The 142448-nt window shown below is 46.0% G+C and overlaps 3 protein-coding genes across 7 annotated transcripts in view; all 3 read left to right on the top strand.

Moving 5' to 3' along the window:
- Nucleotides 1-12620: 12620 nt before the first annotated feature.
- Nucleotides 12621-96111, top strand: GARRE1 (granule associated Rac and RHOG effector 1). 3 transcript variants are annotated; one of them, XM_030297643.1, is made up of 14 exons: nt 12621-12700; nt 41868-43165; nt 69087-69293; nt 75449-75589; nt 75789-75884; nt 76010-76171; nt 77047-77205; nt 79473-79570; nt 84849-84974; nt 86063-87096; nt 90362-90527; nt 91307-91444; nt 92965-93043; nt 93493-96111. In XM_030297643.1, exons 2-14 carry the CDS (start codon nt 42671-42673, stop codon nt 93799-93801), a joined length of 3210 nt encoding a protein of 1069 aa, XP_030153503.1. In that variant the 5' UTR covers nt 12621-12700; nt 41868-42670; the 3' UTR covers nt 93802-96111. The 3 variants fall into 3 exon arrangements, with proteins under 3 accessions (XP_030153503.1, XP_030153505.1, XP_030153504.1); XM_030297645.1 differs by lacking the exon at nt 12621-12700 and adding an exon at nt 18961-19266; XM_030297644.1 differs by lacking the exon at nt 12621-12700 and adding an exon at nt 29456-30609.
- A 9284-nt stretch (nt 96112-105395) lies between these two features.
- On the top strand, nt 105396-131161 carry GPI (glucose-6-phosphate isomerase). The gene is made up of 18 exons (XM_030297631.1): nt 105396-105587; nt 106638-106728; nt 107086-107154; nt 108577-108696; nt 112990-113073; nt 113207-113353; nt 114243-114314; nt 114817-114861; nt 116175-116228; nt 126708-126768; nt 127184-127227; nt 127332-127484; nt 128671-128800; nt 128956-129032; nt 130078-130206; nt 130424-130499; nt 130585-130651; nt 130757-131161. The coding sequence occupies exons 1-18, from the start codon at nt 105466-105468 to the stop codon at nt 130890-130892; spliced, it is 1677 nt and encodes a 558-aa protein (XP_030153491.1). The 5' UTR covers nt 105396-105465; the 3' UTR covers nt 130893-131161.
- Nucleotides 131162-137218: 6057 nt separating this feature from the next.
- PDCD2L (programmed cell death 2 like) overlaps nt 137219-142448 on the top strand; it is a 22752-nt gene continuing 17522 nt past the window's right edge. Inside the window, exons 1-5 of one of the 3 annotated variants that reach the window (XM_030299187.1) lie at nt 137225-137375; nt 137477-137592; nt 137767-137827; nt 139020-139393; nt 140349-140459. In XM_030299187.1, the coding sequence (XP_030155047.1) occupies nt 137268-137375; nt 137477-137592; nt 137767-137827; nt 139020-139393; nt 140349-140459 (770 nt within the window). In that variant the 5' untranslated portion in view covers nt 137225-137267. Of the gene's footprint in view, nt 137376-137476; nt 137644-137766; nt 137828-139019; nt 139394-140348; nt 140460-142448 lie in introns of all 3 variants that reach the window. The other 2 variants (XM_030299186.1, XM_030299188.1) reach the window with 2 other exon arrangements.

Here is a 142448-nt window from a genome sequence, read left to right on the forward strand (position 1 = left end):
TTTAACATTTATTTATTTTTTGAGACAGAGAGAGACAGAGCATGAATGGGGGGAGGGCCAGAGAGAGAGGGAGACACAGAATCTGAAGCAGGCTCCAGGCTCTGAGCTGTCAGCACAGAGCCTGATGCGGGGCTCGAACTCACGGACCGTGAGATCGTGACCTGAGCGAAGTCGGACGCTCAACCGACTGAGCCACCCAGGCGCCCCCCATATGTTCTACTCAGTCTAGAGATTTGCTGAAAAATACCTCACAGATTCCTTTCCGCCCAGTTCTATTTATATTAGAAATCGTTTTTTATCCATTTAATGGCATTTTAGTGTCATCTCAAAGGAAAAACATTTATAGTTGGTTTACTATCTTGAACCAGAAATCCGTTTGCCTCTACTCTAGTGTGAAGCACCGTTAACTCTTGCATGTGTTACCGCAGTAACTTCTTCACTGGTCCCCCTCCATCCGTACTGCACTCCTCCAGTTCATTTTCTATGCAGCAACCGGAATGAATTTTAGGGAACTCAAATCTGATCGTCAAATTATATCACGTGTCTTCGAGAACACATCTAATATAGAGACCTCAAGAGATTGTGTCCTAGAGGAAATTCTGTCACTGCAGTGATGGTCTGATATGGATGTGGTTGTCATGTCACACAGACAGGCCCACACTACTCACCAGAGCCAGCCCCTAAGTGGGGCCTCTTCTCTCCCCAAGGCCTCTGTCCTGGTTTAGGACTCTGAATCACAGATCTAAAAATAAGGCACAAGGCTGTGAGCTAGCAGGGCAGCTGCACACCTCTGTTCTGTGACTAGCTGGTGTTCAGCAGCACGTCCCCATGTCCAACTCTGCTACTGCTCCAAACAGCCTGGAGATCCGGCTCAGCTCCCCCAGGGACTAGGCCTCGAGCTGCCCATAACCTGGCACTGGGCTTATCTTGAAGTTGTAAGTGATCAGAACCTCGTGCCTATTGTCTGCAAGTGTCTAAAGGGATTCTTGGGGCACGCAGGTGGCTTAGTCGGTTAAAGCATCTGACTTCGGCTCAGGTCGTGATCTCACGGTTTGTGAGTTCGAGTCCTGCATCAGGCCCTGTGCTGAGAGCTCAGAGCCTGGAGCCTGCTTTGGATTCTGTGTCTCTGTCTCTCTGCCCCTCCCCTGTTTATGCTCTGTCTCTTGAAATAATTAAACATTTAAAAAATATATATATTTTTTTATATATTTATATTTATTATATATATATTTATTATAATATATTTATATATTTTTATATATTTATATTATATATATATATTATATGTATATATACATACATATAATTATTTAAAGGGATGCTTGACAAAATGCCAGGCTAGCCCATACTTTAACATCTCCCTGGATGTGTCCCTGTGTCAGATGCCTGTTTGGTTTCCAGAGTCAGTGGGTTTGCTCTGCAGCTTTCATCAATCCAGATGATGACTTATGCTCAAAACATACCTAGTCTGGGCTGACTTAATTTTTCTCTTCCAGCTGCTACTTGATTTAAATCTGGAAATCCTGTAGACTTCAGATTTCCCCAGAACTGAGATGGTCCACTGTCTATCCCTAGCAATCAAAAGATGGCTGCTTTTTCTTTTCCAGGGAATGGAAAGGAGCTGTCAGAAATGTTCATTTTTGCAGTATCCCAACTTGAACTTACCTTGATCTCACTTAACTTAAGGAGGTAGGGAAATATAGAACCACATATTAGTACAAGTAATGTCTTTCACAGCCAACTACCAAAAAACGACAGCCAGCTACAGATGACCTGGCAATGATGAGCCCACACTGTTGGTGGAAAGACTGGCAGTACCCCCCAACAATTGCTGGCAAGAGCCCCAGGGTGCCTTCTGGAACAGGCTGACATCTTTTCACATTTGATTCCCCACTCTTCCACCATGAATAAATTGGATGTGCACATAGTCTTTGGCCTTTCAAAAAGAAAGATTTTTTTTTAACTCAGCAAATTAGGAATAGATAGAAAGTTACTTAATCTAATAAAGGATATTTACCAAAAATGTTAGGCAATATCACACATAATGGTGAAATATTGCACTCTCATCTTAAGACTGGTATCAAATACCACTTACATTTAGCATTATGTTGGCCATCCTGGCTAGTGCAATAAGGCATGAAAAAGAAATAAAGGTAGAAAGATTGGGAAAAAGAAAAAACTATCATTTGTAACATGACATGATGGGATATAACAAACCTGTATACAAACTACTACAATTAATAAGTGAATTATCAGGGCACCTAACTGGCTCAGTAGGAAGAGCATGGAACTCTAAATCTCGGGTCGTGAGTTCAAGCCCCATGTTGGGTATAGCGATTACTTTAAAAAAAAAAAACAACTTAAAAAAATTATTATTAACATATACAAAAATCATTTGTTTTTGTAAACAATCACCAACTAATTATAAAATAAGTTAAAATATTACCATTTATAATAGTACCCTACCAAAACAACTAAATACCTAACAATCTGACGAAAGATGTGTAAGACCTCTACACTGAAAACTACAAAATATTTTTGAGAAAAAAATAGGATCATATCTTTAAGACCTTGAACTAGGTAGGCAAAGAAGATACCAAACAAAAAATGAAAATAAAAGATGTTGATAAACGACTTCATTAAGAGTAAAAACTACTGAAAGAGTGTGAAAATGGGGGCCACAGCCTGGGAGAAGATACTTAACATTATGTAATATTAGCCATCAAAGGGCTCATAATCCAGAATATATGAAGAAGTACAAGTCAGTTTTATTTTTTAAAAACCAACAATTCAGGGCACCTGGGTGGCTCAGTTGTTGAACGTCTGACTTTGGCTCAGGTCATGATCTTGTGGTTCGTGGGTTCGAGCCCCGCATCAGTCTCTGCGCTGGCAGCTTGGAGCCTGGAGCCTGCTTCGGATTCTGTGTCTTCCTCTCTCTGCCCCTCCCCCACTCACACTCTGTCTCTGTCTCTCTCAAAACTAAACATTAAAAAAAACTTTTTTTAAACCCAACAATTCAATTTTTAACATTTTGAACAGACAGTAAGAATATTCAGATCTAATGAACATGTGAAAACATTCTTGACATTTTGTCATCAAAGAAATGTAAATTAAAACTGTAGTGAGATACCATTCTACTCCCACAAAACTGACAAACTTTTTGAAGACCATAATGTCAAGTGTTGGTGAGGAAGTGGAGGAGGTGGGATGGACACACTTTAATGGTGGGAGTGTAAATTGGTACAACCACAAAACTAATGTATAGTGTCTACTAAAGCCATATGTATATATTATATGTAGTTATGATCCATCAGTTTCATTGTTGGGTATTTTCCCAATAGCAGTGATTGGCTTATGTCCACCAACAGACAGGAATGTTCATAGTAATCCTAATAGCCAAAACCTGGAAATAATTCCAATATTTAGCAACAATAGAATGAATAGTGGTATGTTCATCAGTGGAATACAGTGTAAAAAAATTAAAACTTGTTCTACACAACATAAATGAATCTCCCAGACACTCATCATGATGAATGACAGAAGCCAGACATAAAGAATACTGCTATACTATACTATTTCACCTATACTATACTATAGGATTTCATCTACCTGAAACTCAAAACAGGCAAAACTTACCTATAGTGATAGAGATGAAGTACTAGTTATCTTTGGGGGAGGCAGGGCCTGCTAAAGTATTCTATCTTGGGGTGGTTTGTATATATAAGTGAAAATTTAAACTGTGCACTTAAGATATGTGTACTTTATGTAAATTGAATGTCAGTATGAGAGGTACATGGAGGGGGACCTTGGAGATTTTCCATTGCTCTGCCCCTTTGATACCACACACAGGCCCCTGAGAGCCTTGCTAACTCCCTTTGCCTCTACCTCTCCTCCCCACCGCCCTCACCAGTGCTGTGAAAACAAATTTTTGCATCACATTCTTCCAGTAACTTCCTGTTTCTCTTCAGAAAGAGCCATCCTGCCCATCCTGTCTTGTGTGATCTAGTCCCTGGGGAACTCCCTTAGCCTTCCCTTGGTTCCAAAAATGAGCCAGATTCCTTGTCTAGGGCCTTTGTACAGGCAGTTCCTTTCACCTGGAGGGCTTCTCCCAGCTATAGTTGACTCTTGGACATTGTGGAGGTTTGGGGTGCTGACCACCCCCCTAGTAAAAAACCACGTATAACTTTTGACTTTCCAAAACTTACAGCCTCGTGTTAGCCAAAAGCCCACTAATAACATAAACAGTTGATTAAGACATATTTTGTATGTTATATGCATTATATGCTGTATTCTTACAATAAAGCTAGAGCAAAGGTTACTGAGAAAATAACCAGAGAAAATCCAGCACTCTTGTTAAAAAAAACTCACCTGTAAGTGGACCCATACAGTTCAAGCCTGTGCTGTTGAAGGATCAACTGTAATTGCTTCTCATTCTTCAAATGCCAGTTTAAACATAACATTTTCAGAGATGCCTTCCAGGACCTTCCAGAATGTGTTGAGCTCTTCTTGAAGTAGTATTTTAGCATTTGTTTCTTCACTGCAACATATTCTAATTGTGCTTACATGCTTGTGTTAGGTTTATGTTTGTGGATTTGTGTTCAGCTCTGTTTTTCCCACCAAATGGGTGTTAAGGATCACTTTTATCTCATTCATCACTCTATCCCCAGTACCCAGCACAGTGCCTGGCCCATAGTAGGTGCTCAGAAATGTGTTGAATAAATGAGGAACCTACTTAGTGAATGCCTGCTGTTTGCTGTATACCATATCCAGTGCTGAAGATACAGCTGAGTATGAGATGAACGTTGTCTAAGCTCACTGTCCAGAAAGGGCAAAACTTACAGTTTTGTGGGCATAAAGACTATGGGGATATATACAGTTGAGGATTTCAGAGAAGACTTCCTGGAAGAGGAGGCCCACGAGGTCATGCTTTAAAGAGCTCTGCCACCAGAGGCCTGTTCTGGGTGAGGGCCAAACTTGTGACCGGTTCTGGACTCGTGGTGCTCTTGGATTTGCCCATGACTGTGACTGTGTAGATGTGGAAAACAGCTTGAATTGCTAATTTTATGAGATCACAGGTAATCTCATTTCTTCTTACTGACCTGATCAGCTTCTGTGTGAGGTGATGTAGTACTTTCAGGGTTTCTCCATATATTTTAAGGCCACCTGGCTCCCTTTCAATCAGCCCAATCTCCTTGGTGATTCTAGTAGGAAGCTCGGAGCTATGGCAAGTCAAAAGTGGCTTTTAGTTTCATCAGCTCCCTCTTATGGTGTTCACTGGGTAGCTCAGAACTGGATGCTCTTGCACCCTCATTTGGAGCAGTGTAGACTGATGAGGCTTCATTGTTTTGCGCTTTACCAGCAATGTTTCATGGAAGTGAAATCATTGTAGGTTAAGAGCCAAATCTTAGTGTATAAACTCAGCCTTTCCCCAAGTATTTCTAATGACTTAGCTTAAAAATATATTTGGTTCTGCCCAGCTTTGCCCCTATATGGAAGGCATGAGTACTTGGCAGCTTGCGGGTTAGGGTTAAGGTTAGGTGCAACACTGCCAGGCAGTGAGAAGGCTGGGGGGTCTGGGCTCTGAGCCCATCTCTCCCAGTGGAGTGAGTGGGGGCGGCAGGAGGAGAAAACCCCTCTTGCCTTTCGTCACTCAAACACACTGCTCTCTGACCTGGCTGGAACATCTGCTTGCCCGAATTGCACATGGGAGGCAGCCAGCTATCTGATGCTTATGTGGTCCTGCCCTCCAGCACCTACATCCACCAGGAGTTGAGTAGCCCAGACCTCTTTGGAAGGGAGTCTGGGTTCTGTGACCAGTCCCCAAGGTCTCACAGGTTGCCATCACCACTAGAAATTAAGCCGGTGGCAGTTTACTGCTCCTGCTTGCTAACAGTTGAAGAAGACCCAATTGAAATGCTCTAACCAGACTGTAACTGGGGATAACCACATGTAAAGATCTCTACGTGGAGCCATACAGCAACTTCAGAGTTGTCAGGTTGGAGGAATCTGGCACCATGTTTTGAAGAAATGAAAACCCAGCTCCCGAGACTCTCCTTCCCACTGTGTGAGGGAGCAGACAAGCCACAGGATAGCAGTCTGTAAGTTACTCCCGGGCATCAGGACAGCTGCCAAGGACAGCCATTCTAGTGGCCACAGTGCTCTTTTTGTTAGGGCTAATAAACCCCCTCTTGTTTCCGTGACAAGGAGTTGGGGTTATTACGTTTTGATAACCAAAAGAAAGTCACCCGCACTCAGGAAAGGGGACAGAGTTCTGCTTTCTTCAGCCAGATGGACCCGAGAAGGTCTCATTCCCCTCAATCTTGGCCCCTGGTGGGTTTACAAATCTGAGGGGGATGCTCATAAATTTAATTGTTCAGAACTCCCAACAAGTGTTCAAGTCCGTACTTTTTACGAGGCCACGGAGTTGACTGCAACTCTTCACTTGTAATTCTTGAGAGACACATCTTGCCAGACGAGAACCAAGCACAGACCTTCTGAGCACAGACCTTCTGAGGGCAGTGCCCGTGGCCAGGTCCATATACTGGAACCTGAGGAGAGTAAGGCCTTGGTTCTGTCAGCTATGAAATGGACTGGAGCTGCCCCTGGTTTTCAGGATGACTTGACCTGAAGGCCACAGCACCTATGGCTTCACCAATACCAGAGCCTTTCCTTGTTCCTGCCCCAGCACACCTTCCTTTCCTGCCCATAAGCCCTTGGACCCCTGGAAGTCTGTAGGGCCTGGGATATATCCCTTTCCACTGTGTAGACCTTCACGGCTGATCACTGTGGTGGGCTTAGCCTCTAGGGTGGTCCCTAGTCTATAGCTGCTCTCCCTAACACCTCTTCCACATAATCTGGACACCTCTGTTTCACCAAACCCCAAAGAGCCCCCAGGGAGTCCCCCAGCAGCTCCTCCTGCCTGTATCTTCCATGTTCCCTGAGGTGGTACCAGGTATTCTGTCCTGCCTACAGGGGAAGGAGCCTGGACTCCTGGGGTCCAGCCCACCCATCAGGTTTCTCCCAGGCCCCTGGCCAGCCCCAACCCCTCAGAACAATGAAAGGCAACCTGGGATCTTAGAGGTGGGGGTGAGACAGCAGCAGATGGCTCTTCCTGGTAAGGGCCCCTTGGCCACAGTACAACCATTTCCAGCCAGTGAAGAAAGGACAACAGGATGCTCAGATGCTTACACACAGGGGAAAGGGAGGAGTGAGCAATGACTTCCTCAGGGAGGCAATCCAGAGACTGGGGGAGAAGTTTCCCCTTTAACACATGACTCACACTGCCCTTACCCCCTTTCCTGCCTGGGCCACGCCACTCAAGCTAGACTGGACTGGCCTTGCCACAGCCTCTCTCCATGCCCAGCAGCAGACAGCCGGTTACTCTGTCCAGAACGTCTGGCCAGCCCTCTCCAGACTCGCTTCCCAATCCTGTGGATTCTGGAATGCAATTACCCTTCCTGGGGCTCACAGCCCATATTGCAGCTTTCACACCCTCCCCGGGGGAGACCAGTAAGGTAGAGGAGCGAAGGTACCCTTTCCAAACCAACGCCATTGCTCCTGCCCCACCTCCAAAACTTGGCTGTGACAACTCCTTCCCTGAAGGCTCTTCTTTCAGACATGCCCACTAAAACTAACATGTGAAAGCCCAGCCTGGGAGCCCTGGCTTCTGCCATGAAGAATACACAAGCCAACAGTAATAATTTTGGCTGCTTAAAAAAAATCAGTTCTCATTCCTCATGAGCCCCTCTGTGTGGATGTTTGTATTCTGCAGCCTTTCACATTAGGAATGTGAAGCCTTCATAAAAAGCTAGCCATAGCAAATCTGCTTTTCTCTCTCTCTCTCAGTGAAGGGGGAGGCATCTCATGCCAAGGTCAAGGTGCATCTCGCCCATCTCACTAATGCAGAGCTGTTCCGTCACTGAGGAGCTCCTGAAGTCTCATGCTGCTCATTTCCTGCAGTGACGATCTCTGAGGTTCTCATCCGTTGCATGGGGTCTGGCTCCAACCAGCTGTGCCTCTAACCAGATACACAGGGGATTACGTGATTCAGGGAGAGACCCTGTTCCCCGGCCTGGGCCTTCTTGGCCTCCTCAGTGGCAAACCGAGGTGTTAGTCTGGTGGTCTCTGGGGTGCCATCCTATCCCTATGTGCATGTGAAGGGTCCAATCACAGACCTCTCTGGAGAGCTGCAGGGTCACAGCTTCCCTCCCTGAAGACACGGGGACTCCAGGAGGACCTGGCCTCCATCTCTAGACCCTGTGGACTCCACCCTCTTGTCTTGACACTCTAGTGTAAGGGAGCTTGGAATAAAGAGGTGACACGACTTGACAGATATCTCAAATGTGTGTGATGGGTACATGGGTGTTTTTTTCCCTTCCTCTCCATATGTATGAGTGTTTGATGAATGCAAACAATAGTTCAGACCTCTAGGAGGTAGGTATGATAGCTGTAGGTATACTATTCGCAAAGCAGATTTGATATGTGCACAGTGCAAAATATCCTCAGGTAAGCTTGAAAAGCCCAAGACGGCCTAGTGCTCAAAGGCCACCAAAAGGGCCCCAAGGTTGGCAAGGTTCACACTGAGCCCAAATAAGAACTGCACAAATGAGCTGAAACTAATATAACACTGCATGTTAATTATACTTCAATAAAAAGAAAACAAAGAAAACAGAACTGCATGCATGGCTGAATGGGTCTCTAGAACTCCTGGTCCTGGATTGAAGTCTATGGAAGGGGCCCAGATGGAGCCAGGCATAAGTTGTTTCCGATACACTATCTGGGACCATGGGGTTCAGAGTGAAGTGAGCAGCAGTGGTTAAGCACATGGGTCAGAGCCTGGCAAGTAGGGAGGGAGCCTCTTTCAAGTCCCATCCAATGTTTACCAAGTGCCTCCAGGCATAGCCACTGGAGCCTGGGGCCTGTCTCAGGAGCTAGGAGCACCTCGGAATGGTGGATGGGCTTGTTCTGAGATGGCAGGAACCACACTTGGCCACATAGAAGCCAGCCATCATCCCTGGTCCTTCTCCAGCCTACACAGGTAAGGTGACACCAGCACCCAGGGACACTTCCTCCAAACCAGCTGTCCTTTCCGCCTCACATCTTCCTCTTGTCGCTTGGAATCCACGGCCAATCATGTCAGTAATACTTTTGGCTCTGTTACTCAACTGCCAGATGAATCCTTGCTTCACCTTCACCTTTACCTGAAAGCTGCTGGGGCAAGTCACTTAACAGGAAAGAGGGCTCTACTCTGAATGGATAATTAGCAACCTGAAATAGATTCTCCATGCAATTTGTAAATTCTCCCAAATTTCTCCTTTCAACTCCCCTTTCTGCTTTCACACCTTTCCCACTTTCCTCACACCTCTGTCCCCAAGCTTCCCTCTCTCTTTGCTGCAAAGCATTTTACATCCCCTCGAGCCTTTGCAGAACCTCACAAAATGACCATCATGTCTCTCCTGTATACTCAGCCTGTTTCTGCCAACTGGATCCTCCTGACATTGAAATGTGTGTAAATCTCTCCCACATTATTTAAGAAAAAATGTTTTAATGTTTAATTATTTAGAGAGAGCGTGTGAACGCACCTGGGTGCACATGTGGAGGGGCAGAGGGGGAGAGAGAGGATCCAAAGCAAGCTCCATGCTGTCAGTTCAGAGCCCTACACAGGCTCGAACCCATGAACCATGAGATAACAACCTAAGCAGAATCAAGAGTCAGATGCTTAACCAACTGAACCACCCAAGTGCCCCTAACTCTCTTCCATTTTAAAAAAACCAAACACCAGGGCACCTGGCTGGCTCAGTCAATGGATGCGACTCTTGATGCTAGGGTTCTGAGTTCACACCCCAGTGTGGGCATAGAGCTTACTTAAAAAAAAAAAAAAAGTCACCAAAAAGCCTCCCTTCAATCTAAACTCACCTTCAGCTCCTACCCACAGCTTCAATGAACCTAAGCTCCAATGACATCTCCAGCTGCAGACCCTCCATCCCCAGTTGCCTCCTCAGTGCATCCTCCTTGATGTCATGTTTACAGTGGAACTCATGGCCTTCTTTCTGTCTTCGAGACTTTCCAGCACTGTATCACCACTACAATGGTTCATCCCAGAGAGTCGGGAGAAATCTAGGATTCCGTTCTCTTCCTGACCCTCCATATCCATTTCATCAGTGACTTCCATCTGCTTTGTTCCCCACTGCCACTACCTCAGTCTGTGAGTGGCTTTCCACATGAGGTTCACATACCCACGGGTATAAGAAAGCCATCTACTAGAGGACAGGAAGAAAATGTTAGAACTTCTATATAGATTTTCTTTTTAATCCTTTAAAATTATTTATGTTTCATAATGTAAATAGTATGTTAGTAGTGTAGTGGATATATATAGGCATTCCTTGGCATATTCCAGATTTGGTCCCAGACCACTGTAAAAAAGCTAATAGTGCAATAAAGTGAGTCAAGTGAATTTTTTGGTTTTCCAGTGCATATAAAAGTTATGTTTAGGGGCACCCAGGTGGCTCAGTCAGTTAAGTGTCTGACTTCAGCTCAGGTCATGATCTCACAGTTTGTGGGTTCGAGCCCCGCGTGGGCTCTGTGCTGTCAGTCCAGAGCCTGGAGCCTGCTCTTGATTCTATGTCTCCCTCTCTTTTTGCCCCTCCCCTGCTCACACTCTCTGTCTCAAAAATAAACATTAAAGTTCTTTTTAAGTTTTGTTTACAATAATACTGTAGTCTGTTAAGTGTGCAACAGCATTATGTCTAAGAAAACAATGTACAGGGGTGCCTGGGTGGCTCAGTCTGTTGAGCGTCCGACCTCAGCTCAGGTCATGATCTCGCAGTTTGTGGGTTCAAGCCCCACGTCAGACTCTGTGCTGGCAGCTCAGAGCCTGGAGCCTGCTTCAGATTCTGTGTCTCCCTCTGTCTCTCTGCCTGCTCCCCCACTCATACTCTGTCTCTTTCTCCTTCAAAAATAAACATTAAAAAAAAAGAAAACAATGTACATACCTTAATTTAAAAATACTGTATTGCTAAAAAATGCTAAGCATCATCTGAGTTTTCATTGAGTCATAATCACTGATCATAGATTATCATAACAAATACAATAATAATGCAAAAACATGAAATATTGGGAGAATTACCAAAAGTGCACAGAGATACAGAGTGAGCAAATACTGTTAGAAAAAATAATGCCAATAACTAGCTCAATGCAGAGTTGCCACAAACCTACAAATTTTAAAAAATGCTGGATCTGAAAAGTGCAATAAAGGGAAGCATATTAGAATGAGGTATTTTTGTATGTATTAATAAAATCTAGATAGTAGTCAAACTTTTGCTGATAGAAGTTCAAGAACAATAAGAAAAATGTGGAGGCCCTGATCTAAATCAGAATTGTTTTTTGCTTGGACAATTGAAATAGTTTCCTGATAGCTAGCTAGCTAAAATATACATAGAATTCACAATTTTAACCATTTTTAATTGTATAGTTTTGGGGTGGTTGTGCACTATCACCACATCCATCTCCAGAAGTTTTCATCTTCTGAAACTGAAACTCTCTACCCGTTAAATACAAACTCCCCATGCTCCCCTCGCCCCATTCCCTGGCAACTACCATTCTACTTCCTGTCTCTATGAGTTGCTTATTCTAGGTATCTCCTATAAGTAGAATTATAAAATATTTGTCCTTTTGTGAGTGGCTTATTTATTAGCATAATGCTTCATGGTTCATACATTTGTAGCATGTCAGAATTTCCTTCCTTTTTAAGGCTGAATAGTATTCCATTGCATGGATATACCACATTTTATCTACTCATACATCAACGGACACTTGGGCTGCTTCCACCTTTTTGACTAATATGAAAAAGGCTGCTATGAACATGGGTGTAGAAATCTACATCCCCTTTTGCCTCCCCCTCTATAGTCCTCTGCAACTGTAGTCCAGGCAATCCCTTTAAACGCGCAAGCATGGTAAAATCATCCCTCGCTTTAAATTTACTAGTTTCCCACTGCTCTCAGGCAAAATCTTACTACCCTAGTTTCTCGAACACACATTGAAGACACCTGCTGTTTCTTCTGCCCTAACATGCTTTCCTCTCTGCTTCTCTAAGTTGTTTCTTCCTTCTCTCCTTTAGGACCTCAACTCCTGTTCTATTTCCTGGGCAAATAATTCCCTGATCACCCTCCTACACTAGGTCAGGGAACTCTCCCCCTCCCTCTTTCACTTTCCCCTCCTACCACTTGTCACAATTGGCACTATCTCATCGTGCGTATTTGTGGCAATTTTATTGTGTTTCCACTAGAGAATAAACCAATGAGAGTGAGGGCATTACCCTGTTCCTACAGTGCCTGTCAGGACGTGGCATCCAGTAAGCACTCATTATTTGAGTAATCTATTTCAATAATAAGTCTGTGAGGACGTAGCTAACCCCTCCCGCCCACAGGCCAAGCCACAGTGGAGGATAGGGGTGGCCCTGCAGGCTCCGGCCGACTGTCTTTACCCCCCACCCTAGCCGTCCCACAGGGAGGTCCTCGGTGCCTGGGGTAGGAAGCTCAGGGCCGCCCCCTCCCGGCTCGCGCAGCGGGGATCAGCTCCGAGCCCCCGGGTCCGCCTCCACTCCGGCGTCCGCCTGGGGCGGGGGCGGGGCCGGCCTGGAGACGTCACTTCCGGTGTACACAGCCGGTCCGGGCGGTGTGCTGGGGGCCGGGGCGCGTCGCAGGTGAGGAACGGGCGCGAGCGGGCACTCCGTGGCGCAGGCGGGCGGGCTGGTGGGTGGCCGGTGGGCTGCGGGCCGGGACTGGCGACTGGACGAGCTCGCGGACAGCCGCTCCGCTCGGGGCCGCGGGGCGCGGGGCCGTGGGCTCCCGCCCCTTGCCCGTCCGCTGTGGAGGACGCCGGGCTCTGGGGGCGCTGGCCGGGCGGACGGAAGCCCGGAGGGGCCTCATGGCTCGTGCCCGGGACTGGGGGCGCCGGGGTACTCCGCAGACGCTGGACGGGAGGGGCGGGGGGCGCTCCCTCGGTCCCCCGGGGCCGGGGAGGTCGGGCTGGCGCCGGCGCCCGTTCCCGGAAGCCGGCGGAGCGGTCCGCGGAGGCACGGCGGCCTGTGGGCGTCCGGGGTCCGCTGAGACTGGCTGGGGACGCGGCCCTCACGCCGCCCCGCGGCTGCCTGGCCGGCTGCGCGCACCTTCGCGGCCGTGCGGGGCCACCGAGGGACACGATTTTCCGGCCCCGCGGAGCCTGCTGGCGCAGTCGAGCCGGGGGAGGTTCTGCGGGGACCCGGCAGGTCTGGGGGCTGAAGGACGCACGCCTGTGGGGCGAGTGCAGGGTCAGGGGTGTGTCTTCCTGCTCCGCGCGGTGCGAGGAAAGAAGCACGCCTGGTTGGCATGATAAGAATTCTGTTCATACTCCTCACAAAATTTGCCAGGTGAACACTCAGGTTGGGGGACCCCGATTTGAAAAAAGCTTGTTCCCGCACCGTCACCCCCATTATAAAAGAAATTCATTCTCCTCACATGCAAGACAACACAAAAAGTGTTGTGACAATACTTTTTCAAATGACAGTCATCCGCCAGCCTGCCACTCAGTGACGATCATTGCTAACATTTTGGTTATGTCAGTAAATACAACGCATTTCACTTGTATTGTCACATCTGTGGACTTGATTGCACACCGTAATTTAAAGCCCTGCTGGTACATAGGTAGATTGTTCCCAGTTGGTCACATCACAAGATAATTTTGTCAAAAGGAATCGTCTGATTGTTTTAGGATAAATTTACAAATGAGGTCAAAGGTAACCTTCGTGTAAAAAATCGGTTATATTTGTTTCCTTTATTGACAAGTTGGAAAAATTCTTCTCCGTCCCGGTGTTATAAAAACTTCCATTCATTTTGCTTCTTGTTTCATGGTTTTATTATGATTATTTTTTAAATTTCAGTTTAAAAATTGCTCAAAATTTCGTTTTGGTGTAAGATAGAAAATATTTTCCAAATGGTTAGTTGACCCAGTTTTATTGAATAAGCTATGACTGCCGTTTTATCATATTTTAGATCTGAAGTTCTCAGTATGTGTTTATAAGACACTACTCACAAATTTGATATGTAGATTTTGTGAAGACTGTTTTTAAATTTCGTTCACAGTATCTTTTCTTTTTTCTTAATAATTTTCCTTTACAAGGCTAGGAAATATTTCGTGTTTGGGTGTGTTTTTTTTTTTTTCTTCTTTTCTTTTTCTCTTTAAAAATGAAAAGTTTAGTTTATTGTTTCATTTGCTTTCTTGCTGACAGGATAACAAACTCCATATGAAGAGTTCAGGTTTGTTGTGGCAACTTTTCAGTCTGGCATTTGAGATTCTAATCTTCCTCTATTTTTGCACACGAATACGTAGGTTAGCATTGGAGACCAAGATAGAAAAGCTCTCAGATTCCCTTGGCAAGCCTTGATTTTTCAATCTAAAATTATCTCTGGATTTTTGGAAGACAGCATGTTTTAAGCATCCTTAAAAAAAAAAATTTAAACAAGTTGCATATGATTCTGCTGAAATCTTACTAAATGTTTATTCTATTTCAATCCCGGAGCCTAATACACCAGAAGCTTTATGTCAAGTGGTGCTTCCAAGACTGTAGGAAAATAATCGTATGTAAGAGCTAGTCGGCTGGGGCATCCCATGGGTTGGGTGTCCACTCTCTTTCTTTCCCTCCTGAGACTTCGTCCTTAGTGGAAAATGATGACCTTCCTCTCTGGACAAAGAATGTTGGTTTGAATAAGGAATAGCTTTACTTTGGAGTTACGGTGGGGCCAGGGAAGGGGGGTGGGGGGTGCCTTTTTCTCTTAGTATAAGTTCACTAAGAGCCTGAATGAGTGAGGGGTTGTGTTTCAAATGTGTTTATCTCTATTGAAACTGCTCTTGAGGCCCAATCGATAGATGCAGTGGCTGCTGCTTACTCAGTTCCCTTGACCTTGACCATAAATATTTGGTATGGTAAGCCAGATTTTCTTGCTGTTGTCAGTCTCCTCTTGGTTGGCCTTTTTGACTTGGAGCTATTGTAGTCCTTTTCTTAAACTTTGTGACTGTGGTTTTTCACTTGTCTTTGTTGGTGCTCGTCCCACATCTGTCTATGAGCATTTTCCAAGGCCTAGCTTCATGCCTCTACCTCTTTTCCCCCAAACAGTGCTTCTTTGCACTCATCCAGTATGAGATCTAGGCAGAGAACCACTTCACCCCCTCACTTCTGTCTCCATACATTGACCCCAACTCAGACTTTACTGTAAGTCATTTCCGTACCTCCAGCAGACCCCTGGTCATGTTCTCCAGTCTGTGCTTTCTCCAGGTGAGGGAGCCCTTCACTGCTTCCCAAGGTGGACTGTCTTTCATGACTGTAAGGACCTATCTCATTCCATTTTCCTTCTTGATTGGAGTTGTATTTGCGGTTTGCTTTCTGTCCCTTTAACATGATTTAGATTTTGTATGTTTACTCTTAGGGACTTCAGACATAATCTGGTCCCACCCTGGATGAGAAAGATGAGACCCAGTGCTTTTATTGATTAATTTAGTCAACTCACATTTATGAAGTACTCACAGTGTGGGCCAGTTACTGTTGTGGAAAATTGGAATACAGAGCTGAAAGGCACAGCCTGAACAAGAAGGCCAAATAAGCGATTGCCATAAAGTGTCATAAGTGCCTAGAAGTGGGGGACACATGATAAGCTCCACCAGGTTTCAGAGATCTTGCCTGTCCTTTTCACTGCTATTATCTCCAGGACCTAGAACACAGTGTTCTGGGAACAATCAAGTGTTTGTTGAATGAATCAGTGATCATCTGTGAATGAAATGAGAATAAAAGAGCTGTCTATAGAGAAAATGTAAACCAAGAGACATTTTTGTAAGTGTAGTTTGGAGAATTTCAGGGAAAACTTTAAGTTCAACCAAAATGACCCAGCTATAACCCCAAGAAGGCATGATTGGAATGTGTTTGTAGCCAGAATTGCTTAAACTTAATTTTGTATCCTCAGAAGAAAGACTGCATTTCTAGGAGAGGGTTGGGATGGTGTCTGTGGAAATTGGGGTGGTGAATCCAAGAGAGGAATTTGGTGATATGTCTGTAGGACTGCCTGGGGACTCTGGCCAGAGGAGCTGTGTGCAGTCCTTCAGTGAGCCTCTGCACCATCAAGCAGATGGGTGCATCTCTGTTGATGCCTCTACCCAGGAGAATCTTTCCCTTGCTTTGCTTCCATTCTCCTGATACCTTCTGATTAGAACATGGCTTCACATGGAGATTTCCTGCCAACGAGAGATTATGAATGGCTGAGAGTTCCATATGCAGACTGCTCGGATCAGATCCTGGTCTTGGGGTGCTGGCTAATCTCTGTTTGCCCTTCTGTAGAATGGGGATAATAGTAGTACTTTCCTTTTTGCTGCCTCGCATCTGGTGAGTGCTCAGTAAATATTAGCTTTCATGGGTATTTATAAACTTAGTAACTAGCCCTCTGGTTCATACATAGTCATCTTTGAGTTTAGGTGACCTGAATCAGTTGCCCTGGACCAGTTTGCTCCTGGGTGCACTGACAAAACCTAGAACCAAAAGGGGTAGCCATGATAGATACAATTTTCCCAAACCGTTCCCCCAGAGAATCCACCTGCAGTTGTCAGGGAAGATTCCCTGGAGGATGGGCTTGAGCTGCATACTGTGGGAGAACGTTAGTTCGGCACCACAGTGAGGGGAAAGGACTCTTAGGGAGGGCCATGACAGGCACAAAGGTGTAGAGGTGAGCAGGCTGAGGTATGTGAGCTATAGAGTTTTAGGGTAAAGGGTAGGCAGGTACGAATAAGGAAGTAGAGGGAAATGAGATTGGAGAGGAAAGTGGAGCCAGCTCTTGAAGAAACAATTAAGAACAATATGTAACTTATTGGGCACTAACAATGTGTCAGGTATTATGTTAATCCCTTAGACTCACTGTGGTAACCAGGTTTGGTGCCCTGTGTCTTGTGTATATTACGTTGTTTAGTCTTTACAACAACCTTCTGAAGTAGAGAGGTATATTACAGGAGAAGTAACATGTGGAATGTCAGCTGGTTGGTCTCTGCCTGGTGGGTGATTCAGTCTGCACATCTCTGCAAGGCTAACACTTGGTATCTTTTGTACATTTAAAAGCCTTTGTGACTCATGTATTTCCTGATGAAGTCCACGCCCATCAAGATCCTCTGACTTTATGAACCATCTTGGGTTAAAATGTGAAAATATGTGTATCTTAGCATTGAATAAAAAAGGGTGTAGGTGCAGATATGCATCAAGCTTGGAGAAATGTCATTCAGTGAAAAAGGCAAGATGCAGAATACTGTGTATGGGCCCATTTGTGTAAAAAAAAAAAAAAAAAAAAAGAGAGAGAGAGAGAGAGAGGTACACATGAAATGTTTTGTTTTTTTGTTTTTCTAAGTAGGCTTCATGCCCAGCACAGAGCCCAACATGGGGCTTGAACTCATAAGCCTGAGATCAAGACCTGAGCTGAGATCAAGAGTCGGATTCTTAACTGACTGAACCATCCAGGCGCCCCATGAAATAGGTTTCTAAGTGTAGAAAAAAATTCCTGGAATGATAGAAAAGAAACAGTGGTTGCCTTTGGGATGAAGCCCAAGAAATCTAGGCTGTTAGACTGAACTAGCTTTTTCTCACATACTCTTTTGTGTGATTTCCTTTTCACTGTATATGTGTATTATATTTTCAATTAAAAGTTAATAAAAGCAAATTTTTAAATGTTTGCCATGTATGTAGCAGTCATTAAGAGGGGGAATGTAGCATAGATGTTGAGAACAAGGACTCTATCCAGACTGCTTGGGTTCCGTTCCTGCCTCTGCCACTTACTAGTCATTAATCTCTAAGTCACACAGCCTCTGTTTTCCCCATTTTACCCTGTCTGAAAATGGGAGAGGCAGCATTAGCTATCTTCCGGAGTTACAGTGAGGTGTAAATGAGTCAGTACTTGTGAAGTTCTTAGAACAGTTCCTGACCGATGTGTTTTGTGGTGGTGGTGGTGGTGGTGGTGGTGGTGGTGGTGGTGGTGGTGGTGGTGTGGCCTTGTACTGTGCACCGCGGTGCATGTGAAGATGGGGCCACCCTGTTGCTGCGCACTTGCAGTTCATGCAGAAAGGGAAGCTAACAAAAAGCAATGGCAGTGGAGGCTGCAGGAGCTCACGACAGGCTCTGGGAACTGAAGGGGCCCACAATGGTTTCATCCAAACAGTAGATCTTAAATACGGGCAACTGCTAGAAAAAGTGAAATGAGAGAAAAGGGAACACAGGGACTTGTTTCAAGGGTGATCTGTGCCCTAGACAGACAGAGAAATGAGACAGGCAGGAGGCTGAAGGGAGCCTGAAATTGGGATACAGCGTGTGATGGCAGGTCGTCATTATATGGCCGAGTTTTTCTTAGCAGGTATAAAATAATGATACGATTTATAAATGACATCCTAGGTTTGATGAAATGTACCTTGATCTTTGAAATGGCCATGATGTAGGTGTTCCTGTGTAATTTATTTAATGAATCCCTTAATGCAGAATACGCGGGCTACTTCCAGGTGGATGCTTGTGGACAGTGCTGCCAGTGAGTGTCTTGGATACAGGCGTCTACATTTACTGAGTCTGTTTCTAGGATTCATTCCTAGATGCTATCACTTTTTTTTGTTGTTAACTGTTTGACTATGTCCCTTGTGTCTGGGCCACAGTCTGATATGTGGTTTTTCAAATTGGTAGTTGCAAAGAGTGTTAATGGGATAGTTTTTTGAGTGCAGAATTAGATCTAGATATTACCTGGAAAAAAAATCTAAATTTTCATATTAGAAATAATTTTGGGATTAGGTGCTAGCCAGATGGTAATTACAATGGGGAACCTGGGAATCCCAGAGTCTTCCCCTACCCCACCCCCCAGGTCCTAGAGGTGGATGCCTGAGAACTGGCAGAGGAGAGCTGGCCTGGCTCCCAGACTCAAGTGCTGCAGGTTGCGGTAACCTGGGCAGGGAAGTCAAAAGTGGTCCCTCTCTCATGCTCCCAAAGACCTGTCCTGCCCCTGAGTCTCAGAGTAGCAGAGAATGCAGCCACATCCCTGTGCTTCATAATGTGAGTCAGTCCCCGTCTTCAGCCTAGTCCTGGCTCATCTTCCTTCAGCTAGGGGCCGAAGGGGAGGGAGTGGTGAGCAGGGAAATGGGAGGAGCCTTGACCTTCCCTCTGAAGGACACAGGGCAGCCCTCTTAGTTTGTTGCCAGGACTTTGAGAGTTGGGGCCAGAGCAGCAGGAAGGTAAGTACTATTTTTGAAAAATATTGTAACTGTGGTATTTTGAGGAGGAATAGTTTGCTGTTTTCACTGACAGTAGGGCAGTATGAAGAATTTCACTAGAAGATAAAATGCTTCCTTCTGACTGGTGCCCAGCCTCTTTCCGAGCGGATGGATAGCTGCAGTTCCTGAGTGAGACTCAAGCTGTGCCAGGTACTGTGGTTTATGGATTTAGGCCTCCCCACTGGACTGAAGAAACAGGCACAGAGTTCAAAGAAATTGAGGCGTAGATTAGTAAGTGCCATTCACTCAACTGATAATTACTGAGAACAAAGATGCATATCTAGGTCAGTCTGACTCCCAAACCCATACAGATAATGACTTGCACTTTGTCAGTGCCTGTTTCCAGGAAATCTCTTTGTATTGGAGCATCTTACCTACAAGGTAAAAGCATGAGCTTTTTCTCCCATTAGGTTGGAAGCTCCTCAAGAACAGGAATTGTGTCTGTTTCATTCATCACTGTATCCCCAGTGCCTGAGCCGTGTCGTGCACATAGTAGGGCCTCAGTTAATGCTCGAGTATGTGAGGGCTCATGGCCTGGAGAAATGGCAGAGCCTGGAAGTCAGTCTGGTGGTAAGCCACTGCAGGCCTGCTCTACCGCTGTCTTCCCTGCCTGGGGAGAATGGGAGGGATGGAGAGGAGGCTTCTTAAATGTTCTCACTGCTAATTATTTGACCTGCTGGGATTTTGTGAGGTAGAATGGGGTCCCTCTGCCTTGACTCTGACTTGTGGTTCTTTTTGAGAGTTGGGAAGGCTTGCTGGGTGTGCAGAATTGAAGGCAGTGTTCCCAGCTTGGAGGCAGGAGCTGGGTAATTGTCCACTGATAAAATTTTTCAAGGGTGCCTTAAATTTTCAGAAACGGTCCTGAATCTGAAGCATATTTATCTAAAATCTGTGTAATTCCTCTCCATAGTAAGAGAAATAATTTATAGATTACAGTTTGATTTACCCATTTGTATATGAGTTTCTTGATAAATACTTGTTTTTCCCCATTTGAGGTTAATTTTAAATAGGTTCCACAGTGCAAATTGTTAAGAATGAGTAGCACTATTAAGTTTTCTTAAATAACTTTCTAATGGGTACATCAATTTTCATTAGTCAGCTTGCTTTTATGTTAGGAAACTTTGCGAATAACAACTGCTAAAACTAGGCTCAAACAGAGCTGAGTGGATCAAGGCTTTTTCACGTAATATACTAATAAAAATAAACTAGAGGTTTTTAATAGATGTAGATTTGGGGGACCGTTTTAACAATTTGGGTTCAAAAAATTACATCAGTGTTTGTGTTTTTTAAAAAATGATTGACTTTAGTCAACTATACTTCAGTTTAGAAAAAAGATGGACTTTAGGTCATTCTCCTTGACTTATACCCGAATTTCTGTCATTGGCAAAATTTGTTGTTGTGAATGTTTTCATAGTGCTCAGCTGCATTTGATGTGAAAAAATTTTTTTCAATACTTTTTATTTAAAAAAATTATTTAATGTTTATTTATTTTGAGAGAGAGCATGTGCAAGCAGGGTAGGGGCAGAGGGATATGTAGAGAGAATCCCCAAGCGGGCTCAGCGCTGCCAGCATGGAGCCAGATGCAGGACTCAAACTCATGAACCGTGAGATCATGACCTGGGTCAAAATCAAGAGTTGGTCGCTTAACCGACTGAGCCACCCAGGTGCCCCTGATGTGAAAAATTTTAATGGTCCAAAACCATTTTAGTTTATAAATAAAAACCTGGTTTTACCTGAGCAGACTTTCTCAGAAGTTTCAGAGCTAACTGTATTTATCCTTTGGTGATGTGTGGTAGTTATTTGTAGATAAACCTTTTCTTGGCAAGGCTTTGCCAGCTGCCCCCACACCCTGCTTTTCCTTCTTTTGAAGACTTCTGTTGAATAAAGTTTTTTTGGCTCAGAGTGTTCCTCTAATAAAATTCTTTCAAAATTTCTATCCTTGTTTTGTTTTAAAGGCAACAGCTTTTTGAGTTACTCTTTTGATTTTATAAGACTAAACACAAGTCTTAGGATACAGTAGGTTGATTTATTACGAAAAAATTCAATACCTAGCTAGATCTCTCCTCATGAGGACCTATAATGGATTTTTTTTCCCATTAAATTTTCACCATTTTTCTTGGTATGAAACTGAATATATGGTGATTACCATCCATTTCATTGACGTTTCTACTTATTCATATGCTGTTTACAAAAATAAATTAGTCTTGGGGCGCCTGGGTGCCTCAGTTGGTTGAGTGTCCAACTCTTGGTTTCGACTCAAGTCAGGATCTCACAGTTCATGGGATCAAGCCCCATGTCAGCTCTGTGCTAACAGTGCTGAGTCGGTGTGGGATTTTCTCTCTCTCTCCCCCCCCCCCCCCCCCCCCCCCGCCTCTCCTGCACTCTCTTTCTCAAAATAAATAAATAAGCTTAAAAAAAATAAACTAGTCTTTGATCTTCCTTTCTCTCCCCACCCCCAAAATACCCTCAATTTAAGCAAAATTACCCTTCATCTATATGACTATGTAACACATTTGGCCTTTTTTTTTTTTTTTTTGCCTGTGCTGTTTTGAAACTGAATTTCAACTCTGTTGACTTTATGGTTAGAAAATTTTTTTCTTCTGCTTAAATTATCAGTTGTTCGTAGATTACTAAATAAAAAAAGCTCTTCAGACCCACTAATGACAACTTGCTTTGTTATTGTAGAGGAATGTCCTGTTTTGTGGTGATAAATGTTACAGTGTTACAGAGCAAGTGTCAGGACAGGAGATAGTCAGACATCACCGTGTGGAGACAGTTAGTTCCCCTCTTAGACCAGAAGCTCCTGACCACAGGCACTGATATCCTGGGTTCCTGGAACACTCAGGCACCATTCACACACAGGGTTCAAGGTGTTGCTGTGGGATGGGTATAGTAACATCTTTATTTTAACTATTGTAAATTCGAACATTGATTAGAGTTTCTATTTAGTAGGGTTTTTTTTTTTCTATGTCCTTGAGTTTTCATAGCTCACTTTAGGATACATGAACTTCAGATTTTGTCAACTGATCAGTTATTCAGTAAGTTTTTGTTTTGCATTAACAGTAGTTTTAGTAGTCATTTCTTGAACAGAAAAAAAAAATAATCTTGGCCTCCTTAAAACTTTTTCACTGACATGTTTTACTCTGATAGAACTTTAATGTTTCTGGAGTTTTTGCATGATTCTTTAAATTAACATTCTTTAACTAATTAACATTAGTTCCATGGAAACTGTGTCCGTATAATAGGCTAGTGTTCAGTTTTGCGCATATTTTTATTTGGGGGCAGTCTCCTGGGCACAGAAATAATCTGGGCTTGGTGGACCCAGAAGTGTCACTTCCTTTCCTCTGGCTTTGGCTCTCCATGCCTGCCTTTCCATTTTGATGTTTTAATGATACCCTCCCTGCTCAGTGATTTGTGTTCAGGAAGCTAGGCAGTGATTACTTTTGTTTCTGCTTTGCGAACTTCCTCCCCCACTTCCTATTTTTACCGAGCAACTACAGGAAATGAGGCAGCTCCTGGCTGGCTGCTGCTAAGCACTGATTTGGGGTGGCAGAGGACAAGGCCTTAGGGCCTGAGCCATTTAAAACATTTTCCACCTTAGTCTTTTCGCTACCTCTTTCCTGTAGGAATCACAGGAACCTGATTTTATGATTGGGTTGAGATGATGACGTGTCCTCCTTACCCTTGGTGTGGTGTGGTGTTGCTCAGTAGGAGGGCAGCGCTTCTGTGCAGTAGGTGAGAGGTTTTCTCCATTATAACAGTAGGAGCGGGACGTCGTGGCCCAGCTGCTGTCCTGGGTGAACAGTCTGGCAGAAGCAGAGGGTGGGCTGAAGGGACCTGTTCCAAGTAAGGCTGGAAAGGTGGGTTCTGGTCACTTAGTGGGAGCCTTGACTGGCAGGCTCGGAGGGGACTAAAGAGCCCTGTCTGCTCTCTGAGATCTTTGAAGAGTGCCTCAGCCTTTGTGGTGTTCTCCTTCCCCTGAACTCATAATGGTGTTTGTTTTTTAAGCCACTGTTTAGCATTTACCCACTTGTTTTCCCATGATAACTCTTACTGTATTGTGGACCTGTGATAGCTTAACTTATGTAGGAAGTGTGTATACTCTTCCCAGAGAGAAGTAACTTTTTACACATTAGGTAACTTGAACACGGAAGGTGGACATCTTGGGTTGGGTAATTGTCTTTGGATGAACAAGGGAGATGCCCTGTGCATCATAGGATAGTTAGCATTTCTGGCCTCTACCCCCTAGCACTTGCCCCAGTTGTGATGACCAAAAAATGTTTCCAGACATTGCCAAATGTCCCCTGAGGTGGGTGTATGTGTGTGTATGTGTGTGAAGTATCCTCTCCTCCACTTGTTGAGAACCACTGTGTTAAAGGATTGAATGCTGACTTCTACTTTTGTAAAATGGAATAAAATACAATGTTGGGTTCCAACGCTGAGGTACATCTTCCCTTCTGCGTACTTCAGTTGAAAGAGCTGGGTCTGAGCATCTGACAGCTTGGCTTCTGGTCCTCACGGCAAGCATTCTCTCTCAGTCCTGTCTTGCTTGCTCCAGAAGACTACTGCATGTATAAAGAAGAAAATGAGAGGCATTTAGAGGCTACTGCATGTAGCAGTAACAATAGCTAACATTTATGGAGCAGTTGCTGTAGACCAGGTGAACAGAATTGGTGGGATTGAATGTAAGGGATAGAAAGCAAAGGGACCAGGACAGGGCCCACGTGGGGCAACATCTTGGGTTTAGGCTCATGGCTGGAGGTGCCTTTAACCAAGACAGTAAATACAGCGGGAGGAGCAGGGAGTGGAAGGATGACTAAGTACAGTTTGAAGGACCTGAGGAGATGTCTCATGGGTCTAGTCCTGGGAGGGAGAGAGAGAGAGAGGGAGAGGGAGAGGGAGAGAGGGGTCTTGACCAGAGTTGAATGTGGGTGTCATCAAGAATAGATATGGGTGTGATCTCCTAAAGAGAAATCTCTTTACTTTTCATTACTCCAGCTCAACTTCCTGTCACTTCCAAGACTACAGCTTTAAGCCATATTCTCTACGAGTGATAAACAGAATGCTGCCGTCTAGATATTTGACAGAGGTGGGATAGTGCGGTGGAGAGCTCCGCCTCTGGCAGCAGACTGCCAGGCCCCAAACCCAGTTCTCTTGGTGACTCCTACCTTAGCCACGTGGCAAGAACTTGAAAAACTCACTTAACCTCTTTAGATGCTTCACCTACCTCACAAGGTCATGGAGAGAATTAAATTAGATAATAACATGTAAAGTGCATAGCACAAAGCCTAGTATTGAATACCCACTTGGTTCATGTCAGCTGTTTTTATTTTAGGGTTCTAGCAAGGATTAAATGAGATTATGTAGCTAAAGCTTGGTTTAATGCTTGACAGATTGTCGGCGTTTGATAAATGGTTTGTTTTGTTGAGGAGTGCTTGTGTGAACATGACATGTCATCGGTAGTTGTGTTTTTGTTTTTTGTTGTTTTTTTTTTTTAAGCAGAGCCTTATTTCTAGCACTTAACCACTGCCTCTGTGGGCAGCAACACTGACTGTATAAAAATCACCATTAAATAAATACTGAGGATGTACTGATCATTCATCAAATACCTGTTGAATGTTTACAGTGTACTTAGCACTCTTGAATATCTTGAATGAGCTCCATGATCCCGAGCGTTGGAGGTGGCAGGGAAACACACAAACTGGTAGTGTGATGCAGTATGTTACAATACAATAAAGATAATGCTAAGACGTGGCCAAAAACAGTGTGTTACGGTAGCAACACAGGGGGACTCCTAGCTCACTTTTTGCCAAGGTGGCTTCCCAGAGGAGGTGATTTCTAAGTTAGACATCCAAGAGAAGTGAGTATAAACCAGGAGAGCTTTGCAGGCAGAGGGAACTGAACACGTAGATGGTAAGAGGGAAGATGGCACAAGCAAGACCTGGACAGTGGTGGGCAGTGGGGTGGGGGAAGACAGCTGGGAAGCGTTGTGGACAGCCATAACTGATGTTAAGCAGCAGAGTAGATAATTAAATTGGCTCTAAAACAGTGACACAGCAACCAGAATGGAGCAGTCCAGGAGTTTGGAAGGAGGTTCCTGTGTCATTCCAGCAAGAGGAAAAGAAGATCAGAACTCTGGATCGGCAATAAAGATTGAAGAGAAAAGACTTGAGAGCTATTAAGGAGGCAGGAAGGGTACGACTAAATGATTAAGTGGCTGTAGAGGGGAGTGAGGAGTAGAGGATAGCACCCAGGCGTCTGGCTCACAGGTGGAGATGGTGGATCCAGTAGGTAGGCGGTGATGACGTTCACTAAGACAGGAAAGGAGCGATGGAAGACGGGGAGGGTTGTTTGTGGGCACTTGATTTGAGGACCTGTCCGGAAGGTTGTTGAATATTTGGGATCAGGAGCACAGGAGAAAGATCTGGGCTAGAGAGATGGATTTGGGGATCCTCCCAGCGAGAATATGTTGATAATAGCAACAGACAAGGCACAGCATAGAACTCTGGGGGAACCATAGTGCTTCAGGTCTGTCAGGGGACGAGTGGCTCAAAGAGGCCACTAAGAATGGCCAGGGGGACAGGAGTGGAGCTTAGGAGAGTTAGCATCTCCTCAGTCAGCATTGCCTCACTCTTCTTAGTGTGATAACAGATAAGGGGAGCCAAAAAAGTAGAGTCCTAGGACTCAGAGAACAAAGAACTAAATCTTTCGGGCATTTTCTCTTGCCTTGGATAGATATTTTAAATTCATGAATGTTGAGAATAAAATTCTTCAAAGCATTTTTCTGGAGTGCATTTCTAAATATGGCTTGTGTCATTCTGAACTGACAAAAAACATGGAAATGATTGGGCTTTGAACTTCACAGACAATAACTTCACTAATCTCCCTGAAGAATTTCCTGTGGCGTCTCCACATTATCAAGGGTAGATTTAGATTTACATTGTTACAGACTGGAGAGGAGAGAAAATATTCTGTATTTTTTTCTTTGAAGAGGGAATTGTTTATGGAGTGGTTCATGTTTTTCTTTTCTTTTATAACAGCTTTATTGAAATATAACTCACATACTCTATAATTCGTCCATTTGAAATATATGATTCGGTGATTTTTAGTACATTCAGAATTCTACAGCCACCACCATAATCAATTTTAGAATGTTTTTATCACTATAAAAAGAAACCCTGTACCCATTAGCATTCATTCCTTATTCTTCTCATCCCCCAGCCCTAGGCAACCATTAATCTACTTTCTGTTTCAATGGATCTGCCTATCCTGGATGTTTCATATTAATGCAGTCCTGTAGTATGTGGCCTTTTGTGTCTGTCTTCTTTCACTTAGCATAATGTTTTCAAGGCACATACGTGTTGTAGCGTGTATCAATGTTTCATTCCTTTTTATGCCTGAATAATATCCCATTGGCTGGCTGCTAAATTACATCTTCTTTGTTCATTCATCAGTTGATAGACATTTGGGTTGTTCCCACGTTTTTACGATTATGAATAGTAAACTTCATATACAGGTTTTTTGCGTAGACATGTTTTTCATTTCTCTTAGGTGTATACGTAGGTGTGGAATTGCTCGGTTATGTGGTAATCCTATTTTTAACCTTTTGAAGTACTGCCAGACTGCTTTCCAGAGTATCTGCACCATTTTACATTCCCACAAGCAGTATATGAGGAGTCCAGTTTCTCCACATCCTCACCAGCACTTGGTATTGTCTGTCTTTTTTATGAAAGCCATCTCAGTTGCTGTGAAGTGGTATCATGGTTTTAACTTGCATTTCCCTGATAGCTAATGATGCTGAGCATCTTTTTGTATGCTTATTGGCCATTTATATATCTTTTTCGAAAGGTTCATCTACGCTTGATCATTAATTCTGGCAAGTAAATTAAGTTGCAAAACCTGACACTGAAAGAACAGATGAACATATTTGACTACAGAAATTAGGTGTGCATGCGTGTGCGTGCACGTAGTGAAAGATGCTGTAAACAGATATAAAAGATAAAGGACAGGCTCCCCAGAGAAATCACCAGCACTGTACTCTCCACCCACCTGTCCTCTTCCCTCTCCACCTGAGCTTGAGAAACAGAGTGTTTGATGATCCTGTTACCTAGCTGTGACTTTGGAAGTAGGGACCATGATCTCTGCCTTCTTCCCTGTAGCACTTAAGTACCCAGATACTGCCACCACTGCAGGTTTCTGTAGAACAGTGGCCTGACAAGTTAGAGAAATAGCTTGCCACGTGGATGAACATGTTGAACCATGTATCAGAATTTCCTTCCTTTTTAGGCTTAATGATATCCCATTTTATGGTGGTACCAAATTTTGTTTACACTCGTCCATTGATGGACATTCGTCTTATTTCCACCTTTTAGCTGTTATGAATAATGCTGCTATGAACGTCGGCGTACAAACATCTGTTCAAGTTCTTGCTTTCACTTCTTTTGTTGTGTATATATCAAGAAGTGAAATTGTTGGATCTTATGGTAATTATACATTTAATTTTTTGAGGCACCATTGTACCGTTTCCACAGCGACAGTACCGTTTTATATACCCACTGGTGATGCCCAGGGTTCCAATTTTTCAATATCCTTGAGAACATATTATTTTCTGTGTGGTTTTTTTCTTTTTATAATAGCCACCCTAATGGATTTGTGGTGGTATGTCATTGTGGTTTTGATTTGCAGTTTCCTGATGATCAGTAATGTTGAGCATCTTTTCATGTGTTTGTTAGCCATTTGTTTATTTCTAGTCACGTCCTTTGCCCGTATTAAAACTGGATTGTTTGGATTGGGGTTTTTGTTTTTGTTTCTGTTTTGTTTTTTATTTTGAGTTGTATGTAGTTCTTATATATCCTGGATATTAATCCCCTTTCAGAGGTATAATTTACATACATTTTTTCTCATTCTGTGGGTTGCCTTTTCACTCTGTTGATAGTGTCCTTTGATGCACAATAGTTTTAATTTTGATGAGTTCAGTTTGTCTGTTTTTTTCTTTTGTTGCCTATGCTTCGGTGTTTTACCCAGGAAGTCATTGCCAAGTCCAAGCTCATTAATTTTTATATATTTAATGAATTTTGCTCTAGGAGAGTATGTATTTATTTATTTAGTATGCTTAAATTGTCCCATTATTGGCCATTAATACAGCTTATTCTTCAGGTTGCGTCTGAGTCCTTTTGACAGGAGTCACATTAGAAGAATTCCTTGCTGCCTGGCCTGATAAGAATTCCTGGCTTATCTTTTTTGTTTCTGACCCCAGATCTAGAATCAGCCATTTCTTTAAGGAGCTCTGGTTTTGGGGGTGGGAAATAGTATTAGGGACATTCATTACAACTGAGATGTGAATCCTTGTAGGTCTTTTTAGTAAAGTAAACATGTACATTTTGGAAAGAAAAAGGTAAATCATGATTTCAGGCTAATATCTCAAAATCAGATGAATCGTTAAAGGATTTTTGTTTCTTTGATTTTATATTTGTGTCTGTTCTCCTTCGTTGGCAGTAACACCAAAGAGTTACAGTAAAAATACTGTTTTCAACTTGAAATAATCCTTCTCTGTGTGGTTATGCCACACTATTTGATAGTTTAGGTTCATTTTTCTGTTTTTTTTATTTTTAGGGATTGTTTTCTTTTTTTTTTAAATTTTTTTTTTTCAACGTTTATTTATTTTTGGGACAGAGAGAGACAGAGCATGAACGGGGGAGGGGCAGAGAGAGAGGGAGACACAGAATCGGAAACAGGCTCCAGGCTCCGAGCCATCAGCCCAGAGCCTGACGCGGGGCTCGAACTCACGGACCGCGAGATCGTGACCTGGCTGAAGTCGGACGCTTAACCGACTGCGCCACCCAGGCGCCCCAGGATTGTTTTCTTTTTGATTTACTTTTCTTTTTTTAGTTGTACAAAATATTTACTTAGTTCTAAAGATAAAACTATAAAGCAAGGTAGATTGAGAGAATGAATGGCTTTCTTCCATGCCCTTGTTTACTCTGTACCACATAGGTAACATTTTAATTGGTTTTTGATTTATTCTTCTATTGCTTACTTTAAAACATATAAGCAAATGTGTGTGCATATCTCCTGCACCCTACTCCACTCTCATTTTATTTTTCCCTTGTTTTTCATCTTAGCAATCATATTTCTTATTTTCAAGAATTCTTCCTTCTGCCTCCTTTATGGTTTGCTTGCTTTTGTTTTCAGGGTGCATTATCTGATATCTCTCTAAGGATACCAGTTAAAATTTCTTTTCAGGGACAAAATCTGTTTCTTCTGGAGTCCAATCTGCTTTTCATCCTAGGTGTCCTTTTGTGTCCTCTGGTTGTTAGGGGTTTTTTGTTTTTTGTGTTTGTTTTTCGTTTTTGTTTTTTTAAGTCTACTGTCTGATGATCCTTATCAGTGAAGAACTGGGTTGATGATATATATAGGTAATTGAGAAAAGGTTCCTGTTTTTCCAGCAGTCCTTTTGCCATAGGAGAAGTTAGCTGATTAAGTGACCAACCCTCAGAAGAATGGAGATCAAGTTGATGAACCTATTTCCCACTCCTTACTTCTGTACCTGCTGACTCAAAGCCAGGTGTTTATACAGCTCCTCCAGGAAAAAAGGCTCTGTCCCTCTGCCCGCCTTTGGCTCTGCGTGTTCTGGGAAGTGTTTAGCTCGGCTGTGGTCTGTTGTATCATGTAATTCCCTCTGCCTTCTCCATCTTCTGGAAAGTGGCCAGCATTTAAATAGACTATATCCCTCAGCCCTACTCATCACTGTTGTGTTGTGATTCCCTTGTCAATGTCTTTATGGTTACTTCATTAGGATTTGGGGCCAGTGGGAAGGTAAGTATTTGTGCCTCTTTATTTAGCCCATCATTCTGAAGTGAAGCTACTTTGTGCCATACCGTTGCAGACAACAGGACTGCTTTTCACTCCCATTTTCTCTGCTGGCTAATGACTGAAATGGATTTATAATTATTCTCTGTATTCCCAAATCATAGCTATCACATCGTTGAAACATGTGATGCCTCCTGCCCTGGGATACGTAGATTTCTACTTAGTTCCGGGGTTGGGACCTTTCCAGGACCTTTGTCTGTACTTTTCTCCAGACGAACAGAGATAACAAGGCCTGCCTACTCTCACTTATTGTATGGGAATGACAATAACAAGTTCATCATTTAGTGCTCAGTATGTGCCAGGTGTCATTCTATGTGCTTTATGTGTATAAACTCATTTAACTTCATAACAGTAGTTACTGTTATTATCCCTATCTTACAGATGATGAAACTGAGGCACAGAGAGGTTAAAGAACTTGCCAAGGTCACATAGCTGGTAAGTGGCAGAGCCAGGATCCCACCCAGTTAGTCGGTCCCTAAGGTCACTCTCTTATCCACTGTACTCTCTATAAAGGGAAGCTTTTCAGATATTCTCAGGCTGACCAAACCATTTTTGATATCAGTTAGGAGTATAAGAAAAGTCTTTTTATACTTTGTCTAGTTTCAAGCATGTTCTTTGTTATTGTTTGAAATAGAAATTGCTGATGACTTTGATTGCAGAAAGGAAGGTTTTAAATGACATAATCAGGTCTGGGCTCAATTTTAATCTATTGAGAATTTAGCAAACTACTGTGGTGTTGAAAAAACGTGACTTATCTACTAAAATGTCCTCTTCAGCTATGTGTTTGTAAATCTTGGGCATCATTAAAACTTATGAATAAAATACTTAAATCTTACAAGTCTTGGCTACAACTAACTACTGAGGTCTTTCACAATGTATATTGACTTCCACAATGCATATGAATAATGGATTCATAAGTGATTAATATTTTCCCAGTGAAAATTCTTTGTAAGAAAATACAGAAATGTCCTGAAATAGATTGAACATATTTTAGCCCTTCAGGCAGATAAATATGGGGTGAAAGCATTAGAAAAACATTAAGCGTTGAGAAGAATTTTATGTAAAAAATAACAAAAGGGATATATCCAGGTGCTTCTGTGCATGTCTGTGTGCATTTTATACTTTTTATTGTGGAAATGTTCAGTCATACACAACAGTAGAGCAAATGGTTGATGGATCTCAGGTACCCATCACCCATCCAACAGTATTTTGTCAGGGGATGTTATCACTGCCGTGAAGACAACTCCTTAAATGGATGTCACCACCTTTCCTGCTTCTTGGCAAAATCACGTTTGAAAACGATAGAACCTGAGTGTTATTTCAATTCCATCATATTTCCTTGAATTCAACACTGTCTAGTTTTATTATAGCAAAGATCAGCACAGGAACAAACAGATCTTTTAAGAATAAGTAAAAGCCAGTTTTCATCTTCTTAAGGGGCTTGTGTGTTCTCTCTGCCTGGGGAAGAACCCACCTGACTGTGGGACATAAGTGGTCTTGTTAGAAGGGATTATACACACAGGTTCTCACTGAGGCGCGGGGAGTACGGAGGGCAGGTGGTTCTTCACCTAGGGCTCCAATTCCAAAACTGAAGGGAGACCTCAGTGTTTTGGATATGTGTTTGACTAGGAGTGTTTTTTCATCAGTTTCTCAAAAGAGTCTATGACCTTTCCCCCCCCCCCCCCCCCCCACCATCTTCCACTCCCCAACTCCACATACATATACACAACACAGAACCATGTCCCGGAGCAGCCCATGTGGGAATCACCTGGCATCTGGAAAGCATCTTTGAGGACTCTGTGTTACCAAACAGCCTCTCTTGTGTGGGATCAGAATTGCGTCCACCACCTAGTCAGAACTACACAACACCCAGCAAGGCTGGGTTGTCAGCCATGGCTGATGGTAATGCTTACCCAATATTCCATATGGGCACCTACATTTCCCAGCCTCTCTTGTCATTACATTGGTACCATGTGACTAATTCTAGTCAAAGGGCCATGAGGGGAAGTGATGTGTGTTGCTTCCAGTGGGAAGTAGTGAAGAGTAGGTCTGAGTTCCTTTTTTTGTGCTGAGATGACTGGAAAACACAAGTTCTGATCGTGTCACGACAAGTTGAAGAAGGGCTGCCAGACCCATGCTGAACTTCATGTGAGCAAGAAATAAATCTGTCAGGTTAAGGCACTTGTTTCAGGATTTGTTGCTACAGCATAGCTTAATCTGTCTGCCAGTCGGAATAGTTCAGAACAGAACATTTACATATGTGTTCGGAGCTCTGAGAATCCACACACCCAAGTTTGATCCCGGCGCTCTATGGTCTAGTGCAGCTGTTCAGCATCCTGGGATTTTCCCCCTCATCTGTAAATTGAAGGGCTTAAATTAGATGATCTTTATGGACCCTTTTGGCACCGACGTTTCTAGATTCTGGTTAGCAGCATTTAAGTACAGCTTTCTAATGAAGTATGAAAAGGAGACTAATGCTGGCACTAAAGGTGTCCCTGGGAAACTTGTTTTTGGGGCACCTGGGTGGCTCAGTCAGTTGAGCATCTGACTTTGGCTCAGGTCATGATCTCACAGTTTGTGAGTTCGAGCCCCACGTTGGGCTCTGTGCTGACAGCTCAGAGCCTGGAGCCTGCTTCAGATTCTGTGTCTCCTCCTCTCTCTGCCCCTCCTCTGCTCACGCTCTATGTGTGTGTGTGTGTCTCTCTCTCTGAAAAATAAACATTAAAAAATATAAAAGAAATAAAAAATAAAAAAATAAAGGTGTCCCTGGGAAACTTGTTTTTTATTATGTACCTTTTGCTGTTAAATGAGAAGTTACGAAAGGAAAATGGCAATGAAAGATTTATTATTTAAATTCATTTTTTAAAAATTCATTTAAAAATAACAGCTTTATTGAGATATAGTTTATATACCATGTGTTTTAGTATATTCATGGTGGTACAACTATCACCACTATCTAACTTCGGTACTTTGTCATCACCCCAAAAAGAAACCCTGTACCCATTAGCAGTAACTCCCCATTCTACATATCTGCTTTCTGTCTCTGGATTTGCCTGTTCTGAACATTCCGTATCAATGGGATCATATAACATGTGGCTTCTTGTGTCTCGCTTCTTTCACTTAGCAGTGTTTTCAAGGTTCATCCATTTTAGTTCGTATCAATACTTCATTCCTTTACATGTATGTAATATGTATATCCAGTATTATATAGCTGTACCACATCTACTCATCAGTGGGCAGACATTTGGATTGTTTCTATTTTTTGGCTACTATGAGTAATGCTGCCATGAACATTTATGTACAGGTTTTTGTGTGAACATACAGTTTTCATTTCTCTTGGGTATGTGCATAGGAGTGGAATTACTGGGTCATGTGGTGACACTATATTTAACATTTTGAGGAACTGCCAAACTGTTTTTTCCAAAGTACTGTCCCATCTTACAATCCTACTAGCAATGTGTGAGTGCCCAATTTCCCCGCATCCTCACCAGCACTGGTTATTGCCTTTTTGTTTGAAGTAATTATTTTTGATGAAGCAGCTATATGCAAACCAAACAATGAGGAGATTTTAATACATATTTTAGCTTGTTAAGTGATTCTTTTTCACTGTGAACTTAGCACTAAAATAAAAAGTTTATTTTTAATTTATTTTGGAGAGAGAGAGCAAGAGCGTGCGTGGACATGCACGTGCCATTGGGGGAGGGACAGAGAGAGAGGGAGACAGAAGATCTGAAGCAGACTCTGTGCTGACAGCAGAGTGCCCGATTCAGGACTCAAACTCATGAACCATGAGATCATGACCTTAACTGAAGTTGGACGCCCAACTGACTGAGCTACTCAGGCATCCCTTTAAAAAAACAAAACAAAAAAACAAAAGAACAGCAGTCTTTTTATTTGTATATATATATATTAAGTTTATTCATTTATTTTGAGAGAGAGAGAGAGAGAGAGAGAGAGAATCCCAAGCAAGCTCCACGCTGTCAGCACAGAGCCCAATGGGGGGCTCAACCCCACAAACTGCGAGATCATTCATGATCTGAGCCAAAATCAAGAGTCAGACACCCAACCGACTGAACCACCCAGGCACCCCTAAAATAAAATGTTTAATGACTAATAACACAATCCCCCAACTTGTTTGGATTTTAGAAAAATTATTTCTATTTGAAAAAATAATACATTCCTTCTATCTGAAACCTAGCATAACACGGTATATTAATTATACTTAAATTAAAATTTTTAAATAATACATTCTTGAAGGGAAAAGGAGTAATGATTCACCAGATGTAATTGTTCTCTTAAAGCATAAATTTGTCTATATAAGCTGTACACTTCTAAATATCAGATGGATTGTACCTTATATAGGCTTGAATCTTTAAAAATCACAATGAGGGGCGTCTGGGTGGCTCAGTTGGTTAAGCGGCCGGCTTCAGCTCAGGTCATGATCTCTCGGTCCGTGAGTTCGAGCCCCGCGTTGGGCTGACAGCTCAGAGCCTGGAGCCTGTTTCAGGTTCTGTGTCTCCCTCTCTCTGACCCTCCCCTGTTCATGCTCTGTCTCTCTCTGTCTCAAAAATAAATAAATGTTAAAAAAAAAATTTTTTTTTAAATCAATGAAATCCTGACAGGTTGCGCATAATGGAACTGTTGATATATTACATTAAGTATATTCAGGGTTCAGTATTTAAAGAGCAACCTCTGTGTATCTTTTAAGATGTTCATTAACTCTGTGATTATTTGTTTCAAAGGTTGATGTTTTGTATATTAAATTGTTGAGAAGAGGTATACCCCATTATGTTGGGAATATAGGTATTTCAGGTAATATATTTGTATAGTCTATCCTCACTATTCTCAAATTCTATATTTGTGGATTGACTTAATGACTAAAATTTATTTGTAATACAAAATCAGAACTTGTGAAGCTATTATGGTCATTTTTGGACATGTGCAGAGTAACAAAAAATTTTGAATTGCCCAGTGTGCACACCCCTGTGGCTGTCAAACAAGGTGATGCTCTGCCTTCTTATTTCAACTCTTAGATTGTAAGGTGTCTATTCCATAATCTATCCAATGCCATGGTTTTTGCATTTTTATGCTTTATGTTGGCAATTTCACTGTTTAAAAAGCCCCCAAGCATAGTACTAAAGAGCTGTCAAGTGTTCCTAAGCCTAAGAAAGCTATGATGTGCCATATAGATAAAATACATGTGTTAGATAAGCTTCATTAAGGCATGAGGTACAGTCCTGTTGGTTGTTAGTTCAATATTAATGAATCAACAATATATATTAAATAAGATGTTTAAAGAGAAACAAATAAAACAAGGTTGTGTATTGACTGATGAAAATGTTATGACCAGAGACTCATAGGAATTGAATTCTGTGTGTCTTCTAAGAGTATTGATTCAGTATTTGCAAATTACAGTTTGCGTGATGACCTTACATAATGTAACTACTATAAATGACAGGGTCAGCTGTACATGATGTGTTGCTTCTTTCTTGCTGCTTTCAAGATTCTCTTTGGCTTTAGGCAATTTGATTATTTTATCCTACTTGGAGTTTGTTGAGCTTCATGTAGATTCCTGTTTTTCATCGAATTTGAGAAGTTTTTGGCCGTTATTTCTTCAAATATGTGCCTGTCCCTCCACTCCTTGTAGGAATCCCATCATATGCCCAATGGTGTCTCACAGGTCTCTGAGGCTCCTCAGACTGGATGATTTTGATTTATGTTCAAGTGTGCTGACTCTGCTCACTTAGTGTATTTTATGTTGAACCACTTAGTATATTTTTTATGTTAGTTATTATATCTTTAAACTCCAGAATTTCTGTTTGGTTCTGTTTTTTTCAATAGAGTTTTTATCTTTTATTGGTATTCTTTATTAGCTGAGACAGCACTATCGTACTTTCCTTTAGTTCTTTACATATGGTTTCTTTGGTTCTTTCAATGTATTTTTAAATAGCTGGTTTTAAGTCTTTGTCTAGTAAATCCAGTTTCCTCAGGAATTCTTTCTGTTGTTTGTTTTCCTGTGTATGGGTCAAACTTTCTTGTTTCTTTCATGTCTTGTAAGATTTACTTGAAAACTGGCCATTTTAAGTGATAGAATATGGGAACTCTGGAAAGCTGATTTTCTCCCATCTCCAAGTGAGTTCCATGTCAGTTCAGATAGAGAAGTGGGATCTTTCAGGGAACTACCAGATAGGTCAAATAATTTTAATTTCTAGGGACTGGAATCTTTGTAGGACCTCTAGCCCAGTTTTGCTCCCTCTGGTGGCTGCCTGCCTTCTGGTTTTCACTGCAAATGCAGCTATTAGTTTTCAACTCTATCACAGAGTTAGAGAACAGGGAATGGAACTAGGTCAAGTTAAAATGCTATAGAACTCACTATTCATACTGAAATTCAGCTGTTTTTCTTGAATAGATGTTCTCCAGTTTTCTGGAAGCCTGTTAGTTTCCAGAGTTTGGAAAAAGTTGATTCTGACCATTTTGGCCAGTGTTCTTATTGTTTTTATGGAAAAGAGAAGTTTTAGAGGTCCTTACTGCAGAGTAAGTGGCAGCACTTTTGATATCATTCCCCTCCTCTTTCTTTACATGTTTTTATTTTCATGAATCTGTCGCTCTTTTCTTTTTTCTTTTCTTTTTTTTTTTTAATTAGAGTGCACACAAGCAGGGTCTAGAGGGGCAGAGGGAGAGAGAGGAAGAGGGAGAGAGAATGAGAATCATTTTTTTTTTTAACGTTTTGTTTTATTTTTTGAGAGACAGAATGCAAGCTAGGGAGGAGCAGAAAGAGAGGGAAACAGAATCCAAAGCAAGCTCCAGGCTCTGAGCTGACAGCACAGAGCCCTATGTAGGGCTCGAACCCACAGACTAGAGATCATGACCTGATCCGAAGTTAGATGCTCAACCGACTGAGCCACCCAGGTGCCTCAAGAGAATGAGAATCGAGCCTGATGCGGGCCGCGATCCCATGACCCTGGGATCATGACCTGAGCTGAAATCAAGAGTGAGACCCTCAACCTACTGAGCCACCCAGACATCCCTGTTGCTCTCTTCTTAATAGTGAAATTGCAATTTGGATTAGGTCTGAATCTTAGAGTTTGCCAAGGCTTTTAATCTAGAACTTTTTCTTACACTCCAAATTAGTCATATAAGCATACACATTTCAGACTAGTGCAGTGCACATATTCGTGGCCCCACTGGTTTATTATAAAGAAGGAAGGAGATTTGACTGAGACCAGCCATTTGGTAATCTCTGTCTTACTGCCTCTCAGGTCCCACTCTTCCCTTCCCACCCTCAGTGTTTTTTCCCTACCCAAGTGTCCCTCCTTTCTATGCTAGTTAACTTTTTGTTTTCTTCTTTTAATTTTTTTTTTTTATTTTGAGAGAGAAAGAGAGCAAGCTTGAGTGGGGGAGGGGCAGAAGGAGAGAGAAGATCATCTTTTTTTTTTTTTTAATTTTTTTTTTCAACGTTTATTTATTTTTGGGACAGAGAGAGACAGAGCATGAACGGGGGAGGGGCAGAGAGAGAGGGAGACACAGAATCGGAAACAGGCTCCAGGCTCTGAGCCATCAGCCCAGAGCCTGACGCGGGGCTCGAACTCACGGACCGCGAGATCGTGACCTGGCTGAAGTCGGACGCTTAACCGACTGCGCCACCCAGGCGCCCCAGAGAGAAGATAATCTTAAGCGGGCTCCACACCCGGCTCAGAGCCCCATGCAGGGCTCAGTCTCACGACTGTGAGATCATCAAAACCGAGGCAGATGCTTAACCGACTGAGCTACCAGAGTGCCCCATCTTCCTTTAATTTTTTGCTGAACTTAGAAAAATGCACAAATTATAACAACAGTGCTTAGTTTTTTACCTCCAAATAAACACCCAGGTGATCACCACCCTGGTTAGTCAGTAACTACCCACAGTGCTGCAGATCTACCCAGGAACCAGTGGGTCATTTTTCAGCTGTAGCCTATCAGACCTTTGTTCATCTATCCTAAATAGACATTTCTGGAAGCCAGTGGTATATATGTTTTCCTGTATCTCCTTTTTTATTGGTATATAATTCACATGCCATAAAATTTACCATTTTAAAGTGTGTGATTCAGTGGGTTTTATTGTATTAACAAAGTTGTATGGTTATCACCACCATCTAGTTCCAGAACATCCTTATCACCCCAGGAAGAAACTCTGTATTAATTAGCAGTCATTTCCCATTCTCTATGTGTCTTTGATTCCTGGCAACCACTAACCTACTTTTATCTATCTCTGTAGATTTGCTCTATCTGAATGTTTCATGTCAGTGGAATCTCTCATTGTATGGTCTTCTGTGTCTGGCTTCTTTCACTTACCGTATATTTTCAAGGTTCGTCCACATTGTAGCATTTATCAGTGCTTCATTCCTTTTTATGGCTGAATGATATGTATGGCTATACCACATCCTGTTTATTCATTTACCAGTTGATAGACATTTGGGTGGTTTCCACTTTTTGGCTCTTACGAATAATACTGCTGTGGACATTTGTGTATAAGTTTTTCGCTTATGATTTTATTTAGCTGTCATGTGTAAGTTTTTATATGAACTTGTATTTTCAGTTTTCATGGGTACGTAGTTAGGAGTGGAATTTTGGGTCATATGGCAATTCTAACATTTTGAGGAACTGCCAGACGGTTTGCATCCAGACTGATGTGGTTTGCATCATTTCAGATTCCTACCAACACTGTATGAGAGTTCTAGGTTCTCCACGTTGTTGCTCATACTTGTATTGTTTTTGTTTGTTGCTCTTTTTTTTTTTAAGTTTTTTTTAATGTTTATCTATTTCCATTGATTTATGTGTCTTTCCTCATGCCAGTACTCCACTGATTATTATAGCTTTATAGTAGTTTTTCAAATCAGGAAGTGTGAATCCTCCAATGTATTTTTTTCTTTTTGTTTTTAACGTGTATTTATTTTTGAGAGAGAGAGCGCAAGTGCAAACGGGGGAGGGGCAGAGAGAGAGAGAGAGAGAGAGAGAGAGAAACAGAAACACGGAATCCGAAGCAGTATCCTTCCTGACTCTGAACTATCAGCACAGAGCCCAACACCGGGCTCAAATTCATGAACCGTGAGATCATGACCCAAGCTGAAGTCAGACGCTTAACCGACTGAGCCACCAGGCTCCTCAACAACATATTTTTTTCTAATACATGTTTTGGGCATCGTGGGTCCCTTGCATTTCCATATGAATCTTAGGCTCAGCTTGCTGGTTTCTATAAAAAAGGTGGTTTAGATTTTGATTTTGAATTTGTAGATGAATTTGGTGAGAAATAGTGTATCTTTAAGCATTCTAAGTTTGATTCAAGTAAATTTTGGAAATACGTAAAGTGAAAAAAGAGTATAATTATTTATGATGCTTTCTTTAAAATTAGGTAAGTATATGGGTCTTCTTGGCCTTTCAGGACCAACTAGCAGAGGAATGGGGGTGGACTGTCAGAGCCACAGGCACCCGTGTGTCATACAGAACAAAGAGTGCTCCTCAGAACTGCGCAAGACGCTCACTATAGCCAGCTCAAGACGATGATTTTCTTTCATAGACCACATGGTTTCTGTGTAAACAGCATTCCTGTTGAGGACTTCTGTTGTACATCAGAATTTGTAAAGCTACATCAGTTATAATAGAGCACTTGGGTAGGGATAGATAGGATTTCCTTATTGTCATAAATTTGAAAAAAGAACATTTGGGAACATTTCTTACAAGTAGTTGTCTGATATGTTGTTTCTTAAAAAGCTTATGAGGGGCACCTGGGTGGCTTAGTCGGTTGAGCGTCCGACTTCGGCTCAGGTCATGATCTCACAGCTCGTGGGTTCGAGCCTCGCGTCGGGCTCTCTGCTGACAGATCAGAGCCTGGAGCCTGCTTCGGATTCTGTGTCTCTCTCTCCCTCTGACCCTCCCCCGTTCATGCTCTGTCTCTCTCTCTCTCAAAAATAAGTAAACATTAAAAAAAATTTAATAAAAAAATAATAAATAAAAGCTTATGAGATTTTTTTGTAATGTTTATTTATTTCCGAGACAGAGAGAGACAGCATGAGTGGGGGAGGGGCAGAGAGAGAGGGAGACACAGAATCTGAAGCAGGCTCCAGGCTCTGAGCTGTCAGCACAGAGCCTGATGCGGGGCTCGAACTCACAAACCGTGAGATCATGACCCGAGCCGAAGTCGGTCGCTCAACTGACCGAGCCACCCAGGCGCCCCAGATTTTTTAAGAGCTAAGATTCTCTTGAACACAGAGCTGCAAATGGCAGCCAGGTTAGTTGTACTTACATGCTACCTGGCTTAGAGTTGCTACACCTTTAGAGTGTATGTGTGTTTCTCTCCTCTCTTGCTCTTTTAGCCTCCGTACCTTCCTCCGTTCCTTGTGCAATTGTAAAGGCGTGGTGGTTGGCCAAGATGAGCGACAAAGTGTGACTTGTATTTTTTTATCAACAAAAAAGTAAAATGAAAAGAAAGGAAACCTACTTATCAATAAGTAGGCCAAACTATATTCAGAGATCATGTAGTTTGTAGTTTAACAGGGACTAAGTATAACACTCAGTAAAATAGACTTGGACTGTTGTTACATTTGGGAGAACAGATAGTTCAGGCAAATGTGAGCCCTGATGTTAGCTGTTTGAGAAGAGTCACACTACTTCACTGTTAAAGGACCAGAGGGGCGCCTGGGTGGCTCAGTTGGTTAAGCATCCGACTTCGGCTCAGGTCATGATCTCGCGGTCTGTGGGTTCGAGTCTTGTGTCGGGCAGGCTGTGTGCTGACAGCTCAGAGCCCGGATCCTGCTTTGTATTCTGTGTCTCCCTCTCTCTCTGTCCCTCCCCAGCTTGTGCTCTGTGCTTTCAAAAATAAATAAACATTAAAGGTACCAGAAACTGTAACCAGAGAAGCCCAGATGTTGCTATTTACACCTGTGCAGAGCCGGGGTTTCTACAGAAGATGCCCCAGGGTGTGAGAACCAGCACACACCCCGCCAGGCTTCCCTTTGAACATCCAGAGGGGAACCTAGGTGGGGACGAGGGGAATCCTGTCGGCAGACCTCCTGTCAGCCACTCACCACACCAGGCTCTGTCTGTGCACTGCGCTTCCGCCCAGCTGGAGTATCCTGAATGCCCTCTGTGCCGTCCTGTTTCAGGGCCTTTGCTCTGGTGGTCCTTTGAGCTGGGGAACCCCACCCATCCCTTTGCATTTGTGAAAACCTATCCTTCGGTCAGGGGCTACCTCACGGGAACATTTTCTTTGTAGCAACCTTCTGATATCTCTCTGTTTTTGCTCCTCACTCTCTTTTCCAGTCCCCCTTAAGGTCTTATGACTGCTGTAGTTGTTGACCATCCTCACCGTGGTCTGGATACTCTCCTGATCCCCTTGCGAATTTATGAGCTCTTTGGGGAGGAATCAAGGGTTATGCCGAATACCATCACAAATCCAGGCCCCGTTAGCCTCAGCTTTGAAGTGGTTGGTGTGGAATCAAACCTTCCTGGTTGCACTATTTTTGTACAACTTGAAGAATTTTCTAATAGTCACCGTGTCATAGTTCAACTCTAGCTCCCCTACCTGCTTTTGTAAGGTTGTCTGTGATTTCTTACTTACAGCCCGCCTTTGTGGATTTTAGCATTTCAGGAGTTAATGTTTCAGAATTCCTCATTGTCCTGTAACTTTCCTAACTTTATCTTATTTTTCCCCCTCACAGGAAATGACTTAGAGGCCTTACAAATACATCGGCGCATTCTTGCTTCAGACTTTACAATTGAGGGCCAGCCCAGTCTGGAAGCACCTCTTATTACTGTTACAAGGAAACTGCTACCTCAGCAAACAAAAAGAAAGGAGGAGGAGACTTATAATAACAAATGCCATTTTTTAAAAAAACGCTTGTTTTCAGAAAACATCAAAGGAAATTTGGAAATGCTTCGCATTGAGAAGAAGCTTTGCAGGTGAATGGATTTGGCAGGCAGGCTCTGTCAACATTCTGCAGAGGTTTGATCTTCCTTCTTCAGGACCTAGTGTGAAGTAACTGGACTGCTTTTTAAATTGCTGTTGATCAGCTTGTGGGTTTGGGGGTTCTAACTTTTCTGGTATATTGAAGATACATTATATTACATTATATTACATTTTTTAAAAGTTAAGTTATTTTTCTGCCATTGTAAATACAAGTACCAAAATATTCTTGCAAAGCAATTATAAGTAAACATTTTTCTCGGCAAGCATATCTTTTTATTAAGAGAGTGGAAAGCTAACAGTTCCTATACAGCATTTTGGACACATGTTTATTTTTGGTCAGGGGTCCTGCCTACACTGAAAATATTAATTACATAAACCTGTCGTTCTTGCATCTACTTTGGGTCACATGGTCACCTGCCTCATGGAAATGCCTTTTTTAAAACTTAGATTTGCAGAACTCCACTATTTTTATACCTAGCTACAGTTCTGGGGGGAAAGAAAATAGAATCAGGACCCTGACCCGCTCACAGTCACTGGGACAGCCACCCCTCCCGCATGTATTGCTGCAGCGCCCAGGACAGTAAAATGGACTACAAGCGGCGCTTCCTGCTTGGCGGGTCCAAGCAGAAGGTGCAGCAGCACCAGCAGTACCCGATGCCTGAGCTGGGCCGAGCACTGAGTGCTCCCCTGGCGTCGACGGCCACCACCGCCCCCCTGGGCAGCCTGACCGCTGCGGGCAGCTGCCACCACGCCATGTCCCACTCCACTCCCATCGCCGACATCCAGCAGGGCATCTCCAAGTACCTGGATGCCCTCAACGTCTTCTGCCGTGCCAGTACTTTCCTCACGGATCTCTTCAGCACTGTGTTTAGGAACTCTCACTACTCCAAGGCAGCCATGCAGCTTAAAGATGTGCAGGAGCACGTCATGGAAGCAGCCAGTCGGCTGACTTCAGCCATAAAGCCCGAGATCGCCAAGATGCTGATGGAACTTAGTGCTGGGGCCGCAAACTTTACAGATCAGAAGGAATTCAGCCTCCAGGACATTGAGGTAGAGTATCTTCTGTGTCATACTTGGGTAGGAAAATGTATTCCAGAGGGAAGTGAGAATGCGGTTTTCATTTTTCTCCTAAATCACAGCAGTGATGATCATCTTCTTTCTGTTGATACTCTGTCCTTGTAAAACACTTTGTGCAATACCAGGTTCTAAATTGCTTTCATTTCAAATTAAGTAGGTTAAAAGACTGTTAAACATATCAGCCTGTATTTTATGTTCTTTCAATTTTGAAGTTGAAACTTTAGTTCTGAATAGCATACTGTTAAAAGTACATAGTGGAGACTGAGAATTCTAAATATGAGCATGAACTTTGTGAATTGTCATTATATGGAACCATTGGTTTAATGTAGAAAGTTCACACATGTTTACGGGATAAATTATTTTTCCAGTTCTAAATTAATTGATTAATATATTTCTTAGGGTCTTTGTTAATTGAAATGAAGTATTCTCCCTCTTTCAGGGCTCTAGATTAGAACGTAAGATTAGAATACAAATTTCATTCAGAATAAAGATGATCTATTTCCTTCATTTAGGAAATCATTTATTAAACTGATCTGCTGCTAGATTAGTGTCACTAGTGTCACTGCTAGATTTTAAAAATCATTGTTAGCTGCTCAGAGAGTTCTTCTGAGTTTGATTTCTCACGTCCTTGTGCATTTTAACAACGTGTCAGGGGTTAGGTTCCTGAATGCTAGAACAGAGAATGCCCCTTTCCATCTTGGGGCTGAATTTGATTTTAGGAAATCACATCTTCTGAGCCAACTCTGGTGGTTAGGGTGGCTAAACAAGTTAATTTATACTGCTGTGAATTTAGGGGGTATAAAAAAGGTAAGCTATTAAATAATGTGACTAATTTGTATTGATTAAAAGTGATTTTGAAGGTGTTTCCAAGAGAATTTAGAACTATATTTGAAAAGAGTATTATTGGTGTAAATTAGGGATCATCAGACTTTCTGTACCAAGCAAATAGTAAATTAAATTTATTTCAGAGAGAGAGAGTGCACGCACAAGCAGGGGAGGGGCAGAGAGAGGGGGAAAGAGAGAATCCCAAGCAGGTTCTGCACTGTCAACACAGAGCCCAGTGCCGGGCTCAGTTTCATGAACCACGAGATCATTACCTGAGCCGAAGTCGAGAGTCGGACACCTAACTGACTGAGCCACCCGGATGTTCCCTTCTGCTTTTTAAATAACCTTTATGAATGTAAAAACCTGTCTTGGGGCGCCTGGGTGGCGCAGTCGGTTAAGCGTCCAACTTCAGCCAGGTCACGATCTCGCAGTCCGTGAGTTCGAGCCCCGCGTCAGACTCTGGGCTGATGGCTCAGAGCCTGGAGCCTGTTTCCGATTCTGTGTCTCCCTCTCTCTCTGCCCCTCCCCCGTTCATGCTCTGTCTCTCTCTGTCCCAAAAATAAATAAACGTTGAAAAAAAAACAATTAAAAAAAAAACAAACCTGTCTTACCTTCTGGATCTGTCTGTTGAACTGGATTTGGCCCGTGGGCTGTAGTTTACTGAACCTGCTGGTCATTTTCTTTGGAGTCTGTCCAAGTATATTTTAAATTTCTGATTATTTCTATGATCACATTTTATATTCAGGGAAATTACCATCTTGAAGTGTTTTTAAAATGGCTTGTGATAGTTTCAAGTATTTTTTGAGTTACATGTGTAAAATATACATAAAGCATTTTTTTTTAATATACTTTTTGGGGCACCTGGGTAGTTCAGTTGGTTAAGCTGCCGACTCTTGGTTTCGGTTTAGGTCATGATCTCAGGGTTGTGAGATCGAGTCCATGTCAGGCTCTGCACTGACAGTGTAGAGCCTGCTTGGGATTTTCTCTTTCCCTCCCTGTCTGCCCCTTTCCACACTCCCACTGTCTCGCTTTCAAAATAAGTAAATAAACTTAAAAAAAATGTACTTCTCAAAAGAAGTTCAAAAGGTGAAATGTAAAACTGCTGCTTTACTCTCCCATCCCATTCTGTTTCCCAGAAGTGGCCACCGTTAGCTGGCCAGCGTGTGCCGTTCCAGACTGCTGTCTGGGTACATATGTGCACATGCACAGATGTACAGCTTTGGCTTTTGTTTGTTTTACAGAAAGGACCATGTTGTTCAGCCACCAGTGTGCCTGGTCGCTGCTTTGCAGAGATGTGGCAAGAGAGCAGTTAGGGACTCTGCCCTCTCAGAAAGGGTTATACAGTATTAGACTCAGCCTGTCACAGCTCTCATCCTGTAATGACATAAACACTTTTAGTTTTTAGACTTTCAGACAAGAGTGGTTTGAAAAATAAGGCCAAAGGCTTTTATTTTAACTTGAACACATTTGAGCTCTTTTTCAGCCCGTGCCTCCAGGTGCTAGAGGAGACAGAGTTAGTCATGGCCCTTTTGCCCTCCAACCCTTGCCTGGCGAGTGCCCTTGTTCCCCAGGTCAAGACAACTAGAGCAGGAGGAACCAGCCCTGAGGACTGGGGGTTTAGGAAGCTACTGGGCTGAAGTTGCACTTACCTTGGCCCTTCTGCTTTCTTGGGACCGTCATGGACCACTTGAGCTGAGAAGGAGAAATATTTCTTTTTTAAAAACTTTTTTTAAATTTTATTCATTTTTGAGAGACAGACAGAGCATGAGTGGGGAAGGGGCTGAGAGAGAGGGAGACACAGAATCTGAAGCAGGCTCCAGGCGCTGAGCTGTTAGCACAGAGCCTGACACGGGGCTCGAACTCACGAACTACAGGATCATGACCTGAGCCGAAGTCAGACGCTCAATCGACTGAGCCACGCAGACGCCCCAGGAGAAATATTTCTAATTGTTGTGGTTTGGGATTTTGACTTGGCTTCCCCACTGAAATGTGATTAGGACAGCTGGAGTACTACCATGTTTTTGTACATAATAGGCTAAACAGGCTTTGGAGGCTAGACTGGAAACTAAGTGCCGTTGATGGGTTTTAGAATCTATGGGTGTATTCTAAGTTTCAAACAGCTGACTTATAAGTAAATTCTAAAGTGTGATTGCCAAGTTTAGGCCCGCAGACTTAACATTTTGCTTTTTCCACAGAGCAGTATTTGTTGTTTCTGGAACTTAGGTACTGCCATGGGCCAATAAGGGTCTTACCCTCAGAATACTCACTAATTCACATGGAATGGCTAGGCATTTGGGTTTTTTCCTGTTGGTCTTTTTAGGGTTTTATCGGCAAGGCCTTGAGAGACTCTTTAACATTCATCGCTGGGGCCTCACAATGCTGAACTTGACTGGCTAGGTAGGACTTCTCTGCTGAGGAGCTTAGCCGAGGACTGTGACTGAGAACAGCCCTGAATTCAGTGTTGAAATGCATCACCATTTTACTTTTTATTTTATTATTTTTTTCTTTTAATTTTTTTTTTTTTAATTTACATCCAAATTAGTTAACATATAGTGCAACAGTGATTTCAGGAGTAGATTCCTTAGTGCCCCTTACCCATTTAGCCCATCCCCCCTCCCCCAACCCCTCCAGTAACTCTCAGTTTGTTCTCCATATTTATGAGTCTCTTATGTTTTGTCCCCCTCCCTGTTTTTATATTATTTTTGATTCCCTTCCCTTATGTTCATCTGTTTTGTCTCTTAAAGTCCTCATATGAGTGAAGTCATATGATTTTTGTCTTTCTCTGACTAATTTCACTTAGCATAATACCCTCAAGTTCCATCCACGTAGTTGCAAATGGCAGGATTTCCTTCTTTTGGATTGCTGGGTAATACTCCATTGTATATATATACACCACATCTTCTTTATCCATTCATCCATTGATGGACATTTGGGCTCCTTTCATACTTTGGCTATTGTTGATAGTGCTGCTATAAACATGGGGGTGCACGTGTCCCTTTGAAACAGCACACCTGTACCCCGTGGATAAATGCCTAGTAGTGCAATTGCTGGGTCGTAGGATAGTTCTATTTTTAGTTTTTTGAGAAACCTCCATACTGTTTTCCAGAGTGGCTGCACCAGCTTGCATTCCCGTCACCATTTTAAACCTAAGTCAAAGTACTGATCCCACTGTCCCACCCTAGAGGGGGGCCAAAGCATGCTTGTTCTGTTCCCTTACTCACAGCCAGGTCTGGGATGTGCTCCTTGATCTCGGTGCCTGGCTAGGAACTGCGGCTGCTCACTCTGTGCTCTGGGACAGACCTGGTGTGCATGAGTCCTGTCCTGTCTGGACTTGTCAGTGACTTTGCCCCTTACCCTCCCAGTCTTATGGTTATAATCTCACTGGTAGAGAAATGAGTTGTAACTGTAGTGTTTCACTAGTTAACAAGCGCTAGGATCATGGTTATGAGGCATGGGGTCAGAAGATCTGGGTTTAGAAAATGACTCTGCTTCTGTCTGTATAGTCTTGAGTAAATCTTCTAAACTCTCTAAGCCTCACTTTGCCCATCTATAAACTGGAATTATAAAATGGAATTACCAGGGCACCTGGCTGGCTCAGTCGATAGAGTGTGTGACTCTTGGTCTTGTGGCTGTGGGTTCGAGCCTCACACTGGGAGTAGAGGTTACTTAAAAAAAAAATCTTTAAAAAATAAAATAAAATGGAATTACCACCCACCTTCCAGAGTTCTGGTGAAGATCAGAGGTGATTAGTGTTTCTGAAACACTTTACCCAGTTGTCATCATTTATTATTACTGCTTCCAACATGGCTTGAATGGTGCTAATAGCCCTTCTCTGAAGTGCAGAACACAACTATGTACCAAACCAACATCAGAGAGAAATGTTCGGCAAGTATTTTTCTAACTGGAATCCTTTTAAGGGGAAAAAACTGCCACTCCTAAAACCGTTGCTCTGTTCATTTCTTTCCTGTTTTGTTTTTTAATGTTTATTTATTTTTAAGAGAGAGAGAGAGACAGAGACAGAGGGCAAAGAGGGAAGGGGCAGAGAGAGAGAGAGAGACACACACACAGAATCTGAATCAGGCTCCAGGCTCTGAGCTGTCAGCGCAGAGCCCGACGTGGGGCTTCACCTCACCAACTGTGAGATCATGACCTGAGCTGAAGTGGGACGTTCAACCACCTGAGCCACCCAGGTGCCCCTTTCCTGGTTCTTGAAGTCGGCACCTCCCTTGTTGTAAGGCAGCAGCAGTATTACCTGCCTGATGGAGCAGCTGCCAGGACCTTTTCATCATAAAAGCCCAAGGGGACTGCTTCTACCAAGAGTCCTCCCTCTCTTTGCCTCCCGCCAAGAATGGGACATTGGGGAAGGAAGAGGGCTGGGGGTGGGGTATCCATTAAATATATTTGCAGTACCTAACAACCTTTGGACAAGCCAGTCGACAGTTTAGGTAGGACTTGTCCTCCTCTGGATTTATAGAAAACACGTAGTTTACATCGTATATGAACTGGGATTTTGTCTAAATAGGAAATGTGATCTTAATTAACTGCTTCATGGGAATTCCTTTGTATAAGTCTCAAACTGTCAGTCCAGCCAAAATGTGAATTCAGGAAAAATATGGTTTCACATATTGAATTTGTTCTTTATACAAAGCTTTGAATATCCCAACCAAACCTTTTTGTGAGGTAGACCGCACAGGACCTGCTGTCCGTATCTTTTCTCTTTGAGTCTAGGAGAATCTATCTCTACCAGAGATTTTTAAGATTATGTTAATTCCAGTTTTCCTATAAAATGCTGGCTTGGCTAAATTGGCTGCTTTCTCCTTGATTTTATCTACCTCAGTATCGCTTGTCCTAGAAATCTGTTATCCTTTGCACTTAAACCGTGTAGTCCATATTAAAGCAGTATAGACAATCCTGTAAAGTGTTTTTTTATTTATCAGAAAGTCACAGATGTCCACCTCTTTTTACAAGTATTTATCACTTGTCTTTAATAAAATTCCTTTTTCAGTGCACACGTAAGTAAAAGAATCAAACTGACTTGTGATTCATGCATTCATTGCACAGATATATATGGAACACTTTATTTGTGCCAGATACTGCCAGGCACAAAGGATACACTAGTGAACAAGATAGAAATTGTTCCCTTTGTGTAGAGAAAAGAGGACTGCAGTCTTAGATAAGATAATTAGAAACGGTGTCATTGAGGTGACATTTGACTCACTAAAAAACAAAATTCATCCAAGTAAATTTTAAAGATCTTACTGGCTTTATTCAGCTATTCATGAATCGGGCAGCATCCCATCTAGCAAGCAGATAGAAAGGAGCTCCAAGGAGCTATACAACATAGAAGGCTTTTATAAGGCAGAAAGGAGCAGGCAAAGAAAGTTTCTAGCAAAGAGTGGATTGCTTCCGGCAAGGCCACTACCTTCTATATGAGATGGAACGGGTCTCTTGGGTGGATTACCTCACTACTGTTGACCAGGTAATTCTAAATTGACAGGTTACAGGTATTATTCCTGGAAGAGGCTGAAATTGCAGTTAGGTTAAGTATTAAATCTTGGTTTGCTGATGTGAGGCTTAGCACAAGTGACTCCATTTGGGGCCCCTTGTTTCTTTCTTTATTTGTTATTTATTTATCTAAAATATTTTTACTGTTTTATTTTTGAGAGAGACAGAGTGTGAGTGGGGAAGAGGCAGAGAGAGAGGGAGGCACAGAATCTGCAGCAGGCTCCAGGATCTGAGCTGTCAGCACTGAGCCCGACTCAAATTCACAAACTGCAGGATCTTGACCCCAGCCAAAGTCAGATGCCCAACCACCCAGGCACCCCCCCCCCTTGTTTCTTTTTTTAAATAAAGACCTGAAGGAGGTGAAGGAGTAAGCCCTGTTGATAACCAGGAACAGAGGATTCCAGGCAGAGGGAACGGCTAGCGCAGTTTCCGAGGCAGGATGAACCTGAGTGTTTGGAGAGTGGTGAGGACCTATTGTGGCTGAAACAGTGAGCAAAAGGGAGAGTACAGGAGAGTAGGGGCGGGGGAGGGGAGGTCAGAATGTCCTGAGGTCAGCCTTTGAAGGGAAGGTGGAAGGGAGGGCAGCAGGAACAGCATCCTTGACGATTCTTGTGCGATGAGTGAGGAGCCCTTGCCACTTCTTGGGGTGGTGGTGGGGGGCTCTAGGGCTGGGGCTGGGGCCTCAGTGTTGGGAGGGCATGGCCCTCCGGGCAGATGCTGTGCATAGACATTCCAGAAGCCCAGGGCAGCTTTAGGGATCCCAGGAGTTGTATGTCTTTAAGGAGACTCTATTTTATTTCTTCTGGCAATTTTAGTGGCTTTTCAAGTATCATCACCACTTTGTAAGTGGGCAGGCAGACTTTAAATCAAACCTTTATGTAATTGAATCTCGGCCTTCAACTTTATGCACTAACAAATGTCTTTTGTGTACTGTGTGATTATCTGTGAATCTGTTTGAAATAATTCATTTGTAAGCACTGACTCGTAAGAACCTTAATTCAGACATATTCACATTTCTTTTGGTAGATTATATGCCAAAAATATTGTAGAGCAACAGCAACGGAAAATATTAGGGGCTGGTTTCAAAATGTGATTTTCATTAACCTTAATGGAATTAAATTTGCATGTTGTTCCTTTTTTTTTTTTTTTTTTTTTTTTTTGCCTAAAGGTAAAATTCATTGTTTCTTCTTTATTTTCTTTCTTGTTTTGACTAGTAGATCTTTCATAACAGATTATGGGGTCAATATTTCCTAACTATATGTGCCAAGTGAAAACCCAAATTGCTGCTATTAATCAGAAACTGAAGTTCACTTCATTAAAAGCTTATATAAATCCAGTTTTCAGGCTGTTGCTAATTTCTAACCACTCTTTTTGACTTATTCTTTTATTGAGGTGACTCTTCTAGCATCTAAATTGCCTTCAGATTTTAGCCTTTAGAAGAATCTATAATTAATTAAGCAGCTGGAATTTGGGTGATTTTGTAAACTTCATTGTGGATCAACAAGATGTACTGTCTGTCCTGCCCAATCCGTGTGGGTGGAAGCCACTGGGGCCAGGGGGTGGCTGCCACTCTGGAAGCACTGGATCCTTTGATTTTGAGTGGCCAAGACCCACTGTGCTACCAACTCATTATTCTGAAAATTGCTAATTAAAAGAAAAACAAGGAATTAAACAAATTTCCTGCTTCTCCGGTACAACTGTTTTTTAGCGTAATCAAATAGCCCTACTGGATGGGGGAAGGTTGTTCTTCTGTTTAGAAAAGTCTCCATATTTTCTGGATAGAAGAGACGATACAATTAGGAAAATCACCATTTTGCAGACCATAATGAATTAACTGACTCGGGCAAGTGGTCAACAATGGAGGATAAAACCAGTTGGTAAAAGGTCACTGGGGAACTTCATAAGGGAAAGATCAGGACTTTCTCACTCAAATCCATTGGTCAACCTCAGCATCACCAAAAATGAGATAACCAGTTAGTTGATCATATCTCCTAAGAACCACACAGTACCCCCATAGTATATTCTTGCACCTCTCCCTCTTCTCCCCTGTCCCCAGGGTGGGAGGGGACCTGACATAATCTCATCAGTCCTCTGGAATGAATTCCCAGTGTACACAAAATACGCGGTGTAGTGGAGCAAATTATACACCACAAGGAGGCCATTAGACAGATCAGAATGTGGCATGTTCTATAGGCAGTTGACCTGATTTAACAAGTCAAGTAGCATGGGGGAAAAAAAAAAGAGGTAGAAGGCATCTAAAATGAGAGTTAAGAGATATGACAATCAAATAAGATAAGCATTTGGGGGTTGAGATTCAAGCAAACAAAAGACATTTTAAAAGAAAGTTTGGGAAGTTTGAACATGTACTGTGTCTTCGTTGATTGGGATTTGCTTCAAAACATTCCAGCAAAAAAAGGTGGTATTCAGCAGAAGGGTGATAGTAACATGGCAAAATGTTGATGGTTATTGAAGCTTTTTGATGGGTATATGAGGGTTTGTTAACACTCTCTATTTGTTTGGACATACTCCAAGTTTTAAAAAAGGGAGAGAGAAACTTATGTTAGGAGTAGTGAATCAGGAATACCCCATAAATGATTCCATTCCTTGGAGGATTTGTGCCTATGAAGTGGACTCATAACAGAAAGGGGAGTGTTTAGGAGTCTTTAGGAAGTCTTTAAGAGTCTTTAGGAAGACTCTTCTGTTTTCTGTCTCCTCACAGAATACTTCCCTTCTGGCACTTCTGATCACCAAATGTGCGCTGGGAGTTTTTCCCACACCGGCAATTCTGAGTCAGTTTTGACACTATTTACTGGAAGTTAGCATCAGACCCCACAGTGGAAGGGCTTAGTCCCACAGGACTGTCCTCCTCCCCTTTAGACACCAATCACATGTCCAGGGTGTTGTTACCCTTGCTTACTACCAACTGGATGTAAAGGAGAGGTTCTCATGACTGCCACCATGGGTTCAGTTAATTTGCGAGAGCAGCTCACAGAACTCCGAAAACATTTTACTTACTACATCATAAAAAGCTATAACTCATTATCAGCCAGATGAAAGGGATGCGCAGGGCAAAGGGTGTGCAGCTTCCACACCCACTCCGGACGCACCAACCCTCTAGCACCTGCCCGTGTTCACCAACCCAGAGGCTCTCCGAGCCCTGTCCTTTGGGCTTTTTCCAGGCTTCATTATATAGGTGTGATTGATTAAATCATTGGCCGTTGTTGATTGATTCTACTTCTAACCTCTCCCTTCCCCAGAGTGGTGGGACTGAAAGTTCCAAACCTGTAATCAGTGGTTGGTTCCCTTGACAACCAGCCCCCCATTCCTAGGGGCTTTTCAAAAGTCACCTCATCAGCATAAACTCAGGTATGGTGTAGAGAGGCTTGTTACGAATAACAAAACACACTTTATCTCTCTTATCACATAGAAAATTCCAAGAGTTTTAGGAGCTATGTGCCAGGAACCTTGGAAGAAGACCAAAATACATATTTCTTACTATAAATCACAATATCACAGGGAGTATTATTAAGTTGTTGTGATGAAAAGGAAAACAGGTACTTTTCAGGAAAATGAAGAAAATAAAAGTGAGTCAAGGAAGAAGCAGAAAAACACCCCCCTGGGCAGGAAGGACCCCAACAGCAGGTAGGCAGGGTGTGCTCCTCATTTTGGTGACTCAAATGGCAATGTTGCTTTCCTTTAGGAGAATAGGATTTAAAAGTTAATAGTTGCTAAAAAGGCTTCAGGGAACATAAGGGAACTACTAGGTTTGGTGGGCAAATTCGGAGGAAAGAGAAATAAAAGAGTTCCTGGAGTATAATTTTACATAGAACTAGCTTTCCCGAATTATTTTCTCTTCTAAATGTTTATGGTTACTGGTTGGCTTGTGAGACTTCACAGGATTGGATAACAGCCTGTTTTGGCAGCCTCCCTCATCTTTACAAATCAGGATTCTGTCTGTAAAATGACAGTTGCCTAAAATCCTTCTGGGACCAGCGTATACAGGGGTCGTGCCCTGTACCCCGCTGCTGCCTCAGGCCAGTGTGCAGTCTTTGTGTGGAGGGGGCCTGTTTGCAGTGTCCAGTCCCCCACGAGACTGGGCTTCTTTGCCCTCTGACTGATGCTGACATATCCAGAGCCAGGAAGATAGAAATAGCTTGATGTGGAGGAACCCCATGAGTCCTTGCTCACTCCAGGACCCCTCCCGAGGCCTCACCAGCTCCTTTGGTCTGCTCTCCTCTTTACCTAGCTGCTACCACCCACCCTCCTGGAGAAAATACACACGAGCTGGCTACGAGCTGGCAAAGATGAGTGAGAACAGTCAAAAGTGCTCTAGGCCTTGTGGACAAGACAGACAAATAAGTAGACTGAGATAGCAGGTGTGATGCTGTGGGATGCAGATGACTGCTGCTTGGTTCAGAGTTCTCCTGCTCCTCCTACTCTGGCAGGACCCAGCCCCCTACACCAGAACTTCCTACCCAGCCTGGAAGAGGTTAGGGCAGGGCAGAGAACTAGGTTAGGCCCTGATAAGGATTTAGAACTTACGCAGAATGAAGTGGGATTTTTTTTTTTTAATTTATTTGCTTATTTTGAGAGAGAGGGAACAGGAGGGACAGAGAGAGGGAGACAATCTCAAGCTCCATACTGTCAGAGTGGAGCCTGATGCCAGACTCCAACTCATGGAACCGTGAATGATGACCTGAGCCAAAACCAGGGGGTGGACACTCAACCAACTGAGCCACCTAGGCGCCCTGATATGGGATTTTTTAAGGGGGATTTTGAGCAAGAGACCAGCATGATTAGACTTGTTTTTATAAAAAAAATCACTGTGGCTACAAGTGATAGAAACCAAACTCAAATAGCTTAAATGACAATAAAAGCAAAAAGCAGCTAATAGTGATGTATGCTGTGCTCTGTTCTGAGACTCTACACATTAACTCACTGAATTCTATTAAATTTTTTTAAATTTTTATCTTTTATTTTCGAGGGTGAGAGAGACAGAGCACAAGCAGGGGAGGGCAGAGAGAGAGGGAGACACAGAATCTGAAGCAGGCTCCACTTTGAGCTTGTGCGCACAGAGCCTGATGTGGGGCTCGAACTCGCAAACCATGAGATCATGACCTGAGCCGAAGTTGGATGCTCAACGGACTGAGCCACCCAGGCGCCCCTTAATTCTATTAATAACCTTATGAGTTAGGTACTATTCCCGTTCCTGTTTTGTTGATGAGGGCACTGAGGTGTGGAGAGATGAAGCAACTTATCAAAAGTCTCCTCGGCAGATCCAGACTTTAGAGCCAGGCGGTCTCACTCTATAGAGTACAAACTCTTGACTGTAGCACTGTGCTGCCTCTCAACAGAACAATATATTGACCTATGAAACTGAAGCAAGTAAGCTCTTTGGGCGTGGCTGGATTCAGGGGTTCACACAGTACCGAAAAGACCCAAATTTTGTCTCTTCTCTTTGCCTTCACGAGTGTTCCCTTCATTTCTAGGCAGACTGGACTGTCCTAGACAGAAGGCTAGGCAGACTGTCTCCATGCCAGAGCCCCCAGCAACTCAACAGAAAGAGCACCTCTGCTTTCCCTGAGGTTCTGACAAAAGTTCCAGAACTGAGTCCGGTTGGCTTGGCTTGGGTCACCTTGCCTGTCCTTGGACCCTATGACCAGAAAGGTTAAACTGACACACCGATTAGCCAGGTCTGACTGTATGCCCACCCCAGGGCTGCGGTACAAGCGGAGTCCACCTCCCCCAAGCCACAGGACTGAGAGTGGCTCTCTGAGGGGGGCTCCCTCCGAAGGAGGCCACACCCAGATCTGGAGAGGGTCAGAAGATGAGAAACACGGTTATAACCCTCCATATGCATTGCTAAATTGTTTTGTTTGTTTTTCAGGATTTTAGCAATTATGCCTTTCTGTGAAGTCTTCTGTTATGTCTCTTGGTAAAGTTCCATAGTCTCCTTCCTAATGATTGTGTATGTTTCTTCTTAAAAGTCTTTTTTTTTTTTTTTTTTAATTTTAATTTTAGAGAGACAGCATGCTAGCATGGGAGAGGGGCAGAGGGAGAGAGAGTCTTAAGCAGACTTCACACTCAGCACCAAACCTGATGCACAGCTCAATCCCATGACCCTGGGATCATGACCTGAACTGAAATCAGGAGTCAGACACTCAGGGGCACCTGGGTGGCTCAGTTGGTTGCCCATCTGTCTTCAGCTCAGGTCATGATCTTGGAGTTCATGGGTTCGAACCCCGAGTCAGGCTCTGTGCTGACAGCACGGAGCCTGGACCCTGCTTCAGATTCTGTCTGTCTGTCTGTCTCTCTCTCTCTCTTTCTCTCTGTCTCTCTGCCTCTCCCCCACTCACGGTCTGTCTCTCTCCCCTTTGGACATAAATCAACATTAAAAAAAAAATTATAAAAAAAAAAAAGAGTCCGACACTCAATCAACTAGTCAAGCCCCCCAGAGATGCCCATATTTCTTCTTGAAATTCTTAAATAGTTTATATTTCAGTTGCTCTAATGAATGAGATACTATTTTAGCATTTTTTTCTATAACATGGAAACATCCTTGATTTTTGTCTCCTTCCACATGACTGAATGCAATAATTCTCATGTTTCGATTTGTTTATTTGGGGTTTTTTGGTGTATATATGGTCACGTCATCTGCATATGTCTCCTCCCTTCTAGTAGTTACATATTTTGTGTTGACCATAAGTTTTAATATGTGAAATAATCACCTTTAAGAGTGAGCATCCGGGGCGCCTGGGTGGCTCAGTCGGTTGAGTGTCCAACTTCAGCTCAGGTCACGATCTCGCGGTCCGTGAGTTCGAGCCCCGCATCGGGCTCTGGGCTGATGGCTCAGAGCCTGGAGCCTGCTTCTGATTCTGTGTCTCCCTCTCTCTCTGCCCCTCCCCCGTTCATGCTCTGTCTCTCTCTCTCTCTCTCAATAAATGTTAAAAAAAAAAAAAAAAATTTTTTTTTTTAAAAAGTGTTCCCTTTAAAAAAAAAAGAGTGAGCATCCTTGTTTTGGTCTTCATTTTAATGGGAATGCTTTGGATATATTACTGTTGATTATTGATTTTAACAAATTAGTTTCTCGTATACATGGTACATGCTCATGATAAAAAATTCAAACATTTCTGAATAGCATAAGTCTCCCTTTCCAAAAATAATGATCCTCCCTTCCAATTCCATGCTAGTCCCAGATATAACTACTATTAATTATCTTATGGATCTATGCAGAGAACAGCAAATAGATATGCACAGAGAAACATATAAGGAAAATACATCTTTTTATTCCCGTACACGTATCCTTAATTCTATTAACAGCATACCCGTTAATTATATTACTGGCTCTTAGGTTGAAAGAATTAAGCGTACAGTTCCAAGCCATAACAAATGTTATACGTGATTCTTTATTCATGGATGAGTTGTCACTTACAGGAAAGCCTTGTGTGGTTTATGGACTTCCTTTCTCCACAACAGTCGTGATCTTCCCTGTGCCTGCTGGTAAGGTCACCCTTAAAGTAATCTCAAGGTTTGCAGCTGGTCTCTGTGGGCTGGCTGCAGAAGAGCTGTCCAGGGGAAAAAGCAGGAAGAGTGTGTGTGTGGGGGGGGTGGGGGGGCGGGGATCAGATGTCATTTTCACAAAGATACTGGCCTTTTGATGTCCTGCACTCAGCCCTGGAGTCACCATGCTGCTCGCTTGGCTTGGCTTGGCGTGCCAGGCACTGAAAACGCAAGAGTAAGCAAAACCAAGATCCTACCCTCATCCAGCTTAGCTTCTAAGTGGGGAAACAGACCAAAAAACAACTAGCATGTGCAAATGTCAGGTGGTGAGAGGTGCTGTAGAGAGAAATGAAGAAGGATAAGGGGGGAGAGAGAGGTAGAGGAAAGGCCAAGGATGGGACATTTGAGCAATGACGATCAGAACTACAGCTGTACAAATTCCAGAGGGAAGGATGCTCCAGACAGAGCAGTGGTTCATTCCCCAGTGGGTCAGGGTGGGCTGTTCCTCAGAGGACACTTGGCAATGTCTAGAAGTATTTTCAGTTGGCACAAAAATGACATCTCCCTTCCCCCCCACCCCCGACCATATTAGGGGTAGGGAGGAACTTGACTGTTACACCAGAGGGCGCAGAATGGTTTGAAGGAGGAGGCAGTGAACTTGCATGCTAAGGAGTCAGAATATCACTGACCCACTATGTATTTGGGGGACAATTTTTGCCATCTTTTAAGACCTCAGTTTCTCTCTCTGCTTCTGACCAGTGTCCCATCCTTCTTATCCCACACATATACACCTATGGTTGAATGGTGTTTTTTCAGGAAGTATGGAACATTAGGTGACCTGACTCAGGCCCCAGATCCTGAAACACAGAAGTTTGCAGGAGCACAAAGGTCTTTGATTTATCTTATTTTCAATTCAAATTTACTCGGAGAAGGTGAAATCTTGGTATTTCTCTTCCTTATAGCCCGTCACATTGTATTTCCATCCTGCGGCAGAACAGATGCGTAGATACTCAAAAGCTCCCCTCTACAGCCACATTCAAGCTCTTCTGCAGCTGTTGATCTCTCAGAAGTCACCCTGGGAGGAAGGGATTTTCCCTGCTTTTTTGCTTAAAAAAAAAAAAAAGAAAGAAAGAAACCAGGGGCGCCTGGCTGACTCAGTCTGTTGAGCATCTGACTTCAGCTCAGGTCACGATCTTGCAGTTTGTGAGTTCAAGCTCCAGGTTGGGCTCTGTGCTGACAGCTCTGAGCCCTGGAGCCTGCTTCGGATTCTGTGTCTCCCTCTTTCTTTGCCCCTCCTCTGCTCGTGCTGTCTCTTTCTCTCTCTCTCTCTCTCTCTCTCTCTCTCAAAATAAATAAATATTAAAAAAAAAATTAAAAACGAAACAAAACAGGGGCACCTGGGTGGCTCAGTCAGTTAAGCATCTGACTCTTGATCTTGGCTCAGGTCATGGTCTCACAAACTGTGAGATCAAGTCCCCAGTCAGGCTCTATGTGTGGAGCCTGCCTGGGATTCTCTCTCTCCCTCTCTCTGCCCCTCCGTGCCCCCCCTTCCAAAATAATAAACAAACTTAAAAAAAAAACAGTAAAAATTTGAAAATGTATTCAAAACAATATGATCTGAGGGGTTGTGGTTACTGCATCTGTAGCCAGTGCTGCTGGCATCTCATAAGTAAAGACCAGGGACACTGCTAGCAACATATGAGCCTGCATAAGCCAGCCCCTGTAATGGTGAAGTCTCTGGTCCCAAATGTCAATAGTGTTGATGCTGAGACACCCTGATGTAGTGGGAACTGGCTTGTGCAAAAGACTTGAGACAGGAGCTGTGCTCAGAATTTTTGAGAAACAGCAAGAAAGCTGGGTGGCTAGAGCTGAGAAGGATAGGAAATAAGTTTAGAGAATAGTCAGGGGCCTGTTCACATAGAGTATTATAGGACAGAATGAGGACTTTGGATTTTCTTCTGATTGTAGTGGAAAGCCATTGGAAGATTTTGAGCAGGGGAGTACAATAATCCGCTTTCTGTTTTCTAAGACTTCCCTGTGCGAAAAGTTGCCTCTAGGAGAGAGAGTAGATGCTGCTAGTTGGCTCCCCAAATCCAGTCTCCTCTCTCTCCTTAGTAACAAAACCCTGGATTTGTTTTGTTTTGTTTTCAGATATATTGTGCCTGGAAAAAGGACTGGACTCCCAGCCTTCCTTACATCTGGGGGTCTCTTGAATAAATTCAGGTCTGGGAAGATGTAGCTAGAGGTTTGGGATGAGTCTACTGGGAAGTTTCCTTAGAGAGAAGAGGGTACACCCTTCCCCTGTCCCAGTTGGCTGCTCTCTAAAATGCAGGCCAATGGCTGAAGGTCATTTAGCCACTTAGAACTATGAGGCAACTGAAGAATGCCAGCCTTGCGTGAGGATGCAGAGCAGAAGGACGGGAACTGGGTTCCTTGTGACCCCGGGAGTCCCCATTGCCTGCTCTGGACTGCCTAACCCTAGGTTTATTTTTTTATCTTAGAAAGAAAAGAAGTAAATATCACTCTTGTTTAAGCCACTACATTTGTTTTGTTGCTGTTGGGTGTAGACAGACCTAATCCTAATTGAACGGAGCAGGAAGATCAGTTAAGAGGCTATTATAGTAATTAATCCAAGCAAGAGATGATCATAACTTAGAACAGAATGTTAGCAGAGGAGGTGACTAGAAGCAGTTGTACTCGTTTTTTGTTTTTTGTTTTAATTTTTTTTTTAACGTTTATTTTTATTTTTGGGACAGAGAGAGACAGAGCATGAACGGGGGAGGGGCAGAGAGAGAGGAAGACACAGAATCCGAAGCAGGCTCCAGGCTCTGAGCCATCAGCACAGAGCCCGACGCAGGGCTCAAACTCACGGACCGTGAGATCGTGACCTGAGCTGAAGTCGGGCGCCTAACCGACTGAGCCACCCAGGCGCCCCTGTACTCGTTTTTAAGTGTACAGCTCGGTGGCATTAAGCAGATTCCCAGTATTGCGCAGCCTTTACCGCCATCCAACTCCAGAACGTTTTCGTCTTCCCAAACTGAAAGCCTGAACCCTTTCAACAGTAACTCCCATTCCGCCCTCTCCCCAACCCCAGGAAACCACAATTCTGCCTTCTGTCTCTATGAATTTGCCTATTATAGGTACCTCATATAAGATCATACAATATCTGTCTTTTTGTGACTGGCTGCTTTCACTTACCATTGTCTTTAAGGCTCATCCATATTGCAGCATGTGTCAGAGCTTCCCTCCTTTTTAAGGCTGATTAATATTCTAGCACCGTGGGGGTGTGCATGGGTGTGCATGAGGGAGAGGGGAGGGGCTGCAAGATGGCTCCAGGGTTTATGACACAAGCACCTGCACCACTGGTAGCACTCTTTACTGAGGCGGGGAGCAGTGGGGGAAGAGTAGCTGGAATAACAGGTCTGCAGTGCTTATTTGACATCCCAGGGGCAATGTCAGGTAGACAGTTGGATATACAAATTTGGAGTTCAGGGCTGAGGTCCGGACAGGAGATAGGAACTTGGGAACAGTAGATTCAATAGATGGTATTTAAAGCTGTGAAACTGGACCTGGTCATCAAGGGAGTGAATATAAACTGGAGAACCAGAGGGCGAATCCAAGGACGAGTGAGCCCAGGGACACTCCGGTATTTAGAGGTCAGAAGATGACTTGGAAGCAGCCTAGGAGTACGCTAAAGGAGCAGCCGGAGAGTGAGGCAGAGATGGAGTAAGTGCAGTGTCTTGGAAGCCAAGAGAAGCAAGTGTTTCAAGAAGGAGCGGGGTGAGCGGGAGGGACCCACTGTCCCAGATGCTGCTGAGAGGTGGTGGGCGACCCCCTTTTCCACCTCAGCCCAGGATTTGCCACAGCCGCTACCGGTTGGAATTCACAAGAATAACAGAGGCAGTCGGTCTGATGTGTGCGGTGAGCCCTCTCTCAGGGAACAGGTGACACATGTGGCACCAGGTCCTGGGATGCAGAAGGCCTCTCCTCAGAGTCCTATGGTGAAAATAATGTTGATGGAGTGAATTTCCACTTTGAATTCCCCATTTGTCTTTTTAATCATTTTTTTTTTCAGTGGAGATAGTTTAGTATTTTCTTCTTTTTAATTTTCATTTAATGTTTATTTTTGACAGAGGGAGAGAGCGTGAGCAGGGGAAGGGCAGAGAGAGAGAGAGAGAGGGAGACACAGAACCCAAAGCAGGCTCCAGGCTCCGAGCTAACAGCACAGAGCCTGACACGGGGCTCGAACCCACGAACTGTGAGATCATGATGTAAGCCGAAGTCGGGCGTTTAACCAACTGAGCCACCCAGGCGCCCTTAGTATTTTCTTCTTAAGACCAGTGCCTTGAGGCACCTGGGTAGCTCAGTGGGTTAAGCTTCTGACTCTTGATTTCAGCAGGTCGTGATCTTATGGTTCATAGGTTTGAACCCCACATTGGGTTGTGCAGTGACAATGTGGAGCCTGCTTGGGATACTCCATCCCCCTCTCTCTGCCCTTCCCACTCCCCTCAAAAATAAATAAATAAACATTAAAAAAAAAAAGAAGAAGAAAGACATGTCTTAACCGCTCAGACATCCCAGTTATAGTATTTTCTTCTTCTTTTTTTATTTATCCATCTTGGGAAGGAGAGTGCAGGGGAGGGGCAGACAGAGGGAGAGAGAATCCCAAGGAGGCTCCACACTGTCAGTGTGGAAACCAACATGAGGCTCAAACTGACAGTGAGATCATGACCTGGGCTGAAACTAAGAGCCAGACGCTCAACTGACTGAGCCACCCAGGCGCCCTGGTAATTTTTTCTTCTTGATCAAAGTGCCAACTTTTGATGAAAAATACACTCATATCAACAAAAAGAATTTCCTGAACTCTAATAGGCTCCCAGGCCGTATGCTTGTCCGGGTGACTTAAATATATTTTTATCTATGCTCCGTAGAAACCCACAATATAAATTTGCTTGTTTATGGAGGAAACTTGCATTTTGAATAGGAAAAATTACTATAAGAGCAGGGTCCTTTGCTTACCAAAATTAATATGGATTTAGTTACCTTGAGTAGCCTTTCACTTTTTTTATGTCCTGAATGATATTTTATAGTTATCCTTATTAATTGTTAAGATTTATAGCAACATAGCTAAAATATAAAACTCCCTGTGCGTGTTGGCATGGTAATAAATTGTTGATATATTTTCTTTTGGACAGCAGGTTATAAAACAGAACACATAGGGGCTCCTGGGTGGCTCAGTCGGTTAAGTGTCTGACTTCAGCTCAGGTCATGATCTCCTGGTTCGTGGGTTCGAGCCCTCATTGGGCTCTGTGCTGACAGCTCGGAGCCTGGAGCCAGCTTCAGCTTCTGTGTCTCCCTCCCTCTCTCTCTCTGCCCCTCCCCAACTCCTGCTTTGTCTCTCTCTCTCTCTCTCTCTCTCTCTCTCAAAAATATTTAAAAAATGTTTAAATAAATAGGACATATTATCTAGTTTTTACAAAAAGACCATCTACAGGTACAAATGTAGGCTGTACAGGAAACATGTAATCAGTGGTTGTATCTATTTGGTAATATTTGGTAGATTTTTATTTAGCTGATCTTTTTCCCCCTAATTTGTTTGCAATGATTATGTTTTACTGACACAAAAGGTTTTGTGCACCCGAGTGCTCGGTCCATGAGGTAGGAGTTCTGAAACTGTGTCTGTCGATATTTTTACCAGCAAGGGAGCAGCATATCCAGAGGCAGAATATAATCTTGTGTGAGTGATTAGCATTTGGTGTTGGCTCAGCCACCCTTGGGCAGGTGTTAGCTTTTCTTTCCTTTCTGTATTCTCCCTCTTATATATAACATGGCAGCTTCTTTATGCTCTAGGTTAATACCTGCTGCAAAGAGATCTTTGTCGTTTTGTTAGTTGCTTTTTAAATTTTTAAATATTTAAATACTCCCTGTAATCGATTTTTAGGTCAGACTATACATAGTTGCAGTAAGTTTCTTTTTTGCATTTTTATACTGTAATCTAATCTTTGCAAGCACTTTCCATAGCCTGGGCATGGTCCACTGCATTCTCTATTTCTCTGGAGACACATTTAGGTTTTTATATCACATTCTGGTCTATTGGTTAGGTCATTATGTAATAACTCTGGAATTATCATACGAACAAAAGAGCAAGGTTGAGGGAACTTGGAACCAACTGTAATGTTTAAGGTAAAAGTAAATATTGAAGAGAAAGAAATGATTGAATGACTTTGGAATTTCTAATAAAAGCAGCCAATCCAGATCGCCTTCATTTCATTCACTCTGGACTTTTAAACTGATCAGAAATAGGGGCGCCTGGGTGGCGCAGTCGGTTAAGCGTCCGACTTCAGCCAGGTCACGATCTCACGGTCCGTGAGTTCGAGCCCCGCGTCGGGCTCTGGGCTGATGGCTCAGAGCCTGGAGCCTGTTTCCGATTCTGTGTCTCCCTCTCTCTCTGCCCCTCCCCCGTTCATGCTCTGTCTCTCTCTGTCCCAAAAATAAATAAACGTTGAAAAAAAAAAAAATTAAACTGATCAGAAATAAATGATGGAGTTCCTGGACATTTGACCATGTGGTATATGTATCGGTTTTATTTGTTCTTCACTCTAGGGATGTGAGAAAGATGGATTGTTAAGTGAGGTTAAGTAGAAAACGAACTTAGTGAGATATTGTGTGTATCGATATGAAAATCACTAGGTGTGCTGGGGGATGGGTGGCTTTGGGCACTCCATGATCCCAACACGGGCGTAGATTCAGGGCTGAGCCAGGCCTTGCTTGGCCCTAGAAGAGCAGTAACTAAAACTAAAGTTTGAAATATTCTAGGAAGGTAGAGTTAAATTGGTCCTCTGCAACTGTGGCAGTGAGAGAGGGTGGTCTTTGGGGGACTGAGTAGGGTGACCTTAAACTAAAACCTGGTTGAATTAATAAAATATAAACATCACCAAGAAGAGAAAGTTTTCTGGTTGTATCCATCAACACAACACCCTTAGCAGCAGATGTGGTATGTGTATATGGGAATGGGAGAGTGAACTCATACTGCGTTTCTGCCACCACCAGGGAGTCCCAGAAAACAAGGTTTCCTTTTAGTAGATCTTTGATGGCTGTTTATAATCCAGAATGCTCTGTGGAAATTTAGAGGCAGGAGTGGCAAGGTCAATGATTAGTCTATATTCAGGAATTGGGCTTTTATGAGGAATTGAAGTCACATTAACAGGTTTCTCTTGGGGCACCTGGGTGGCTCAGTCAGTTGAGTGTCCAACTCTTGATTTCAGCTCAGGCCATGATCTCACAGTTCGTGGGTTTGAGCCCCGAGTCAGGCTCCCCCATGACAGTGTGGAGCCTGCTTGGGGTTCTCTGTCTCTCTCTCTCTCTCCATCTCTGCCCCTCCCCAACTCGAGCTGTCTGTCTGTGCCTCTCTCTCTGTCTCTGTCTCAAAATAAATAAACTTAAAAAAAAATAACAAAACTGAGGGGTTTTTTTTTAATAATAAAATAAAAGATTTCTCTTAATGCAGAAGTCTGATATTGGCCTGAAATTCCACCAACTTGGGATGCCTTGAATAGATTTATCTTTCTTTCTTTCTTTCTTTTTTTAAGTCTTATTTATTTAAGTAATCTCTATACCCAATATGGTACTCCAATTCACAACCCTGAGACCAAGAATCACATGCCTCTCCTACTAAGCCAACCAGGCTCCCCTAGGTTAGTTTTTTTTTTTTTTTTTTTTAATTTTTTTTTTTAACGTTTATTTATTTTTGAGAGAGAGAGACAGAGCATGAACGGGGGAGGGTCAGAGAGAGAGGGAGACACAGAATCTGAAACAGGCTCTAGGCTCTGAGCAGTCAGCACAGAGCCTGACGGGCTTGAACTCACGGACCGCGAGATCATGACCTGAGCCGAAGTCGGACGCTTAACTGACTCAGCCACCCAGGCGCCCCTAGGTTAGTCTTTTTAAAATGCAAATACCGGGGCAGCTAGGTGGCTCAATCGGTTAGGTGTCTGACTCTTCATTTCGGCTCAGGTCATGATCTCACGGTTTAGTGAGTTCGAGCACCACATCAGGCTCTGTGCTGATGGTGCAGAGCCTGCTTGGGACTCTCTCTCTCTACCCCTCCCCTGCTCACCCTGTCTCTGTCTCTCTCAAAATAAATAAACTTAAAAAAAATTTTTTTGATGCAAATGCCAATTAAATCCAATTGCTTTATTCATAATTTTAAATGAGACTGATGTACTGAAGGACTGAACAGATGTTTTTGGATTTGGAATTCCTCAAGAGGTAAGAGAAGCTGCTCTTTCTCCCAAGCCCCTTGTATCCTCTCCCTGTTTTCATATTGCCATTTCCAGCCAGTCTTAGCAGCTGCTCTCTGCTGTGGATTCATAAACGATGAGACTCATGCCACCTAGGAGTGCCACAGGCCACCCCACTTGATACTCTTGTCCCAGTTCCTTTTCCTCTGTTAGAGAAGACTGAGCCATGCCTCCCGCCTCAGGGCCTGACAGTATGCGGGGGATATCAGGGTTCCCCTCCTTTTAGTAGCCACCCCTGTTATGGCTATGTCCTGGATCTTGTCATAGGGAGACAGTGGCTTAGCAGTTAGGAGTACAGCTTTTGGAGTGGAACATATCTGACATCAGATCTCTGCTGCACCTCCTGTCTCCTGCATGGCATTGGAACAGGTTTCTTTCTCGAAGCCTCAGTGTTTTCATCTGGGAAATGGATGCATTTCTCTTACCCACAGAGTTGCTTCACTGCAAGTAAGGTGCTTGGTATGGGTTAAGCGCTCAATAAAGGTGGCTGTTGGTACCGCTGCAACTGTATAGCTGCATTGACATTTTAAACTGCAGTGTCTCTGACCACTCCACTCATCCGTTCCCCGGGTTGCCACGTCTGTTCTTCAGCCTCACTGAATCCTGCAGTCCGAGCAGCATTCTCCGTGTGAGGGAGAAAATAGCTGCCCACGGCCCTGAGGTCACCTGCTTTTGAATTCACAACTTTAGAGTCTGTATTTCTTTCCACGTTTCTCAGGAAGACCCCCAAGGACTGGCCCAAGTCTGGGTCAAGGTGGGTGGGGTGTGTTCCAGGAGGGGAGCTGGGCTGAGACAGGAGATGCCCAGAGGCAGGCGCTCTCTCTCAAGGTAGTGTTTATGCATCTGTTACTTGAAACTTGTAGAGCAGATATTCTGTGAAATAGCTTTCCCAAATGCAGGGTGGCCATTGCTTTGATCGGCTCTTAATGAAACGTTTACGGCACAGATATTTTGTTACAAGCGTAATTTGGACTGCTGCTCCCTGCATCACGGGTGGGAGCAGGGAGATGCCGAGTTCTTGTTCTCATCATTCCTTATTTACAGGGAAGAAATTTAGATTAAATGATTCATCCAAGGTCAAACATGTAAGAATGGTGGAGACAACATACCAAAAGTCTGCCTTTAAACTGTCCGGCATCTTTTCCCCCACTTATTCCTGCAGCAGCATCGCCCTCCTTCCACCATCCTGCCCTCAACAGGGGCACCCTCCCCAGCCCCGTCCTCCCATCAACCGGCGCTGTCCTATTCTGGACCCTGGGACCCTGCATCAGGCCTTTCCCAGCATTTTCCCTTTTTAGAAGGGGGAAGGGTAGTTAACTCTTCCTTTAGTCCTTCCCTCAGAGAGCCTTTTCCTTCCCACCCCCCCTTGTGTTCCTTCTCCGGTGGCCCCTGACTTTGCATCTCCACTTAGCAGTTTGTTCTCCACCTTCAGGAAGTAACCCTCCTGAGGACCAGGACTTGCTCATCATCTTTCTTGCAGCACCCTCTAGCCTATTGTGCTTTGTACATATCAGGTATTCACATGTTACATGTTTGCTGAAGGAATGAATGAGTCCCTTGAATCATCTGCAGCTGTAAGACCGTGACCCCGGCGCACATGGTACCTGGCACGTACATCTTTGCCGTAGCCGGCAAGAGGCCAAGGAAGGAGGCAGAGAAAGAGTGTGTGCCAGAGGAGCTAGCTCCACTCCTCCTCCTGTGTGTGCCTTGTATGGGGCCTCAGGGTACCCTCGTTGTGGCCTAAACCAGTTAAGATGGAGTTTATTAGGTGCCTGGTCTCAGTGCTGCCAGCCGACAGCTGTATCCAGCTGCTTAGAGCCGACTGAAGGCAGTGGGGCATACTGGCTAAGGGCACAGACATTTGAGTCAAGTGCCCACTCTGTCGCCTCCAGTTTGTGTCCCCATGACAAAGTTCGTAACCTTTCTGTGCCTCACTCTTACTGCCTGTAAAATGGGAATGACCTCATACGGTTGTTCCTAGCATTAAATGAGATAATCCATGTGAGATCTTTAGCATAGGTGAAGTACAGGCTGAGTGCTCGATTGAGGCTGGCTGCTATTGTGTACTAAATATTATGTACAGTGGCACTAAATACATGCTGTTTATTCTATTCCTGTCACATCACTCTAGGTTGCTAGGTCTGCTTCATCTGTGTCCCTCACCCTGCCCCATCTGGCACCGATCATTGATGGGGGGGGAGGAGCTTTGAGGCAGGTATGAGTGCAAACCCAGGAGGTTTGGGTGGGGATCCAGCCTGTAATTCTAATTGTTCTCTGTAGGAGGAGGATGCTTTGGTGTGAGATTTGTGTGAGTTTGTTTTAGTTTGGCCCTGGTGACTTCACAGGGGAAAATCGGAGTGAGTAAGTGTTACCACTGAGACTTGCCTGACTCTTTCTCTAGGAAGCAGAGCTCTGACCAGTGGAGATGGAAAAGGACAGCATCGGAAATGTATGTTGGGAGGTGGGGCCAGACTTGAATCTTGTTTTTGGCTGCCTTAAGGGACAGGGCTGGACTAGAGGGTAGACGCTGGGGTTAGGTGTTGGTTCCTTGTACAGGCAATGGAAACAGTTACCCGGCCTTCAGCACCTCCCCGAGGCAGTGCACTGATCACCGACAGCCAGTGAGCCCTCCCCGCTGCGCTCCTACCCGTTGAATAAATTGCAAGCTCAATAAATAAAGTAATTTGTAAGTAAGTAATCCACCGTGTAAACCAGTGGAATATGACATACCCTCCATGGGAAAAACGTGAATGTCAAATTTGGTATGGACCAAACAACTGTAAAAGCTTAGGGGAAGATGTCAGTAATCGGGAAGTTCTCTGCTCAAGTTACTTTGTAAGTGACAAGTTCTTGCTCTCCTTTAAAGAAAAAGAAATAGGAAATCTTAGAGAACACCTTGTAGCTAGGGTTGCCTCAAGAAAGCAAACGGAATGACAGTGTCAATAAACAGCCTTGGCCTTGGCAGATAAATGCACATTTGTGTCTTAAAATATTTATGGTCTATGGTATTTTTTGACATGTAAATTATTATAGTTACATATTAATAGTACATATTAACATATGTCTATAATATTTTTTAAATGAATTCCCTACTTTAATGGATGTTCCATCAACCAACCAACTACTGATAATGTCTCGGGTGAGTGAGTTTCTACTGTTCTGACAGAGTTGTCCAGTATGTTTTGTTGACTCCTAGAAGACTGGTCTATCAGCTTTGTTTCCTAAGACTGGAATTAATGACACACAGCTATGTTAATAAAACTATGTTAATAACATTGTTACCAAAATAACCTGTATCTTTGGATTCCATTTCTAATAAATAGTGTCGTCTTCTAGTCAAACCGACCTTTCAGATTTTCAGTCACACAGCTTTCACTCTGCCTTCTGAATGCCGTGTGGACATAATTGGAACTGTGGGTTCCTCTGGTTCAGTAAGAGCTCAAAGACAACTAAGGGTTGGTGTGAGCCCGAGTCCACATGAGGAGAGCGGAGAACAGGAGTGGGGGGCTAGCTGGGAACTGGGAAGGCCCATTTGAACCATGGGGTTTGCGATTTGGTGGAAATATCTTGACTTCTGGACATCAGGCACCCAGGTGCGAACATGAGAACAAGGATCCTCCTAAAGGCTGGTGACTTTCTAACTTCTGTGATTTCAGACTTCCAAGTGTTGTTACCTTCTGCTCACACTGATAGTTGAGAATTTATTGCACTAATGCAGTAGCAGCCCACAACCTAAAAATCCCCTGGCTTTCTTGTTTTCACAGGTGTTGGGGCGATGTTTCCTGACAGTGGTACAGGTCCATTTCCAGTTTTTGACCCAGGCATTACAGAAGGTCCAGCCAGTGGCTCACTCGTGCTTTGCCGAGGTCGTCGTGCCAGAAAAGAAGAATGGCGGCGGCGGCGGCTTATCTGGCATGAGCCACACACCCGAACTGGAGGAAGCCGTGCGATCCTGGCGGGGGGCTGCTGAGGTAACCCTCCCTGGGGGAGATTGGTGCCCTGTGTTCAACTAGGAGAGGCTCCAGAGGACCTTTGCCTGTTGGTTCCTGAAAGAGGCATTTTATTTAGAACTGTTAGTTTTAAACCGTTATCATTAGCTTGTTCATTCATTTCACAGTGAATGCTTTTGTGAACGCTCACTTTGTGCCAGGCGTGCGCCAGGCACTGGGGTGACAGCCTCTGCTCACAGCCTCCTAAGAGGGAGGGCCTACAAAAATAGGGTTAAAGGGCTGTGATGGAGGTGTGCAGGAGCCCAGAGAAAGGGTCCTGCCTCCAACTAGGAGCAGTGCAGCAAAGCGTCAAGGAAGAGAGACCAGGGAGAAGAGGTTGGAGCTGAAGTCTGGAAACACAGGCCAGAGCTGGCTGCGGAGGGTAAAGCAGCCAGCCAGGCAGCCAGGTGGGGATGTGGTCAGTGACAGCACGTTTCTTGTAGGTATTTTGTTTTGTTTTGTTTTGTTGTTCATTTATTTAAGTAATATCTGCACCCGACATGGGGTTCAAACGACCCCAAGATAAAGAGCCACATGCTCTTCCAACTGAGGCGCCCCACATACTCTTTTTATTATTATTTTTTAAATTTTATTATTTTTAAAATTTTATTTAAATCAAAGCTAGTTAACGTATAGTGTAGTATTGGTTTCAGGAGTAGAATTTAGTGATTCATCACTTATAGATAACACCCAATGCTCATCCCAACAAGTGCCCTCCTTAATGCCTGTCACTTAGCCCATCCCCCCACCCAGTACCCCTCCATTAACCCTCAATTTGTTCTCAGTATTTAAGAGTCTCTTTAAAAAAAAATTTTTTTTAGGGGCACCTGGGTGGCTCAGTCGGTTGAGCGTCCGTCCGACTTCGGCTCAGGTCGTGATCTCACAGTTTGTGGGTTCGAGCCCCGCATCAGGCTCTGTGCTGACAGCTCAGAGCTGGCAGCCTGCTTCAGATTCTGTGTCTCCTTCTCCCTCTGCCCCTCCCCCTCACTGACGCTTTGTCTCACTGTTTCTCAAAAATAAATAAATGTAAAAAAAAGTTTAAAAAAAAATTTGTTTTTGAGAGAGAGACAGAGACAGAGAGACAGAGTGTGAGTGTGGGAGGGGCAGAGAGAGAGGGAGACACAGAATCTGAAGCAGGCTCCAGGCTCCAAGCTGTTAGCACAGAGCCCGACATGGGGCTCAAACCCACGATCTGAGAGATCGTGACCTGAGCCATAGTCGGACGCTTTAACTGACAGAGCCACCCAGGTGCCCCCAGTATTTAAGAGTCTCTTATGGTTTGCCTCCCTCTCTGTCTTTATCTTATTTTTCCTTCCCTTCCCCTATGTTCATTTGTTTCTTGAGTGAAATCATATGTGTGTGTATATATACATATATATATATATCTTCCTCTCACTGATTTATTTCGCTTAGCATAATACATTCTAATTCCATCCGCATTGTTGCAAGTGGCAAGATTTCATTCTTTTTGATTGCCAAATAATATTCCATTGTGTATATATGTGTGTGTGTATGTATACACACACACCACATCTTTATTCATTCATCAGTCTGGATATTTGGGCTCTTTCCATACTTTGGCTATTATCGATAGTGCTGCTATAAACATCGGGGTGCACGTGCCCCTTTGAATTGGCATTTTTTTATCCTTTGGATAAATACCTTGTAGTGCAGTTGCTGGGTTGTAAGATAGTTCTTTTTTTAACTTTTGGAGGAAGCTCCATACTGTTTTCAGAGTGGCTGCACCAGCTTTCATTCCCACCAACAGTGCAAAAGTATTCCCCTTTCTCTGCATCCTCGCCAACATCTGTTGTTGCCTGTGTTGTTAATTTTAACCATTCTGACAGGTGTGAGGTGGTAACTCATTGTAGTTTTAATTTATATTTCCCTGATGATGCGTGATGTTGAGCATCTTTTCATGTGTCTATGAGCCATCTGGATGTCTTCTTTGGAAAGATGTCTGTCCATGTCTTTTGCCCATTTCTTCACTGGATTATTTGTTTTCAGGTGTTTCCAGGGGGGGTGGGAGTGAAAAGCCTTCCAAGTCAAGACTTTAACTAGGACTGACTAGGACTTTTTGATCCATTTTACATAGTGAAAGAGATAATTTACAGTTAAGGAGTATAATATTGATTTTTTTATATAATGTTTAGTTGTAATCCTTCCATAATCAGTTGGCAGAGTATTTCATGTTTTAGAAATCTCCTTTAATCAAAATTTTAAATATTATTTACTAGTCTCACATTGTACATTCTCTAATTTTATTATTATTTCAGTTTTATGCTGTTCTCTGTTCTTCTTTTGAATTTCTTTTCAGTTTCTTTTTCTTGTTTGTTTTGGTCTCTCTTTCCTGTTAAGGGCTTTCCCCTGCCTCTCGGTGTTTGTCAGAGCAGCCCTGAAATGCTAATTGAGGTCCAGTGTGGAAGTGGGACCTTATTGCAGGTGGCCATTTGTCACCTCGCAGACCTCTGTGTCCTCTTGGTTGCTGGGCTCCAGCCTCCTGATCATGCAGCTCATATTCATACCCTTAATACCGGGCTCACAGTTGTCTCCTGTTGAAATCACCATGCTGAGAACCCAGTGCTTGTGAGGACCCCAGCAGTCCCTTGATCTCCTCACCTTAACCTTATTCTTCACCCTCTGCAGTTTGCACAGCCCCTTGTGCTTTCTCACTCACTTAGCCACCAGCCCGGTGACCCTGCCCTACACTGTACCGAGGAAATAGAATCCACCTGGCAGCAGTCCCTTTTCTTCACCCCAAAACCACACTGCTTCCCCCATTCAGACCCTCATCTCTTCCTTCCCTTCATTACAGGACCCCTCCTGTCCGGGGTCCGCCCTGTCCCCACCTTCCCCCACCCTCAAGGCCTCTGTGGTGAGGCCCTGTGTTTTCTCTCCCTCCTCTTCAGCATGCCCTCCCACCCACTACGTAAACCCGCATACACAGAAATCCTCACTGTTCTGCCCTGTTTCTCTGCTCTTCTCACAGCCAATTCTTGGAAGAATTGTCTACCGTACCTTTGAGTCATTCTAAAAAAGATTATTATGAAAGATTTCAAGTATATAGGAAATGTCGCACATACCCTGTCTGCCTTTTAGCTTTGTCGAGTGGATTAACTTCTTGTCAGTTGCTTCATACCATTTGTTTATTTATTTATATGCTCACTTATTTATTTTTAAGTAGGCTTCATGCCCAGCATACGGCTTGAACTCACAACTCCAAGATCAAGAGTCATGTGCTGTACAGACTGAGTCAGCCAGGTGCCCCTTTCATGCTTTTTATTTTTAACAGAAAAAATATTATTTACAAATGCAGCTGATTTCCTTTGTACCTTTTTACTGCCTTACTCACATCTCTTCCTTTGTAGAGATAACCTCTTTTGAATTTGGAGTTTCTGAGTCCTGCATATATTTTTATATTTTTACTCTGTATACATGTATCCATAAGTAGTATAAGGTGTATCTTGCACAATATGAAACTTTATATAAATAGCATCATTCAGCTCGCTGAAATCTGGCTTCCCCTCCTACACAAGAACAAGCATTCTCAGGGGCACCTGGGTGGCTCAGTTGGTTGAGCGTCCAACTCTTGATTTCAGCTCAGGTCGTGATCTCACAGTTCATGGGGTTGAGCCCTGCATCAGGCTCTGTGCTGAGAGTGCAGAGCCTGCTTGAGATTCTCTCTTTCTCTCTGCTCACATTCAAGCTCTCACTCTCTCTCAATATAAATAAATAAACATTAAAAAAAAAAAAGAACAGGCATTCTCTCGTCAAGGTCACTGGTGCCTTCTGTGTGGCCAAATCCAGGGAACCGTTTGACTGCATTCAGCAGCTCACAGCAATACGGGCCCTTAGAGACCCTCTCTTCCTGTGGCGTCCCTGAAGCAGGCATTAATCTCTTGGGCCATCCTCTCCATCTACTTTGCTAGCTTTTTCTCTTCAACACAACTTATACACACAACTTATGTCCGTTTCTCAGTGCTCATTTCTGAGTGCCCTCCCTGTAGGGTCTCCATATAGCCTTGGGACATTAAGAACTGCCTGTGTGCTGGGGGCCCTCACATATGTGCGACCAGTCCAATTCTTTGGGCTTCAGGCCCCTGTATTCAGCTGCTGCTTACCTCAGGTATCTAAGTGGCTCAGGCTTAGCTTTTCCCCCCACCCCTGGTCTTGCCCAAATCTTCCCCATACTAGCAAGTGCTGCCATCCCACACTGGGTCATTCATGCATGAAACTGAAGATTTATCCTCCTGTCTTTCCATCACATCTACATCCAGTCCATAAGCCCTGTAGGTTCCACCCCAAAGCGTTACCCCACATGTGTCCCTTTCACTGCCCTAGTTCAGGATGTCCCTACTCTCCCCAGACACCTGCAGTGGCTAGATTCCCTTCTCCCCTCCCTGTCTTGCCACCCTTCATCTCCCTCCATTTAAAGTTGGATGATGTTGCTACTTCCTTAGGGTGAAGTACCGACCCTTCACCATGACCTGCCTAGTCCCACACAGTCTGGTTCATCTGCGGTCACTGTCTCCCTTGCTCACTGGGTTCTAGTTTCTTTGCTGACATGTCGGCTCACCCATCCCACACTTCTGCTGACTTCCTCCTCCACCTCAAACTCATAACCTAAATGCTGATTTCTGAGTGTTGAGGGTGCTCCTCCCTATGATAGTTCTCCCTGTTTTCCTTGGTGTGTTTTTCTCCATTTTAAATGGTTTAAATGTTTTGTTTGGCCCATGAGGCTGTCAGCCCTAAGATGGTAGGCACCAGGCTTTGCGCTCCATTGCCTAGCCATAGATATGCACCACAAGACCTTCTGGGCCAAATATTTCAGTGAAAGAATCTTAGAGAGTCAAATAGTTTTAAACGGTAAGACTAGTTAGGGTTCAGGGACTGGATGGAATGTAGTCATACATGTGTAATTTGTGAAGCTTTGGAACTTTATAGCATTGTTTCTGCTAATTACCTTTCTGCAGTTTTGGTAAACATTGTAACTCCTACAGCAGAAGAACAAAAATTAGCTGTTAAAAAATGTTATTTGTTGCACAAATGTGACTGCAACAGAAATAGACATTGAAAAATTGAAAGGCAGTTCATCCTGAATTCCTTCTCCCATTTAAGAAACTAAATACATTTTTTTCTGTATTCTCCAGTCCTGACCCATATGTATAAGTAACTTACATTTCATCACAATAAGACATTGATTAGTTTTTTTTCTTGTTTCTCTGTCTTGTTCATGAACATATTTAATGACCAAACAATAAGTATTTAAATTTTTTTGTGCAGATTTCAGAAGTCTTATTTTTCCTTTAACACTCCAGGGTACGTTTTTTCCCTGTTCTGTGTTGGTGTGGCCTTTTACTTTCGTGTACAGGAACACCTAACCTTATATGTTCAATATGATGATTCTGGAAACTCCAAGTGCCAATATTTTAGTTTGGCTGTCTTTAAAAGAGAAATTAAAAATGTAAAGGTCTTACAGGGGTGCCTGGGTGGCTCAGTCAGTTAAGTATCCAAATATTGATTTCAGTTCAGGTCACGATCTCACGGTTCACGAGCCCTGCACTGACAGCACGGAGCGTGCTTGGGATTCTCTCTCTCTTCTCTCTCTGCCCCCTCCCCCACCTGTGTGCATGCTCTCTTTCTCTCTCTCTCTCTCAAAAAAATACATTTTTAAAATGTGAAAGTTTTACATATAGGAAACATTAATAACAGGTAGGTAAGTCTTTTTTCCAGGGTTTCTTTTTTTTATTTTCCTAAGTAGCTTCACATGCAGCATGGAGCCCAACGTGGGGCTTCAACTCATGACGCTGAGATCAAGACCTGAGCCGAGAGCCAAGATCAAGAGTCAGACACTTAACCAACTGAGCCACCTAGGCGCACCCCACCCTCCCCAGGGTTTCTTAAATAAAGTAGTTCTGTGTCAGGTTTGCTTTCTCTTCAAGATGCTTGGTTTAATCTTCCCAGATTTCTGGTTGCTCACTTGGTAATACAGACAATCCAGAATGTCCGGTATATATCTAATGCTCAGATAGCATCTGGGTTTAACTCCGTTGTTTTTTTTCTTCGTTTCTTATTTTTTAAACATAGCTAAGTCTGTTACATTCTCTTGTGCCTTCCCGTCGCTGTTACTGTTGCAGGCGACATCGAGACTGAGGGAAAGAGGCTGTGACAGCCGCCTGGCGGGCATTGAGGTGCAGCAACTCTTCTGTTCTCAGAGTGCGGCCATTCCCGAGCACCAGCTCAAGGAACTGAACTTGAAAATTGACAGCGCTTTGCAAGTAAGTGTTGTTATCTGAGGACAGATAGAAACAAGGGAGGGCATTCAAGTTGTGAGGTTGAACCAGTTGGAAGGAATAGTAGGGTGGTAGTTGGCCTGAAGTCATTCAGTCACTACAGAAATTTTAAATTCCTGTTGTCCCTGGACTTTGTCATTCTACGATCTGCCATGTAATCTTGATTCTTACAATTTTTTTGCAGGCATATAAAATAGCTCTGGAAAGCTTAGGCCACTGTGAATATGCAATGAAAGCTGGTTTCCACCTGAATCCAAAGGCAATTGAAGCCAGTTTACAGGTATGCTTCTCTTTCTGGAAGCTCTTGGGAGCCGTGGAATGGCAGTGTCGCCATACCAAGTGAACCGGCTGTCTTGGCAGAATTGCCGTGGGTCACCTCCCCTCTCCTCTCCAAACCTTTTGCAGGGCTGCTGTAGCGAGGCCGAGGCGCAGCAGACAGGGCGGAGGCAGACCCCCCCGCAGCCCATGCAGTGTGAGCTTCCCACCGTCCCTGTGCAGATAGGATCACACTTCCTGAAGGGCGTCTCCTTCAACGAATCTGCCGCCGACAACCTGAAACTTAAGACGGTAGCTTTCCATGGGGTTCCAATACCGGGTGTGAACTTGGAAACCGTTCTTAAGGGAAACCTAAGGGCTTGTATAGATTAAAAAACAAAACTGAAGTCAAGGCAGGAGGTATTAGTAAACTGGTGTCTAAAAGCAGACTATGATGACTTATTTTAACAGACATTTGCCAGGTTTTATTCCTAATTTTGTTCAAATGTTTAACATAAAGTGTTTCGAAAGTACACTATAAAATACTATCTATGATTAATGTTTTAGGGGACTTTTGTGAATTAGATAGAAAATTTTATCATGATACCGCAGTAATTATGACCAGTTTGGGAGTGTCATGTGAGCCAGGCATCATGCCAAGGGCTCCACATGCATCGTCTCGTTTAATGCTCACCCAGGAGACGGAGACTGCTCTTTTCTCCATTTGACAGAGGAACTGAGGCCCAAGGTCACACAGCTACAGAGTAGTAGACTGGAATTTGAGGCTATGTAGTCTGTTTCCAGAGTCTGCATACCTGACCACTTGGTCATCCAAAATAAAGTTGAGGTTTTCATTGGTATTTATTTTTGCCAGATGATTTTGTCTCCTTATTTAGAGGAATTCAGAATTTCAAAATTCCTCAGCCAATTTGTGTCAGCAAATACAATGCTATATTTTTTGCTAGCATAGAAATCACGTGTGTGTATTAATGTCTGCGTATCCGTATTCTCTGAGGGTATCTGATGACAGTTACCTAAGAAATGAAAATGACATGATTTGGGTGGGGGGACTGAAACAGTGATCTTTTCTTGAGGACTATTGTGTACTTGTAAATTCATTTCAGCACATTGTAGAATCTTGTACAGCTTTATCTTGAGGGGTGAACTCTCATCTTCTCGACCCGTAGCATACGATGTTGCAGCTCATCAAGGAGGCGGGCTGCTACAATGGAATTACACCCAGGGACGACCTTCCTGTGACCGAAGTACTGAACCAGGTGTGCCCCTCCACGTGGCGGGGCGCCTGCAAGACTGCTGTGCAGCTGCTGTTCGGCCAGGCTGGTCTGGTGAGTGAGCGTGTGGGACGCCCCGGAGAGAGAGCAGAGAGTGTTTCCCGCACGGGAGGATGCGGTGCGGGCACAAGTGTGGAAATACTGAATAATTTTAAAAGTTCTTCAGTACTGCAGCATTTACAGCAAGTGGAGAAGGTAGAGGAACAGCAGCATTAAAAAGCCTTTTTTGTTTTCTCGTATAGACTGATAATACATATTTGCAGGGAACCTAGTTGCAAAGTGATGTTGCGGGTTTCCTGTGCAGAAACCTTCCGTGAGTGCTGGTTGATGGGGAGGGCCTCTCTGCACAGCTCGCCCACTCTGGAACGACAGTGGTATCTTTCTGATGCTCGAACATGCCAAGCTTCTTCCTGTCTCGGGCCTTTGCCATTGATGCTCTTCTTACTTGAGAAGACTCCCCTCTGAATCTGCATGTGTGACATCTTTTCGTCTTCCAGATGTCAGCTCGAACACCGCCTCCTCCAAGAAACCTCAGTGGTATAAGCAGTGCCCCCCCCATCCAGTCACTTTGTATCCCAGCTCTCTGTTTATCTCCTTCTTAACAATGAAATAACAACATCAATTCAGAAATAAGTTTAGTCTTTTCACCTTGGGAGAGAAGAGTGACTTTTGTCAAAGGTGGGATCCAGAGATCAATCTCTGAAGTCACCACTTAGCTTTTTGTTTGGCACCTGGGACTCATGTAACCTTACAACCTTGATCCCACTTTCGAGAATTAAATGACTACTTTTGGAAAAGATAACAGCATTTCAGTCAGAGGTTAACAGAAGCTAATTAGAGATTAAGAAAATTTAAAAAACTGTTTCTTTAATTCCTACTTTATTCATAAATGGAGCTGTTGGGAGGATGCTGTTCTTTCGTGTCATGTGGGTGAGGCCTCAGGTGGCCCAGCTCAGGGTGGTGCTGCCTTGTGTAGGGCCAGGTGAGGGCCCGTCCACAGCGGGTAGTTAGGCTTCCTTTAGGATCCGGCCCTTAATACGGGAAGAGAAGGAGTAAGCTGGAGACCCCCTGCTGAAGTATGTGGGAGCCCACTGGCTTGAGGAAATTGATCCATATTCCGAAAGATCATGTTAGCTGTAACTAGAAAAGCCATAGGGATAAGTTCTCTAGAAAGGAGTGGGTAAAATAAGGCAGACAGACATACAGTCTGTTTTGGGAAAACGTATTTAAAAAAAAAAAAAATCCCCAGGTTATTGAGAGAGCAGAAACTTCTTCCAGTTCCTTACTCCTTGCTCCCAGGGCACCTTTGTGTGTGACAGACAAAGAAACTTTAGGTTGTGGTTCTAGAGATGGGAGGAGAGAGGAAACACCTGCCTGGTCCAACAATGGCTATTACTTGGACAGGAAGTCTTTTCCAAAGGACATTGCAGACCAGCTGTGGGAAATCTGTTTACAGCAGTGGAAATCAGCTCCATTAGAGGCTGAGTTCGGAATCATAATAAGCAACTCTGCATGGCTTTGAAATACAACAGATATATATAGAGATGTAGATTTTTTTTTTTTTTTTTTTTAAGTAATCTCTACACTCCGCATGGGGCACGCACACACAACCTGAGATCAAGAGTCAGATTACTGAACAAGCCAGCCGGGTGCCCTGTAACAGATTATTTTTGAAGTGCTTTATGATTTTTTCTTAAATTCTTTTAGTTATTTGAAAATATAGTCGTCATTTTGTCAAACTGTCGAACTTACCTAGCTACTATATCACCTGTGTAATATTGAAGACTCTCCTCCAAATAAGAAGAAATCATTGAGAGAAGAATCATCTTAACATTTCTGAACTACTTCTGTATTTATTGATGGTTGAGGATAAAATGATCTTGTAAAAAAAAAAGCTTCATCCACTTCTAGCTTGTATTCATTCGTTACAAATGGGCTTTTCTGAAGCTGTGGTTCAATTTTTAATGACAGTCTTATTTCTTTCAAGTGCATAAAGTAAAAAAAAAAATACTAAGTGGAAACAAAATAATTCCTAATTAACATATTTATAGTTTGGCAAAAAGTACTAAAAGTGCTTGGAAAGTTCAGTACATCTTGCACTCAGAATTTGGTTTCTGTTTATTGAAGTATTACTGTCTTCAGTCATCTTTATTACTTGCATTTGTCTTCATGAGGCTCTTGACTGGCCTCTGCATAACTGCCTTGCCATGGGGATAGTTCTTGCCAGAGTCACTCAGCTTTAGTAGGCTCATGTATTGGATTTATTTGCGATCCGTTTTCCTCTCTGAAAGCTGATTGTTGTTTTTCTCACTCTCTCTTAGGTGGTAGTTGACACAGCACAGATTGAAAATAAAGAAGCCTATGCCCCCCAAATCAGTTTAGAGGGCTCCAGAATTGTGGTTCAAGTCCCATCCACATGGTAACGTGACTCTTATATTAACACAAGCCTAATGATTGAAGTTTGCACGTCTTTGAAAACATTGCTTTGCTTTGGACAAACCCCGTGTTAGGTGACGCGTCAGGTCTTGCTACTTGCACAGGTACACGGGCAATGGTGGTGTGTTGACATCGTGTGTCATGGTTATCAGTCCATGATAAGGAAGCCAAAGTGTCTGAAAAATAGTCTGACAAGTAGTATAACTAAAATGTTATATACTCCTGGATCATAATGACCAATATTATCTTCTCTTTGTTACTGAGTCCATAGCTTTTGAACAGAGTACATCATTTTCCCTAAGTCACCAGTGTTTCTCTAAAACTAAGTACAGAACATAAAATTCCTTCTCCTCCTTTGTCTGTTCCAGTAACAACCCTGATGATCTTGAGCTCATGCCATTCCCAACCTGGGGGTGGACTGAGCCATTTTTGTTTCTAATTATTTAATTACATTTATGAACTGATGATAAAGTATTCTCCTTAGTTTATTAAAACTCCTACAAATCGGTAAGACAATGGACAGGTGCATGAATAGGTAATCAACAATAGATGAAGAAAATGTGTAACCTCACCTAATAGAGGCAGAGTAAAGAAACAGTATGATGTCATTTTGCACACTGGTGTTGAAAAATTGTTTTAGAATAATAAATACATTTTTAAAATTAAAAAATAAAAGTTTGAGCCAGACCATACAAAAACAGGCACAGAGGGGGCACCTGGGTGGCGCAGTCGGTTAAGCGTCCGACTTCAGCCAGGTCACGATCTCGTGGTCCATGAGTTCGAGCCCCGCGTCAGGCTCTGGGCTGATGGCTCAGAGCCTGGAGCCTGTTTCCGATTCTGTGTCTCCTTCTCTCTCTGCCCCTCCCTCGTTCATGCTCTGTCTCTCTCTGTCCCAAAAATAAATAAACATTGAAAAAAAAAAAATTAAATAATAAAAAAAAAAAAAAAAAAAAAAAAACAGGCACAGAAAGTGAATAAATCACACGGCCTTTCTGGAGGGCAGCTCAGTGTGTCAGAAGCCTTGAAAGAAGCGATCTGACGCCAGCGGCTCCACAGTCTGGCGGCTCATCCCGATGATGTGCAGAGAAATTCAGCTAAAGGATCAGCATCATAACTTTATTAATGGCAAAAATGAGCGTGTGTTGGCCAACTTTTGTTATTAAGATTATGATATGAATGAGTAACCATACAGAAAATTTCTGAGACATTTAGGTAGGAAGAGATGGCCATGGTCAGGCGTGATGGCACTCTTGGTGCCCAGGGGGACTAAAATGGGAGCCAGGTAATGCATTCGACTTGTATTTAAACCATTGCTCCCAGACATGAGAGGGCCCAGTGGTAGACTCTGCCCAGAGTTTTAGAACTTGCTGATAAATCAAGTCACAGTTGGCAGTTCACTTCATGTCCCAAAACCTCCCCCTTCCAATTTTTTATCTGATTATTGAGATGGCATACTGTTAACTTACATACACATCTTCATTCCTATCAAACAATAAACTGAAAGCTCACTTGTCTATAAGATTTTTGTGTTCCTGAATTTGTTTTCCAATTCACATCCTTCCCCACCCCAAGGTGTACAACTAGTACTAAAATGGCTAATTGCAGTTCACTGGTTCCAGAACTCTCCGTGTATGATTGATTTCCTTTGTAATTCATTGCACCTCCGGTAAAGGCCTTACAGACTGTAATTTCTTGGAGAGGCTCCCTCTGCTGGTTGCTTTTGGTAAAAATACAAAGTCTTTTAAAATGCACGTTTTTGTTTCTTTCAAAGTATAAAGTATGTGCTTGTTGAGAAGAATGCAAGCAGAAGTGATTGCTTTACTCCACCTTCAGAAAAATGAAATTATTAGCAAAGCCAATCAAGAATTTATTATATGCTTTGCTTTTAATAAAATGGAGTGTCCCACTGCCAGATAGGGTTTCTTTTATAATACCTTTTTTAGATGTATTGATCGTCCTATTTAAGGTGTCCATCCATTCTTTCTTTCAACAAGTACTTACTGAATACCTACTGTCTGGCTCTCGGAATTTAAGTACGAGCAACACAGACAGGGTCCCTGCCCCTAATAGTGTTGACCTGTTAATGAGAAGGAGTGTGAGGGGCAGCTAACAAGCCTACGAGTTCAGTTCAAGCCGCGGCATGTGTATGAGGGGAATTAGAGTAGAATGATGTCGTATGATGAAGAATAACTGGAATAGCTGGGAGAAGGGAGGCTCTTTTGGATGAGAAGGTCACTTGTGAGTGGTCCTTCTTTGAAGATGCGGTATTTGAGAGGAACCAGCTGTGCACAGAGCAGATGGGAGAGCGTTTCTTCCAGGTAGAAGGAACAGCAAATGCAAAAGCCTGGGGGGGGGTGACCTGCCCTGGCTGGAGATGTGCGAGGTGGTCTTGAAGAGGCACAGGGTCCCTGAGAGACTTGGATTTTTATCCAGAGTAGAATGGCTTTGAGCAAGTCTGTGTGATTTACCAAAAGAATGGCTTTCATCTCTTAAAGAGATATTAGTAATCAACTCTTGAGACTGATGGATACGATAAAAGTGCCAATTTGTTGATTTTCAGAAAGAGAAATTATTCTCACCAGCAAGTGTAGTACTTCTTTCTGCATGACCAGCAGCAGATGCTCTCCTAGTGGGCAAACATATGTGACCAGCCAAATCACAGCCAGGAGTGGCTTGGGAGCACAGAGCGAGTAGGTCCTAATAATCAGCAGTTCCAGGCTGAGAGAGTCAGGTACATGAACCCTGGCCAGGTCCACTGGCCAACATTCTCTCCCCAGAGCCAGGGTCTGGTTGGCACTGGCAGAGCTTGCCTTTTGCAGTATTTCTGAAGCTGGCCGGCTTGTAGCCTCACAGACGTATTTCTTCTCAAGCCCTAAGTCATGCTGGAGAGTGCCGCTGCCTCCTTAGGATGGCTTCGCAAGGGTTGATTTCACCATTTAACTCCCAGAGTGCTTAGGAGAAGACAGACCACATCTTCCCAGTTCTGCCTCTCAGAAGAGGCCTCTTTTGAGGAGGTACCCTGAATGGGCAGTGAGGGCCTGAATGGTGGGAAGCAGCTCTCAGGGGAGAGCAGTCTGGGCAGAGGCAGCAAAAGCAAAGGTTCTGAGACGTGGGCAGATCCAACATATGCAGGGAGCGAGCAAAGGCCTTGTGGCTGGGACAAGGTGAGTGGAGGTGACAGTGAAGAGAGATGTGGCCAGAGAGGCAGGAGAGACCAGGTCACAAAAACCCCTGAGGTGCCATTTAGATTTGATGTCAATCACGATGGAATGCCACCGGAGGGTTTTAAATAGGGAAGTCATGTGTTCTGATTTGTGCTATAGGAGGCTCACTCTGGCTACGTGGGAGAGTGGGCCTGGGAGGGACAGGAGTAGATAGAGGAGAGGAGGCCAGCTGGGTGGTTGGTCCTGAGACACAGCTGCTGGAGGTTTCTTGGAGTAGAGCGGTAATAAGAGGGGTGGTGAGAAGGGCTTGGATTCAGAATGTGTCTTGGAAGAAGAGCTGTCGGGAATTGCTGGTGGGTTGGCATGGGCTGTGAGGGAGCCAGAGATGATGTGTAGGTTTGGGGTAGGTCCCTGTGTTGTTTACTTATGGAGGAAGTCTGTAGGAATCAGAGTGGTTTCTGGTGGAGAGGAAAAGAATCCGTTGTGCTGGCCAGACTGCCTGTTAGATGTACCTGAGAGATGTCAAGGGTGCAGTTAGATACTGGAGAGTGGGGTTTGAGAGAAGGAGGTCGGCTGACGAAGGAGATTTGAGTCCTCAGTGTAGGGTGGTCTGTACAGCCGCAGGACTGGATGCAGCAGTCTAGGGAGAAAGGACAAAACTTGGGACTCGCCACCATGCGGAGGTGGGGGAAGTGGAGCAGGAAGAGTTGGCAGAGGAGACCAGGAGGGAGCTGCCAGCCAGGTGAGAAGAAAGTTGAGCAAGTTTGGGGGTCATCGGGCTACAGAAGACAGTGCTCCGGGAGGAAAGAAACATTGCAAAACGTTGCTGAGATTGAGTAAGGCGGAGACAGGCAATTGACCTTTGACATTAGCAAGAACGAAGTCATTTGATAAAAGCTATTCTGGTGTAGTTATGGGGATGAAAGCCCATTGGTGGTGGGGGGAAGGGAGAATAGGAGGTAAGGGGTGCCTGAGTGGCTCAGTCGGCTAAATTCTTGATTTCGGCTCAGGTCATGGTCTCACAGTTTGCAGGATCAAGCCCCGCATCGGGCTCTGTGCTGACATTGTGGAACCTGCCTGGGATTCTCTCTCTTTCTGCCTCTCTCTCTCTCTCTCTCTCTCTCAAAATAAATAAACTTTAAAAAAGAAAGAATATGAGGTAAGGAAGAGGAGAAGACAGTGTGTTTGGCTAAGAAGGGGAGCAGAGAAATTCACAGTGTCTGGCGGGGAATGTGGGGTGAAGAGAAAGAAACTGGTCAGTGAGGCTGGTTTGTTGGCCAAAGGGAATGTCATGGGGACAAAGGGGGCGATTAGGTGAGCAGGGTCCTCGGGAAAGCAGGAGGGTCCAGAGCATGCAGTGCTCGCTCGGCTGGAGGGACAGTCTGTGGCAGAGCAAGGCTTGTGTTCCGCCGTGACTGGAGGGGCAGGCGGCACGGGCAGGTGAGCTGGTGCGTGGTGGTGAGGAGAGGAAGCAGACCTCATCTCGTGTGTCTTCTCAGTTACTTGAGAGCCATGATGGGGAAGAAGGGATGATGGCGGCAGGAATGGCAGGGTCTGAGGAGAGAGGACGCGGGCTGAGGTGGTCATCTTGGAAAACGTTCATTTATGGGAAGGCTGTTTGTTGCTTACCTGAAATTTGCAGCGAGTCTGGGTGGCAGACGGTGAGGGTTTTACCTCCACAGACCTGCAGTTTCCCGGGTGCAGGTGTGAAGCACTAACAAGAAAGTGGGAGCAGGGATGTTCTGGAAAGGAGCAGATACTGTGTTGGCTCACAGAATCTGCACAGGGTGGGGCAGAAAGTCAGGACCGGGGCCGGTGTGGGCAGCGAGAGGGCGTTAGGGCCCCCAGAAGGTATCCCCTCCAGCCAGCCCTTCTCTTGCTCCTGAACAGACTCCAGGGAGATCCTAGAGCTCCCCCTCCTCTTGCAGGGCAGCGGGTTCCAGCGTCCGCCTTGTCATTCTCGAAGTGCTCTTCAGTTGCTCAATTTTTATTTGGTGCCCAAAGCATGTAAAAATGGCAGCCTTTTGTAGAAGGCCTGCTTGAAACACTTTTTCAGGGAAGTGTAGCCCAGACTGACACAGCCCGGTTCATGCCTAGGTGCCTGAAAGAGGACCCTGCGACCATGTCCCTGCTGCAGAGAAGCCTGGATCCGGAGAAGACCCTGGGGCTGGTGGACGTACTCTACACGGCTGTGCTGGACCTCAACCGCTGGAGGGCAGGGAGGTCGGTGTCCCCGCCGGTCACCTCAAGTGCTTTATATTCAGGCCCGCACTTAGGGACAGCATGACCACATACAGCTTCGTGTGTGCTCACGTCGCTGATAGCGTGTGAGTCAGTAAGGCGAGAAAGCGAATTTTTTGGTAACCTAACTTTGGAATGATTTCAGGTTTTACAGAAGAGTTGCAGTGATACCAAGAATTGCTCTCTGCCCTTTACCCAGACTCCTCCAGTTACTTCACATGTCTGCCTTCATTTGTTTTATCACTCGAGAGTAAGCCCATCAAGAGGATTTTAACCCAACTCCTTTACACCTTATGAGCAGAGAAATGTTTAGAAAACTTACTTATGTCCTATATCAACTTTATATCTGAAAGCAGCTGACAGTCACAAGATTGTCTCTGGAAATTATGGACATTAGAATGGTAGGGATCTTAAACATCTAGCCATGCACCCCCTTTCTTAACTCACGAGCGATGAGGCCCAGGAGACTGAGGTGGCTTGTCCGGGGTCCCACGAGCCGTCGCCTGCCTCCACTCCATACCCTTTCTGACTCTAGGGCTTTCAGTACTAGAAAAAGTGCCCAGAAAACCTTGGAAGTAACAACCATCTGTTCTTAGCACTGTCTGTAAATCACTTCCAAGGACAGCAGTGCTGCACAGTGTCACTGAGTCCCGCTCACCCACCCTGTCTGCTGTGGGGCTTTGTCCATGTCCCTCTGCTGGCCCAGCCCCCGTCCTCGTCCTCCAGGCACAAAGCTGGCCTCTGCCACTTGCATGCCCGCTCTACCCTTGCTTCACTCTGTACTGTGGTTAGAGGGCTTCGCTCAAACTCCTCCAGCCAGAATCTAAATGTACTTTTCACAGCCTCATGTTAGACGCTGTAGATTTTTTTTATCATAAATATGGATAGTAAGTACTTAAGTTACATACACTTAAAAGCCTTGGGTATTCATTTATTTATCTATAAAATAAGGGAACCTGATACCAACTAGAGAGATTGTTTTTGTCCTTAAATGCGTAGAGATCATTTCATTGTCCAATCTGTATATTTGTCTTTTTTTTTTTTTTTTTAATACATCTCTGTTTAAATAGGGAGCAAGCTTTACCCTGCATACAGATCCAGCTTCAGAGGGAGATCTGTGATTTTGGGAATCAGGCTGACCTGCCTTCTGGGAATGGAAACAAATCTTCAGGTGGTCTGCAGAAGACGTTCTCCAAACTGACATCCCGGTTCACCAAGAAAGCTTCGTGTACCAGCTCCAGCAGCAGCACAAATTATTCCATCCCAAATACCCCTTCCAAAAACATCTTCATAGCTGGGTGTTCAGAAGAGAAGGCCAAAATGCCCAGCAATATTGATTCAAGGTTACAAAGCATTTTGAACATTGGTAATTTCCCCAGGACTACCGACCCCTCACAGTCCACTCAGAATCCCGGTAATCAAATGGCCAATGGTTTTCTCATGGAGAGGCGTGACAACTTCCTGCAAGGGGACGATGGCAAGGATGAGAAGGGTATGAACTTACCAACCGATCAGGAAATGCAGGAGGTGATAGATTTTCTCTCGGGCTTTAACATGGGCCAGTCACATCAGGGCTCCCCATTGGTGACAAGGCGTAATTCTGCTGCCACAGCCATGGTGACTGAACAGAAGGCAGGAGCCATGCAGCCACAGCAGCCACCACTGCCGGTGCCCCCTCCACCACGGCCGCCCCAGGCTGGGGCCCACACTCCTCTGACACCCCAGCCAGGCCTGGCAGCTCAGCAGCAGTCCCCAAAGCAACAACAGCCCCAGCTCCAATACTACCAACACCTGCTCCAACCCATTGGACCTCAGCAACCCCCACCCCAGCCTCGGGCCCCTGGGAAATGGGTACATGGCTCATCCCAGCAGCCAGCACAGCCTGTTGGAGCAGGTCTGTCTCCTCTTGGCCAGTGGCCTGGCATATCTGATCTCAGTTCTGACTTGTACAGTTTGGGTCTGGTGAGCAGCTATATGGATAATGTGATGTCAGAGGTTTTGGGGCAGAAGCCACAGGGACCTAGAAATAACACCTGGCCAAACCGTGACCAAAGTGATGGAGTCTTTGGAATGTTGGGGGAGATTCTGCCTTTTGATCCTGCAGGTATGTGACCCACCCCTGCCCCTTGGGGTTTTCAGATAAATATAATCACTGAGGACTTCATAGCGCCTGACACAGCCTTACTTGTGGGGGGAAGTGACCTAATTTCCTTTTAAAGACCCTTTCTCACTGTCGGTTGGTAATCATGGGGCACCTCCAGCAAAGATAGGCAACAGTGGTGAGAATGAGGTTTCTCTCACTATATGGAGGATGGGATTGAGGCTAAGAGAAGTTACTTGAGTAGCTCCAAGTCCCATAATTCAAGCAGGCTCCAGTCTGGGTCCTCCCATTCGTGAGAGCCAAGGTGGCTGGTCCTTTGTGAGTACACAACCTGTTCTGTGACTCTTCTTTGCCTAGACTCTTGGGCCTATGGGAGGTAGTGGAGTACCTTCCTGCCTCATAGAATAAGGCTTCTGGCCTGAACACTGAAAATACCACCAGAGTTATCTTGGGAAATTAGAAACATGACTTCACAACAAACAAAAACAGACTAGGAGGAGGAACTAATTAAGGCCAAAAGCCATAATTAATTAAGTTTAAAAGAAAAGTAGTGTCGAAATTGTAAAATAAAATCTAAAAGAAGAAATCTCTTGAAGCAAATAGACAAACCAATTTATCATAAGCTTTAGTAAGAGCAAAGAGAGACAAGATTAAGAAAGAGAAAGGAGCTGTCATTCCAGAAATAGGAGAGGTTGAAAGAAGTGTAAGACATTACTACATATGACTCAATGACAACATATTTGAAAACTGAGTGGAAAATGACTTCTTTCCTAATAAAATACGCATTTACCAAAATCGTACCCAGAAGTGGAAGACCTGCCTAGATCTCCATCAGTGGAAGAGATTGGAACGGTAATTATGAAGCCAACGTGATTCACCATAAAAACTTTATAAAGATTGTTAAAAAAGCAAACTGCAGTCATCTCTTCATGAATGTGGGTAGGGGCAAGACAACCTAGCAGTGTGTCGGAAGTGTCTGATACAGTGTCTGTTACTAAACCCAGTTTACTGCAGGGGTGGAAAGTGGTTCAGTGTTAGGGACTCTGCTACCGTGGAGTAATCCATCGCGTCAGCCAGTTAAATGAGATGCTGTAAAGACTCTAGAAAAAGACACCCGTAATTCCTTAAAACAAACAAACAAACAAAAAGAAAAGCACAGAAAAACAAAACTCAAGAGATGAATAGAAAGAAATTTCTTGAATATATATATATAAAGACTTCCAAAAGCCAGTAGCAAGTAGTACTCTATATAGTGAAACAAAATCATTCCAGTTAGAATCATGACCCAGACAGGGTGACAGCTATTACCACCAACAGCATATAACTTTGTCTTAGACTTTCTAGCAAACACGGCAAAAGAAAAAGATACACTAAAAGGCACATCTCTGGGGGCATCTGGGTGGCTCAGTCGGTTAAGCTTCCGACCTTGGCTCAGGTCACGATCTCAAGTTCATGAGTTCAGGCCCCATGTCAGGCTGTCTCTTGTCGGCACAGATCCTTTTTCCCCTCCCCCTCTCTGCCCCTCCCTCCCTCACGCTCTTTCTCTCAAAAACAAATAAACAAATTTTAAAAAAGAAAACCATCTTTTTGCTGGCAGTAGAATTAGAAAAAAAGAAAGCTCAATAAAAAAACTTCTAAAATTAGTAAGCAAGTCGGTAAGGCAGGTGGATGGAAGATAAATACAGAGAAATCCATTAATGTCTTCTCGAATTTAGCAAAAGGTATACAGAATAGAAAATATGTCTCATTCACAAGGAGAATACTGTGAAGTATTATAAATAACTACAGCAAATATTTATAGAAATAACCGGTGGAAGAGGAGATCCACTGCTAAAACAACCTGGCATTAACTATTAATGGAAAGAAATGTTTTCTTATGTCTTCTAAAAATTCCTCATACCGTTGCTCGTGCTTGCTTGTTCCTGCTGTCCTTGGGTGGTAGATGTGGGCAGCCCTGCCCACGGGGCACAGGGAGAGCAGGCCTACCTGGTTGCCCCTGACTGGGGTGGGTGCAGCATGGTTTCTCAGCTGCTGTTAAACGGTACGTCTTTTGATAGTCATGTAATTAAATCCAGAGTATAAATGGTGTTTGGCAGAATTTTGCCAGATCTTTGATCTTTGTTGAGGCCTGGGCAGCCTTTATGTCTTTAGCCTAAGGACTTGACTGGCTTTTGCTTCTGGCTCCTCCTTTCTGACCTGCAGGTCCTTATGTACCTTCCTGCAGACCCCACCTGAGAGCATAAGGTCTCTATAGCCCTTTCTCCAAATTAAGGAAGGGCACTCCTCTGGATAGATGAGTTTCAGAAGGCACCCTTTAGGGTAGGGCCTGGGAGAGCAGAGTGCCCCCCCACACCCCGCCCTGCACAGACACTCTGGCCCCTGGTGGCATGGTTTGACTCACTGAGAAGGGGGCCTTGGTTTCGGCCCAGCACTACCACCCCAGTGTGGGCATCTTTGTGCATTGCACACAGGGCAGTCTCACGCAGCTGTCCTGTGGCAGTGCCCTGAGGACAGGCCAGTAATGCAATCGTGCCCTGGTACCTTCACCAGCTTAAAGCTGACAAGTATACACTGCTGAGGCCTATTCAGTTTGTGATCCGTAGATACTTTCCTGCCATATCTTCTTGTCTGACGCTTTCTGTCATGCCTTTTATGCTGTTTTCTCTCCTGCCCATCCTTACTCGGCTCTGTCCGGTATGTTTCCAGTCACCTCTTAATGCATTCTGAAGTTTTAACTCCTCCATTACCACTCTTGTTATCTTCAGACTGAATGAGTAGGTCTGCCGTCCAGTATCCAGGAAAATCCTGGATTCGAGTTGGGCCGCGTGGGAATGACATATCTCTGACTGACCATGATGCTCTGATAACTATCAGGTTATCAGTTGGCCGAAGACATCATCTGATGTTCTAAGCTCTTAAGTATGTAGCACCAGACATTGGGAATTTTTAAAGTAACTGGTGTTTAACATTTAATCATGGATCCTTTTGTGTTCTCGGTCTTTTGTTCAGAGTCAGCCTGCCTCTGTCCTAGGTATAACCCTTCTTTGACAGTCCCTATGCACACACCACACCCCAGCTTCAGACCTGTGGCTGAGAGCCCATCTCACCATGGCGGGCTGCCGGGCAGTCCTGCTGCTCTGGGCCACAAGCCCGGCAGCGCCTTGGCACTTTTCATTGTGTGTGTGACCAGCACATCCTCAGGAGGCAGGGAAGGAAACAAGAGGCCAGTGTGACCCCAAAACCTATTTGTCCCTTTGTCTTGACACAGTGGGTTCAGACCCCGAGTTTGCACGCTATGTGGCAGGAGTGAGCCAGGCAATGCAGCAGAAAAGGCAAGTTCAACACGGTCGCCGCCCAGGCAACCCCCGGGGCCACTGGCCACCCATGGATGATGCCCATCGGACCTGGCCTTTCCCAGAGTTCTTCACAGAAGGGTGAGTGCTGCGTGTGTCAGGGAGGCGGAGTTTGGGACTGGGGTAAGCCCCGTGGGACCCTTGTGCACTCTTACCAGGCAGTTCATTTCCAAGGCCCCAGATGAGAGAGTGACATCTTGTCAACCCTTCAGGAGGTCAGAGTTCTGTGACAGACTCTTACAATGCCAAGTGGCATGATGTGTCTCTGTAAACACCATCATCAGTATAAATTGATAATTTTCAACACGTGCTCTTCTGCCCTAAACGAGGAACTTATTTAATGGTGTTTATGAGGTAACTGCATGTTTACCACGATCTTGATGTTGAAATGGGCATGGCCGTGGAACCCATGTGATTTACGGAATGTGGCTCTTGTAGCCTCCAAAAAGCAAAGGTGTATGATCCAGAGGCCAGTGTAGTGAGACAACGGGATTTTCATCCTAAAGACAACCGGACGTTGACTTTTCACGTCTCTTATTGCCACCTGGTTCATAAGTCTAGACGGCCAAAGACCATTTCAACTTGTTGCTCTCAAATGAATTTCCTATGCAGAGCACAGTCTTCTGAGAAGAATACAGGGCAACGATGAGCACATGTTACTTTTGAAATAAGGGACAGGAAGAACTGCTCGGGTTTTTAGGAGGGGAGGTGAGAGACCACTGTCTGGTTGTTGGATGAATGCAGGATAAAGACTGTTCCTTCAGGGCTGGGGCAGGCGGGCGGCCGGCCTGGGGGCTGTCCAGCTGGTGTCCAGGCCGGCCGCAGGAGCCCGGGGACCACCTTCTGTCTTTGGCTTTCAGGGACGGCCTACACAGCGGCTGGTCGGGTGCTCAGGCAGACTCTGCCAGCTCAAGTGATGAGACGTCCTCCGCCAACGGAGACAGCTTGTTCTCCATGTTTTCAGGGCCCGACCTCGTTGCTGCTGTCAAGCAGAGAAGGTATGAAGAGATTTTCAAGTGCAAAGGACAGAGGGGCACAAGAATGCGATCCACAGCTTATTCCTCTGGAAAGCTCGGGAACCGCATTGTCCCCAGTCAGCCTGGTGTGGGAAAGGCAGAGGGCCTCGGCCACCACTGTCTTGCTGAGTCCTCTCTGGCTACCATGCAGGCTTGTAGCCCAGGTGACTTGACATTGGGTTGGGTTTTGCTGGCAGAACAGTCTAATGCAAGCGGTAGCCAAAAATACCAGTGTGAGGCAGGGGAGGGTTCTGGAGACAGGGTCTGGTCTGCTGACACTGGACTGTGTCGTGTGAGAGGCAGCCCTTTCTATGGGAGGAGCAGGACCGGGTCAACCAGGTTCTAGTCAGGCTTTGCAACTCCAGACAAGGGCCTGGCCCTCTCTGACCCTGTTTCTTCGGTGAAAAAAATAGTAATGGAGTATATTCAGGTCTGAGAAGTTTTAAAAGTAGGGATACGTGGCTGGCTCAGTCAGTGGAACATGCAACTCTTGATCTCAGGGTCATTAGTTCAAGCCCCACATGGGGCATGGTGCTTACTCAAAAAAAAAAAAAAAAAGAGAGAGAGAGAGAGAAGAAAAGAGGGGCATCTGGGTGGCCCAGTCAGTTGAGCATCCGACTTTTGGTTTCAGCTCAGGTCATGATGTCACAGTTCATGAGTTGGGAGCCCGAAGTCAGGCACTGCCAGGGTAGAGCCTGCTTGGGATTCTCTCTCTCTTCCTCTTTCTCTGCCCATTCCCTGCTCACTCTCTTTCTCTCAAAATAAGTAAATAAGCTTTAAAACAAACAAACATGTCAGGATGGATTGGGTGCTATGAAGAAAAATATAAGGGTCAAGGAGGCTTCTGACGAGCAGAAAACTGAACAAAATGAGGGTGAGAAATTGGCAGTGGGGTATGTGTCAGAGAGAAGAATCAGGGATGCTCTGCAAGTTTTTGTTTGGCCAGAGCATCTGGATGAAGGGGATGCTGCGAACTGAGGCAGGAGGAGGCAGGAGGAGTGGAACTGACCAGGGGTAGCATGTAAGATGTCTGTTTTAGACAAGGGACACTGGAGAGGGCAGTGAGACATCGATGTGCAGCACTGCCTCTGCAGACACTGCCGTCCATCTGCAGGAGCAGACTGATTTACTGGGCCCCGAGCCTGCTCCGCCCTGCCTATGTCGTTCAGCGTCAGAACAGAAATTTTTCATGTTTGTGATTCACACCAACAGTCTTTTAAGTCCCACTTCCCCAGGGCACGGGAAGCATTCAGTATCTGTTGAATAAATTCACAAAAGCCAGAGCCAGGGGAATGGCCAGTGCCCGTCTTCACGCCTGCCACTCCCACCTCCCCAAGCCTGTGGCGGCTTCCGGGAGTGCTCCGTTCACTGGCGACCCACCGAGGCCTCCCCACCTAGAACCAGTGCCCAGAGCCACCAGAGCCAGGTGGCCAGTGTGTCCCCGGGAGGCAAGCTGGGTGGGACAGCAGGGGCCCACCGTGCTGAGCTCCGGGTTCTTTCAGGAAACACAGCAGTGGAGAACAGGAGACCAGCACGCTGCCCTCACCACCTCTTCTTAGCACCGTGGAGGACGTGAACCAGGTATGGTGGGCCCTGTTCTGGCCAAGGAGGGCTGGCTCTCTGGGGTGCAGACCATGAGCAAAGTTGCAAAGCTTCAGTTTTAAGAGGGCTTCAAAGCAATGACAGGTTCTTAACTACCTCAGCTGACTCAGAGCCAGATTTACAGGAAGCTCTGGGGCTGTGCCATCCACGGTGACAGGCAACAGCCACACGTGGCTATTTCAATTGCAACATTCCTTAGTTCCTTAGTGACACTAGCCATATGTGGTAGTGGCTACTGTGTTGAACGGCGCAGACACAGAACATTTCTGTCCTTGCAGGTTCGATTGGACGAGGCTGTCCCGGGGCCGTGGGGAGGTGTGGGGCTCGCACGTGGCTCCTAGGTGTGTGTCAGGACCAGAGACCTAGGGAGGTGGGAAAAGACAATGAACTGCCAGAAATGCCCCTAAGAACCCTCTTCTGTCTCTCAGGATAACAAAACCAAAACGTGGCCACCCAAAGCACCCTGGCAACACCCTTCCCCGGTGCCCAGCACGCTGCCGAGCCCGAGCACACCTCTGTACGCAGTCGCCAGCCCCGGCAGCCAGTGGAACGACACCATGCAGATGCTGCAGTCCCCGGTGTGGGCCGCGACCAGCGATCGCAGCGCCACCTCCTTCACCTACGTGCAGACCCCACCGCAGCCTCCGCCCCCACCAGCCCACAAGGCAGCGCCCAAGGGCTTCAAGGCCTTCCCCGGGAAGGCTGAGCGCCGGCCGGCCTACTTGCCCCAGTACTGACCCAGGGCCGGCCTGCCCGCCCAGAGCTGTTGGGGCCAGCATCCCCACCCTGACTAGCTGGCACCAGCCCCCCCAGAGGACCAGTGCACCCCTGTCCCAGGCAGGGCTCCTTGGGGATGGGGGTAGTTGGCAGCTCCAAGCCTTCAAGGCCTGGCTTCTCAAACTTTGGAGGCATCGGACCCCTGGAGGGCCAGCTGGAGACAGGTTTCTGACCCTCAGGGAGATGCTGGGGGATCTTCGAGCTTAATAAGCTCCTCCGGTGATTCTGATGCAGGTGGGCCAGAGGCCACACTTTGAGAAACACAGCTCTCTAGTTTGTAGTCCCACTGTGTGTGTTGGGAAGGCATCAGGCCTAAAGGCTGAGAGCAAAACTGACCATTCTTCTGAAACCCTCCCCTCCCCCTTCTTAACGCATTGAGTGATGACCACACCAGTCACTGTATTTTGTAGCTATTTTTCATATAGGTTTTTAGTTAAAACATCTCCTGCCCCAAATGCATTGAAGATTTTAAGATAACAAATATAGAGGCCGGAGGTTTGTTCAACACTATCTTTATTTAAGCTTAAACAAAATGGGCAAAGTATAGAATATTTGTGATCGGAAGCAATCACCTGGGTTTTCTGTGGGTGGGCAGCCCCTCGCCACCCCAGCAGCACCCAAGGGGTGCAGTCTTTACCGGATTTACAAAAGCAGGATCGTAAAACTGATGTCAGAGGCATATTCCTGATGGTGCATGGAGATGAGCCAGCTGGCTGCTGTCCGTGTGCAGAGTCAGGCTGCACCTGCTGCCCTCAGATCCACACATGGCCAGAGGCTTTGACACGGTCTCGGAACGTGGGGGTGTGGTCAAGAGGCTGCACAGACGCACCTGCACTTGAAATTGCAGTAACATTTGTGAGCTGGCTCAAGACAAACCAATTACGATGTAGACAGGAATTAATTTAAAGTCTTTTCTTTAGAAAAACACAAACAAAAAACCACCTCATTTTCAGTTAACATGTGCCATTAAATAGATGACATCCTGTGGATTTAAGGATATTTTCCAGCCAGAATGGATCCAGAAGAATTGAATGGTGCTTAAATTGAGAAATAATAATAAATATATCTATATAGAATAGACATATCCCACTGTATATTAATTGAGGTTACAGAAGTTCTTTATATAAAACTTATTTAAATTTTTCATATTTCATCTTTGAAAAAGTCTAATTGAGAAAAATCCATAATATTTTCTGGTATGAAAGTTTGACAGTATTAATATTTTTTTTATATTTTCTTAAATCATTAAACCATTTTAATATATATGTTAACTACTAATAAATGGTTTATTCTTTCTAACTCCACATAAGCTTTTCCAGCGAAGATTGTAATAACACATTTATGTTCTCATTTTTCTACGGATATAAGTAAATTTATATTTAAAAATACCAAAAAGAAAAAAGATATACGTATATGTATGTATACACACCAATTCTAGAGGACCCTTAGGGTGTCTGAGCCCAGCCATCTGAGTTCTTAGCACTGTGTTGCCAGGCTGCTCCCAGGGCTCGGGTGTCGTCTTTTGTGCTGTGGGGGTTGCCATTGCTGCCTGTACTTCTGATCCTTTCACCGCGGGTTCCGAACATTCACCTCACCACGTTTACAGAGAACTATTTTGTACATAGACTTTTCCAGGCACGTGCTTTGCGCCCACCCCGCGTGGCCCTTGTCTGTGTTAGCCGTCGGTGTGTGCACTAATCTCTGTTGAAGTTGTTTGTGGCTGTTTCCCTCGTAAGATAGTTTTCTGTTCCCTTCAGTAACGTGTCCCCAGTCCCTTGTATTTCAAGTTCTATTATACTGAAGTACTCTTGTTTTAATAGTGCCTCCCCAAGGACCTCACCCTGGACAGAGGTCAGCCCTTGACGCCCCAGTGCAGGTGACGTCGACACCGCTAATTGTCACTTTCCAGTCTGTTTTGCTCGACTAAGCAGGACATTTCGTAATTGCATCTCCGTGGGCTGTGAGACTGTGTGAAACTGTTTGTGTGGTCTCCTTGCAGGTGCTGTGTTCTCAGCACCACCTTGCTCTGAACACTGGTTATTCCAGGTGCTGCGCTCGGCAGAGGGGTCTCGCCAAAGCGCATGTGTGTGCGTGTGTGAGTGTGTGTGTCCTTTGCATGGCCGGGCGTGGCCGCCTTGCTCGGGCATCAGCAGGACATCGTGTGAATAGTTACAGCGCTTCCAAACTGGAACTCTACATTTTGTATCTTACTTTTAAAGCTCCTATAAGTAAAGTAACTATTGGCTTTATTAAAAATATACATTTAATAACATCTTGTATCTCTGTTTAAAATGAACTGCAGCAGACATGTGAGAAGCCCTGCCTGATTCATTACTTTGAAAAGCTGCACCCACATTGCTTTTGAGGTCAGTTTGTCCTCTGATTCTGAGACCTCGCAAGAGGAAAGAACCCTGGGAGTGTTGGGATGAGCTGGGGTGGGCGGGCAGGAAGCAGACAACTACCGCACGTCTCCAGCCAGCTTCCCTAAGGCCAAAGGAGATCCGTCTCCAGCCAGCTTCCCTAAGGCCAAAGGAGATCCGGATAGACGTCTGTGAGGACAGAGCCAGCGTCACGGTGAAGGAGCCACCTGGAGGGATGCAAGTTCTCTCCTTGGGTTGTGGTCCGCCAGTACCCCCATTCCACCAGCCAGGGGCGCTGTGAGCTGCCCAACCAGCCTTTCCAAGGAGCAGACCCAGGGATGAGCTCTCCCCTTGCTCCACCAGGGATCCCATATTTGGCAAGGAGATCATACCTTACAGGGAGGGACAAGGACTAGTCTCATTGGAGGATGCCTTCCTGCTAAGCAATGGGAAGCTTGTTCAGTGGGAACCACAAAGGGAGGGTGGGTTACAGGGGAATTTCAACTTTTCATTTACAGCAAGATAGTACTTGATTGAAGCTTTTTTTCATGGCCTCGGGAAAAGATACAAGCATTAATCTATAACATACCAGTATAAATACTAAGACTTCTTTCTGCCCAGAAGCTGAGCATGGGGACCAAGACCCAGAGCCTTCTAAGTGCACCTCAGGACAAGGTTACTTAGTAACAGCTATGTTGCATGAGTGTGATAGGAAATACCCCAGAAGTACCTATTAAAATGCTAGCATTTTATTCAAGCATGCTCTGTTTACCACCAGTACTTAGTGCTGTTCACTGGTTTCAATTCACAGCAGTGGTGGAGACAGAAGAGTTCTGTGGCCAGGCTATGTGCCAGATGGGTGAGAGTGGAAAGCTGAACAGATGTTACGCCTGAACAGCAAGAGGGTCCTTGTGAGGCTGGTGACCCTCCGTTTCCACCTGGGGGATCCTGGGAAAGTAGGGCGTCCAGCTCAAAGAGTGTAGCTGAGCGCGGAACCTGCTTCGGATCCTCTGTCGGCCCATCTCTACCCCTCCTCCATTTGTACTCTCTCAAAAATACATAAACGTTAAAAAAAAGTGCAGGGGGGGTGCCTGGGTGGCTCAGTCTGTTAAGCATCCGACTCCTGGTTTTGGCTGAGGTGGTGATCTCACAGCTGGTGAGTTCAAGCCCCATGTGGGGCTCTGCACTGACAGTGCAGAGCCTACTTGGAATCCTCTCTCTCTTCCCTTGTCCCGCTCTCTCTCTTTCCCTCTCTCTCTCTCTCTCATTCACACTCTCAAAATAAGTCAATAAACTTTAAAAAAAAATAATTTTTAAAAAAGTGTAGCTGAAACACAGCATGCCAATCATGACACTGTGAGAGGATGGCCCTTTGTGCACACCGTGTGGCCACTGTTGTGACTGCTTCCTGATCTGGAAACACTGAGGAAATAAACCCTTCCAATGGTGAGCTCCTCAAATGCCCAAAAGCCATGTATGTGGAAAGCACGACTGGCTGCCTCCCAGCCACATGTGTCGAGGAACCTCCCGGGCCAGGCTCCTGGATGTGGCTAATATTGAGCCTGAGTTTGGGAGGTGGGCATAAGTGAGGAGAAAGGACTGTTTCAAGAGTGTCATGTTCATTTCCACATCTAAAGTCACTTCAGGGCGGGGCGCCTGGGTGGCGCAGTCGGTTAAGCGTCCGACTTCAGCCAGGTCACAATCTCGCGGTCCGTGAGTTCGAGCCCCGCGTCAGGCTCCGGGCTGATGGCTCGGAGCCTGGAGCCTGTTTCCGATTCTGTGTCTCCCTCTCACTCTGCCCCTCCCCCGTTCATGCTCTGTCTCTCTCTGTCCCAAAAATAAATAAACATTGAAAAAAAAAAAATTTTAAAGTCACTTCAGGGCTAGGGCGCCTGGGTGGCTCAGTCAATTGAGCCTCCAACTTGGGCTCAGGTCATGATCTCGTGGTTTGTGAATTCAAGCCCTGCATCGGGCTCGCTGCTGTCAGCACGGAGCCTGCTTCAGATCCTCTGTCCCCCTCTCTCTCTGCCCCTCCCCCACTTGTGCTGTCTCTCAAAAAAAAAAAAACTTGTTTCTTTTTTTTTTTAATTTAATAAAGTCATCTAAGGGCAAGGCCCTTGCTAGAACCCAGGGCTGCAAAGAAGATGCAGTCTCTGTTCTTAAAACTCAGTCTTGTATTTATTTATTTTTTTTTTATTTTTTTTTTTTTAGCGTTTATTTATTTTTGAGACAGAGAGAGACAAAGCATGAACGGGGGAGGGTCAGAGAGAGGGAGACACAGAATCTGAAACAGGCTCCAGGCTCTGAGCTGTCAGCACAGAGCCCGACGTGGGGCTCGAACTCACGGACCGCGAGATCATGACCTGGGCCGAAGTCGGCCACTTAACCGACTGAGCCACCCAGGCGCCCCATATTTTTTAATATCTTTTTAAAAATTACTTTATTTCCGGGGCACCTGGGTGGCTCAGTCGGTTAAGCCTCCGACTTCAACTCAGGTCTTGACCTCATGGCTCATGGGTTCAAGCCCCACATCAGACTCTCTGGTGTCAGCACAGAGCCTGCTTCAAATTCGCTGTCTCTCACTCTCTGCCTCTCCCCTGCTTGTGCTTTTTTCCAGTCTCACTCAAAAATAAACATTAAAAAAAAGAATGAGAAAACTGGTAAAATTATTTTAATTCCAGTGTAGTTAACCTGCAGTGTTATATTTGTTTCAGGTGTACAATATAGTGATTCAACACTTCTGTACTCCATGCATATCGAGTGTACTCAATCCCCTTCGCCTATTTCACCCATCCCCCCCCACCCACCTTGCCTCTGGTAACCATCTGTTCTCTATAGTTAAGAGTCTGGTTTTTGGTTTTTGTCCCTTAAATTCCACGTATGAGTGAAATCATATGGTGTTTGTCTTCCTCAGACTGGCTCATTTCACTTAGCACCATACTTAGCTTCATCCATGTTGTTGCAGATGGCAAGATTTCATTCTTTACAGCTGAAGAAGACTCCACGTGTATATATATACATAGCACATTTTCTTTATCCATTCATCTATTGACACATTGCTTCCATAATTTGCCTATTGTAAGTAATGCTGCAATAAACATAGGGGTGCATGTATCCCTTTGAATTAGTGTTTCCATATTCTTTGGGTGAATACCCAGTAGTGTGATTACTGACTCACAGGGTAGTTCTATTTTTAATTTTTTGAGGAACCTCCATTCTGTTTTTCACACTGGTTGCACCAGTTTGCATTCCCGCCAACAGTGCACAAAGGTTCCTGTTTCTCCACATGTTCTTCAACGTTTGCTTTTTGTGTTTTTTAGTTTAGTCATTCAGACAGGTATGAGGTGATATTGTGGTTTTGACTTGCATTTCCCTGATAATGAGGGATGTTGAGCATCATTTCGTGTGTCTCTTGGCCATCGGTATGTCTTCTTTGGAGGAGAAAACTCATAGTCTTTTAGGGGAGACAACCCCATCTTTCCCTTCCTTGTTAAGAGGCCACCCTCCATCTACCCAGCTGTTCTGGCAAAACTCTTAGAAGACATTCATTCTTGATTCCTCTTTCCTTTATTCTCCTCTTCCAGCAAGTCCCATAAGCCTATCATTACAAGGGCATTTGAATTCTTTTTAAGGTTATTTATTTTTGAGAGAGAGAATATCCCAAGCAGCCTCCGCACTGTCAGTGTGGAGCCCGATGGGGGCTTGAACTCACCAACCTCGAGATCACGTCGCCAGCTGAAACCAAGAGTCTGACGTTTAACTGAACCACCCAGGTGCCCCCAAGGCATATTTGAATTCTATTACGTTCTTAAATATGCTGCCAACAACCTGGTCATCACCTGACTCCTGCCTCTCCCTCTCTGGCCTCAGGGTTTCTCATACACCTCTGCTACCTCAACATTGCCTCCCCCAGTGCCCACTTGCCTGCTGCTCCCACAAATGCTCCCTGCTTCTGCCTCCATCTGTTCTCTTGGGCCAGAGCCCAACCTCTACCTGGGTTGTTTTTCATGATAGCACTTAGCATTCCCCTGGAGCCATGTTTGCCTTTGACCCTCTCACTAGAAGGGAGGCCTCATGAGAGCAAGGAACAAGTCTTGTTCATGGCCACATGGCCAGGGTGCAGAATGGCGAGAAGCAATTCCAGAGGAGCCAGACCAAAAGAGGCACTGACGCGCAAATCACTGAGCAAATTCTGATGCCAAGTAAACATAGATAGATAAATTATAATTTCTAATTTTATATAATAGTCTTTATTTATAATTATTTAATTTATGTTATTTATATATTGTTATTTATAATTATAATTACGATTATATTTATAAAAATAATAAATAACTTAAAATTAGCTCTCACATCAAACTAAAAGAATAATACATGATAACCAGCGTTTGTACCAGAAGTGCGAGATGAGACTGACATTAGGAACTGCGGATAGGATTATACAGCTTTTTACAAACTCTATAGAGTTTTCCATTCTCGTGGAAATATGCCTCTGAGCGGTACGGAATTTTTTTAAAGCACCTAACAATAGAGTCACAGGGAAAATCTGGGGACGACATCCCAAAGGACAAAACACCGCCGCAAGCAAAAACCGAGAAGCAGGACGAGCTCCTGGCCGGCTGGAGGCGCTGATGAGCCCACTCACGGGTTTTTTTTTTGCTCGCGTGCGAGTGCGCGTGCGCACGTCGCCCCACTCAGCCTTTGTGCACATGCGCGCACACGTCCATTCCAGACGTGCGGACTGAGACGTTTGCTAGTTCTCTCTGCACCCTAGCTTCCAAGCCCGCGCGGGGCATGCGCACACGTGCCTCTCGGACGTGCGAGCCCACACGCAGATGCGTGCGTATCAGCGCCCCCAACCTGCGCCGAACCCGCCTTGCCTGCGCCAAAGATCGTGCGCACCGCCCTCTCCCGAGAGTGGGCCAGCTCTAGGGGCTCCGCGGAGCTCTTTGGAGGCGCTATTCTCAATCCCTCGGCAAGTCGCCATGACTCAGCATCCCAATGGGCGCAGCTCTCGGGGCGGCTCGAAAAAATCCCTCCGCGTGGATAGCCCCGCCTTCCCGTGGGCTCCTTCAACTCAGCCGCAGAACTAGCGCTCCACCCACCTTTCCCTCCCCCGGACTTCGTCCTGCATACGCATGCAGGTGCTCCCATGTTTCCTGCTCCTGCCTGACTCCTGCCCAGCTACTCCGATTTAAGGCCTGACATATATAAATCCCCATCTGTAGAACAGGGCTCTTATTTGGAGCTGTGCTAGTTTCACAAATACTCAATGGGAGCCAACTGGTTTTTCAAGGCTGCACTAGGCTCTGAAATTAAATCCTTCTGCAGAGGTAGGACTGTCCCTGACTTCCTAAGTTGCCTCCGCTGTCAAATCCTCTGTCCCGGACCAGTCTGTCTTGCTGAGGGCCCTTGAAGATGCCCAGGGCCGAGTAGGATCACTTGAACTTTCTGAGCCAGATTTTCTTTTTGTTGTGGTTTAGTCAAACGCTCCAAGCTTCACTGTCGCCAGGATCCTCGGGTATCTGAACACTATACTCTCTGGGTGGTTGCAGACAGGGGTTGGCACAACATATGGTAGCAGTGGTGGTCATGGTGGTAGAAAACAGTAGGGCTTAACTTTTGTGAGAATGTAAAATTACCTTACTTTGAAATTTTTCCAAATTCCCAAATCCCAAACCATCTCCCAAGATTTGATCAGAGATGCTAACCTCACGCTCCAAGGACTAATCACCCTCCTACACACTGCACCTTTCCTGGTGGGTTTCTCCATGCTGCCATATACAAATCCTTAGATTCGGTCCAAAGGGACCAATAGTAATGTGGTGGTTGAATTTTCCTACCTCCCTGCTTTTTCCCTTGCTGCTGTCCTTTCTGTTTGAGATGCCGTTCTTGGCCATTTCCACTAAAACTCTACCCTGTCAATCAGAATTAATATCACAGAGGCTTGGGGCGTCTGGGTGGCTCAGTCAGTTAAGCGTCCGACTTCAGCTCAGGTCGCGATCTCGCGGTGCGTGAGTTCGAGCCCCGAGTCGGGCTCTGGGCTGACGGCTCGGAGCCTGGAGCCTGCTTCCGATTCTGTGTCTCCCTCTCTCTCTGTCCCTCCCTTGTTCATGCTCTGTCTCTCTCTGTCTCAAAAATAAATAAAACATTAAAAAAATATATCACAGAGGCTTAATTGATGTTAAAACAGAACTGTGATGATGGGGAATTGCCAGAACGTGGCAGGCAGGACAGGATTGTGATAAAGAAAAGGGCTCAGAAGGCAGGCAAACTTGGATTGATTTTCCACTTAGCAACAGAATGGCTATTTTCAGATTTCTCAACCTGTCTGTTAAATGGGGAGGACAACAGGATTGTTAACAGGGCTGCTATGAGGATTATATGGGAGAACATTTAGCACAGAGCTCCAAACACAGTAAACTGGCAGAAGTTTAACCATGTTAGTAGTTGGATGATGAATGGCTGTCAAGTAATAATGATCTCCTTTGTCCCCTCCTATTTGTTTTCTTTCCTTATGGCCCTCCGGATAGCAATATAGTTTTCTGCTAATATAGAAAATCCATGTAACTGGGTTTTCAAAGCCCAATGTTAAATTTAAAATATTATTGGGAAATCTGGAGTCATTGAACCTGCTGGAATCACAGAGGCCAAACTGCTGGAGGTGAAAGAAGACATGACAAGGGGCACCTGGGTGGCTCGGTAGATTAAGTGTCTGACTCTTGATTTCTGCTCATGTCATGATGTCACAGTTCATGAAATCGAGCCTTGCATTGGGCTCTGCGCTGACAGAGCGGAGCCTGCTTGGAATTCTTTCTCTCCCTGTCTCTTTGCCCCTCCCCTGTTCTCTGTCTCAAAATAAATAAAATAAACAAAAAAAAAAAAAAAAAAAAAAAAGATGAGTTCTTCAAAAAGGCAATCATCAGGATTTACCTCCAGCCTCTTCTTCAGTAACCAAAGTAGCACCTGTAGGTTTCAAGTGCCTGGGAGACATTAGAGAAGACAGTGTGGCAGTGCTTAGGTGAACACCCATAAAACCTTTGGAAAGACTTGGGAGTGGTAAATGACAGCTCAGCTCCAAACAACATCAAGGCTAAGAAAAATTACTGATTTATGTTCCAGCTGCAGACAGAAGAGGCCTAGCCCCAGGCACTTGGGTCCTGTACCTCTCTGGGGTTCACTCTCTACATTGTTTTCCTTGACACAGGGACTGGTCCTCAGGTCTACTCTTTCAGAAAGGCAACTTAGCACTACCAAACACGGAATTTCTCTTGCCGGCACTTGTTCGGCTGGCTTATCTCTGATGCAATCAGGAAGGCAGAGGAAGAAACACGAGGATGGAACGTAGTGGTTTGGGATAAAGACAACAGACATCCACCGTGGTCACCAAAGAGAGCCTACTAGAAAAAAGGAGTCAGTGGCTACTGTTGGGCTAGAGTCATCAGGAGAATCATAGGGCAAGTGATGATGAGGCAATGGCTACTGAGACTGGCCTTCCTTGGATGAGATTACAAAACATAGGATTTAGGGGCAGGAGTGCTGTTCTGTGTAGACAACTGGCTTGCACGGCTGGAGTATTTCTCAGCGACTCCAGTAGGACAGAGGCTGTTCGGCATTGTCAGGGTTGTGCTGAGTATGGGGAGCTCAGTTAAATCTGAGTTGACAGCTGACCTGAAACTGAGGGTAAACAAGGACCATGTGGACAGAGCTGTTCCCTGTAAAGTCCTGCTGACCACTCATTTCTTCAGTCTTCAGCCTTAGCCTGTTTTCCTTCTTCACCTTTACAATGCCAAATATTTCTGGGCAGGAAAGGAAAAGCCATTTGCAGAGGTCAGAGGTGACAGTGACTGCATGGAGCTGGGAGGTGGGCCGGAGGAAGACCTAGGCCTGGGGGGGCATCAGGACAGGACATATTCCTGGATGGTTGGCCTTTCTAGGGGGACCAGGCAATGGAGAAGCTCAGTTTGAGTACCCAGTTTTTGGATCTCTTGTCCTCACTGGCTGTATTTACTCTGTTTCATCCAGACTCTCATCTAGGCTCATGACTTCAAATGCAATGTATTCACTAATGACTCCCAAGTCTTTCCTCCAGCTGGAACCTTCCGGTACTCCAGTCATGAATACCCAATGCAACACCTACACTTCAGATGTCTAATAAGGTTTGTGATCTTCCCCCCCCCCCCCAAATTTTCATCTCCCCAAGATGCAATGACAATTCCATTTTTCCAGGATCTTGGGTTAAAAAGTGGATGTTACCCTTGGTTGTTCATTCTCTATCTCTCAGTTCTTCAGTGTGTCTAGATCACCATACCCAACTCCTACCACGTTGACCCAAGTCACCTTCATCCCTGGCCTGTATTTTGCAGTAGCCTCCAATCTGTTACCCTCATTTCCATTCCTGCTACCTTGTGGGTCTGTAATTTGTAAACATGTCAAATGATGTCTTTCCACTGCTTAGATCCCTTCGATGGCTTCCTGTCGCTCTCAGAAAACCAAAGTTTTCACAAGGTCTTGTAAGTTCTGTGGTCTTCTTGCTTTCCTTCCCTCTCTGAACTCAACTTCTTTTTCTTTCATTCACACCACCCCAGCCACAAGTGCCTCCTTCCGCTTCTGAAACACCTAAGCATGCTCGCTGGGGAATTTTCCAGTTGTTCTTCCCTTTGCCTGAGCACTTTCCCCCCAGACATCTAAAGTGGCTGGCTTCCTCACCTTATTCAGGCTTTTGCTCAAAAAGTCACCTCATTAGTCATTAACCTTGGCCATTCTATTCAAAATTGCAACCCCAATTTCCAGCACCCTTTCCAGCTTTCCTTTTCAAAGTAGCACTTACCAGCCTATGACCCACCATATATGTATTTATTACTTATGTATCTACAACACCTGGAACACTACCTGGGGCGTAGTGGGAAGTGGGAACACTACCTGGAAAGGTATTGAATGAATGGACGAAGGAAGCAGGCGGGGGAATGGGGAGCTCGGCCTCTTTACCCCAGTCACTTCCAAGCATAGGCTGGCAGACCAAGGGACTGCCTTGTTGCAGGGAGAGGCAAGCTGAGGCCCAGAGCAGCGGCGACTGCCAAGGTCGCCCCGAGGGCGCTGACAGCCGGGGAGCGGAGCGGGGCGGGGAGCGGGGTGGAGCGGGGCGGGCACTGCGCCTGCGCCATAAAGGGGGTTGCGCGCAGCGAGCCTCCGCTAGCTGCGCGCCGCCCGCCCCCTCTTCCTCTTCCAAGCACGTCCCAGTCCGAGTACCCCGCTGCTGTCGCCATGGCCGCGCTCACCCAGAACCCGCAATTCCAGAAGCTGCAGCAATGGTATCGCGAGCACGGCTCTGACCTCAACTTGCGCCGCCTTTTCGAGGGGGACAAGGAACGTTTTAACCACTTCAGGTGCGCGCGCGGGGCCACAGGCGGGGCGCGGGCGTGCGGGACCCGGATCCGGGTGCACGGGACCCGGATCCGGGTGCACAGGGCGCCGCGCATCGGGTCAGGTGTGCGGGCCCGGGGCCGGGGCGGTCGGGCCGGGGGTCCTCGGCGGACCCCGGCCACGGATCGGGGCCCAGGCCCAGGCCCCAGTTTGTCCTTGAAGCCTCCTTGAAGCAGGTTCCTGGGGGCTCGCGGAGGTCTCGGAGCCGGACTGCTTAGTCATGAGAAGCAGGCCACTCCGCCGTTCTCCCTCCGCAGGGGCATCTCTCTCTCCACCTTCTGTCCCCGCCCCCCACCTCTAATGCCTGCCATTCGAGAAGGGGCTCCTTCCGCAGTTGTGGCCTGGGGCCCTAGCTGACGCAGCAGGCGGGAAAGGGCTGTCCCCTGAACCCCCCGCCCCTGGCCCAGAACGGGCGGGAACCCCCGAGGTTTGCGATGTGGGTGGGCGGGTCTGGGGGATTTGCGGGGAGCCGCGGAGAAAGGTGGAGATGTGGGGGCATGATTTCTACGAAGGAAGCTCGGTGTGCAGACCTATGCATGACCAGGAAATGGAAAGGAATCAGTGGGAGGAAATCTTGGGGGGGGGCAGGAATCTCGGGGTGCTCCGGTGACTGGTGCAGGTGTGTTGGGAAGGGGAGGTCTGTGGCTCCAGACTGGAAGCCCCATGACCAGCCCTGCCTTCTGAGTCCTTTCCCGATTGAGTAGCAGAGTGGAAGCTCTAGCAGGGAATGGTCACTCCACGGGGTAGGCAGGGGCAGTGCACCCAGCCGTTGTCTTCCCGGTTTTAGCAGAGGAATGGCTCCTCAGGAAGGGTCTGCAGCCCCATTGTGTGAGGCTGGCCCCATTCACTGTGCTGGTGGGCAGACAGGCGACAGCACCGCTGTGCTGAGCAGCTGAGGCTTGTTTGGGGTGTGGCTCAGGGAGAATGTTTTTTTTCTGGATGCAGCTCTGGTCGGGGAATGGGCTCTCCTGAGAAACGGGGTGTGGTCAGTGGCTTCTGCCATCTTTTTGCAGCTTGACCCTGAACACCAACCATGGGCGGATTCTGGTGGATTACTCAAAGAACCTTGTGACCGACAGTGTGATGCAGATGCTGGTGGACCTGGTAATGTTCTGCTGTGGGGGGCTTGACCTGTGACCCACAGCATGGCAAGCGAACCGGGGTCCTGGGAGCCTACAGGTCCTCGAGCAATTTTATTTCCTTCCCTCAGCGGACCTCAGTCACTGCCTCTGTGCGACACAGGGCTCTGAGCTCCTGCCCTCCCCCGCCCCGATTCTAAGCAGCGTCCCAGGGGATTCGGTGCCAGTGTCTGAGCAGACCCTTCGCAGGCAGTGGGGTGGGGGGCACCAGGCTGCACCTGTCTGTCAGCCCCACTGGGACTGCATCAAGCCTAGAGTTTGGTGGCTTGGGCACTTGGTTGCCAGTGTGAGTGGATCAGGTCTCAGTATCTTCTCTTCCCAGGCCAAGTCCAGGGGTGTGGAGGCTGCCCGGGAGCGCATGTTCAATGGCGAGAAGATCAACTTCACCGAGGTGAGCTGGCCTGGGGATGGCCGACTCTACATACCCTCCCGGGCCTCTTCCTTCCCTTTGGGGTTCATCTGACTGAGAGCACCGCACGGTGTCTTCACCTCTGCTCTTCAGCAATGTTTTTGCTTAACAAGGAGCCTGAAAGCCTATTTCCTTGAGTGGGTTGCAGGGCCGTGGGGTGCATCTTCCCCAAGACTGGCAGTCTGGACCTGGTGAGGGTGGAATGCTGTCTGCCTAGAGCACATCTCAAGCCTGCAGGGTGATGGCTTCTCAAGGCATGCTCAGAGAACTTAACTCTGGTCTATCTTTGCTCTGAGTTTTATTAGTGAAAAGAGAAATCTTAGGACAGAAGATCAACCTCCTCAGTGGTAGGCATCAGTAGGAAGCAGAGATACAGCCAGGCCTTGGGGGCCCTGTTCCTGAATTGCTGTGGAAGCCTGGAGGCATAATAATCACTGAGTGCTAAGAGTCTTATCCTCACAGTGTTATTATCCTCCTTCACACAAGAGGAATCTGAGGCTCAGAGGGCAAGTCGCTTATCCAAGACGTTATAAGAGATAGCAAAGTTTCAAACTCAACTTGTCTCACTGCTGGGCTAGGCTGAGGGAAGCTGCAGTCAAGGAGGGCTTCCTGGAGGAGTGCATCTTCTTATAGAATGTCGGACAGGAGTGAGGTTGGGCAGGGTGAGGGTAGAGTGGCATGATGTCTTCCACCTTAGTGAACCTCCCCTTGGGTCGTCTCTTTCCTATCCACCTGGGATCTATAGAGCTGTTTCCTTCAAGGACTCCTCTACTGGCTTCAGCTTGATGGGACTGTTGCTCTCACATGACAAGGACAGCTCCTTGGCACCTGTCACGGGCCTACAGTTTGGCTTGGTTTGGGTTCTGGCAGTTGGTGGGGTGGGGCCGCTTGGTGAGGGACATTTGAGTCCCTTCTTTGCTCCACATCCAAGGGGCTGGGGGTACTTTTCAGAAGGTGCCAGCAACTACCATGTACTCTCACGGAGGAGGTGAGACAAGGTTAACGAGCCCTGGTCCTCTGAGCCCATTGATTGCTTGTCTCTCACCTGTGTTCCCATTCTCTGCCTTTGCTCACTCTGTTCCTCTTTCCTTGGCTTTTCATGCTCTGAACACCGAGGGGCCCCCTGGGCTTTTCCTGGTCTCCCTCCCCCTGTGACTGTAGCCAAAGGGGAGCAGCACACGCCTGCTTCCTCCAGGTCCTGGGGTAGCCTCTACACCCAGAAGCATGCAGTAGATTCTCAGTACAAGACTGTGGTACTAACACACCTCAGGGCTCGCGTGCGTGTCCGGTGGAGAAAGGGCTGGGCTGACTCCTCACCCAGGCTGCACCGTGCCCCCCCGGGGGCGTGGCTGCCCTGGGCTAGGGGTGGGGGTAGGGGTCTTCACAGGCTGACTGCATCCCCAGGATCGCGCAGTGCTGCATGTGGCCTTGCGGAACCGGTCAAACACCCCCATTCTGGTGGATGGTAAGGATGTGATGCCAGAGGTCAACAGGGTCCTGGAGAAGATGAAGTCTTTCTGCCAGGTAAGCAGCTCCTGCGCTGGACTTGCCCTTGGCCGTGGGTGTGCATGTGTTTGAGAATCTGGGGACCTTGATGGGCCGCCCCTCCATTCTGCTTGGAGAGAACTCAAGGCCTCATCGCATGGAGGCGGTCTGTGTGCTCGCTGGCCTGGGGGCTCTACCCTTGTTGTGATGGACCTACCGCTGGCAGCCACAGAGCAACCTCTTTGCTGAACTGTAATCACTTGTGGGCTCATGGTGACAGTCTGGCCAGAATAAAGATCCGAAAAGAAAACTGAGGCCCCTAAGGGATGGGATGGTAGAGGAGAGGAGGTAGAGCAGGTAGAAGGGAGACTTGCTTTTTCTAATCTCTTTAGCAACATGCCCTTATTTTTTAATCTAGAACTAGGTAAATTGAATGGTTTTTTAATTTAACTTTATTTTTTTCATGCTTATTTTTGAGAGAGAGTGCGTGCACGTGGGGGAGGGGCAGAGAGAGAGGGAGACACAGAATCCAAAGCAGGCTCCAGGCTCTGAGCTGTCAGCTCAGAGCCCGATGCGGGGCTTGAACTCATGAACTGTGAGATCATGACCTGAGCCAAAGTCGGATGCTCAACCAGCTGAGCCACCCAGGTGCCATGATAAATTCAGTGTTTTAACATTTCCTTGACCGTGCCCCCAGCTTGCTCTCCAGAGGTAGCATTTATAGCAGTTTCTGTGAAATCTTCTGAAAGCTTCCTATGCATGTGCTATGTGTATACATACATCTCTCTCTTCTTTGAAACGTGTATGTACACATGTATACACACACACGGGTTCATTTTTAACTACTTTTTGCAGCTTATTTGTACTTGTAAATAAGTAAGACATGTCCCTCTGTCCACATAACGGTGCCTCCTTTTCCTGTGGTGGGTGGGTGTAGATGTTGCTTCAGAGATCAGCTAGAGATTTCCCCACATCAACCACTGTTGCCTTAGTGTCTGTTCCAGGGTCGATTCTGCAAGGCTTAGAGGACATCCTCAAGCCTGGGGTACAGGGGTGATGTACGTGTGTGCGCGCGCGCGCGTGCATGCACACGTGTACATAGCATGTATGGGCTGTGTGTGCTCTGAGAGTGATAATCTGGGCTCTGGTCAGCTTGTCCCTGGGAGCAGTGACCCCCACCTGTGACTGGCCCAAGTCTATTTGCTTTGGCTCCCAGCCATTTCAGACCTCAGACAGCAGGAGTGATCTGGCCATCAGTCCTGGTGGCCTGGCCAAATGAGTAGAACTTTGTGGGGTGAGGAAGGGTTGGCATCGTGATGAGACTCTGGATTCCACAGTGTTCCTTAATAGTGTGGTCGGTACTTATGATGGGCTTTGGGTGTAGGGAAGGGCCTTTCCAGCCATCAGGGGTGAGTGGTGGAGCTGACACGTGTCAGAAGCTGGTGCTCTTTCGGATGAGCGCGTGTGTGCTCAGGCCTGCGGCGTGGAGAGTGTGGCGCTGGCCGTCCGGGAAGCTATTTCCAGGAAAGCACTCCTTTAGAGCTGGCTGTGGGATACCTGACTCAGACTGATGGGGTATTTATAGTTCAAAAAAAGCTAATGAGTGGCAGCAATTCTACGGTGAGGAACACTCCCCATAGCTGTGCCGAGGTTAGAAGTTTGCCAAGGTCGGGTTGAGGATGCTCGCCATGATCCTGATTATAGTGTCAAAAGTCACAAACAACCTGGGCTCAGGGCACCTGGCTGGCTCAGTCGGTGGAGCATGTGATTCTTGATCGTGAGTTTGAGCCCCACATTGGCCATAGAGACTACTTAAAAATAAAATCTTTAAAAATGAAAAAAAAATTAAAAAACACAAACAGCCTGAGCCCATTTATCAACGAACTAATTAGTAAAATCAGTATATGTTTATATATTGTAGTCCCGGGCACCATTAGATGTTAGGGAGCTATGGTTACCTTGACCTGCCCTGCTGTTGAGGATGTGCAATGAAGTTGGAAATGGAAATTGCAAAACTGGCATGTGTTGTAAAACCCCATCTGGTGGAAGAAAGGCTGTGCGTAGTCATATTAAAGACACAAGTTTTCTCCCCTGGGATGCTTTATTGTAACAAAACTTTAATGGTGAGAGGGAGGCTTGAGAAGCTGAAGAACTTTATTTTTTTATTGATGGAAAACTTCTCATGACAATTGGTTGCCTTCTTATTTTAAAAAAGAAAAAGGTTGCTGGGTCTTACTGGTTTGGGGAAAGATGTATGTAGTAGTTTTCTATTGGTGTATAATAAATTGCTCCAAAACTTAGCAGCTGAAGACAGCGATTGACGTTTCTGTGGATCGGGATTTGCAGCGGCTGTGCTGGCTGGTTCTGGTCTCATAAGGTTGTAGTCAAGGTATTGGCCAAGGTTAGCGCTCATCTGAAGGCTTGATGGAGCCTGCAGGATCTGCATCCAAGAGGACTCACTCGCGATTAATTGCTGGCTTTGGGGAGGCCTCAGTTCTTCACCTTGCGGACCTCCGTACAGCAGTGTCCTCATGACAAGGGAGCTGATTTCCCCAAGTGAGTGATCCAAGGGAGAGCAAGACAGAGTGCCTCAGGGTCTTTTAGTACCTTGAGCTAGCACGTGAAATTACATCTTTCATTCCTGTACGACTGTGTTAGTTGTATAGGTCAGTTCTGATCAAAGGAGGAGGGGACAACACAAGGACGTGAACACAAGGAGGTGAGGACCACTGGGAGCGATCTTGGGAGTTGGCTACACAGTCTGCCTTCTGGCTCCCAGTGATTATGTTCCTTCCATGTGGAGAACACCCTACTCCCTTTCTCCTAAGGCTGTATCCTGTTACAAGATCAGCTGGAAGTCCAGAACTTCATCATCAGAATGAGGTAGAGGTCGAGCAGTATCTGCATTTCCTTTAATGCAACTCAGATATACTTCCTTTTGATGTGAAGACATGTGAATTAAAGAAACAATTTATTTGCACCGCACACACCCAACCCACAACGGTGAGGTAGGTGTAGGATAGCTGATATAGGAGAATTCCTGTTCAAAGAGAGGGGAGATGGGAGGCACACAGGAGTCATTGGTCCAAACCATTTTGAAATCCAGCAGGACATAGACTCGAGGTTGGCTTGGTTAGGACTCAAGGTCTAGGAATCATTTCTCAAGGATTTTGGCCTTGCCCTCATTCATTCTTTTTACCTGAAAGGTAGTTTGTGTTTGCAGCTACATAGGTTTTTCGGCCTGCTTACTGCCCATAGAAACGTGGGTATCTAGGGATGCCTGAGTGGCTCAGTTGGTTAAGCTTCCAGTATCGGCTCAGGTCATGATCTTGTGGTCTGTGAATTTGAGCCGTACCGTCAGGCGCTGCACTGACCGGTCAGAGCCTGGAGCCTGCTTTGGATTCTGTGTCTCCCTCTCTCTCTGCCACTCCCCTGCTTGCTCACTCTCTCTCTCTCAAAAATAAATGTTGGAAAAAAAAAAAAAAACATGGGTATCTAAAGCCCTCTTTTCCTTTTGTACTATCTCTGTCCCTTTCAGTCCAAGCCGGTAGTGTTTCTGACAGTTCAGTTGTCTTTGTGGGTCTCCTATGAAGCTTACTGGGGGGGGGGGGGTTCACTCCATCAGGCAAAAGCCATACCTACAAATATTTTCAAGACAAGGCCTTTTCTATCATTGTTTTTGAGAATGAGTTTCCTCAGAAGCCGGATATTTGACCAAAACGTTTTCTGTGTTACCACTTTAGCTCCTTCTGAGATCTAAACAAAGCATTTTATAGCCACACTCTCTGCTTCACCTTCTCACTGTGCCCTAGATTTGATCTTTGCCAAAGAGCCATCTCTTAATTTTAGCCCCTGTTGCCTAGAGAAGCTGGGAATTTCTAAACCCAAGAAGCTAGGCAGTTCCTTTAACACGACTAATGGGTTAATGTACCTGATGGGTGCACAGGTCCCTTATTCAGCTTGGGGGTGGTATGCAGTGTTGTAAACACCAGGAGACAGGAATCGGTGGGGTCCGTGTGGAGCTTGGCTGCATGTCTGATGATCCTGTCCCTGGCACCAGCCCCAGTAGTTGGCATTTCACGTCTCTCATACATTAGATTCTGCTGAGAGTTCACCCCCGTTTGGCAAATTCTGACAGTGTTACTGAGATGGGGGTGTCCCCTACTTTGTTAATGATGAAATAGGGTCTAGCTGGGGGGGTGAGTATGGCAGGGATTTGCCAGTGTGGTCTCAGTAGGACCCTGTGAGGGTCTGGACGTTGGGCTTGAGACCTTTTGAGCAGCACTTTATACTTGGACGTTTGGGCTGAACACACCTCCCACTCTGTGCCAGCGTGTCCGAAGCGGTGACTGGAAGGGGTACTCAGGCAAGCCCATCACGGACGTCATCAACATCGGCATCGGTGGCTCTGACCTGGTAAGGAGGACTCCTTTGGGATGGGGTGAGGGGTCCCACCCAGAGTCTTGGTTTTTCCAGGGTGAGACCTGCCTGGCTTTCCCCACTTCTGTAGGCCCTGAGTCTTGTTTTCTGATGCTGCATCTTCCCACAGGGACCCCTCATGGTGACTGAAGCCCTTAAGCCGTATTCTTCAGGAGGTCCCCGGGTCTGGTTTGTCTCCAACATCGATGGGACCCACATTGCCAAAACTCTGGCCACCCTGAACCCCGAGTCCTCCCTGTTCATCATTGCCTCCAAGGTATGGGCCTTGGACCCAGCCTGGCTCCCCAGCCCTGTGTGTGGTTGGTGGGGGTGGGGTGGGGTGGTTAGACCCTCCTGAGCACATCATGCTTTGTGGATCAGGTCTGGCAAGCTGTGCTCAGACTGTTCTTGTCAGGCGGTAAATGCGGTTTACCTGATGGAAACCCAAACTGGTCAGTTAGAAGCTTCGTCTTGTTTGCTTGCTTATTTGTTTGTTTGTTTGTTTGTTTGTTTTTGAGAGAGAGAGAGGGAGACACAGAACTCAAAGCGGGCTCCAGGCTCCGCCCTGTCAGCACAGAGCCCGATGCGGGGATCGAACTCACAAACTGTGAGATCATGACCTGAGCCGAAGTCGGACGCTTAACCCAGTGAGGCACCCAGGCGCCCCAGAACTTTCATATCTGCTTGTTCTGTGGGATCTGTGCCCAGCCTGGGTTTTGTTTGTGGCCATTTATGCCCTGTTTACTCCCATCAGTGCACATAAAATATGAAGAATTCCATCTGGATTCTGAGATCACAGCCTAGCTTGGGCCAAAGGAGCTCCCAGCGTGGCCACTGCCCCTTTCCTGGAAGATGCTTTGGCCTTTGACCTGTGGTGAAGGAGTGGTGTGTGTGGGTGGGATGGGGGCTGTGTATGTGCCTTTCACTAGGATTCTTCTCAATCTGGTTGGGAAGTCCTGGAATCACAGGATCATGGTAATACTTCCAGGCCTCTGCCCCAGACAGAACCACTCATTGTGACTTTGTGGACAGTTGGGCAGAGGTTGGAGTGACTGTCACTGCTCCTTGTGATAACTGGGCACCCACATGGCCTCTGCCACTGAACCCTGGCTCTGGGTCACAGCGACCCTGAGCTGGGGGCTGACTGCTGTACTTTCTGGCTGTAGACCTTTACCACCCAGGAGACCATTACGAATGCGGAGACAGCGAAGGAGTGGTTTCTCCTGTCTGCCAAGGATGTGAGTGCTGGGGTGGGTGGTGGGCACTGCGTGGGCTGGGAAGGACGGGGTGGGCCTGCCTGTCCACCTGAGTGGCCAAGCCTAACGCTACATGGGGCCCTATTTCTCCTGACATTGGCAGCAGGAGGCAGCCTCTCTTGGTGCCCACCTTTTCTGGTTAAGACGTTTCCCAGTCCCAGACATACCAAGTGTGCCAGAACCTGCTCTGACTAGCTGATGGCACTTTAAGGTCCCTTGGCCTTGTAGGGCCTTCTCTACCCCTGGCCACACTCATTTGTTTAGAGGGGAGGGACCCTCAGCCTTGTGTGCCTGTGAGGTAGGCTGGGCCTCTAACTCCTCTCTCCTCTTCACCTTAACGTGGGGCTCCTCCAACAGCTTTAGAGCCCAGGACTGGGAGCAGTGAGTCCCACCCAGGACCTCAGTTTCTCCAGGGGTGGGAGGCTCACTACCCTTGGGCGGCCTCTGGACTCAGTTCGGTGTAACCTGACTCTGTCTCTTGTAGCCTTCTGCAGTCGCGAAGCACTTTGTCGCCCTGTCTACCAACACGGTAAGTGCCCGTGTGGGCTCCCAGACTTCCTCCCTGGGAGGGCCCAGGCCACGTCAAGGTGTCAAGGTCATAGCGTATCAGAAAACTCAAGCTGAGATGTGATTCACACGTCTGGGGATCTTGGCTGGGCTGATGGGATAGAAGGGGTCAGTTGCCTGTGACGGAGGTGAGAGGCACAGCACCCCTTCTGCGTCCTGCCGTCACATCTGTGCAGCTCCAAAGAGGGATCCCATTGACCCTGTCTACCTCCGACGCCTGGCTGAAATCCAGAACGCTCCACACACATGATCTCTTTTGGCCTCTGCCACCCTGCCCCTGGCCTGTCCCCACATGGGACGTGCAGGGTAGGGGTGGAGGGTGCATCCCATTTCTTATATAAGAACATTAAGCCCCGGTGAAGGATTTTTGCCCAGTGACTGCATGAGTCAGTGAAGCTGGGATTAGAACACCGGTCTCCTGCTTGCCAGTTCTTACAGTCTGCCTGGCCTGGGGCTGTGCGAGGTGGGGGGGTGGGGCTGTGTGCCAGGAGTAACAAACCTCGTGGGCACTTGCTGTCTGGTGGGCTTTGTACTAGGCTATGTCAGAGCTGGAAGCACACAGGTTTTCCTAACCGTTCCCCCCACCTCCTCTGCCCCTCATATCTGACTCGCACCCCTGCCTCCAGGGCCGCCCTACCCAGAGGGGAGGCAGGAGCACCTCTTAACGCTGGCTGACCAGAGCACCACTGTCTGCCTTCTGCCGGCAGAGTTGAGACTGGTCGGTAGGGTCATCTCCTCCTGTCTGACTAGGGTTGCTGACCCTCTGTGCACAGGGGACCAAGCACCTGAGGAACGGGGTTGGCCATCTCCTAAAGGCTTTCTGGGGAAGGGTCACCATCTCAGATACTGGAAGGGGCTGGACAGGTGTCCTGGCTGTGTGACACCTGGCCTGGGAGGTGGCCCCTGTCCCTCTCGGGTTCCCACCCTGGGCTCAGTTTCCCGTATGTCCTGGATGGGTTGGTGTCTGCACCTCAACAGGTCCAGGAGGTGGGTCTTGGCAGGGCAGTGTGTGGGCCAGGTCCCTGCACTGGGTGTGTGGCCTCCCGCCACAGGAGGGCTTCACGGACACCAGGCTGCAGCTGTTTCTGGGTATGAGCCGGCCTTGTGTCCAGTTCTAGGGGTGAAATCTGCTGGTTCCTGCCCGGCATTGACCGGCTACTCCAGCCCTGCCCCATCTGCCCGCAGCTTGAATGGCATGACGCCTGGCACCCAGGAGCTCCTGGTCTCATCCAGCTAATGTAGGCTTTCTTCCTTCTCTCCCTTTGCCCCTTTTAGACTAAAGTGAAGGAGTTTGGGATTGACCCTCAAAACATGTTCGAGTTCTGGGATGTAAGTAAAGACACTTCCTTGTGCTGGGTGAATTATGTGTCCTTTGCCAGGCGTGACCACTGAGACACACATGAGGGGCCTATGAGGTCAGGTCAACATTTATTGAGCACCTGCTGCATGCCTAGCTTTGGGAAATGGCCGAGAGGCCCTCAGAGAGGCTTATGGGGCAGGAGCAGCCCAGTCAGGATGAGGGCTCCACTTCCACTGAGGGCGGGCTGAGCTTGCAAGGCCAAGATGACATTCCCCTGGGTGCCTGCCAGCGGCCCCCACCGTGGGGTAACTGGAGCCACCCTTACCCCCTTCACTAAACTTGAGGTTGTGAGTTATTCTCAGTGTTGACCTTTTTCTGAACTGCAGCTGCAATCTGTAAAGGCCAAGGGGCAGGGTGAGGCAGGAGGTGTGACTGGGCAGGCCTGCTCCAGAGGGGTGGGAACAGCCAGCAGATGGCAGAGAGGAGGTGCCAGGCCTGGGGCCTGCACGGAGCCTTGTCAGGCAGCCTGCAGAACAAACCTCGCCTGAGCAGCCCTAGCAGCAGGTGGTCAGGGACTCATCTCAGCTATGGCCACAGCTGGTGCCAAACAGTGAGCGGGACCTATCCTTGCGGCTTGCCTGAGCGTGGCCCTGGTGGGAGAAAGGCTCCGGCTGTGGAATGCAGGGGAGGCTTGGGGTGCAGGGCGCAGCGTGGGTGCTGTGAATGCAGCAGGCGTTGTTCTAACACGTGACCGTGGCAGGCACACCAAAGAGGGTGTCATCCAATGGGAGTTTTCCCACTGGGGCTGTTTGCAGGCCTTTAGACTGGGAGCTGTTTGCTCGGTGGCCGCATCCACAGATGTGATCTCCTTTGAAAGCTCTGAAGGCCTAGGAGTCTGGGAGAAAATGAAGCCCTAAGGCCCTAAGGCATCTGTTGTGTGTAATGAGTTAACTTCTTTCTAGAATGGGACTAATTATGTACCATCCTTGGAAGAATTGAGAAGAGTCACTCAGATCATTTTCTTCATCCTGTGGCTCAGATGAGGAACCCCGGTCGAGAGAGACTGTGCAGCTTTCTAACATGTTGCATGTCTGATAAAGTAGGGGAGGCGTCTTCTACCTCTTTCCCGGGATCTGGAGCCTGAACAGGAGGTGGTCAGGAACGAGTGGCCTGCCAGTCACCCCTCTGGGTTTTCACTGGCCGTAACAGTCCAGCGTGCAGAGATGAAGGGGGGTGTGGCTTAGGGAGAGGCGCAGGTCTCCAGGTAAGGCCTGGGGTAAGGCATGGGGCTGGGGCTGGGCAGTGTGGCCTGAGTGACCGAGGTGGGCACAACGAAGGCCTCCTGGGCCAGGCCACGCATACCACATACACAGTGGCTGCAAGAGGGACCTGCCTTGGTCACTAAGGATGTATATCATTTTGAATCAAGAGGTGTCACCTGAGGAGCCAGGGACAGGGGAAATTTGTGGAGCCTAGTATCTCTCAGGTGAGACAGAGGGTCAGGACAGACATAGGGGATTTTGTACTGGCTTTGAGGTAAGATCAGAAGAGTCCAGTCTGGCAGGGGGACATATAAGTGGTGAGCCTGGTCATTTAGGGTCAGTCATGGGGTAGCCTCGTGTCGGGATCAGGCAGAGGTACGATGGTAAATAGTGGGGTTTCTCAGGGCTCAGCGGCTCAGCCAGAGTCCGCATACATTGGAGAGCTAACTTTGACTGGTGGGGTCTGAAGAGGAGCCAGGACAGGTACAGGTGAGTTCTGAGGAGGAGCAAGGACAGGTAAAGGTACTGATGAGGTCTATGAATTCTGGAAAAGACACCAGTATTTACAGATGGTTCTATCAAGTGAGGTCTGAGAAACCAAAGTCATGTACAGGTACTTTAACCTGGATCTGTGAAGTGAAGTCCCTGGCATAGGACAGTCATATACATCGGGGTCTCTCTTGACTGGTTCTGCAAAGTGAGCATCAGGTCATGGGTGTGTGCTCACTCGAATGAGGTGATTAAAACTCAGAATTAGGCAAATACACGTAAGCCCCCTGAGCCACATCAGCCACCTGGCTCTCGGCATCCTGACCAGGTGTGATAAGCAGAGCTCAGGGGTTGCAGAGGCCTTTGCGGATCCACGACCAGCCAAGGTTCTGGCACTGGGTTCTGGCTGGGGTGGGGTTTGAGGGGCCCAGAGAGGGAAAGTTAGGAATAGAGCAAGTTATAAAAGGTGAGGACTGGGGAGTTGGGGCGTGTGAAGAAGATACAGGAGCCGTGTTGGTAAGGTATAGTTTGAGAGGCTCGTGGCAGACAAAGGTCTAGAGACCCACGTCTATAGGGTGAGAGGTCTGAGGCCCAAGTCACTCAGGCACCAAGGGGCTCTCACCAGTCCTCCCTCAGGCCCAGGTAAGCAGCCAGGAATTTGTCCCGTCTGAGAGAAATATCTGTTCGGATTAAGTTTGTACAGTGGAGTCGGCCAAGGGCGGTCTGTAGAGCCACATCTGTCTGAGGTCTCAGGAGCTAGAGTCAGACAAGGTGTGTATAACTAGGCAGGTTTCTTAGGGAGGCCTGAGGAGCCAAGATTTGGCACATATAGGTAGAAGCGGGTTGCTCAGGTAAGGACACTGGAGCCGGAAAAGGGCAGAGAGAGCAAAGTCTGACAAGTGAGGACTAGAAATCCATGGTCAGGTCCAGGTCAGAGCTATGTCCTCAGGTGATATCCAGCAGTTCTGGTCGTGCACAACTCGGTGATCCTAGAGGTGGTCCTGGGTCCCCTGGGAAAAGACTGAAAAGCTGGAGTCAGGCAAAAGGAAGGGGAAGGGGAACTGCATCCATGAATTCTGGGTCTGGCTCAGGTATGTAGAACAGGTCTGTGTCACGTGGGGCTTGAAGAGTTGAGGTGAGATACAGGTTTGTACTTTGGGTTTCTACCAAGTAAGGTCTGAATGCTGAGGAGCTGGGGTCAAGCACAGGTGGGTAGAGCTGAGTTTTTCAGGTAATATCTATGAAACCAAAGGCAAGCAGAGGTAGATTGACCTGAAAAGCCATGGTTAGGTTCATTCAACTCTGTCTCACCATTGAATTTAGGCATACGTCAGTAGACGAGATCTGTCAGGCGAGGCCTAAGGAGCTGGTGTTAGGCTTATGTAGAAAGAACTGTATCTCTTAGATGATCTCTGAGGATATGAAGTGAAGTCAGGAGGACAGGGCTCAGTCTCTCAGGTGAGATCTCAGGAACCAGGATTGGGTACGAGTGACTAGATCTGGATCTCCTAGGTAAGGTCAAGATCAGGAGATAGAACTGCATCTCTGCCTATCTTGTAGAATTGTTTTGCAAGATTGACGAGTTGTGGCCAGGTACAGGTATATGGAATTGAGTTTCTCAGGAAGGGTCTACGGAGTCTGTAAATGGCACAGGTTTGTATCCTTGGGACTGTCAGTATAGTTCAGCACAGGTGAGTACAGCAGGGTTTATCAGGTAAGGTCTGTGGAGCCAAGATTAGGGCAGGTTCACAACACTCAATCTGTCCAGTGAGTTCTAATAAGTCACAGTCCAGCCCTGGGAAGAACCGAATGTCTTAGGTGAGATGTGAGCAACGGAGATGAGGTACAGGTAGGCGGAGCTAGCCCACTAGGTACAGTCTCAGAAGCAAGCACAGGTAGGTAGAATTGCACTGCCAGGTGTGGTCTGAGGAGCCAGGGTCCAGCACTGGTAGGCAGATCCAGCCCACTAGGTGAGGTCTGAGGACCCAGGGGTCAAGCACAGGTAGGCAAAACTGGCCCACCAAGTATGGTCTGAGAAGCCAGGGTCAAGCCCAGGTAGGTAGAACAGGCTCACCAAGGTGAAGTCTGAGGAACCAATGTGAAACGCAGGTAGGAAGAGCTGGTCTGGCAGGTGAGGTGTGAGGAACCAGGGTCAACCATAGGTCCACCAGGTATGGTCTGAGGAGTCAGAGTCAAGCACAGGTAAGTAAAACCGCCAGGTATGATCTGAGAAGCCAAGGTCAAGCAAAGGTAGGTAGGACTGGCCTATCAGGTGAAGTCTGAGGAACTGGAGTCAAGCACAGGTAGGCAGATTTGGCTTGCCAGGTGAGGTCTGAGGAGCCAGGGTCAAGCACAGGTAGGTAGAATTGGCCTGGCGGGTATGATCTGAGGAGCCAAAGTCAAGCACAGGTAGGTAGAACTGGTCCACAAAGGGTGGTTGGAGGAGCCAAGATCAAGCACAGGTAGGCAGAGCTTGCCTGGCATGTGAGGTCTGAGGAACCAGGATCAACCATAGGTGGGTAGAACTGGTCCACCAGGTGTGGTCTGAGGAGCCAGAGTCAAGCACAGGTAAATAAAACTAGACCACCAGGTATGATCTGAGGAGCCTAGGTCAAGCATAGGTAGGCAGATCTGGCTTGCCAGGTGAGGTCTGAAGAAGCAGGGTCAAACACAGGTAGGTAGAACTGGTATATCAAGCAGTCTGAGGAACTGGAGTCAAGCACAGGTAGGCAGAACTGGCCTATGAGGTGAAGTCTGAGGAACTGAGGTCAAGCACAGGTAGGCAGATCTGCCTTGCTAGGTGAGGTCTGAGGAGCCAGGGTCAAGCACAGGTAGGTAGGTAGAACTAGCTTACCCGGTACAGTCTGAGGAACCAGGGTTAAGCACAGGTAACGCCGCCAGGTACGATCTGAGGAGCCAAGGTCAAGCATAGGTAGGTAGAACTGGCCTATCAGGTGAAGTCTGAGGAACTGAGGTCAAGCACAGGTAGGCAGACCTGACTTGCCAGGTAAGGTCTGAGGAACCAGGGCCAAGCATAGATGGGTAGAACTGACCCACCAGGTATGGTCTGAGGAGCCAGGGTCAAGCAAAGGTAGGTAGAACTAGCTTATCAGGTGAAGTCTGAGGAACCAGGGTCAAGCATAGGTAGGTAGAATTGGCTTGCCAGTTATGGTCTGAGGAGCCAAGGTCAAGCACAGGTAAGTAAAACTAGACCACCAGGTATGATCTGAGGAGCCAGGATCAAGCAAAGGTAGGTAGAATTGGCTATCGGATGAGATCTGAGGAACCAGGGTCATGCACAGATAGGTAGAACTGGCCTACCAGGTATGGTCTGAGGAGCCAAGGTCAAGCACAGGTAGGTAGAACTGGTCCACCAAGGGTTGTTGGAGGAGCCAAGATCAAACACAGGTAGGCAGAGCTGGCCCAGCAGGTGAGGTCTGAGGAACCAGGGTATGATCTGAGGAGCCAAAGTCAAACATAGGTAGGTAGAATTGGCCCGCCGGGTACGGTCTGAGGAGCCAGGGTCAAGGACAGGTAGGTAGAACTGGCATATCAGGTGAGGTCTGAGGAACTGAGGTCAACCACAGGTAGGTAGATTTGGCTTGCCAGGTCAGGTCTGTGGAATCAGGGTCAAGTATAGGTAGGTAGAACTGCGCTGTCATTTGTGGTCTGAGGAGCCAAAGTCAAGCATAGGTAGGTAGAACTGGCCCACCAAGGGTTGTTGGAGGAGCCAAGGTCAAACACAGGTAGGCAGAGCTGGCCCAGCAGGTGAGGTCCGAGGAACCAGGATACGATCTGAGGAGCCCAGGTTAAGCATAGGTAGGTAGGACTGGTCTATCGGGTAAAGTTTGAGGCACTGGAGTCAAGTACAGGTAGGCAGATTTGGTTTGCCAGGTGAGGTCTGAGGAACCAGGGTCAAATATAGGTAGGTAGAACTACACGACAGTGTAGTGGTCTGAGGAGCCAAAGTCAAGCATAGGTAGGTAGAATTGGCCCACCAGGTATGGTCTGAGGAGCCAGGGTCAAGGACAGGTAGGTAGAATTGGCATATCAGGTGAAGTCTGAGGAACTGAGGTCAAGCACAGGTAGGCGGATTTGGCTTGCGGGTCACGTCTGTGGAACCAGGGTCAAGTATAGGTAGGTAGAATTGCACTATCATTTGTGGTCTGAGGAGCCAAAGTCAAGCATGGGTAGGCAGAATTGGTCCACCAGGTGAGATCTGAGGATCTGGGGTAAAGTACAGGTAGGTGGAACTAGCCATTGGTCTTAAGGATTCAGGGTCAAGCACAGGTAGGTAGAACTGGCCTGTCAGGTCAAGTCTGAAGAACTGGGGTCAAACACAGGAAGGCACATCTGGTTTGCCAGGTGAGGTCTGAGGAGCCAGTGTTAATTAAGCACAGGTAGGTAGAACTGGCCCACCAGGTATGGTCTAAGGTGTCAAGGTCAGGCACTAGTAGGTTGAACTAGCCTGTCAGGTTAAGTCTGAAGAACTGGGGTCAAACACAGGTAGGCAGATCTGGCTTGCCAGGTCAGGTTTGAGGAGCCCAGGTCAAGCATAGGTACGTAGAACGACCACCAGGTGCAGTCTGAGGAGCCAAGGTTAAGCACAGGTAGGCAGAGCTGGCCCGGCAGGTTAGAGGAGCTGGGGTCAGAGACAGGTAGGTAGAAGTGGCCAGCCAGGTATGGTCTATGTATGGACTCAGGGGCATGTAAGGTAGGCAGATCTGGTCTGCCAGGTGTGGTCTGAGGACCCAGAGTCAAGCACAGGTAGGTAGAAATCGCCCTCCAGGTGTGATCGAAAGACCAGAGTCATGCACAGGTAGGTAGAAGTGGCCCACCAGATATGGTCTGAGGAGCTAAAGGTCAAGCACAGGTAGGCAGAATTGGCCTGCTAGGTACAGTATAAGGAGCCGGGTTCATAGAAGGTAGGTAGAGCTGGCCCACCAACTGCAGTGTAAGAGCCACAGGCACGTAAAGTAGGCAGATCTGCCCTGCCAGGTGTGGTCTCAGGACCCAAGATCAAGCAAAGGTAGGTGGAGCTGGCCTGTCAGGTGTGGTCTGAGGAGGGAGGTAGAGTTGACTTTCAGGTGTTGGATTCAGGCAAAGGCATGTACCCTTGGATCTTTGTGGTGGGGCCTGAAGAAGGTTAAGCTTGGGTGGGTGGAGTGGCCACAGGCGAGTCCCACAGCATTGGGGTCTTTAGGTAGACAGACACTGTGGGGTTCAAGGGAGGTCTGTAAGCCCTAAGTTAGACGAGAGTAGGTAGATGTGGCTCTCTCAAGCATGGACTTTGGAGCCAGAGATCTACACTTGAGTCTTGTTGGTGAAGTCCTTGGAACGTGGCTCTGGCTTAGGTGTGCTGGCCCAGGTTTTAGAGTTAGAGGGGAGGCTTGGAGAGCATGGGTTAGTCACAGGGAGGGAGAGCCACATCTCGGCGGGGGGGCGTCTCTGGAGCACTGGTATACACAGAGATACTTGTGTCTGATGAGGTCTGAGGCTCCTCAGTGAGCGGTTGTTGCCAGGTCAAGCTGTGGCTGCTAATGTCGGATCTGCAAGATGCCGAGATCCGTGTCAGACAAGGGATATGGAGCTGGGTTTCTCAAGTTGGGCCTGGGAGTTGAGGTCAGGCCTGTTCAGACAGAGCTGAGTCTCTCAGGAAAGTGTGAGGAGTCTGAGTTGGACTCAGGGAAGTACGCCCGAGTCTGTCATCTGAGATGTGGGGGGTCAGGCACAGATACGTGGAGCTGGGTACACCCGCTGAGCTTTCTGGAGCCAGTCTCTGACAGGTGTGTGACCCTGTAGTATGAGGTACTGGAGCGGGACACAGGTAGGCAGAGCTAACCTCACAGGCGAAGCCACTGCATCCATGCAGTGTCGTGAGTCCGTGGATCCGGAGTCATGTGGGCAGAGGTATATAAGTGTGATCTTAGGTGGGTTCTTGTCACCTGGATTCAGGTATGAGTTGGCATCCCTGGGCTTGTTAGGTGAAATGAGAAGGCAAGCTCTAGCCCAGGAATGCATAACTGATGTGGCTGGTGAGGCCTGAGAATGTGGGTCAGGTGCAGGTGGGGTCCTCGGTGGTAGGATCAGGCATGGTTTGGGTAGCATGGGCTGCCCTCAAGGGAAAGCCAGAGTCATCGTAGGTATGTGTACCTGGGTCTGCCTGGGGACCCTTAGGATCAGGTAGGACAGATGGAATGCCTTGGCCAGGGCAGCTTCCTGTTCTCAGTACCCCGGTCAGGCATGATAGGCAGAGCTCATGGTGTTGCAGAGGCATGAGGATCTCTGGCCAGTCCAGGGTGTCGTCTATAGCACTGGGGTCTGAGTTACTCAGGTGAGGGAAATAATAGAATTATAACTAGATAAAGTGAGGTTTGTTGTGGGAGAGGCATAGAATGCTGAACTGACTGAGGAGCTATAAGGTGTGATCTGAAAGAGCCGCTGCAGCGAACATGAGTTCTAGAGACTGTGTCCTGTAGGTGGAGGTCTTAGAGGCTCAAGTCAGACACTGGCATTGCCTGGCTCCCAAAAGTGAGGTCTGATGACCTGGCTCAGCCAAAGTCAGCAGCTTGGCAGTCTGCTTTCTAGAATTGAGTCTGTTCGGTGAGATCTGAGACCCCGTGTCATACATGGTTGGGCCCCTGGGACGGTGTCTGTCAGGTAAGGTTTCCCCAAACCTGGACTGTTTCCAGGTGAAGGGCCTCCCTGTTCATCTCATTACCCAGGCCAAAAACCTCTGGGCTGCACTTGATTCTCTCATTCTCTCAATTCACCCTATTTGATTGAAGTTCCTGAATCAGTCCTTTGCACCCTCATCCACAGTACTGTCACGTTCCTGATGACCCCTGGCATTCCCTGCTTCATTCTCCAGCGTTGCCTCTCAGCTTCTACCCTCCAGCTCCGCTGCTTCTTTCATCTAGAATGTGCTGTGCTTCTCTTGCCCAGCCTGTCTCAATGGGCCTCCAATAGAGAATTAAGCCCTAATGCCCCAGAGCATCCAGGGGATGTAATGAATCAGCATCTCTTCTTTGCTTCTAGGAGAGTACTAGCCTTGGACCATCCTTGGGACAGTTAAGAAGTGAAGTCACTGAAAGTATTTTCTGTGGGGCTTAACTCTCTCACTATTGAGAAAGGCTGCTCTAGCCACAGGACCTTTGCCTATGCTGTGCTGGCTGCTGGAATGCTTCTCCCCACTCAGTGCTTTCCTGGGTAATGCCTGCTCATTCCTTAGATCCAAGCTCAAGCACTCCTCAGGTTCCTTTCATAATTGGTTTCACTGGCGTATTTCCTTTCTCCCAAGCACTTATATCTCATTTCACATTTATTGGCACGATTATTTCATTTACACATCTGGGGACCCCCCCATGGGCTGCTTCTGTTGCCTGTGCTAGCTATGTGGTAGGTGCTCTATAAATAGCTGTTAAGAAGATGTGAATGTGTCAGGAAGATACAGAGTGGAATCTGCAAGTGTGAATGGTAGGCCTGTGTATGTCTTGGGGCTGAGACTACGATCAGGTATGAGCTCTGGGCCTGTCACTGTCCCAGGAGGCAGCCCTAGGCTTGGATATGAGGCACTGGGTCTGTCAGTATCAGAAGGGGCAAGGCCAAGCCCAGGCATATTAGTATCTGAGGAGGCAGGGCCAAGGCCAGGTAGCGTTGGATCTTTCTTTGTTCAAGGACGTGTGCTTGGGCACAGGTAGGAGGCATCGGGTCTGTTCGTCTGAGGATGCAGGGCCTGGCACAGGTAGGAGGCCCTGGGTCTGTCACTGCCGAAGGAGGCCAAGCCGGGTACTGGTATGAGATTCTGACCTGTTAGTGCCCAGGTAGGTGGGCTCGCCACAGGTACAAGATGTTGGGTCTGTCACTGTTCAGAGAGGCTGGATACAGGTATGGCCGGTCAGTGTCTGAGGAAGCAGGACCTGGCACAGGTATGAGGTGCTGGGTCTGTCAGAGTGTGAGGAGGTAGAGCCTGGCACAGGTATGAAGGGCTGGGTCTGTCGGTATTTGAATAGGCCTGGCACAGGTGTGAGGCATTGGGTCTGTCAGCGTCTCACGAGACATGACCAAACACGGGTATGAGCTCTGGGTCTGTCGGTGCCTGAGGCGGCCGGGCGTGACATAGGTATGAGGTGCTGGGTCTGTCAGTATTCGAAGAGGCTCGGGCACAGGTATGAAGCACTGGCTCTGTCAGTGTCTGAGGGGCAAGACCCGGCAAGGTATGAGATGCTGGTCTGTTGGTGTCTGAGGAAGTGGGGCTGGTACCAGGTACGATGTGCTGGATCTGTCTGTGTCTGAGGAGACCAGGCCTGGCGCAGGTAGGAGGCACTGGGTCTGTGGGTCTGTCTGAGGAGATGGGGCCTGGTACCAGGTATGAGTCGCCGGGTCTGTCGGAGGAGGAGGAGGCCAGGCCCGGTGCAGGTATGAGGCGCTGGGTCTATCGGAGGAGAAGGCCGGGCCTGGCGCAGGTACGAGGTGCGCCGGGTCTCTCTGTGTCTGAGGAGACAGGGCCAGCCATGGTAAGGTCTCCGGTTGGGTCTTGTGGCTCTGATCAGTCCCACGCGTAGTCTGTCCTGTTGGTCAGCACAAAGAGTTGCCAGCGCCTGGCCTGCTGTCTTGCTTCCCAGAGGTGGGTTGGGCCTGGCCCTCCATGCTGCACCTGTGGAAGAGCCTTGCTTTCAGGGGGCAAGTTTTGTGGCAGGAGGGAGGGGGGGCGGGGTGCGCCAACCCTTGTTCAGCACCTTTTCCTGTCTCTCCTAGTGGGTAGGAGGACGCTACTCGCTGTGGTCAGCCATTGGACTCTCCATTGCACTGCACGTGGGTGAGTGTTTGTTTTAGTCTTGGGAGATGATATTGTAGTCTGAGGTCAGGAGTGGGGGTCTCATGTCCCTGAACACCTTCCTGACCCACAGAGGATGCTGGCCCCTCTCCCCTTGGCTGGAACATTTCTTTCGGGTCAGGACGGCAGGACTTTTTTCTCTTGGGTTTGCAGGTTGGCCTTGATCTCTGTCCCTCACAACTGCCCTCCTGCCATTTCCCATGGTGGATGAAGTTAGATCTGCCTTTGCCCTGAGGGCAGACTCTGATTAGAAAGACTTTCTGTAGGCCCAAGTCTTCCCAGGTCCTTTTTCTTCTGGCTGCACCTCAGCCTTTCCTTGGGTCCAGAAGAAGCTGTGTCCACTGCCAGAAGGGCACCGGGCATGACCATTTCTGTTGACGCTGCTTTTGTGTCGCAGGATTTGACAACTTCGAGCAGCTGCTCTCAGGGGCTCACTGGATGGTAAGTGCTGAGGCTCGTGTTCTCTGCCAGAGACATGTAGTTGCTCTAGCTCCCTCTCCTCCTGGGCAGCTGCTCGGCTCTCACTGACCCTGCTCTTGTTTCAGGACCAGCACTTCCGTACGACACCCCTGGAGAAGAACGCCCCCGTCCTGCTGGCTCTGCTGGGCATCTGGTACATCAACTGCTTTGGGTGTGAGACGCAGGCCATGCTACCCTATGACCAGTACCTGCACCGCTTTGCCGCCTACTTCCAGCAGGTACCAGCTGCCAGGCCAGGTCTTGGGTCAGCCTGTGGGGGCACTGGGAGGCCCATGAGCCCAGGTTTTTGCCCCTCCAGGGGCTTTTCTCCCCCACTGCCCTTGGGTATAGCCAAGGCCCACCTCTGTTCCCAGTCTCAGGGTGACTCTTTGTTACCAGGGTCTGTTTGATCTGAGTGTTAGCCAAGTTCGACGACCATAGAGGGGCATGACTGGTTATCATGGTGGCCAGTCAGACCCTGGCTTGGCTAGGGCATGGGTCTCAGCTCGGTCATTCCTTCCTTGGCCATCACTGTGTGCCTGCGATAGGGTGGGGGCCATCGGCCAGGACCCCTATGGCTTGCACTGCTTTTGTCCCTCTAGAAAAGCAACTCACACCCAGTCTGTGGTGCCTCTTTGGGCTACTCACAGCCTTCTGCACCCCCTCGAATCTCCAGGGCCCCCAGGGACCAAACAGCATCTCTCCTGGTCCAGATTCTCTTTCAGGGGGCCTCTTTTCAGGGCTCCCCACAGTCCAGCATCTAGTTGAGGTGACAGACCTCAAAGGCTGTACACCCTGGACCTCAGCCAGCCTTTCCCTAAGGCAACAGTTAAAGAGGGGCACCTGACTGGCTTGGTTGGAAGAGTACGCAACTCTTGATTTCAGGGTCATGAGCTCGAGCCCCACACTGGATGTAGAGATCACCTAAATGAATAAACTTGAGAGGCACTTGGGTGGCTCAGTTGGTTAAGCGTCCGATTTCAGCTCAGGTCATGATCTTGTGGTCCATGGGTTCGAGCCCTGCGTTGGGCTCAGAGCCTGGTGCCTGCTTCGGATCCTGTATCTCCCTCTCTTTCTGCTCCCCCCCCCCCCCAGCTTGCATGCTCTCTCTCAAAAACAAATATATATTAAGAAAAATGTTTTTTAATAATTTAAAAAGAAATACATCAATTAAATATACTGTGACTGGTTTCTGCTCATAGGGAGGTCCTCCTTAGACCTCCATCCCCACCTTTACCTTCCTGCAGTGCTCTAAGCCAGAAAGCCACGAGCCTGTGTCCTCGAGGGGCGATGAAAGGAACATGCCTGATGATAACCCACAGGGCAGGGCAGGTATACTTGGTGCATCTCAGGCAGGATTTAGGCATGGTGCATGAAGAAAAGAAGACTTGCAGGTAGAGGGCTGGGTTTCTGTCCCTATTCCAGGGTGACATGGAGTCCAATGGGAAGTACATCACCAAGTCCGGCACTCGTGTGGACCACCAGACGGGCCCCATTGTGTGGGGGGAGCCAGGGACCAATGGCCAGCATGCCTTCTACCAGCTTATCCACCAAGGTAGGGCCCATCTGGCTTGGGCAGGGGTGCTGCTCAGGAGGGGGAGGGCCCCCTGGCAGAGACTTCTCCCTGAGGTCAACACTCTCCTATCGGCCATGTGGGTGGCCCCCATGGGCTAGGGTAGGAGCTTGGGTGACCGCTGTGCCCTCTTACAGGCACCAAGATGATACCTTGTGACTTCCTCATCCCAGTCCAGACCCAGCACCCAATAAGGAAGGGTTTGCATCACAAGGTAAGAGCCCCATCCAGCCTCTCCTCACACTTTGTCAGGCTCACATTACACCCAAACTATTAAAGAGCTGATGCATTGGTTGGCGGTTATACTAGTTTTCTGTTCCTGCCATAACAAATTACACAATCGTAATGGCTTAAAACAACACCTGGTTTTTATATTGGTTTCAATGGATCTGAAGTCCAGCAGGCTCTACTGGGTCTTTGCTCAGGGTGGACCAAGGTCCAGTTTCCTTGATGGCAGCTAGCGGATCATTCTCAGCTCCAAGAAGCCACCTTGGCCTGTGGCACGGTCTCAGAACGAGTAGTGGTAGGTGGAGTCCCTCTCCAGCTTTGATTCTGTCCTACCTCCTCTGTTGATTCTCTCTGACCAACTTATTTGCCTTCCTCTTCTACTTTTTGGGGCCCATGTGATTACATTGGGCCCACCTATCCCTATCTCAGCGTCTGTTACCTTCATTCCATCTGTAAGATCCCTTTTGCCATGTCCTGTAACCTACATAGGTGCAACAGCAGGGGCGGGGGCAAAGATCTTACTTACCACAGCAGCAAATGGGAAAACCATCCAGTACCTAACCTGACCTGACACTGGCTTTGAAGAGGATTGAGTGCACCTTATGTTGGGTGTGCAGAGTAGCATGGGTAACTGTGAGCACAGGCTTTGGAGTCAGAGACCTGGGTTTGAATTCTGATTCTTCCTCTCTCTACCTCTGTGATTCAGCACTGTTGACTTGGGGAGACAGGCTCAACTAGGAAAGAGAGGGGATGCTTTTGCCCCTCAGAATCTTATAAGATAGCTAAAGTTCTTAGCAGGGTCCTCGGCAAGTCAGGCGTGTTCCTGAAAGGGTAGTTATTGTCATTACCTACTTTACCCTGTCATCAGATGTGACCTGCCGTCCCCTCTCACTTCCATCGAGCTCTATGTTGGGGGCTGGCAACCTGACCGAGGCTGGGACTACCCCAGCTGAGAATTGCCAGGCAGTCTTGCCCCTCTGCCTGAAGCTCAGACAGTACTTCTTGGCAGAACTGGGTGTCTCTCTTGTCAGATCCTCATGGCCAACTTTTTGGCCCAGACTGAGGCCCTGATGAAGGGGAAGTCGACAGAGGAGGCCCGGAAGGAGCTGCAGGCCGCAGGAAAGAGTCCAGAGGACTTTGAGAAGCTGTTGCCACACAAGGTCAGGACTTCTGAAGTGGGTGGCATCCTGGAGTCGGAAGGATAAAAGTTGTGAGGCCAGGGCAAGGATTCACAGCGTGCCTGCCTTGTCCTACGCAGTAGGAGGGGCTGTCCTTACAGATCTGCACATCCCGACCTCTGGGACAGGGTGTACATCCCCTCTTAAGTTATTTGGGGATCACAACTAACCAGGGGACATTCCTGGGTGTTTTCTGAAGGTCTTTGAAGGAAATCGCCCAACCAACTCTATTGTGTTCACCAAGCTCACACCATTCATTCTGGGAGCCTTGATTGGTGAGTGAGCGGGGAAGGTCCTGGCCTGGGGTAGGTTGGATGAAGCTGGTAGAGCCCTAATGTGCCCCATCTGCCACCTCTGTAGCCATGTACGAGCACAAGATCTTCGTTCAGGGCATCATCTGGGACATCAACAGCTTTGACCAGTGGGGGTGAGTTGCTGCTCCTCAAGGGGAGGGTGGAGAATGCCTGTGGGCAGGCTTACGGATTTCACTGGTGATGCTGGAACCTTCCTCTTATTCTTATCGTCCTGCCAGGGTGGAGCTGGGAAAGCAGCTGGCCAAGAAAATCGAGCCTGAGCTTGACGGCAGTAGCCCAGTGACTTCTCACGACGCTTCCACCAATGGGCTAATCAACTTCATCAAGCAGGAGCGTGAGGCCAGAAGCCAATAAACTCATGCCTGGCTGCAGTCCCTATTGTGACTGGTCCTTCTTTGTCCCTCTTCACCAGAGATGTACTGCACAGTCCTTCCCAGAGCACCTTCTGGCTGTAGGCTTGGAGTACAAGCCCTTTGGGGGAAGCTGGTCTGGGATTGCTATCATCACCCCTCCATGTCTGTGTGCCCTGTTTTACGACTGGCTGAAGTGTTTCAGTGCAGCTGATTTTTCTGACCGTGTTCACCTTGTTCATGTATCAGAAAAATAAAGATGCCACAAAGGAGGTTGTAGGCTTAGCCTCTTCTTGTCTCTGGAAGTGGTGCTCTACATAGGAGTTAGGGCAACCAGGAGGAGTGATGTGCCTCGACTGAGGCTTGACTTGTAAGTGGTGAGCAGGTCCAGAATGGAGGATGGTCCCTTGAGAAGAGAGTGGAGGAGACATGGGGCACAAAGTCACAAGGGCAACTTAGCCACTGTAAGCAAATCCTTTTCTTTTATCCGCTCCTCACCTCAGTGATTTTGGAGGAATTGCATGCTTCTGTTCACTGGATACTTAGTTCTAAAAGCTGCATTAGATTATGTCTGTTATGGATGAATACCTAGCCCAGATCAAGGGTAATGATCATCTTCTGGCCAGATGCTCAGGAAGTTCTTTTCTTTCAGAAGACAGGCACTGAAAAAAGGATTTTGAGCAAACTACCCTTTTATCTTCTGTTGAAGATACTTACCTTCTGTTCAGGATGTTAAATAATATTTTTGGCCCCTTAGGCAGAAAGGGAAGTTTACTTTAAGAGTCAATGAGCAGGGGCGCCTGGGTGACTCAGTCAAGCGTCTGACTTCAGCTCAGGTCATGATCTCACACTCCATGAGTTCCAGCCCTGCATCAGGCTCTGTGCTGACAGCTCAGTTGTCTGGAGCCTGCTTAGGATTCTGTCTCCCTCTCTGCCCCTCCCCTGCTCATGTTCTGTCTCTGTCTCAAAAATAAATAAAAGCATTAAGATAGATTGATTGATAGATAAAGAGTCAACAAGCAGAATTGATCGGCAGGCTGGAGGCTGAGCTTTCAGGGTCTACACTCGATCATCATACAGGGTCTAGACAGGGAAACTGCTGCCCCTTTCACAAAAGCCCCATCATCACAGCTGCCTTCACCCCATTCTCTCCTGGGTTGCCCCTTTCTGAGTTGTACTCTGGGTTGGTCACATGACTTCCTCAAGACAGGGAAAGCTCCTGTAAGAAGACAAATGGCACCCATGAAGGTTCAAAGGGAGGCATACCCTAATTACGGAATGTGACCATACAGATGTAACTATCTGCTTAAAATACTGCTTGGAAGTTGTCAGCACTTCTCTAATGGTGGTGTAGTTCTGTTTTGTTTTGTTTTTCTTTCCAAAAGCAAATGCCCACTCCTCTAAAAATGGTCTTTGATGGTCTGGCTCTGTTGAGGCCCCTCCTAACCCACCTTCTTTCTTAATCTAGCTGATAAGTGAAGGCCTTATTTATTTATTTATTTTTTTAATTTAAATCCAAGTTAGTTAACATAGAGTTTAAGGTGGTTTCAGGAATAGAATTTAGTGATTCATCACTTACATATAACACCCAGTGCTCATCCCAACAAGTGTCTCCTTAATGCCCATCAGCTATTTAGCCCATCCCCCTACCCACCTCCCCTCTGGCAGCCTTCAGTTTGTTCTCAGTATGAGTCTCTATGGTTTGCCTCCCTCTCTGTTTTTCCTATTTTTCCTTCTCTTATGTTCATCTGTTTTGTTTCTTAAATTCCACCAGTAAAATCACGTATGTTTTTCTCTAACTTATTCTGCTTAGCATAATAACTCTAGTTCATCCACGTTGTTGCAAATGGCAAGATTTCATTCTTTTTGATCACCATGTAATATTCCATTGTATATATACACCACATCTTTATCCATTCATCAGTTGATGGACATCTGGGCTCTTTCTATAATTTGGCTATTGTCGATAGTGCTGCTATAAGCATTGGGGTGCATGTGCCCCTTCAAATCAGCATTTTTATATCCTGTGGATAAATGCCTAGTAGTACCATTGCTGGGTTGTAAGGTAACTCTATTTTTACTTTTTTGAGGAACCTCCATACTGTTCTACAGAATGGCTGCACCAGTTTGCCTTCCCACCAACAGTGCAAAAGGGTTCCCCTTCTCCACATCTTCCACCAACATCTGTTGCCTGAGTTGTTCATTTTAGTCATTGTGACAGGCATGAGGTGATAATCTTGCTGTGGTTTTGATTTGTATTTCCCTGATGATGAGTGATGTTGAGCATCTTTCCATGTGTCTGTTAGTTATCTGGATGTCTTTGGAAAAGTATCTGTTCAATCTTTTGTCTGTTTCTCCACTGGATTATTTATTTCTTGGGTGTTGAGTTTGATACATCCTTTATACATTCTGGATACTAATCTTTTATCTAATATGTCATTTGCAAATATCTTCTCCCATTCCATCTGTTACCTTTTAATTTTATTCTTTCCTTCACTGTGCAGAAGCTTTTGATCTTGATGAGGTCCCAAGAGTTCATGTTTGCTTTTGTTTCCCTTGCCTCCAGAGACCTGTCTAGTAAGAAGATGCTGTGGCCTGTTTTCTCCTCTAGGATTTTGATGGCTTCCTATCTTACATTTAGGTCTTTCAAACATTTTGAGTTTACTTTTTGTGTATGGTGTAAGAAAGTTGTCCAGGTTTATTCTTCTGCATGTCACTGTCCAGTTTTCCCAACACCATTTGCTGAAAAGACTGTCTTTTTTCCAGTGGATATTCTTTCCTGCTTTGTCGAAGATTAGTTGGCCAGAAATTTGTGGGTCCATTTCTGGGTTCTCTATTCTATTCCGTTGATCTTTGTGTCTGTTTTTGTGCCAATACCATACTGTCTTGATGATTACAGCTTTATGTAATACAGTTTGAAGTCGGGAATTGTGATGCCTCCAGCTGTGGTTTTCTTTTTCAACATTACTGTGGCTATTTTGGGTCTTTTGTGGTTCCATACAAATTTTAGAATTGTTTTTTTCTAGCTCTGTGAAGAATTTTGGTGTTATTTTGATAGGGATTGCATTGAATGTGTAGATTGCTTTGGGTAGTATAGAGTTTTTAACAATATTTATTCTTCCTGGGGTGCCTGAGTGGCTCAGTCGGTTAAGTGTCCGACTCTTGATTTTGACTCAGTCATGATATCATGGTTCCTGAGATTCTTTCTTTCTGCTTTTCTCTCTACCCCTGCCCCACTCGCACTATCTCTTTCTCTCTCAAAATAAATAAATATTAAGAAACAAACCAGTATTTATTCTTCCAATCCACAAGCAGAGAATGTTTTTCCATTTCTTTGTATCTTCTTCAGTTTCTTTCTCAAACTTTCTATAGTTTTCACCATACAGATCTTTTACCTATTTGGTTAGGTTTATTCCTAGGTATTTTATGGGTTTTGATGCAATTGTAAATGGCAGTTTGTATTTTGTAAATTGTAAATGCAATTGTAAATGGGATCGACCAATTCCTTGATTTCTCTTTCTGCTGCTTTATTATTGGTGTATAGAAATGCAACTGATTTCTGTATGTTGATTTTATATCCTGTGACTTTATTGAATTCAGGTATCAGTTCTAGCAGTTTTTTGATAGTGAATGCCTTTTCTCATCAGAAGCACTTTCTCTATTACAAAGGAGCAAGCACAAAAAAGTCTGTAGAGAGAAAAATTCTAGGTGGTAGAGTTCCTCGGGCTCACTTGGCTTCACATGAAAGGTCTCTTAGGAGTAGGAGCACTGCTCCTCTAAGCCAGAGGCCAAGTCTCACGTCTTGTCCTATGCAGGAGGAGCCAGCACATGTCCGTTGGCCACACGTCCCTTGGCCCTGTCTTATTCTCTCCCCCCATCACCAGCACTATCACTTGTAGCTTCCACTTGTTGTGAGTTCTTCAACAGTGTATTATTTAGGGTTTTCCAGAAAAACAGAACCAATAGGCTATAGATATATGTAAGGAGATTTATCATGGGAATTGGCTCCAAATCCCTCCTGTGATTCTGGAGGCTGAGAAGTCCCACAATATGCGATCTACAAGCTGGAGACCCAGGAAGAACGAGGCAGGTATGTTTCAATCTGCTGTCTGAGGGCAGGAGAAGATGATGTCTCAGCTCAAGAAAGAGAATTCTCCCTTCCTCTCCCTTTTTGTTCTCCTAGGGCCCTCAGCCTCGGTGGTGATGCCTATCCACACAGGTTAGAGCAGATCTTCTTTACTCCATCTACTGATTGAAATGCTATTCTCTAACCCTCACAGACAATCCCAGAATTAATGTTTCACCAGCTATCTGGGCATCTCTTAGCCCAATTAAATTGATGCATAAAATTAACCACCATAAACAGCTCTTCAATGTGAGATTCAAGCAGCTTTCAACATTTTCATTTTGTACTTGCTCAAGTAAATACAAACTGGGGGCCCCGCCTCGCTGTCTGTCAGCAGAGCATGTGATCTTGATCTTGGGGTTATCAGTGCGAGCCCCACGTTGGGGGTAGAGATTACATACATACATACATTCACGAAAAAAACCTGTATCATAACAATGAAGTGTGTGAATCTGACAGGGAAGTCCAAACTATAAAATCATTAATTAAGTGGAATCCTTCAGATCTCACACATGCAAGCACCTTTTTGTTGTATCGTTCCAAGGACCCCACAAAAATCTTTCTATCAAATTTGGTGTTAAGTTGCCTCTGGAATTCCAGAATGTGCCAGCGATTAACATCTTGAAGATTCATCTTAAGTAGCTTTCATGCTGCGACCACACTTTGATCAAGAGATTGTAGTAGGTAGTGTTATAGAAACAGATGACGATATTGGAGAAAGCTCAGTAACTGTTGGAAGATCTCTTGCTGTGTTAGCAAGAATACCAATTTTGTAGGTTCTTTTTTCAATCATTAAAATATATCTCTTGAGAAACCTAGCTAAAATAACAAGTATCTGCCAAGTCATCCAGCCTATTTGGCTAGACGGGAAGTGAACACCAAGGTCAGACTTCACAATGCCTTTTAAAGCTATCAGATTGGCAGTGATGAACCAGTAACAAGCTGGTTTTGTCTCCAGGTCTCCTGTGATGAGGCTGGAAGCAAACATGAGGCAATTGTATACTGCTTGGAAGGTGTCAATCATTGAAAACCTACACTTCCTTTTCTTCTTCTTTTTTTAAGTTTATTTATTTTGAGAGAGAGAGAGATCACGAGCAGGGGAGGGGCAGAGAAAGAGGGAGAGAGAGAATCCAGAGCAGGCCCCACACTGTCAGTGCAGAGCCCAATGCAGAGCTCAATCTCACCTCGAGCCTAAACCAAGAGTCGAACACTTAACCGAATGAGCCACCCAGGCGCCCCATCTACACTTCCTTTTCACGCTACTGTATGAAGACTGAATAGTGCTTTTGCAACATGTGTTTTTAAAAGGTCAGGTTTATTGAGGTATAGTTTACATACAGTAAAATTCACCTTTTGGAGTGCAGTTTTGACAAATACATAGTGATGCAACCACCAGAGTTGAGATACACAGTGTTTTCTTTTTCTTTTTTTTTTTTTTAAGTTTTATTTATTTATTTAGAGAGAGAGCATGTGCAAGTGGGAGAGGGGCAGAATCCCAAGCAGGCTCTGCACTGTCAATGTGGAGCCCAATGAGGGACTTGAACTCACGAACCCGTGAGATCATGACCTGAGCCAAAGTCAGACACTTAACCGACTGACACACCCAGTGCCCCAATATACAGCATTTTCATCACCTCAGAAGGTTCCTGGTACCCCTTTCTGGTCGATCCCTACCCCGTGAACCCAAACCCTGGTAACAATTGATCTGATTTCTTTCCTCGAAGTTCACCTTTTCCAGAATGTGGCCTTTTGTGTCTGGCTTCTTTCACTTAGCATGATGTTTTTGAAATTGCCTAGGTAGTTGTACCACGGGCATTTGAAAAAACGATTACAGAAAATTCCAAACATATAAAAATAGTATAATAGATCTCTATGTGCCTGACACCAAATGTAAACATTTATCAACTCATGGACTGCTCCATAATTTCCTCTATAAGCATTTTGATGTACCTGTAAAAATTAAAGACTTTTTGTGTGTATCTTAACGATAATACGATAATTCCACTTCAGGTAAAATTTTTTGGCAAGACTATTTTAAAGCAGATCGTGAGTACTTCCTACCTCAGTGCATTCGGAGGCACAGACTATCTGAGGCTCCTGGATTCTTAGCCCACAACAGCAGCAGTCGCCTGTCATCCACTGAAGGATCTCAAGGGGGCGGGGCCGTCTCGCGGTTGTAGCGAGACGCATGCGCGGAGAGGAGCACCGGCTCGGCTGCCGTAGTTCGCCTTTCCACGTGGGCGCCTCGTCGTCATGGCGGCCGTTCGGAAGCCAGTGCTACTCGGGCTTCGAGACACTGCAGTGCGTGGCCGCCCCACGGGGTCGGGCGCCTGGACCGCTAGCAAGCTGGGCGGCCTTCCGGTGAGGTGGGGCCCCGGAGCTGGGGTCGGCGGGTGCTGGTGAGGGCTACGGGGTGAGGTCCCTGGGCAGAGCCCGGGTCTGAGCGCCTTACCTGTCTTCAGGACGCCTTGCCCTCCGTAGCAGCGCCGAGGCCAGTGTGTGAACGTTGCAGGCAGCCTCTTGCCCTGGTCGTACAGGTGTACTGCCCCTTGGAAGGCTCCCCGTTTCATCGGCTACTGTACGTATTCGCTTGTCCCCGCCCCAGGTGCAGCATGGGCGGAGCGCGCAGGTAGGCGGGGAAGTTCAGCAGGGTGGGTGGGAGCTGGGGTCCGCACCAGCCACACGGGATAGCGACAACCGCTGGCTGGTGCTCTGCGTTGCACCCTCACTGCCATTTATTTTTACCCTGAAGCTGGAAGGTGTTCCGCTCCCAGTGCCTGCAGACTCGAGAGAAAGAGGCGCAGGACGCACAGGTAAACCGGTTGTGACCAGCGCATTATGATTTGCTGTAATTTGAGGGTATTTTCCAGAATGTCGTTTAAGACAAACTTTAAGCAGTGGTCTTCGAAGTATGTTGGAGTGGTTTTTGCACTTTTCTGAACCATGAAATGCTATCTTAAGACTTTTGTTGTTTCTTTTAATATACACTGAAGGCCTTGAGGCACATAATTCCCTGATGTTTCTGTTTGGAAAAAAGTATGGATGTGTACGCGGTTATATGTAACACATATGTGTGTGTTTTATAGTACATATGCTTAGTGTCATGTGTGTACATGTGTATAAAAAACATTTAATAAGAAATCTGAATTTATTGAAATCAAAAAGTAGGGCAAGTTGGTAGCTGCAGAACAAAAATTCAGCTTCCTTTGCCTGGATGTCACCTTATATATACACTGAGTTCTTAACATGTGCCAGGCATGGTACCAGCAATATCAGGAATGAAAAGATGAAGATCTGGTGTCTGCCTATATTTGTCAGGGTTCAGTTGCAGGTAATAAAAAAGCACTGAACTGTTAAAGTTGAAAGAATTGGGTTTTTACTCACATTGGTTAGGCTGGAGGGGGTGACTCCAGGAATGACCTTCAGAACCACATCTGAGAATGGGCTTGTTCAGGAGCTGCTAGACCACCTTCTGCATCCACAGTCAGAAAGCTGAGATGTGGTCTGGTGAACTGGAAGCTGCCCTTGTCAGATCTTTTGCCTCCAGATCCTTGCTTTATATCTATCTACAGACTTTTGCTTCATGGCCTCTCTCTCCACTTCATTCTGTTTCAAGTTTGTGTCTCCCTAGTGGACCTGATTAAGGGAGCCCTGATTATATCTGGAACTCTAACCGCTAAGGAGTCTGGGAAATGTAGTTCTTTCCTGCCAACTTCTGCAGTATATGAAGCACGACTGAAAGAGTTTGGAATAGGTGGTTGAAAAAACCACCGTACTGCATCTGCCACACTGCCCCTGAAAAGGGAAGACAATTTTTTGTCACCTCCAACATGCTTTGGGTGAATGGGGTCCAGAAAGTTGAATCAGAGTGTGCAAGAGAGGAAGATAGTGGTGCGAAGGCTCCCTCAGGAAGGTGAAGGGATTTGTAGCTCAAGCCAAGGGAATAGGTGAGATCACCCAAGTGATCTTGATTCACTGGACTTGATTCACTGGATATTTTTCCAGAAACAGGAAAATGGCCTTGCAGCTGAGGATTGGTGTGAAGGTGCAGATGACTGGGGAAGTGACAGTGAGGAGGTGCCACCACCACAGCGTACCTTGGATTTTGGAAATGATCCCCACAGCGCCAAAGACACAGACTGTACTGCTCAGCTCCGAGATCTCCACCTGCAGGATACTGTCCTGGGCGCTGCTCCTCCTGTTTCTCCCGGGGAAGAGATGGCCCTGCCTTCCCTGGCGCCCCAGTTCCTGCCCTACTACATGTGTGTTGTAGATGAGGATGACTACAGGGACTTTGTCAGTCTAGACCACGCTCATAGCCTTCTGAGGGATTATCAACAGAAAGAAGGAATGGATATGGAACAGTTGCTTTCCCAAAGGTGAGAATGTGTGCTGCTGAGGGTGACAGGTGACTTGACCGGGAAGCTGCCACAGTAGGTGCCCTTTGGTTTTATTCTGGTAGTTGGGGAAACTTTTTCAGGCAGAACTTGTGTGTGTAGCACCTTTCTGCTTCACTCCTCTTGATGAGAAAGGAAGACCGACGGGGGATCTTACCAGCCAACCCTGAGTTAGCTTGGAAACACTTTGCTCTGTTCATAAGTACCCTCAAGAAAAGGAACAAAGAAGTTAGGGTTGCCAGCTTCTCCAGAAGAGCATGTGTTTACTGTCTCTTTTTTTTTCTGTTTTTAAATGTATAGCTCAGACAGGTAACTTAGAAAAATGCCATTTGTTTTTTAACTCTTGGCTGTGGCTCAGGAACTGGCCTAGGACTTCAGAGACCCTGCCAGAGCCTCGGCTCATCAGTAAAATGAGAGTCGTGTTGGTATCTCTGTTGTCTGTCTCACCAGAGGGTTTTAGGAGTCACATGAGAGAGGAGATCTTGAAAGGCTTTATAAACCAAAGCCCTCTAAAGAAAGAAGCATGGTCATTTTTGCTATTGTAATAGGATATTTGGAAAGATAACCTGTGTTTGCTTGTTTGTTCGTTTGTTTGTTTGTTTTTTACCAGAGCTGTTTCCTTTGTAAGCTTTTCAGAATAATGTTGGAGTGCTTGCAGACCCGTTGGTGTCTGAAAATAATCTATAATGGACAAAGAAATGGAGAGAGTCAATGGACATAGGGCTTTTAAAATTGCAGATAATCATCCCAGAGTTGAAAATGACTAGGGAGCAGAGCCTGGGAAAAAATAACTAGCGAGCAGAGCAGGGGATTATGTTAGATACTATAAGGTATTAAATTTATTATTTTTTAAGTTGTGTTCATTAACTTGTTTACTCTTCTAAATATTGTAATTATCTGGATATAGATGCTCAAAAGCATTTTCTGCTTTTCTTAGTCTTCCTGGTGATGGTGATGAAAAATATGAGAAGACCACAATTAAAAGTGGAGATAAGATATTTTACAAATTCATGAAGAGAATTGCTCCTTGTCAGGAGCAGATTTTGAGGTAAAGGCACATTTTCTTTTATTGTTTTTCTTGATTATAAGAGTAATACATGTTAGTTTGGAAACTACTGGGAAATATGAGAAAACCAGAATCTGTAATATTCCCCAAACCAAGAGGCTAAGATTTTTTCATTTATTCTATTTTATTTTATTTTTTTAAGTTTATTTTGAGAAATAGCGCAAGCCGGGGAGGGTTAGAGAGAAGTAGAGACATAATCCCAAGCAGTCTCTGCAACATCATTGCAGAGCCCAGTGCTGGGCTTGAACTCACAAACTGTGAGGATCACGACCTGAGCCGAGATCAAGAGTTAGATGCTTAACCAACTGCACCACCCAGATGCCCCAAGAGACTAAGATTTTAATATATTATGTTCACTTATTTTTTTATGCATTTGGATGCATGCATGTAGGTAGGAATTATGTGTTTTAATTTTATTTATTTTTTAAAAGTTTATTTATTTATTTTGAGAGAGAGAGTAAGTGTGCGCGTGCACAGGGAGGGGCAGAGAGACAGTGAGAAAAAGAGGGAGAGAGAGAGTATCCCAAGCAGGCTGTGTAGTGTCCGTGCAGAGCTCGACGTGGGAACTTGATCTCATGAACCATGAGATCATGACCTGAGTGGAAATCAAGAGTCAGACACTTAGCTGACTGAGCCACCCAGGTAGCCTGGAATTGTATGTTTTTAAAAACATATTCAGGGAGCACCTGGCTGCCTCAGTCAGAAGAGCATGTGACTCTTGATCTCGGGGTTATAGGTTCAAGCCCCATGTTGGGTATAGAGATTACTTAAAAATTGAACAAATAAGCGCAGGGGTGCTTGGATGCTTTAGTCAGATAAGTGTCCAGCTCTTTTTTTTTTTTTTTTTTTTTTTTTTTTTTTTTTTTTTAATGTTTTACTTTTGAGAGTGAGAGTGAGAGCACGAGCAGAGGACAGACAGAGGAGTGGGTGGGGGGGCAATAGAAGATCTGAAGCGGGCTCTGTGCTGACAACAACAAGCCTGATGTGGGGCTTGAACTCACAAGCTGTGAGATCATGACCTGAGCTGATTTCGGATGCTCAACCAACTGAGCTACCCAGGCACCCGCAGCATCCAACTCTTGATCTTGGCTCAAGTCATGCTCTCACTCCTGGTTTGTGAATTCAAGCCTGCTTGGAATTCTCTCTCCCTCTCCTGCCCCTATGCCACTCGCCCACTCGTTCTCTCTCTCCCTCTCTCCCTCTCTCTCTCTCTCTCTCTCTCAAAATAAATAAACTTTAAAAAAGCACACATAATTTGGATCATACAGTATAATTTTTTTTTTAAGTACACAGAATCTAGGAATATCCTTTTAGTACATTGAGAACTTTGATTTTTTTGTTTTTTTGAAGATTTTATTTTTAAGTAATCTCTGTATCCAATATAGGGCTTGAACTCACAACCCCAAGAATAAGAGTTGCATGTTCTGCAAACTGAGCCAGCCAGGTGCCCCACAGAGCTTTGATTGTTTTTTTTCACTTGTCTGTTTTCCTGATTTATGGACATTTAATGTTGTTTCCAGACTTTTGCTCTTATACATTATACTAGTGAATAGGTTTGCACCTAATGTCATTTTGCACGTATGCAGGTATATCTGGGGTTACGTTCCCTGAAGTGGCATAGTTAAGCAAAAGGCTGTACAGAGTTGTAATTTTGATTAATAGTACCATAGTGACCCTCCTAGGACTTCACTTCCTACTGGCAACCTGTAAGTGCCTGTTTTCCCATAGCCTCACCTATAGTGTGAGCTTCATGCTTTTGTATTTCTGCCAATTCAAGTGAAAACGCACATCGGGGTATAATTCATTTTGCTTGTTTCTTATTATGAGCATCTTTCTCTGTTTTTGAATCATTCCTATCCATATCTTTTGTCCATTTTTCCATAAGTTCTTGATCCATTTGATTTTTAGGAACTCTTTATGTATTAGGGAGATTAGGCCTTTATTATGATTAATTTTCTTGGTTTGTTTGAT

The sequence above is a fragment of the Lynx canadensis genome, chromosome E2 (assembly GCF_007474595.2).
Source record: "Lynx canadensis isolate LIC74 chromosome E2, mLynCan4.pri.v2, whole genome shotgun sequence".
Taxonomy (NCBI): domain Eukaryota; kingdom Metazoa; phylum Chordata; class Mammalia; order Carnivora; family Felidae; genus Lynx; species Lynx canadensis.

What these genes read in the sequence shown, in the direction of transcription:
- GPI (XM_030297631.1), top strand. Translation starts at nt 105,466, where the DNA reads ATGGCCGCGCTCACCCAGAACCCGCAATTCCAGAAGCTGCAGCAATGG. An exon ending in GCATCGGTGGCTCTGACCTG is followed by an intron (nt 113,074 to 113,206) that starts GTAAGGAGGACT and finishes ATCTTCCCACAG; the next exon opens with GGACCCCTCATGGTGACTGA. An exon ending in ACATGTTCGAGTTCTGGGAT is followed by an intron (nt 116,229 to 126,707) that starts GTAAGTAAAGAC and finishes TGTCTCTCCTAG; the next exon opens with TGGGTAGGAGGACGCTACTC.
- GARRE1 (XM_030297643.1), top strand. Translation starts at nt 42,671, where the DNA reads ATGTATTGCTGCAGCGCCCAGGACAGTAAAATGGACTACAAGCGGCGC. An exon ending in TGTTCGGCCAGGCTGGTCTG is followed by an intron (nt 77,206 to 79,472) that starts GTGAGTGAGCGT and finishes ACTCTCTCTTAG; the next exon opens with GTGGTAGTTGACACAGCACA. An exon ending in GCTGCTGTCAAGCAGAGAAG is followed by an intron (nt 91,445 to 92,964) that starts GTATGAAGAGAT and finishes GGGTTCTTTCAG; the next exon opens with GAAACACAGCAGTGGAGAAC.